The sequence below is a fragment of the Cupressus sempervirens genome, chromosome 4 (genome assembly GCF_028749045.1).
Source record: "Cupressus sempervirens isolate cs-2001-9-10 chromosome 4, ASM2874904v1, whole genome shotgun sequence".
In the NCBI taxonomy this organism is placed as follows: Eukaryota; Viridiplantae; Streptophyta; class Pinopsida; order Cupressales; family Cupressaceae; genus Cupressus; species Cupressus sempervirens.
Window position 1 is genome coordinate 506,129,150 of NC_143121.1, and position 144,179 is coordinate 506,273,328.

The window sequence follows — 144,179 nt, forward strand, 5'->3', positions numbered from 1 at the left end:
GATGATTGTGCATCCTCATCCACATGAGCAACCCTAGCTTGGCCCTCAGCTCTCCTATCTGTCCTTCCTTGTCGTTGAGGGCATTCAAAGGCACGATGACCTTCTTCACTGCAATGGAAACAGGTACCACGGAAGCCTCCTCTTCCTTGTCCACATCCTCTACCTCTTCCTCTTTGATTTCCAAAGTCTTGATCACGGGAGTGGTTGAAACCCTCATTCCTCTGGTTCCTGCTAGTACCCTCATCTTCATTTTTCTTTTGAGTTTCATTGCGGCCTCCAGTTGATCTACCGCTTCCCCTTCCTCCTTGACTGTGCCCTCTTTGTCTTCCCTCAAACCTTTTACTCAGCTTCTCTTCAACTCGTAGGGCAAACTGGTATGCTTCTTCAACGCTGGTCATTCTTACCAGACTTAGTTCCTCCTGGATGCTAGGTCGTAACCCACTGATATAACGAGCAACCTTCTCCTTATTTTCTTCTGCATGCCCCGCTCTAATCAGGAGTCAGTAAAACTCCTCTGTATATTCTTGGACTGATCTTCCTGCTTGCTTTAACCCATGCATCTTCTTAAACAGATCGAGCTCGTAGTCCACAGGAATGAACTGCTTCTTCAATTTGTCCACCATGCGATCCCATCTTGTGATCTTCTCCTTTCCTCTTCTAAGTCTTTCCAGTTGAACCTCTTGCCACCATATTTTGGCATGGCCTTTTAGTTTGGCCTTTGCAAACTTAACCCTATCTGGGTCCCTTATATCCTCATACTCAAAGTATTCGTCCAGTTCATTGATCCAATCGATCAACTCATCTGGTTTCAAATTTCCCAAAAATATACCCACTTCAATTGTAGGTCTTTTCCCGAACCTAGAAATGGCCCTAAAAAGCCTTTCCTCTACAGGATTCAGAACTTCCCCGTCAACTTCCATTACTTCCTCTTCATTGTCATCCTCACTATTGTCATCTGCGGCAATATTTGCTCCTCTACGAAGCTCCTCTTGCAATGCTTGTACCTGTCTCTGGAGGGCTCTAACCTCCTCAGGATCAGCAGCTCTGGCCCTTCCACCACGCTCTCTTCATGGAGGCATCTTCTAACTCGAACCCACAACCACACAGTCCTGGTGCAAACTGCCTCACAGTCGGCGCTCTATCTACACATTCAGGAAAACTAGGCTCTGATACCACTTGATGGAAACACAACCCAACAACCAGAATAGACACAATAGAAAGGGAAAATTATATTAACTAAGAAAACAAGCTGGTACAAATAGTGCAGAGAAAATAAACTCAAAACATGCCCTGCGGGCTTACAATAGCATAAATCTGGAGAATATTTCTCCTTTTAGCACCTCCTCTCAAGCTCCAATCCGAACTGCCTTTTACAATGCCAAAAATCTCCTTAAATAGACCCCGGAGGGTTAAGGACTAGGAGTACATTCTAGAAAGTGCTAGTAGGCATCCACCGACAAAATAGAAGGTTCCGGAAGCTGCGTTAGAAGTCGGTGCAATTCTAGAAGAATCCAGAAACGGTAGCCGAACTTCCGGGAGGCATAACTTTTGAACCGTAACTCCGATTGACGAACCGTTTACATTTTCGGATAGCTCTCGAAGCGCTCTATAGCCCTATGGACAAGCTTCGCTCGTCCCCCATTTTTAACCCTTTTTGAGGTCATTTAATTCCCCAAACCTGACTTTGAAGCATTCTTAGGGGGTCTCCAAAACCTGAAAAATTGCAATAACTTTCAAACCGTGGGGCCTTTTGACCTGATTCTTTTTCTGGAATGCTCTAAATCTCGATTACATTCATCTGGCCAAGTCACACCTTCTAAGTCACCAAAATGATGGTCAAATTGCATGCTCCTATTTTTTCGGGATTTTTAAATGCACTGATAGTTGAACTATGAGAGTTGGAACCTTTATTTGAGCCAAATGGGTATCCAAAAATGCAAAGACATAAAATAGAAACTAAGTTTAAGTACATTTTTTGGGTGACACAGGATTGCCCTTATACCTCTGGATGCTCCTGCATTAGTACCCATGTACAAATACAAAAGATGCAACCTCTGAAAATGGGGAAAGATAGAAAACCATGTGGGAAAAACTCTCCCCCAAAAAGAGGTAAGAACCTAGTGAAGAACTAAAAAAGCCTCCAACTAGGGAAATGTCCCCTAAAATAGGAATAAGGAGCGATCATGAAGAGCATCATTGAAGCATGAAGAAGATGCAAATCTACCATTAGAAAGAAAACTATTGATCTAAAGAACCTCCATGGAAAAAGAAGGCACAAATTGAGCATGTCTATATGGTAGATGATCCATCTCACCGAAATGCATAGGTAGCCAGCCACTGCAATCACCTTGTATATAGGGTCAACCACTGAATACATAGCTCACACTAATGAACCATCGAACCAAGGATGCATTAAAACAACAACATAACCCCCCCTTAATGCAGACGAGGTGAGATGATAGGCAATTGAGAAGGTGGGCCAAAGTCTCCTGTAGACGAACCAAGAACGATGAGAGAGGAAGAGGTACAAACACCTATAAAGACATGGTCACACTGACATTGCATGGGGCTAACATCATGGAAGGGACACTCACTTGACAAAGGGAGAAGGCCTAAAACAACAAACACCTATCCGCCATGGTGCTTTATAAAAATAGTGCATGTACAATTGACTCAAAAACAACGTTCATGACCCCCGAAATGCAAGAGTGGCACTTTATCTCAGTGCGTATACATAAAAGTGCTTACAAATGATAGCTACAATGATCAAAACCAAAAATAAGTTGCAACAAGACAAAGTACAGCCCATAACAAAGGAAACCATGTCAAGAAAATGATACTCGAACCTAAAACACCCAAGATATCCACCATGGAGCAAAAATGCCAAAATAATGATAGAAAGAGGATGGGGCAGAATCTGAAGGAAATGACAGCATTTCTAAAAAGGTGACAAAACCAACTTTCCAAAAATACAACATTTTCAAAAAACTGACATGAGAGACCACAAGGTATTGTAACACAAAGAACTAGAGGCATCCACCTGTTGGATCTCTGCCTATTCCCTAGTCAACCTATCACAAAATGTCTCAAATGTAGGCATCCTATGTTTGTCTCCAAGGGCATCCATGGTGGAGTAGAAAGTAAAAGAAAAAAATTGATTGCAAACAGCCTTTCGGATCTAATGGGAGCATCCATTTGACCCCAAAGTGCTCCGAAAAATAACTCTACCCCTTATTTGAAGAAAAATGCACAAATAAACTAGGGTTTGTGACGCCAAATTATGGCTTCAAAAATCCTTTGAACAAGAAGCAACAACAGGAAGGCTCTGATACCATGTTGGAGTTGATGAAATCCAACTTCGAAAATGCCCAAGATCACCTGCATGTAGAAACTTGTCAAAGGGAAGCTAAGGAAGGAAGAGCATGGAGCAAGGGAAAAACCCTTAAACATACATGAGAGAGAAAATATGCAAGCAAAGAAAATAGCTGTGATAACCAACAGAGTGGAGTATTGTGGGGGCACCCTCAAAGCAGAGGTCGGGCCAGGACTGGGCTAAGCTGCCGGTGTTGGAGAGTCGCGGGTGGAGTGTGGGCTACTGTTGGGCGGTGCTAAGGTGGTGCACTGGTGGCCACCCAGCGGTGCGTACAAAATTATTTATTTTAAAAAAAAATTTGCTCTAAAATTTTGTACAGTCCATACGACAACAACTAGGAGGCCAAAAAAAAATTTCCGAATGCCATGTCACCAAAAATAGTAAGTTTTATATGAATCCTAACTATAAACAACCTTTCGGATCTAATTGCAGTGTCTATTTAGGCCCAATGTGCTCCAAAAATTTGTTGTTCTCTGGATTTGAAGAAAAGTGCACAAACAAACTAGGGTTTGTTACTTCAAATCATGGCTTCAAAAATCCTTCAACCAAGCAGCAGCAGAAAGGCTCTGATACCATGTTGGAGTTGATGAAATCCAACTCCGAAGATGCCCAAGATCACCTTCATGTAGAAACCTGTCAAAGGGAAGCCAAGGAGAGAAGAGCGTGGAGCTAGGGAAAAACCCTAAACGAACATGAGAGACCACAAGATATTGCAACACAAGAAAATATTAATATAAAATATGCAAGAAGTGATATGTTGAAAATACAATGAGGGAGCTCGAATATAAAGAGCTCGAGGAATCTCCTAGAACAAACTAGAAGATGCTAAGAGATAAGTGTGACAACTAAGCATACATCCTCATGAGGTGGAAAGTCCTCGAACAAGGTGAGAGGATAAGTATGACTTAGGAGAGAACAAACTCCCGTATTGTCAACAACTTATAACAAACTCCTAGACTACAACTAATAAATAAATGCATTAACCTAAGTAAGCTTAAGTAAATAGAATAAATAATTAGTAAATTAATTATTTACTCTAACATTTATGATAATTATAATGGAAGGAATGATTTTGAGTCTCAGTAAAATGCATGGAAATTTTTATTTTTGAGTGATAGAAAACTAGGCTTGTAGCTAAATTGTGGTTCTTGAATTAGAGAAATCTAGCAATTCTTCCAATTTTGAGCCAAGCTTATCGTGGTGATAGATGCTTTGCCTCTATAGTAGATTGAAACTATAATTTTTGAATCTACTTGATAGATTTTATCAAATTAAAAATATTTCTTTCCTCATTTATATGTAGTTGTATGTCCCATGTACCCCACTCATTGAATATAGTAGTTTGTTGCCATGTTCTAGATTCCCATGCTATTGATAAGTATCAAATAGTATATATGGAGGTTAAAATTTGGAAAAATTTAGAAGTAATATTTTCAACAATTATACTAAGTCAATATGTAACTTAGTATGTTGTTGGGTACATATAGTAAAGATGTCTAGATTCTTTGCAATTTATATAATGTATTATGTTCGATTCAATAAATTACCAAGGTGCAATTGATAATCATTTTTTCCACTCATTTGGCTCTAGCTTGGTTTTCCCAAAAAAATAACTTATGTTCACTATTATTCGGATTATTATGAGCCAAAGGAGATCCTCAAAAATGCTAAAATTTTGAGGGAGATACTTTGTGGGGATCACATTAAGAACTCTCCTTATTTGGTGGGTATTATGTTTTACTGATTTTGAGACATAATCCATATAGTTTTCTTTTGGTTTCTCTTTTTGATGTTCCATACCCAAGCTTCTAATATAATAATAAAATATTATTTATTTTGGAATGAGAGCAAACAAGTTGCACATTTTTCCTACAAAATAAAGTTGGATTCATGTCTATAACAAAATTTAAGGAAAAAAATAAACGATGAGTATTGTGCTTAAATGCATATTGTGATGGTATGTGCAAGAAGAAGTTCAATGATATTATGAAGGATTTTCTATTGAAGGCTTGTGCTTACAATCTATTTAGTAGAAACTTTGTTTGGTGTTGGGTTAGATTTACTTCTAGAGAGGAAATGCTTGAGCAAGAAGTTACTGGAAATCTGCTACATAAATTTCAAAAATTTTGACTAGGCTTTGCAAAACTAATAAATAATCAACTCTTCATTGATAATCAAATCTCAAATGAAATAGTCCTTTAATATGTATTTGCGCACAAAGTGTCACAAAACAAGGTTTATCAAGAAGTACATCAAACTACAATAAGAGCAAAATCCAATGCATTCTCAAAAGAAAAATGTATGAATATGGTAAATCTATAATGTCCCTGATTTATAGTAGAATTTTCATTTGTAGATTTGATACTTTTTTTTTTTTGAATTTTTAAATGACTTTCTTGATAAATCTTTTGAATGTCCCTTCTCATTATAATTGTTCCTTTATATATTTTAGTGTGAGAAGGGATGTGTCCTTTCGTATTAAATTTATTATATTAATATAAGTATTATAATTATTATTTATTAATATTATTGTATATATAATAAAATATTTTATATATATAATAAAATTATATATATTGGTAAAAGGTAAATGTCCATATATTATTACTCATAATTCAAATATTTACAAAATGTTTGCCTCGTTCAACTACAAGCACTAGGAAAAAAAGAACGGGGCTAAGAAAACCCCCAGTATCCCTAGGACTGAAGTCTTGTTTACACATTACTATTGCCCTTATTGGGGACTTTAGAAGGACATTCCCTCCTTTACATGTAGTATTCAATACATCCCCTCTTTGTCATAATAATAACAAGTTCTATTATACAATGTTAAGATTCCCTTAGTGGGATTTTGAAATCTAAATTCCTCTTCCTTCTAGCTTCCCAAATGAATCGGGCTCTTAGCTCTTTAATAAGTTGTAAATCAGTCATTAAAACACATGATATATACCAATTTGTTAGCATTATAATAACCATCTCTTATACTTTTCTTTTCCTATGATATAATTTCTGATCCAGATATTACAAGTATTATTTCCATAAATCTTATTATAATTCTATCAAACTTTAGTTTTTTATTCTAGGTCTTAGCAAATATAGAGATGCCTATTTTCTAATTTAATTCATAACCGACTTCTACTTATTTTCCTTGTTCTTAAAACATTTAAATGTATTAAATTGACACATTTAGAGTTAGCTACTTGTGTATGCTTAAAATTATTAGAGAGAATGGAAGATTACTGGCAAATGAAAGGCATAAAAAGATAGCTTTGATGCTTCTCTAACACCAAAAGATCATACATTGATTACTCCTAGGTTGTTCGACCTAAAAAAGAAACTATCATTTTAAATGATTGGGAGTAGGATTTAATGATTTCCATGTTAAGTTTATTCAATGACGAGTTCTTCATTTTCATCTGCATTATAACTAGATAGGTCATTTCACACTCTAAATCCTGGTTGATCTCTGAACACTTTATGAATGTATGATTTTGAGGTCTAGGTATACTTTGCCTTGATGCTTAGTGATACATGGATTTCTACCCATAGTCTATTTTCCTTATTTAATTTAGTGTTTTTGTGGTGCATTTAATCCATTGTAGATTAATAATTCAGTATACTTTTTAGCTGAATGATGAGCTAGGTGTTACTCTACATTAGTCGTGTTAGTTGTCATGACCATGCTCTTTAATTTTTTAATTTAGGTTATTATGATTTAGATTAGAATTTTATAGGGCACCTTAGGTCTTGGCTTTATGCTAGTGGTTTGGATGATTTTTTTGAATTTAGTGACGATAGTATTAGGAAATTTCTCGCAATAGGGATCTAAAAAATAGAAATATGCTTTTAAATACATCTAGAGGTAAAATTTCATTGATGAGAGGCTAAGTATTCTTATTTTCTTGATATTCTTATTGTATCATTTTAATCTCTCTCTCTCTCTCTCTCTCTCTCTCTCTCTCTCTCTCTCTCTCTCTCTCTCTCTCTCTCTCTCTCTCTCTCTCTCTCTCTCTCTCTCTCTCTCTCTCTCTCTCTCTCTCTCTCTCTCTCTTTCTCTCTCTCTTCTCTTCAATATATAGCTTTTTCCATCAATATTTCTTCTTTGTCCACTCTTGAATTTACCAAAAGATCCACCTCTTTGAATTATAATTTCTTCAAATTTATCAATTAGTTTTAGTGTTTCTTCTAGTTTTGATTTTATCTTCTAGTTAGGGGTGTTTCACTTTCTAGTAACATCTGGAATAATTTGGGAATCCCCTACAACAACATTTTTTAAGTATCTAGAATAATTTGGGAATCCCCTTCTACAACAATATTTTTTAAGTATCTACAATAATTTGGGAATCCCCTTCTACAATAATCTTTTTTAAGCTTCGATGCAAGTAAGAGGTGTAAATCAAAAAAGATATATTTCTATCCCTTCCTAGGACCTACTCAAGATTAGGGTAGAGGGGATTGGTCTTCTCCGCACACCAACTTTACCCTCTCAATCCTTTCTCCATCTTCCAAGTAGCCTAAAGCCCTCAACAAGGCAAATAACTCCCACACACCTCACTCCCTTACACCCTCTAGGATCTCAAGCTTCCACACACCCCATTAAAACCTTCTCCATTATTACACCATGTCACATGACCATTTGATAGGTTTTGGGCTTCTTCCTAGGCCAAATCCATAAGTTACGCTAGGAGGCCTAATAGGGGCTCAATCCTAGTAGCCCTATTTCACCCAAAATAATACTAAACCTCACAAACTTACAAAAAATACCCCAAATAAAATGAATAATCCATTATGATATAAAAAACCATATCTAAATCCTCAAGATGGGTTCTAGGTCTCAACTTCTAACCCCTTAACCCTCGAGCCCTAGTTTTTAGGCTTTAAGGCTTAAAATCACAGTTTGAGCTTCTAGGCTCCCAATGCTAAAACCAACGTCAAGTTTTATTCTTCCAAATTCATTGAAAGTATTCCACCTTACTATCTATCAAAGCTTAACCCTGCATGGTTCATTTCTTGACCTCTGTAATAAGATATCAAAGTGTCAGCATGTTGAGCAATCAGTTTGTATATACCCAAATGCTGATATAAAACCACAATCAAGTGGAAATTGGAAAGTTTCAAGACATGAACACATTAAAAATAATAATACCTTCCTTCACACCCAATACTAATTATTTTCATTGTAGTAAATGGGAGAGATTCAATTATTTTGATCAAACCCTTATTACAGGCTAAGGTAAACAACAGGCCAACAAAAAATCCAAATCAAACAAATGCTTTCTCTTATTTGATAAAACCAATTACTTCCAACACCAATAAAAAAACACAACTTTCTAAAAATATAACCAATCACTTACTGTCACCTTGCGACAAAAATTATAAAGATGCTTGCTGACTATGTATAGTTTTTCCTCCAGAAAGATGTATATTTTTCATTCCAAAACTGTACCATGTCATTCCAACCCAAACTAGGTTGCAGCTAATCAATTTATAGGTCACCACCCTTGATCTTACAAATTTATCTACCCATGCTTGATCCAAACAAATTTTTGACTATTGGACTTCCATTGTGCAAGAAAAATTGCAAAAAAGTTGCATGACAACTTTTGTTGCACTTTTTGCAATTTTTACAACTTTTATTCAAACCTTACATTAAAGACTTCAAATGCCTATAAAATTATACCAAGACATGTAAAAACCTTATGAAACATGAAAATGAGGATTTTTGGTTAACTCTCATTGTTTGACCAATCATTAACCACCCTTTGACTTGCTTATAACCCTATTACAACATGAAGACAACTTGCCTAAATGTATGATAAGATTTGCCTAAACTATGATGAGATTTCCTAAACTATCTTGTGTCATATTGGACACTTATTGACCTCCTATACTCTCCTCCTTGGTGTTTGACCACCTTATTTAGGACCTAGGGCCCCTACACCATACTCCCCTAGTTTGAAAAACTCAAGTACCCTGAGTTGCTAAATGCTAAAGAGTAGTGCCATGCTTGATGATATCTTCCTCTATCATCCATATTTCCTCCACCTTAGGTAGGCCTTTCCATTTCACCAAATATTTCTTGTATGTCTTGTTCCTAGTCTTTTTTACTATCTTGGTATCCAATATACACTCTAGCTATAATGGTTGGTTGGGTGGGAGATCCTTCATCCATTCTACTTCAGCATTTGCCTTGCTACTACTACTAAAATCCATGTCTTCATTGTCCCCTTTGTATAATTTTAGGTCTGCAACATTGAAAATGGGTGATATGTCAATCCCTTGTGGTAGTTCCAATTCATAAGCATTGTTCCTATATTTATGTAAAAAAATTTAGGGACCTATATTTTTCATCTATAGTTTGTTGCCTAGTCCTTTAGGTAATCTATCATTGTTTAAGAAATCCATTACTAAATCACCAACCTTAAAATGGATCTCCTTCTTCTTTTGATCTGCCTTGTCCTTGTACTTAGTTACTAATTTCTCCAAATGATCGTTAACTTGATCATGCACTATCTTCATTAATTCAAAAAGTCTCCCTTGTGGTACTTCTAGACTTAATGTCTTGCAAATCCCTTAGTTTCATAGGCCCTCTTGGATGTAGTTTCATAGGCCCTCTTGGATGAAACCATATACTATTTTAAAAGGTGTTCTGCTAGTTGATCTATTAATCGAATCATTATATGCATATTCATCTTGACTGATTACCTAATCCCAAACCAGACTATGTTGTTTTGTGAGACACCTAAGTAGATTTCCCAAGAACCTATTCACTACCTCAGTTTGGCCATCAGTCTAAGGGTGATAAGCTGATGAATAAGCCAAATGTGTGCCAAGATTCTTCCACAAGGTTCTCCAAAAATGCCCAATGAATTTGGTGTCTCTATCAATCACTATTGTCATAGGAAGTCCATGAATTCTTACTACTTCTTTGAAGAAAAGGTTTCCAATCTTAGATGCATCATGGTTTCTTCTGCAAGGTATAAAATGAGCCATTTTTGTGAACCTATCAACTACTACAAAGACCATGTCTCCTCCTCTAGCAGTTTTAGGTAACCCAAGGACAAAGTCCATACTTATGCTATCCCAAGGTTTTGTAGGTATTTGCAAAGGCTGATATAAGCCTATATTAGATGATGTACCTTTAGCTCTTTGGAAAATTAGACAACTTTCCACGTAGCTCCTAACTTCATTCTACAATCTAGGCTAATAGTAGAACCTTGCAACTTGTTCTAGTGTCTTGTCTACTCCAAAATCTCCTCCAAGAGCCCCATTGTGTGTTTCCTTGATGATGTTTTCCCTCATTGATGAGTTAGGTGTACATAACCTATTGCCTTAAACAATAAATCATCCTGCAACACATAATCAAAAAATTCAACATGAAAAGTGTTAGCATACTCCAAACAAGTCTTATAGGCCTCTCTAAAATCATAATATTCTTTATATAGATCTTTGATCTACTCCAATCCCACACTTTATAGTTTGACTTCTTGGACTGCTAGTACCCTCCTACTCAAAACATCTGCCACCTTGTTGGTTGTTCCCTTTTTGTGTTTCATTGAAAAAGTAAATGCTTGATTTTTCTCCACCCACTTAACATGTCTATGGTTGAGTTTATCTTGCCTATTTGGGAAACTGAGGACATGATTATCAATATATACTATGAACTCCTTGGGCATGAGATAGTGTTTCCATTTCTTTAGTGTTTGACCCATGGAGTATAGTTCAAGGTCATAAGTATAATATTTTTTCTTTAATTCATTCAAATTTTCTATAAAAAATGCAATGGGATGAGTCTCTTGGCTAAGGACTACTCATATAGCATACTTGCTAGTATCACACTCCACAATAAAAACTTTGTCAAAACTAGGTAGCATTAAGGTAGGTAATTTTGCCACTTTCTTCTTCAAGAATTGAAAACTCCTCTCAGCTATTTTAGTCCACCTAAACATTTGATTCCTTGTTTTATGACATCAAGTATGGGAGCTACTATCCCATTAAAACCTCTAATTAATTTCCTATAGAAAGTAGTTAGGCCATGAAAGCTCCTAACATCCCCTACTGCCTTAGGACTTGGCCAATTCAGAATAGCTTCTACCTTGCTAGGATCCATTTTTAGGCATCCTTTGGAAATCACAAAACCAAGATAAACTAATTTAGACTTAAAGAACTCAGATTTTTCAAAATTGATGCATAGCTTCTCTTCATGAAATATTTTCATCACAATTTCAAGATGCTCCAAGTGCTCTTCTCTATTCTTGCTAAATATTAGAATATCATCTAAATATACTATTACAAATTTGTCAATGAATTATACCAAAACTTCATTCATTAATCTCATGAATGTGTTAGGTACATTGCTCAAGCTAAATGGCATCACTAGCCACTCATATAGTCCCGCATTAGTCTTAAAAGTTGTTTTCCAATCATCCCCTTGTTTGATTCTAATTTGGTAATATCCTAATTTCAAATCCAATTTAGAGTAAACACATGATTCTCCTAGATAATCCATTAGATTCTTAATTCTAGGCATGGAAAACCTATACCCAATTGTGATATTACTAATTGCCCTTGAATCAATGCAAAGCCTCCATTTTCCATCCTTCTTGTGTGCTAGAACTAATGGACATGCACATGGGCTCAAACTTTTTCTCACCAACCCTTTGTTCAATAAATCTACAACTTGTCTACTTACCTCTACATTTTGTTGTGGTGTGAGCTTGTAGGTAGGCTTGTTAGGAAAGATTGCACCAGGAACTAAGTCAATATGATGACTTATGCTTCTGACAAGTGGTAAAGATTCTGGTTTCTCCTCTACAACTATGGAAGGATATTGTTTTAGCAATTCTGCAACCTCTATAGGTATTGGTTCCTTACTTCTGACTTCCTCTTTTGGCTTGGAAATGAGAGCATACCCTTGAAAATCATCTTCTTTACTCATCTACAATAACTCCTTTCCCTTGATTAGTTTAACTACTCCATCATCTTGGTCCTTCAGCATATGATCAAGATTCATCTTGAAAATTCTATCATTCTTCTCTATCAAATAGGTATTATTTTCACCATTATGTTGAGCCTTTACATCAAACTGCCATGGTCTTCCTAGGATCAAATGGCAAGCATCCATAGGAATGATCTCACATAACACCTTATCCTTATACTCTCCAAGTTCAAATTCTATGCATGCTTGTTCTTCAACTATAAAACTGTGGTTCTTGTTTAACCATGAAATTTTATAGGGAGCTACATGAGGTAAGCTCTTTAGTTTACATTTCTCATCCATCTATGAAGATACAACATTCTCTGTTGATCCAAAGTCTCTAATAATTTTACACAATTTTCCATATGCCTTACCTTGAGTTTTGAACAAGGATTTTCTTTGTGGTGGCTCTGTCTTCAAAGGTACCTTCAACATAGTCCTCCTTAACATCATATTTTCCCCTTCAAACACTAGTGTTGCACTTCCAATTTGTATAGAATTACTATTGTAGCAAGGTTCATCAAACATAGCTAACTGATTCCTTCTATCTCTATTCTAGTTAGGAGGATTTGTATTCTTAAGTGGACATTGAGCCATTGCATGTCTTGGTTGCCCACATGAATAAAACTTAATGGTTCCATGTCCCCTACCTTATCCACCTTCATAACCTCTGCCTCTATTAAATGGCCTCCTTTTCCATCTGGATCCTTGGTTCCCTCTATGTGATCTCTCACCTCTATTACCACCTTCACCATTTTGCTAATTTTCTTTTGACTTTCTTGGTAAATTTCCTCTTCCCCTTTGTTTATTAGTCCTTCCTTCTCTGCCTTTGCTAGAATTTTCTTGTCTCCTCATTATCTTCTCTTCAATCTTTACTGCTAGTTGAAAACACTTTGCTATTGTGTTGGGGCATAGGATGCCAACTTCCTCTTGTGTGCTATATCTCAGACCAGTCAAATATCTAGCCACTTTTACACGATCTAGCTCTATCATCCTTGATCTAATGCAGATTCTATGAAACTCCTTAGTGTATGCACTCACCGTTAGCTCCTTTTGCCTTAAATTTTGCCTTCTCATATGTAATTGGACTTCATAGTCCTTTGGGATATAAGTATCTCTAATCATGTTAAACATTAACTTCCAATAAGTAATTATGTTCTTGCCTTCTTTGACTCTCTCCTCCTGAATAAGATTCCACCATGTGAGTGATGCCCCTTTCATCCTTGAATAAGATAGCCTCACCTTCTTCCCTTTTATTATTCAATGACATATAAAGTGGCTCTCAAGAGCCTCCATCCAATCCATAATAGCATCAAGGTCCATCTTCCCTCCAAAAATAGGAGTATCAATGGATTTACTTCCAAAGGTCTCTAGTGCCTTTATAATGTTACTTGGTCTATAGGCATGTTGTTATACTCATTATCATCATATTGTTCTTCCTCTTCATTTATTTCTTCTTCACCTCTATTGAGGTCTTCCTCAATCTTCATAGTAGCCCTCTCCACTACTACTATCTTTCTTTCCAACTATAATAACCTATCTTTCAAATTTTAGTTCTCATCTTTCTACTCTTGAAGTTCCTTAGCCAATTCCATAATTTTCACCATTTTGTCTATCCTTGATGTAGAACTCTGATCAGGTGAAACCATCTAAACTACAAGCTCCAAACTGAGCTCTGATACCACTTATGATGCAAGTAAGATGTGTAAATCACAAAGGATATCCTACTATCCCTTCCTAGTGCCTACTCAAGATTAGGGTAGAGGGGATTTGTCTTTCCACGCACCAACTTTACCCTCTCAATCCTTTCCCATTCTTTCAAGTAGCCTAAAGCCCTCAACAAGGCAAATAACTCCCACACACCTCACTCCCTTACACCCTCTAGGATCTCAAGCTTCCACACACCCCATTACACCCTTCTCCACTATTCCACCAAGACACATGACCATTTGATAGGTTTTGGGCTTCTTCCTAAGTCAAATTCACGAGTTACACTAGGAGGCCTAATAGGGGCTCAATTCTAGTAGCCCTATTTCACCCAAAATAACACTAAACTTCAAAAAAATTACAAACATTCCCCCAAATAAATTTCAAAATCCATTTTTAAATAAAAAATCATATCTAAATCCTCAAGATGGGTTATGGGTCTCAACTTCTAACCCCTTAACCCTCAAGCCCTAGTTTCTTAGGCTTTAAGGCTTAAAATCGCAGTTTGAGCTTCTGGGCTCCCAATCCTAAAACCAACCTCAAGTTTTCTTCTTCAAAATTCATTGAAACTATTCCACCTTACTATCTATCAGAGCTCAACCCTCCATGATTTTTTTCTTGACCTCAGTAATAAGATTTCAAAGTGTCAACAGGTTGAGCAGTCAGACTGTATATACCCAAATGTTGATATAAAACCACAATCAGGTGGAAATTGGAAAGGTTCAAGCCATGAAAATATTCCACATCATAATACCTTCCTTCACACCCAACACTAATTATTTTCACTATGGAGAAATGAAAGAGATTCAATTATTTTGTTCAAACCCTTATTGCAGGCTAGGGTAAACAACAGGCCAAAAAAAAATCCAAATCAAAAAAATGCTTTCTCTTATTCAATCAAAATAATTAATTCCCAAAAAAAAAAAAAAAAACACAACTCTCTAAAAATATAACCAATCACTTACTGTCACCCTGCAACAGAAATTTGAAAGATGCTCGCTGACTATTTATAGTTTTCCCTCCAAAAAGATGTATAATTTCATTCCAAATTCATACCATGGCATTCCAACCCAAACTAGGTTGTAGATAGTCAATTTATAGGTCACCACCCTTGACCTTAAAACTTCATCTACTCATGCTTGATCCAAACAAAGTTCTGACTATTGGACTTCTAGTTAGCAAGAAAAGTTGCAAAAAAGTTGCATGGCAACTTTTATTGCAATTTTTACAAATTTTATTCAAATCTTACATTAAAGACTTAAAATACCTATAAAATTATACCAAGACATGTAAAAATCTTATGAAACATGAAAATGAGGATTTTTGGTCAACTCTCAATGTTTGACCAATCATTGATCACCCTTTAACTTGCTTATAACCCTATTACAACATGAAGACAACTTGCCTAAATGCATGATAAGATTTGCCTAAACTATGATGAGATTGCCTAAACTATCTTGTGTCATCTTGGCCACTTATTGACCTCCTATACTCTCCTCCTTGGTAAATTGACCACCTAATTTTGGACCTAGGGCCCCTGCACCAAGTTCATTCCTAGACACAAGTGAAGTCATTCCTTTAATGCTTCTAATTCTACTATGTTGTTTGAAACTATTCCTAAGGGTTTGGATCTCTTTACTACCCATTACCCTTGATCTGAATGGATTATACAACCCAATCTTTCTTTTCCCAGATTGCCTCAAGATGCTCCAATAAAGTTTAGTTTGAACCATTAGTTTGGGGACGGTTGTCATTTACATTATTTTCTTGCTTTCTTATTTTTCTTGGGGTACAATAATGGTGGATTAATTAGGTTGGTCCCATTTTTTTCATAACTACATCCCAGTCATTGAATGAGCCTTCATCCTTGGTGGACTTTCTTATATATTGTTATTCATTACTTTGATGATACTTGCTTCTACTTTATTATAAAAGGATGGTAGGGGGGTTTCTAAATTTGTGAAGATTCTTCTATTTATCTCTTTCCATATCTCCCATAGTAGAACAGATTGTGAGATGTTCCAAAGCTTACTGTACACATTTTTCTTCCCTTGGTTTAGCCAACATCCAAAATGATTTCCTAGGTTTTTTGAAAGGGCTTGATTCCAATTTAGTTTTTGATATAGCCACTGCCAACTATTTTTTTTAATGGGACATTTGAAGAGTAAATGTTTGGTTATTTTTGAATCTTTTCTACATAGCAAACACCTTGATGGGCCCTTAAATCCTATTTTAGCGATTCTATCCATTGTTTAAAAAATTCCTTGTAGTGTTACCCATAGGAATATTCCTACTTTAGAAAGGTAGGCCTTATCCCAACATAGGTTCAAAGGTATGTTAGTCTTGTCCCATCTTTGAGAGTTTATTATTAATTCATATCCATTTGTGACACTTTACTGTCAATTCTTTGATTTGCCCCAAATTAGTCTTTCTTTTCCATCATTGAGGACTTTTTTTTTTGCATGTTAAGGTTTTTGTTATAAAAAAAATCTTGTGTTGATAAATTTAGGTTTTTAGTTGGTTTCCATCTCCAAGTTTCTTTTCCTCCTTCCCTTGTTGGTTCTATGTAGTTTATGATGTTTTTACCCCAGAGATTTACTAGCATGATTTTTAAATTACTGGGGAGATTCATCTTTTCCAGAGTTGGTAGCCCATCCCAAGAGTCTTCCTAGAATAAGGCATATGTTCCACCCCCTAAGTCCCAAGTGAGATTGTTTGTGATAATAGGGTGATATTGCATCAAAAAATTCCATGTGATGAATCCTTTAGGGGGTTTTTTTTAGTTTTGAATATAGAAAGAGAATTTGATTGATCTAAGTACTTACTATAAAGGATTTTAGCCTATTTCCTATCTTTTTTTGATACATTCTCTGTATTAATTTGGCTCCTAGAGTTTTATTTTTTTAGGTTTGGTTTTTTAATTCCTAATCCACCTAATTCTTTTGGTAGACATATTTTCTCTCATTTTATCATTGCTTGTTTTTTTTTTCTCTTCTAAACCTTTCCAAAAGAATGTTCTAATTTTGTTGTCTAGACTTCTCTTTATCCCTTTTGGTAGTGAGAGACATTATAGTTTAGAAGTTGGAATTTTTGTTAATACAACTTTGATATTTGTTGCCCTTCCTGCCTTAGTCAACCATCTCCCCTTCTAACTTTCTAGGTTCTTCTCTATCTTGTCTATCACTAGTTTCCATGTCTTCACTGCATTAACACCTTTTTCTAAATTGATTCCTAGATATTTGCAAGGAAAGTTTCCTTTTCTATAACCCATTAAGGTACATATATTTTTTTCCATCTCTAGTTGATTATTTAGAAAGAATAACTCTGATTTTTCTAAGATCACCTTTTGTCTTGATGCTTCCATATAAGTTTGAATAATATCTTTAAAGTTTTGGGCTTCTTCAATAGAACTTTCTCCTGGAAGAATCATATTGTCTACAAATTGTTGGTGTGACATTTTAGGGATATCTTCTCCTACTATGATTCCTTTTATTTTCCCCTCTTCTTGCACTTTTTAAATTGATCTTCTAGATGTCTTTGCTATAATAATGAAGAGGAATGGTGACATTGGATCCCCTTGTCTTGTTTCTCTAAAAATGTTGAAGAAACCTTCTAAGGACCCATTAATTAGGAGGGACATTTTTGGAGTTGAAATACATGTCAATATTAGATTGATCCATTATTTAGAAAATATGAATGCTTTTAGAGTTTTACAAAGGAATCTCCAGTCTACCTTTTCATATGCTTTCTAGATGTCTAGCTTCATAAACATACAAGGTTCCTTAGTTTTTTGGGTAGTATGGATTAATTCATGAATTGCAATTATCCCATCTAGGATTGATCTACTTGGCACAAAACCTATTTGTTCTTCTGAGATTAGTTTTGGTAAGAAGATTTTGAGTCTATTAGCTAGCACCTTGGATAAGACTTTGTAAATTGTGCTATAGAGTGCTATAGGCCAAAAGTCACCTAGTTCTTCATGATTCTCTTTTTTTGGTCATTAATAGTGATCCTGCATTTCTTGAAGCTTCTATTGCTTTCCATAGACCGATTCCTAGAATGTCCCAACATTTTTGGAAAAAAAGAAAGCTTGAAAGTCGTCTAGCCTAGGAGATTTATTTGAATTTAAGTAAAAAAGAGCTATTTTGATTTCCTCCATCATAAATGGTTTGTTTAGATGTTTATTGTCTTTTGGTGTTATTAGTTTGGGAATATTTACTTCCAGTAATTTTTGAGCCTTTAGGTTTGAGCTATCAAAGTTATTTAAGATATTCTTGTAAAAGTTCACAAAGGCTTCTAAAATTTTGTTAGGGTTTGCTTCCCATATTCCTTCACCATTTTTTAATCTTTTCTATTCTATTGAAATTCCTATTATTAATGGTTCTATTGTGAAAGAATTTTGTATTATGATCTCCATTTTCTATCCATTTGTCTCGTGATTTTTGGTGCCAAAAGGTTCCTTTTTTGCTAATATGATATGTTGTTTTGCTAATAATTCTTTTTCTTTGAGATAGCTTTCACTATCCACCACTTTCTTAATTAATTTTTCACTAAGCTATTTTAATTCTTCTTCATTTCTAATTTTTCTTTGAATATGTTTTTAAAATGTTCTCTATTCCATTTTAATATGTTCTCTTTGAGTAGTTCAAGCCTGGAAACAAAACTATACATCTTAGACCCTTCAAAACAACTTCCTTGTCACCATTGTTGAAATTACTCATAAACACTTAATCTAAAAACCATATTTTATCACATTTGAATGGGTTTATGGCTGGTTTTTTATCTTCTTTAAACTCAATTCTAACTAGAAAGTGCTTTGAGATGACATTTGGAAGAATTATGGTTTGGATGGCTGCATTAATTGTGTTGAGATCTCCTTCAAGAATAAATATATCTAACTTTTCTATTATTTGGTGAAAACCTTCACTTCTACTGTTCCATGTAAAGACCCCATTATTAGTTGGAACATCTGTAAAGCTATTTATGTCATACTAGTCTCTAAAATCCTTCTTTTCTTATGTAAGTTCTTGAATTCCTCCTTCTTTCTGTCAAGTCTAAGATTGTGTTAAAGTCTCCACCTATACACCAATTGGCTACCTGATATACATCCATGAAGGAACTGGTCTCGTCTCATACTTCTTTCTTATTTGTTGTCTGCATTAGCCCATTTACATTGATAATTGTTAATTCAATGTCACCCTTATAACTCTTAACTTTACCTGCCATCCAATTCTTCTTTGTAATTAATTGTTCATAGTTAATTCTTCTAGGGTTTCATGCAATTCCAATGTCTCTTGAGGCTCCATTTGATTCTACTAAATCTATTTTCCATATTTCTAGCTTCCTTTTAAGCTTTTCTCCCTCTTCTTTGTTAAGTTTAGTTTCTTGGATTAGGATAATTTATGATTCAAATAGTGCTATGTTCAGTATTAATAAGCACTTGTTGCTAGAGGCATTTAAGCCTCTAGCATCTGTGTTGTTATCCTCATTGATCTGTGGGAAGGAACTTCCCCTTCGCTACTTGTAAAATATCATTGATTTATTATTATTATCTACTTTCCCTACGACTTCTCTTGATTTGGCCAAAGACTTCCTCCCTTTCTTCTTTTTTATTTTCCCATGATTTAGAGTTTCTAATCCTTCCTGGTTAGGGGAGATACCTAACTTTTCTATAGATTTAGAAGCATTGCTAATACTATTTATTCTAATTATTTCTTCCACTACCTCTTCATCTTCTATTAGTTCCTCTATTATTTTCTCCCCAATGTCTTCCATCACTCTTTCATATCTATTTACTTCTTCATTTATAACTTCTTCCTTCCCATTTTTTGGATTTTCAATCATCTATTCTAATATTTCTAATAACCCACATTCTTCCCAATATTGATTGTCTTCTTCCTTTGTTTCTTTCATGAATTTTCTCTTGTTATTAGCAAATGATTTTCTTAAGTTTATATTACCCATTATAATTTCTATCTCCATTGATATTAGACATCCTTCTCTCTTCACCTTTTTACTGACTTCTTACCTTTTCCTAGCTCTGTCTGCTTACTCAAACGGGTCCTTTCCACTTAACGGTGTTTGCCAAAATATATGCTTGTTTTGGCTTTTCCCTTTATTCTTTTTCCTAATGGTTATATTGCTCCATTGCTCTGATGAAGTAGGGGGGGATTAGAAGCTCTTGAGATTTAGGAACTTCTATGATTCCCTGTTGTGACTCTACCTGTTCTTTCCCTTCCTTTCTTGGAGTTATGAAACTGCATGAATCTTCTTTTCAATGTATGCTCATCCCTTGTAAATTTGTTGCTTCATCTAGAAGTGTGCTAATTAGGTTATTCTTTGATGCAATTTTTTGATTGGTTCTCTATTTTTTCCTCTTTACCTTTTCCTGAGCCACCTATTTCATTTGCTTCTTGCCTAGACTTTTCTTTCTAAAGCTTTCCTTTTGAGACTTTTGTTGAGGGATCCATCTCTTTCCATGTTGGGAGGTGGACAGTTCCTAACTTTGTAGCTATGCCAAGCTCTCTTTTCCCATTCATAGAAATTAGTACTAGAGTTTATAAATCTAGTACAATTTTATCTCTCTCATTGCTTAATATATTGTTCTCCTTCTTCTCTCCCTCATCTTTTGATTTTGAAATGTTGACATGTACTTTATGTGTTGCCTCCCATAGTTCCAACAAGTCCTTTATATCTATTTATGTTAGTAGAAATTCATGGATTATCTTATTGTATACTTTCATACAAGATCCTTATACTTCTCCCACTTGAGTACTCTTTCCTTGACAATAATCATATTGTTGAAGGGTACTAATTTGTTTATGGAAAATTGAGTTGTTGTAGAATAACATACTTTCCAATTCTTTTCATTTTGAGCCTTTTTCCTCATTTACCATCTTCCCATCTTCTAATTCTATAATCTTTCCTTCTTCTTTGTCTCCCTTATTGGTTTCATATAATTTTTTTCTAAGTTAGGGTGAGTTTGTGGATTGGAAGAGAGTTCTAAGATCACTACTAACTTAACTCGAGGATTTTCTCTCTCCTAATTGACACCAAAGATTTCTTCAAGGTTTGAAGTTCTTTTAATGTATTTTTGAGATGTAGATGGTTCAAATTTTAGGATTTTCCTAATCTTTACTTCATACTTTTCAAAAGATAATTTATAAATAGACCTTTTTGTTATTATATTTTTATTGGTTTACAAGGCACCTATTTCCATATCTAGTAGAAATTTAACATCACTAGAGAGATTATCTCTACTTCAAGTCCTAAAAGGTTTCGTAGATCTCTGCATTTTTTATTTGTATTTGGCTTTGATTTAATTTTGGGTGCAAAGATTTGCACGTTCATCAAGTAGGTGCTTTAACTACTTTTACCCTATGTTCATTTAGATTAGGCTCCCATACACTAAATTTTAAAGAGTGCCCTTTAAAGAAACAATAAGAGACTGAAATGAATTGATTTCTCATAATATTGTTATCATAATGTAAATAGATTAATCTATTAGAGAGGATACAAATACTTACCTAATCTCTAAATGATTCTTGGAGCAGATTGGGTGTTTCTCCATCTAGGCCACTCTAGTATCCATAGATCCCAATCTTTTGGCATTCAAACCATCTAAGTTTACTGAATTCATTACTAATTATTTGAATTTATCGATTTCTTGGATCTTGAAAAGGGAATAATATCTTTTTAGTTTTTTTTTGTGTGCCTTCATTATTATTCAAGATCTCTTTGGATGGACTAGCTAGAGGTTTCTCTTTCTCTTGTTTTCCTGTCGAGAGAGTATCTATGCTTAAGTGGTTGAGTTTCCCCAAAGCTAATTTCCTATGCGATGGAATGTATAGGGAGGTTTTGAAATGGAGATCTTAGTTTGAGATAAAGATGGATGTACTGTAGGTTTTTTGGATCCAAGAGGAATGTTATTTTCTTCTAATATTATGATAGGTTAAAGAATTAGAGGGTTCTAATTAAGGTTTTTCTTATCTAGGGCATAGATTTTACTCTCTATTAGAGGCAATTTACATAGATCTAAGGGTATATTCATTACCTCCTTCGGTGGGATGGAAGCATATTTTGTTTTTGCATAAAATAGTTCTTGTTTTTCCATTACTTCCTTTCCCAACACCTCTTTGCTCCCTGCATTCATCTCCCCACCTTTTACCAGGGGTTTTGCTTTTTTCTTTTTGTGATTTTGAGCTAAGGGTTTGAGCATTCCTAACTTTTTGGATTTTCTCTAATTGTAAACCATTTTCCAACTGGACTCCAAAGTAGCATCATTTTTTTGAGATTCAGAAAATTTGATAATGCTTGGGACTAGGATGTTTTCCGTGAGTGATTGCAGAGAAATTTGGGTGAAGTGGGGAGGTTTCCCCTTAGAAAATCTTTGTTTTGTTATTCATGAAGCCATATAAGAGCTTCAAAACTATTCTTGCATATCAATGATTCCTCAAAGGGTGTTTTGTACATAGTTCGCCATGGAAACTCCTCCCTTTTGCCAGGGAAAGAATGCTATGTTTACCCTTTTTTGGGTTTGTATTATGCGATTCCACACTATTCACTTCATTTTTTCGCAATTCAATCTTCTATTCACCATTTTTAAATAAAATATTGTATATGATAATATTATTATTTAATTTATTTCCATACTTTCATATTACACATATAATTTCATATATATATTTATATTATTTATATTTAATATTATTATTATTTCAATAAACAATTAATATGTACATGTTTATGGTGCTATGATAATATTAATATTATTATAATATATAAAATGTATTTTTATTTTCATCTTCGTATTATTATATTATTTATTTCCATGAATATAATTTGTCTTTTTAATATTATAATCTTTATATATAATAGATATTTATTATTAAATTCTTATCTTAAGGTGAGGATAGCACACTCCTTCCCTCTCAAATGTGCTTTTCCTCAAGCAATGTCATTCATACACAACCTCTTTTATAGATACAAAACATATTTACATACAAAAGTTTTAAAAGATTTATGAGGTATACATCCTAATGAATGATTACGCAAAGTAGACACATGAATGCATGAAAACATGAAGCAAACACATGAAAACATGATGCAGACACACACATGCATAAAAATATGAAGCAAACACAATGTGGACACATAATATATATTATCTTGATTAATGCCTTACTAGAGTCAAGAAGATGATTTGTTTTTTGGATAGAACCCTGTAACCACAAGTTGTCATTATTACATACATGTATAAATAAGTTTCAAGAAAATGTGAATCATGATAAATTACTCTATGTCAACCTCAAAGATGGAAGGAGTTGATATTATCCAAGTTGCCTAGATGCAAAATGTGCAATGGATTCCCTCAAAGTTTACAAGTCCAAGTCCACATCACAAAAGATTACATATCGTTGACCCCTACCCTATCTTGGGACAAGGATCCAATTACTTGGACTTAAAAAAAGATCCTCCTTGGTAATATGATTTCCTTCTCTTACTGGCCATATAGGGTGTAACATTAATTCTTATATATGGTCATACAATTATTTCAAACTAGTAATGGATACAATGGATGTTATTATCTGAATTTAGGATCAGAAGGTATATATGTTATCCAAGTTGCCTAGATGCCAATTCTGCAATTGGATTTCCTCAAAGTTTACAGGTCCAAGCTCATGTCTTGAAGGATCATGGGTCGTTAATCCCTAGCCTATCTAGGGACAAAAGATACAATTGCTTGGACTTAGACAAGCCCCTCCTTGGTAACATCATACACTTTTACCAGAGACCAAATATTAGTAACATAACAAAATAATCATATTCAATATTAGAAAGCTAAGTCTATTCTTAATAATAATATAAGTGTTGATCCAATATCAAATAATAACATTGGAAATAATTATACTTAATATTTATACATGATAATAATATGAATATTAGTTCTAATCTCGTCATTAGGAATATCAAAATGCAATTCTATTCTTAGGAGATAAATATCATCAACTATGAATTATCATGTATAAGATTCTAACATATTTTACCTTTCTATTCTTTGGTCTCACCACATATATATATTTCATCTTTAAACAATAGTGGTGATATTGTTAGAAATATATCATTTAATATTAGAGGGGTTGGGAAGTATTGACTTGCACACCTTATGTAATGTCCCCGTTAATTATTTATAAAGTTATCAATTAAATAATATATTACAAGGTAACTTTATATTTAATTAATTTAATAAAGTGATATATTTTATAAAGTTATTAAATAAAATAATGTTCTAGAGGTTGTTGGAAGAAGCGGAGAAAAAATTAAAAAGGATGCCAACCTATCGAGGAAAGAATAAATAGGCATTGAGGGCTCATTGCCGATCATCAAGATTTATTATTGATATTTGTTGATGTGCATTGTGGAGCCTAGGGTTTCTGCAAGTAGTCACAATTGGCCATTGAGAACGAAAACTCTCAATTGGTACGCAATTTTGAGGGTGTGAAAGATCACCTGAATTATTGCAGCAGTGGGAAGGATATTTTAGTCTTTTCACTTGTGTGTAATTGCTGGTTTGGAGTTTCAATTGGAGTTGCACTTTCATCATATCATCTTCAACATTCAGTCTCCAACATTTTATCAATCCAAGTTCTTCATTTCAATTTGTAGTTGTAACAAGTTCTCAGTTGAATTTAGCCAGTTAGGGTTTGTTTGTAATGTACCATGTTGTAATGTTTCGGTGCTAAAAATTGCATATCATATGTAAAAACACTTGGTTATCATTGAATGAATACATTGGCACTATTTTACATCAGTTATTTAAGTAGAACAATTTCTTTTATTCAGCAGTGTATTAAATTTAGGTTTTGTTTAGTGGCCTGTTGGTAAAGGGTCATTACACCTTATTGATAATACTTAGGAAGTGATGGTTGCCTAAGTTGAAAATATATACGTAGGTTGTACCATTTATTTATTTCTTGCTTCCTTGACTTTTCCATAGCTATGATATGGATTTTGTATGTGTCATTTTTATTATATTGTTCATTTCCTTGTAATGTTTCCTTTCTAAGGTTAATAGTTGACGACAATCTTAGTTGAACTAAGGTATCATTACCTTGTACTAATCCTCAGGTCTTGAGTCCTATATGGAATTTATTATGCAGTATCCAATATGAAGCCCTTATTGTTATCACCAAATGTTGATCCTCATGTGTTGAAATATATTTCTTTCTTTAGTGGTATCTAGATTGGATAATTGTAATAGGCCAACCCCCTAGTTTTGGTTGCTTTTATATCAAAAACATAAAATAGGACTGTATCCTTTTTTTAATAATTTGTACTCAAATTATGTTTTATTCTAGGTGTTAAAGGGTTAGACCAATAAAGGGTTGTCTTATTTAGTTTGCTTTGTTAAGTTGATAGGTTTATATGTGGGAGCTTTGCTCATTGTCTTTTATTTATTTTAATTTTTTTACCGAAAAATTGAGAGTCCTTCTCCCATTTTTATTTTTTCTAATAGGAATTAGTTGTGCATATCTATTTTTTAATTTTAGAAACTATTTAAGTGAATTCTTGTTTGCTTTCATTATAGAAATAAATTATTTCATTAATTATGGAATTAATTCTAGAAACTATTAGAGTTTCTAATTTTGACTACTATCTTTTTAATTTAACTCTTAATCTTATGCATTTTTTTCACTTTATAGAAAACAATTATTTGGTTAAATCTAGAATGAAAATATCTTATTTAAAATTTCTCTTTAAATGATTTTACAAATAGAGGAAATTAGATATTATTGCACAGTTATTCTATTGAATGTGCTTTAATTTTTTTTAATAATCACTTGTAATTAGATTTTTATTTGTTATTAGTACTTGCCATGTAATGCTTGTAGTATAATAATTTTTTGATTTTGACCAATCATATCAATTTATTATTATTATTATCAAAACAAACATATTTCTTTTAAAGTTTAAATTTATAATTATTATTTTTTATATTTTAAAATTTTCATTTATCTCTTATAACATTGGTTCAAATGAATGTCAATAAAAAATTGAAACTTCCTAACAATAATTTTCTCAAGAGAAACTTTTGTTTTAGATAATTCTAAAACATGCATTTAGTATAAGTGGATGATATTTTAATCATCTCAAAATAGTCATGGGTATAATAGAAATTGTGGAAGGGCAAGCTAATCCATTTAAATATTGTAGGGTATGAAAATATAACTGTGATTAAGAGTCTCAGGTTGGTGGTTTATGGGCATTTTCCTTCCTTTGGTATATTTCTCATTGGCTTTTTCCATTCAATAATAACATGTTCAATTATTGATTTGATGGTGATGTGTTCCATAAGGTGGTGTTTTCCAATTGCACGATTATTTTCATTCTAATTTTCTCTAATTAACTATTCATTTCTCTCTCTAAATTAGCTTAGTTTGATGTCTCATAAGTTCCAAGTGGTGGGTTTCATTTGGAATGAGCTTGGTAATTCATTTATGTAAGCTTAGGAAATTTGTTTATATTATTGAGATGTTGATTTTTTCATTTGATTTTTACTTTTAACATTAGTTGTTTGTTTAATTTTATTTGATATTTATTTATTATTAAAATAATTGAGTGTTTAATTTTCATTACAAAAATTGGATAATGGTTGTACATTATTTTTTTAATAAAACTTATGTATGATTTTGCATATCAAATATAAAGAAAATGTATTCTCTTTTTGTTTTCCTTTAATATTTGTCTTTTAACAAAAATCATGTTTTTTTTTGTTTTTTTTTTAAACAAAAAAACTATATTTATTTTTATTGAATGTGAGTTTCCAAATAAAAAATTATTTTTATTAATACTATTGTATTCAGTTATCAATTTATTCTTATTTTTATCAAAATAAACATTTTAAATTTATAATTAATATTTTTTAAATAAAAAATCATTTATCTCTTGTGTCATTGATTCAAAAGAATGTTCCTAATAAGAATGCTTTTGACAGAATCATTCAATAAGAAATAGAAACTTCCTTTTTAAGCAATAATGTTTTGCAAAGAAACTTTAGTTTTAGATAGTTTTAAAAACATATTCATTTAGAATGTCTAGTAAATGATATTTTAATCATCTCAAAATATATGTTAGCAAATAAAATGTTTGATATTTTTGCAAGTAATCTTTTGTGATTGAGAGCCAAAGAGGCAAAGCAAAAAAAAAAAAATTGTCATTTCATTAAATAATTTGGCGAAAGACTTCCTATCTAGAAATTGGGCCATGGACACTGAGCAGGGATCAATACAATTATCAATGCAAAGTAGAGCCATGAAAAAGACATTTTCCAAATTTTCCATGTTATATGAGACTATGTTAGGAGACCTCCACTGAATTCTTGGTTTCCCACATATACATATATTCTAACAAGGATCATGTTGGAACACATGTAATGAGGGAAAAAGTAGAGGAAAGATTGTCAACTGTAAACTAAATGAGATTTCTTATGAACATTACTATACTTTATCTAGTTTCTAAATGTTTTTTCATATTTAATCAAACTTAAATTCATGATAGCAATAATATTCTCTCATTTAATAATTTTTTTAAATTTTCAATGTATTTTGTAATATATCTTTTATTTTTTAATAAATTAAAATCATTATCTGTATTTTGCTTCTTCATAGTTCCAAACATTTTTTCAAATATTTTTCTTTTCTTTTCAAGCATCAAACAAATAGAAGAAATAATGAGTTCGTTTTTCCTACAACCAAGATATGTTTTCTTCAATAACTTATCTAGATTAAAGAATAATTATGAATATATAATTAGACAATTAAAACATCCTTTTCCTAATATACTTAAGCTTTATTTTTAATGATAGTTGAGTAGAATAATTAAATCCTCATTTTTTAATTAAAAGAAATTAAAAAATAAGAATAATAACATTAATTAGAATATTTCACATATGTACAATAATTATTTTTCAAAACATTACACATTTTCTTTCTACTAAATAAATAAATTTTATCACTGATGAGGGCACAACCCAAGATAAAATGAACACAACAGGAAAATGAGAATCTTATTATCAGAAATGATATGCTATTACATTTAGTACAGAGAAAAATAGACTCAACTACATGCCCTATGGGCTTACAATGTTATCAGATTCTAGAGAAAAACATCTTCTTCAAAACCCCACAAAAGATTGCCTTTACAATGTAAGAAATGACCTTAAGTAACCTAAATTGGGTTTAGTGTTAGGAATACATTTTAGAATATGTCATTTGGCATCCACCGCCAAAGTAGAAGGTTCTAGAAGACACATCAGAAGTCAGTGTAAAATTAGAAGAATCCAAAAATGGTAGTCCAACTTCTGGAGACATAACTTTTGATTCGAGACTCCTATTGACTAACCATTTACATTTTTGAAAATCTCCCTAAGTGCTCTATAACACTATAGACTAGCTATGCTTGTCCTCTATTTTTTGGGCCCGTATGATGCCATTTAGTGCCTCAAATCTAACTTTGAATGGTTCTTAGGGGTCTCCAGGCAACTTAAAATTGCAATAACTTTCAAACCATAAAACCTTTTTTTCAAACCATAAAACCTTTTAACTTGATTCCTTTTCTGGAATACTTTTAAATTACAAATACAATCATTCCTCCAACTTAAACATTGCAACTCAACATAATTATGACTCAATTACAAAATAACTTATTTTTTGCATTGACACATCTTGAGGTGCTAAAAAACACTAACCTATAAAACCAATAGTAGAACTATGAGAGTTTTTTTTGTGTTTTTTGGCCGAAATGAGTATCCAGAAATACAAACACATTAAACAAAAACTAACACTAAACATATTTTTGGGTGATATAAGATTGCCCATACACCATTGGATGCTCTTGCATCAATCACAAAACTAAATATGATAAAAAATAGAATGTATAATCATTATTAAAATTTACTCATTTATGATATAGTATTATTAAGATAACATTTTATTGTAAAGATTATAATATTATAATTATAATTTTATTAAACTAATATCATTAATTTTATTCTAAAACTCTCCTTAAACTAAGGCAAGTACTCGCCACTACATGACACTTGTTAGCTCATGTCATAGGAAGTAAATTTACACAATCATTCACTTTAGTAAATAACAATTAAAACTTTAGTCAATAATATTTAGCATTTTAAAAAGTTTTTAATTCTTATAAAGTTAAAAAAAATTGAACATATTTATTAAAATGAATTTTTTTTTTTTTTTAAATAATCTTATTGGTTAAACTAAAAAAAAAACAAGAAGAAAAATATTTTTTTCAATTTAAAATTAAAAATAATTTAAAAGAAGAAAGTTTCTAAAATTTGTTGGTTACTTTTTTTTGGTCTTTTTGCTTATATTTTTTTATAGAATATTGTTTTTAGCATGTATAACTTCTTTCTCTATGAGAGGCTATGTATAACTTCTTTCTCTATGCGAGGCTATGTGTGTGGAGATTTTGTATTTTACATCATAGTTCTCCCACTATTGTTGCATAGCTTCTAATTTTATTTTTTCCAATTTAATTATTTTTTATTTAATTAGAAATATTTGATTTTCAGGCTTTTGTTTTCATTACATGCTTTTAGGAATCAAAGTTTAATTTTTAGAGATTTTTTATTTAGAGACTATTATTGAATAGGGATTCTGCTTTTGCTGACAACTCTTGAAGAGATTAATTTCTAGATAGGGTTTTATTTATACAATTTTTTAAATTTTAGAGATCCTTCTTTAATGGAGTAATGGAAGGGTCTTATGAATTAGTGTTTATGAAAATCAAAACTCCTATCATCTCCTTGTTGAGCGTACAAAAATGTGCAACTAGTGCTAGTTAAGTCAATGAACTTATTTGGGAGCTTTGCTCTCGGAAATGCATTTTTTTGTTGGAAAAGTTGTAAGACTTTTACTAATTATCTTTTTTGGTGAATATTAACTTTGGAAAAAAATAAATTTCTTGATTTTTTATTATCATAGCAAACAATGTTATTAGAAACTTCCCATTTTTCAAGTTTTCTTTTTATTAAGTTTCCAATTTTTTATAGTTATCTTTGTATTTCTAATTATGAATAATTACTATTTTATAGTTTTGAATTGTGTTTAATTTTTTTTTATGATTGTGTATATATTTAGAAAAGTCTTTAATTTCTATCTAAATTTTAGTTTTAAACTTTTTATAAAATTAATTGTTAAGTATAAATAATTTTAAATTCAGAATTCTTATAAAATCTTGGAAAAAATTAGAAATATTTTGTATAAATTTAGATCTAGATTTTATATTTATTCTAAAATTAAGTGATGATAAATTTTTAAAATTAGAAAAAAAAAATTATTATTTTTAAATAAAATAAAATAGAAAAAATAGAAAGGTTATATATATATATGTATATGATTGAAATTTTACTATGAAATTAAGCATTGATACATTTAAAATTATTAATATATATACAATTTAGTAAATTTTTTGAATTTAAACAATTTACATGTGAAAAGGAAAATATAGATTACAAGTGTTGTTTATTTATAGATTAATTTAATTTTTTTGTCCATTTTCTACTAATGTCTAAACAATATAAGTTTATATTTCAATATATATATATATATATATATGATTGAAATTTTATTATGAAATTAAGCATTGATACATTTAAAATTATTAATATATATACAATTTAGTCAAATTTTAGAATTTAAACAATTTACATGCAAAAAGGAAAATATAGATTACAAGTGTTGTTTATTTATAGATCAATTTAATTTTTTTGTCCATTTTCTACTAATGTCTAAACAATATAAGTTTATATTTCAATTAAAATATATATTAATTAATTATTTAATTTGTGTAAGTAAAATAAAAAATAGAAATGTCAAATCACTATGATTCTTATGCATAACATTTATCTAATTTATTTAATGTTAAATATAAAAGATATTTAAATTATTGTTTGATTAATTTTCACTAAATAAAGTGTACAAAAATATCTACTAGTCGATTGAAAATTTTGTAAATTAAATAACAAAGATCATAACCAATGTGTAATCTAAAGCCTACAAATATATTTTAATCATAAATAGTAATTCTAACCCTTATCTTACATAAAATAAAATAAAAAATTATAATTGCGATAATAATCCAAAATCCAACCCTAACTCTAATTCTATTTGAAATCCTATAACTTTTTATCTTATTTGTAAACAATAATTGAGCTTTTAGCACCTTTCAAAATCTACTCCCATCTTCAATGAAAAATTTGGATCACTTGATAAATATATCTTTAAACCTAACTATAAAATTTATACTAAAAAAAATTGAATCTTAATCTATATACAATCTAAAGAAATTAACTTAATCCTATATTATATTATTAATTTTAAGTATATATCATAATCCTAACCCTAATATAATCCAATTTGAAAGATAAACATAAATAAAACTAAACCTTAACTCAAAATCAAAACCTAAACTAAATATAATTAAAGCATGATCATATGTCAATCCTAGATAGAAATTTAACCCTAATGAAATACTAAATTTTTGATTAAATACCAAGCATCGTTTAATTAACCAATTCAACCCTAATTGAACTATAGTCATAACCTTATCTAGCTAAATGTAGTTGATCTATGTTGCATTCGTGTATAATACTCCACCTTTATCCCACATCAAACATATCACTCTTATCGTCTTATCATTACACACACAAAAATGTGCAACTGCTAGTTTCATTTCCTTTTCATTTAGTTATATGATTTCTTTTGTTCCTTATCTCTTTGTTTGCTAATAATGTGACATTGTTCGTTGCACCCTCTATATCTTTCTCCTCATGACGATACAAACTAGCCAATGAGGAGTCTTTTTTGTCCATTTTCTACTAATGTCTAAACAATATAAATTTATAGTTTAATTAATATATATATAAATCAATTATTTAATTTTCATAAGTAAAATAAAAAATAGAAATGCCAAATCACTATAGTTTTAATGCATTACATTTATCTAATATATTTACTGTTAAACATAATAGATATTTAAATTATTGTTTGATTAACTTTCACTAAATAAAGTGTACAAAAATATCAATTGGTAAATTGAAAATTTTGTAAATTAAATAACAAAGATCATAACCAATGTGTAATCTAAAGCCTATAAATATATTTTAATCATAAATAGTAATTCTAACCCCGATCTTACATAAAATGAAATAAAAAATTATAATTACAATTATAATCCAAAATCCAACCCTAACTCTAATTCTATTTGAAATCCTATATATTTTTATCTTGTTAGTAAACAATAATTAAGCTTTTAGCACCTTTCAAAATCTACTCCCATCTTCAATGAAAATTTTGGATCACTTGATAAATATATCTTTAAACCTAACTATAAAACTTATGCTTAAAAAAATTGAATCTTAATCTATATACAATCTAAACAAATTAACTTAATCCTATATTATATTATTAATTTTAAGTATATATCATGATCCTAACCCTAATCTAATCCAATTTGAAAGATAAACATAAATATAACTAAACCTTAACTCAAAATCAAAACCTAATCTAAACATAATTAAACCATGAACATATGTCAATCCTAGATAGAAATTTGACCCTGATGAAAGACTAATCTTGATTAAATACCAAGCATCATTTAATTAACTGATTAAACCCTAATTGAACTATAGTCATAACCTTATCTAACTAAACGTAGTTGATCTATGTTGCATTCATGTATAATACTCCACTTTTATCCCACATCAAACATATCACTCCTGTCAGCTTATCGTTGCATGCACAAAAATGTGCTACTGCTAGTTTTATTTCCTTTTCATTTAGTTATATGATTTATTTTGTTCCTTATCTCTTCATTTTCTAATAATGTGACATTGTTCATTACACCCTCTATATCTTTCTCCTCACGATGATACAAACTAGCCAATGAAGAGTCTTTTTTGAGACCTTGGTTATTCTTTCTTTCTTTTAATATATTTTACTCGACTTTCTTTTCTTGTCATTGTTTTATCATGCCATGTCATTCACTTACATCTTTCTCATTATTTGGTTCATTGTATATTTCATCCGTTCTCATTGATTTTTTCACATTTTCATGATCATTGTTTTTCTATTTTTTGCAGGATGATAGGAAAGAAGCTTTGATACCATTTGTAATGCTCTCGATTTATATTGGAAGTTTCATTTGTAGATTTCATTTTTTTTTTTTGAATTTTTAAATGATTTTATTGATAAATCTCAATGTCCCTTCTCACTATAATTAAATTCCTTTATATACTTTAGTGTGAGAAGGGATGTGTCCTTTCATATTAAATTTATTATATTAATATAATTATTATTTATTGATATTATATATATTATTGTGAATATAATAAAATATTAAATATTATTTTTTTAGATTAATGCAAAAATAGGTTTTGAGGGGACCGAAAACCCCTTACAAAAACAAAAGATAATTGAAAAGGATCACCAGGTTTTACAAGAACCTAAAATCTGAAGTTCACAACTAGACATCAAAAGCCAAGTTTTACAGGCACTTTATACTAGAAAAAGGATAAAACATAGTTCAAACCCAGGTTTTACAAGGACTTAGAACCTAGAGTTAATACAACAAAAAGTTGGAAACGACAAAAAAAATAGAAGACTAGAACCAGCAACCCGACTAGGGACCAGACACTTGCAAACTAGACTGACAACTAAATTAGCTCTTTAATAAGCTTAGCTAATTCCTTGCCAGCCTCCGTTGTACTCAAAAGGATGTCTTCTATAGCAAAACTAGTAGCCTCACTAGAAACTTTCTTCGTACTCTATCTCATTCTTTTGCTCAGACCACCTGGGATCTTAGCCACGACAACATCAGGTGACATGATATCCTCATTACTCTTTTTCCCTAAACTGACAATCATTACACATAAATTGAAGTCACCATCTCCATTTTTTGCCCACTATTTTTAACTTGTTGTTGAAGTTCCATTTCATACTTTTTTAATTTCTTAGGGATGTTCCCAACTTGATTTTCTAGTTGGGTTCTATTAATTTTTTCATGATCCAATTCTCTTTGGATTTCGCCCATTTTTTTCTTTAGAACAATTATTTTGTTATAGAGCCAAGAGTCTGTTAGAGTAATAAGATATTGCCTTCTTAATTAAATCATTTTGATTTAATTATTAAGTCACTTATTATCACTAGTTTACTTAAGCTAAACTTTAGGCATATAATAATTAATTATTTTATCAATTATTATCATGCAACCCATCTTTTACCCTGTTAGGGTTTTGATCTCCTTTATAAGGATGATCTGTATTTATAATTGATTAATTCACTTTTAACAATAGCAATTTCTCTTTTCTCTCATCAAGAATGTCTCATCTATGGATTTGGCAATTTCAACCTCTGTAGTTTTATGCTTCTCTCTTCTGTGATAGGTGTTTGTATGCAAGTGATTCTTGGGAGCTGTGGGGTTGATCTTTCATCCTCCAACATGGTATCAGAGCTCTAGATCTTCATGTCCCTTTATGAGAGGCCTAGCTTAACTTTTAGATTTTTATTTTTTCTTTTAGAGGGATTCATTTTTCAAAGTTTTTTAGTATTGAATATAGGGGGTCACCATTTTTTGATGCACTTTGAGCCCAAACAGACATTACCGTTGAGCTTAGAGCGCTCAAAAACTCTTACTTTCATATAAAATTTGTCGAATTTGGACACAATTAGAATCTGAGACAAAAAAACTTTACTCCCAGATTGGGCACATTTCCCAAGGTGACACTTTTCAAAATTTTAAGCACATTTCCTGAGGCATCGATTTTCAAATTTTAGCATGCAAATTGAGATTTTTGTTCATGCAAATCAAGATTATTGGGCACATAAATCGAGACATTTTTTTATATAGAATTGACATGATTCCTAAGACATTCTAGCATGGACCCTGAGGTGGTGATTTTAAAAAAAAAAATCAATACATTTTTTGGACCTACATGTGGTTTTTTGGCCATAACTTGCTCATCCAGACTCTGTTTTTTGATCCAAAAGAAGCATTGGAAAGTTGATTCCAACCCATCGTGATGGTGCAGTTTATTTGGAATTTTGATGTTGTTTGGTTGCCTTGTTATGTAGTCAAAGTAATAGGTTCTATTTTGCACTCTGGGAGAAATATCTGGAGACATTTTGTTTTCCAGATTCTACTCCAGGCACATCCCATTTGGGTTTTTTGCTTTTCTGTATTTTGATGGATATCTTCTTGTTTCAAGTTCGGGGATCAATTTTTTTTTCAAATGATTTTTCATGGGTTGTACTATCTATTGTATCAACCTTATGGCTCTTTTGATCTTTGTTGACATCCTTTTGTAGTATTTTTGCAAATGCATTGAGATAAAGTGCCACTCTATTGCATTTTGGGATCTTGGACATCTTTGTGTTTTGTTGTACTCGTACTACATTATAAAGTCCCTTGGGGGGTTTTATGTTGGCCATATTTGTCATCTTCCTTTATCAAGTGAGTGTTCCTTCCATGACATTAGCCTCATGATGTGTTGATGACATGTGCCAATATAGGTGTTTGTACTTCTTTTGCACTCTTGATGTTCCTAGTTCTTTTTGCATGAGATACTGCATTCAGTTTTAGTGTTCATGTCTTACCTTTAAGCATTAGAGGGGGGTTATGTTGGTTCTATTGCTTTCTTGGTTTGATAAAGTGAGATGTGTATTCAATATTTGATCCTATGTACAAGGCGATTGCAATAGTTTGATACCTATGCATTTCAGTGAGATGGATCATTTACCATATAGAAATTCTTTCATTCCTATTTTTGGAGGCCATGAAGATACCTTCCATCTTTGATTGATCAGTTCTTCAGACTAATCTTCTCTACCTAGTCATGTTCTATATAGTGGAGGTTCTTCAGATCAGTAGTTTGGCAGTGATTGTAGCTTCATGCTTCAGTGGTGTTCTTAATATCATCTTTTATTCCTATCTTTTGGAGCATTCTTTCCATCTCTTTTTGGAGTAGGGTTTTTCCCATGTGGTTTTCTCTATTTCTCCTCTTTTCAAAGATTTGGTTGTGCTTAGGTACCTCATCAGGCCTTGTTGTCAGGACCCAAATTTTCTTTCAATAGTAGTTTCTAGGTTTTTAGTTACTCTCTAAGTTTAAGGGGGGAGGGGTGTTAGAGTAATAAGATATTTCCTTATTAATTAAATCATTTTTATTTAATTATTAAGTCACTTATTATCTCTCTATTTTACTTAAGCTAAACTTTATGCATATAATAATTAATTATTTTATTAATGATTATCATGCGACCTAGGTTTTACCCTGTTAGGGTTTTGATCTCCTTCATAAGAATGATCTCTCTTTGTAATTTATTAATTCACTTTTGATAATAGAAATTTCTCTTTTTTCTCATCAAGAATGTCTCATCTATGGATCTGGTAATTTCAGCCTCCATAATTTTTTGCTTCTCTCTTCTATGACAGGTGTTTGCATGTAAGTGATTCTTGGGAACTATGGGGTTAATCTTTCATCAACTCCAACAAAGTCAACTTGGAGGGAAGAATCCACTTTTAGCTTAGCTTTGTGAAGGAAAGACAACTTCACCAAATTAGTTTCATCTCTAATCTCTTCACCAGAATTTTTCCTAGAGTCATTAGTGATTTCCTAGATTTCCTTGAGATGGAGTTGATTCTCAATATTTAAAGCCTTTTGTTCCATTATCTCCTTATGATTCTTCTTATTTGGGCACTAATATTTAATGATTAGGGATTTTACTTCATCATTCTTCTCTGTTTCAATGTCCATCACGATCATAATGTTATTAATATCCATTTTGGTAGGTGTAGGTTGTTCACTTTGGTTTCCTTAATTCTATCTCAAGGCTTCGGAAATAGTTTTTGACTCCAAGTTTCTTTCTTTGTTACTTCCCTCTCATTCTTAATCGCAGAAATACCCCTGCTTCCAGAGTACCCATCCAGGTTAGAGCTAAAATCCCCCGTTTTTGTATTATCCTCATCCTCTACACTTTTCTCAAATTCCATAGCTTCCTCATTAGTTTTCTTCTTTTTTCCCCTCTTAATCTCCTTCTTTGGCCCCTTTTTATCACTAAAACCCTCCTCAATTTTAACCTTAATATTTTTTATTTTCTTAGCACTTATCTTTTGATGAGGCTCACTACCAACCTATTTTCTCTCCTTCTCCACTATAGGAGAAGATTTTACTGCATTATTTCTATAGTAGTTTTCAATTAATAAAATAAGACCCTCATGGAGCACAAGTCTAGATTCCTGCTTCCTATGGGCCTGAAGACTATGAAGTAGAGAGAACTTCAAATAAAAAGGGAAAGACAACCTATCTTAATACCAGAAATAGTTTAAAACATAGTGAAATTTATGCACCCTTTTAGATCTTCCATCCAGAATGAAGTATTCACGAATGCAAGATAAGACATCTTGCCAAATTACCTTGATTTGGTCTAGGTCATAGAAGTCCCCATTCTTCACAAGCCTTTTCTCCTCGTCATCATTTTTCAAAAATTTCTTGAATGCTTCATTTGATATGTTTGTTTCCTTTTTAAATTTTAGCCCCCCCAATGGAAGACTAATTATCTCAGCAATAAATTCCTTAGCCAAATTCAATATTAACCCATGAAGAGTAACCCTTTCCTCACTCAAATTCTTGAAGAAATAATTAGTGATATGGCGCTTGTAGCCATGTAACTTCTCATGTACGACATCACTTTGCCCTTCTGGAGTATCTCCCACACCACAACCTTTGCCTTCCATTCCTTGCAGGTCATCAGCTCTTGTTTCCTTGGCTCCCCACCCATCACGTCACCTGCTTTGCAACTTTTCTGAAAAATGGTAACTTCAACTAAGAACAAGGTATGTTTAATCTCAAGAAAAAATTTCACCCTTAAAACATGCCAAGTACTTTTGATGATGACACAATGGTACCTCCTAGAGATACGCAAACAATCTGCAATATTATATTATATATTATTATTATATATGATAATATTATTATTTAATTTATTTCCATACTTTCATATTACAAGTATAATTTGATATATATTTCTATTATTTATATTTAATAGTATTATTATTTCAATAATAATTAATATGTATATGTTTATGGTGATATGATAATATTTATATTATTATAATATATAAAATATATTTTTATTTTTATCTTAACATTATTATATTATTTATTTTCATAAATATTATTTTTCTTTTAATATCATAATCTTTATATATAATAGATATTTATTATTAAATTCTTATCTTAAGGTGGTGATATCACAAAATCCTAGTATTTAAGACTTGTCTTATATCTTTTTTAGTAAAAGAAATTAATTTCACAAAAGTAAATAATAAAATCACGCATTAATACAATTATGCATAGGAAAAGAATAACTCACTAACATCAATACAATGCTTAGAGTGTGGTTTTTCTGTAAACTCAATAGCTTGAACAAATTGTGAAATGCAGATGTTACCTTGGCTACTATTCACATGGAAAAGACTTCAAATCTATTGCTATAATTTTCCAAAATATCCAATATTTAAATCCACAAATTTTTAATTCTTTGAAAATTCCAATTTTCTGTTTGGTTCCTAGATTTGACCAAGAATTAGCATTTGTAATTCTTAAAAAATTATAATCTGTTGTTTGGGTGTGCAAAAGTGGAATTGGAATTGGAAATTTTTTGAATCCCGTATCCCCATTTACCCTAAAATCTAGGATTTGGTATTCCATCTAAATAGGTGGAATTACTCCAATTCCCATTTTAATTTCAATTTGTCAAAAACTTGGATTACATGTGAATTGAAATTAAATTTTTTTTGAGATCTATGTTGTCTTCAATTTAAATATTTATGGTGATCTACTTGATGACTATAATCAATGCAAATTGATAGTGAATGCTAGAACGACCTCATTGGTTTTGATGTCAATGAGACCACAGAGGGTCTCTATGCATGTCGGATCAAACTACTAAGATCGCCAACTCTGCTTTAGAAAAATGGAAAACCACTCCCTTTTGTGAATACCCAAGCTCCTTCACTTCAGATGTTCTATTTAGTACATAATCTTACAGATTGTGTTATTTGAAGCACAACGTGGTACTTTATAAGATGGAAGCCTTATAAAAATGGTGTGTTACCAAGCTTTGTTGAATTTTTAAATTAGTAGAGAAAAAAGAAAATGCAAAGAACTTACAAGGAGAAGTGGACTTTAGAAACACATTTGTTTTGGAATGTTACATAAACAAGTATGACATGCCTCCAAATGTTCATTTATTTGACATGAAAAATAAACCATTTTAGTTTAATCATATTTTTTTATACATGTCATCTACATGCAGGTAGACAACATACACATATGCCAATGACTACTCACAATATATTTCACTTTCTTTTAGTTGAACAATTTTTGAAACTCTATAGAATATGTCAACTTTATACATGTATGTCAATATCCCTTAGTACAATGTTACAATTGGTTTTCAGTTGCTTAAAAACTACTACCATTAATGGTGACTATTGGAAGCTTCAATTTTGAAAGAGAAGGCCAAGTCTGAGACAAGATTTCTTGAATGCTATATTCTATTTATAATTTGAGTGCATGAAATATCAGATGTACCTATGAGCACGGGAGGAAAAAGCTCCCCTAAAAATATTGAATTGGTTTTGTAGTGAATTATTCCTGTGAGTATGTTGTTTTTCTTCAAATATCAAACAATGGCCTCAATTTTCGTTCATACTTTCTTCAATAGAAGACATTAGATATCTCAGTTTTAAATGTCAAACTTGGGGTCTTTAAAAATTTAAAATGTGCTTATTTTAGTGATATTTCAATTCTAGAAATGTGCAACCAAATGGAGGAAATGTCTTTTGGCATTATGAATTCTTGATGAACTAAATGGTCCCAAATCAAATTACCAAACTGTAATATGGATTTCAAGTTCCATAATCCCAAATCAAGGATTTTGAATGTGAATTCTCAAATTATATTCTAGCAAGAGCCCTAAGGAATGAATGCAATCAATCCCACAAGATGTTAAGATTTACATTTAATAAGGATAAGATATGTCAAACTATGTATTCAATATTCATACAATTGACAATTAGATTATATTTTAAACTGTGCTTAACTTCTTAGAGGCATGATTCACTATCCATGCATTTCTTAGATTTTATAAGATTCGATGTCAATTTTACTTTACCCTTTCTTAAAACACAATGACATGTAAATGAGCTTAAGAATAAAATTATTAATAGTTGTGAAACAAAAAAAAGGCAAACATGTACTCATTATTACTTGTGGAGAGATCAAAAGATACTTTCTCCCCCAATACTTCATTTTTTATTTGAAATAAAGAATAAAGACTATTGGTAAATAAAGCCAATGAAAAATGAATAAATACTTTTAAAAGAAAAATGATAAATATTACAAGATTACTTAACAATAAAACATAATTCACCCTTGTCCTATGGAGATGGCCTAATAGTTTTTTTATTTTGGTTTTTTATTCATTTGCATGTAAGTTAGATATAAAGCCCAACTCATTAACCCTAGAATCACATATATCATCATTGAGGCTTAGTGTGACAAGTAGACCATAACAAATGAGATCAAATCATTATTCATCAAAATTTATTTCATATGATTTTTATTATAAAACTCTAATTACAAACTAGAATCATATATATCATGATTGAGACTTAGTTTGACAAAGGGACCATGACAAATTAGATCAAATCATTATTCATTAAAAGTTAGTTCATATGATTTACTCCAATTACATACAATCCAGATATCTAATTCTCTATATATTCTATAACCCAAACACTATTGCACCTTTTTTTAATAAAAGAGCTAATTTTTTAAAGCCAATAGACTTTTTATTATGGGCATCGTCCATTGATAGAAAATTGTCGTGCAACCAGAATGTTGTCTTATACTAAAAATACGACTGTCAAAAATAGTTTTCTATGAGCATGTTTTTGTTGAACACAGAGTAGCCTGTGGAAACATGGAGTTGTCTGCCATTATATAGTCTTGACACATGAGAGTTAGTTAGGGTTTCTCTCATTAGATCGGATCATTTGAAAAACATGCCACATAGTAGTTTGGTAGACACCATGTTTGAGACACATAGGTGCTTAGTGGTGACTCTCATCGCTTCTAGAACTGTTGCTGTCATTTTAGGGTGAAATTATCACCATTAAAAAGAGGGACACAATATTGTTTTGTGACTACACAAGGATGGAGCCTAATCAAAGAACCTCTATTCATAGAGATAATTAAAGGCTTCAAGTAGTGGCTAGTTGTTCTTATTGTGAATTTATTCATGACAGCACTTACAATTTTGTTTCTCATTTTATTATTTGTGATTTGTTCTGCTTTCTCTCTTATTTAAACCCATCTAAGTCTTTCCTGATTTGGTTCTATAAATTTTCTTCTATGTAGTAATTGATCCATATACCTAGAAAAGAGGGCTAAATTATACTACACTAGAGATCCAAATAAAGAGGGCTAAACTAGTTTGATTCAAATACCCACAACAACGAGCTAGAGAGAGGGACAAGATTTGGATAGATTTTCCTTCATATTCTATTGGGTTCTTTTTGTTTTCATTTTATTTGTTCGACACATCTACAGTAGGCAACAAGCAAGAACACATATATTCTTACTCAAATATTTTGAATATATCTTTTTATAAGAATAAGATCTCAAGTTTGTAAAATTTTGCTAATATTTTCACTTATTTAAATATAATAATTGAAATATAATTGAAATGTAAAATTTATAATTTAGTTCATGATTACAACCATTAAAGAACAAAAATTGTTAATTAATCTTTTACTATATTAATTAATAAATTTAGTAAAATAACTAAAATTTATTATTAGAAGAACTTAGAAAATTAGAAATGAGAAGAAATATTATAATTCATGGTTTTTCCTATTAAATATAAGATGATAAAAAAAATAGAACCAGAGAGTTTACAGAGTATCAACAAGGAGGCCTAGCCTCCATCCAAAAATAGAGTAACAAATGTACAATAACATCAAAACATGAGGAACAAGCAAATAATGTAAAACATCAAAATGAACATCCATCTAGGTAGTCCAGCCGAGTAGACACTCCATCCAAACAATGTTTTTGTGCTCTTGAATTTGAGTTAACATGAACAACTCTTCTTTTCTAGCATTAACATTCTTCCTGATCTCCCTATTCAGTCTTTTACACACCTAATCAAAAGCATGCAGATCATCCAATGTTCTTCTCCATTGATATCCATGTTTCAGCTCATTGTAGAAGAAGGTAACATGATTGTCTTCTAGGAATCTCTTCAACTTGTCTTTCTCAATCAACATAGTGGCCTGAACCTACAAGAAAAATTTAAAATGTGTGAGTTTCCGAAAAAAATTAGTAAGAACCCTTGGCTTACCTTGGTACCTCTCCTCGTTCCTACATTTCTAGATCTGCCAGAGGATGTTAGAGGACAACATATTCCAAAAAAGATTTGAATCCTTATGAAGACAAGAGATATGACCAGTAACAATGTCAATAATAGTAATATTAATAGGATAAATAATACCAAACATTTTCCAAATCTCTTTAGCAAAAATATAGTCAAATAAAATGTGTCTACTAGTATCAAGAAGCCTGCATAGGCTACATATATTAGAATCAACACGAACTCTTTTAACAGGAAGCCTATCCAACATAACAAGCCATTTAAAACATTTAATTTTTGGTTCAATAGGAGATTTCCATATGTAATCAAAATATTTTTTCCAAACATTAGCTTCAAAAGAAGAGTACCAAACATAATTAACATGCACAATGTTATCTTTATTCTGATCAATAATTCTGTAAATATTCCTTAGCTTTAAGGTTAGCCATGACAACTCCATCTGGCCATTTACATTTAAGATGCCTATGTGAATCAACAAAAAAAACATTGGGCAGACCCTTACAGGCTTGAATAATCATATTGTAAGTCTTCTTTTGCGAATTAGGGATGTCATACTTCCTTTTGAGCGAGACAATCTTGCTCAAAGAGATCAACAAATTGATTTAAATCTTTCTTGGCCCAAGACCTGGCAGAGCATCCTTGGGATAGGGCTAGGTGTTTGCTATTAAGGTGGAGATTCCACCAAATGGATCTTTCACCATCTAGCAAATTTTTACTGTAACAGTCCTTGTTGGTGATAAATTCCCTAACATGGTCCCAGGCCTTCCAAATAGATTTGAACACCACAGAGCTTTGGACGATGACAAGGAAGCATCCAACAAGGAGATCACAAAAAGGGAGGCTCTTCTAAGATCTAGCTTTCTTAGGACAACCTCTTTCAATGTTATGTCTAATAAGCACCTTCCAAGGACTATTACCCTCCAAGGAGTGAAAGATCCATTTAGCAGAAAGGGCAATGCCTTGGAGTTTGAGGTCCTTAAGCCCCAACCCCCTAAGGATTTTGTCAGTATGGCACCATTCCCATTTAACAACATGCAACTTTTTGTTACCTTTACCATCAGACCAAAGAAATTGTCTAATAGCCTTTTGGATTTCCAAAATCTGATAGTCATTGAATAACCAAGCAAAAGAGTAATATTTACTGTATGAAGACATAATCTTTTGACAAACCTAAATTCTACCAGCCAGAGAGAGGGCTCTATTATGCCATTTATTAAGCTTCTTGTGTATTTTATCCTTAATCTAGGACCACATGTCCTTGAGAGTAGGTTCAACAGAAAAAGGGATGCCCAGGTACTTAACAATCTTATTGGGACCACCCCATTGGAAACTATAGTGGGAAAACTAGTTAGGAGATTGGTCATGCCAGCCTAGAAAGATGGATTTAGATTGGGAGATGTGAGCACCAGAAATAGAACAAAATAATTCAAGCTTTCCTTGAAGGATCTTAAAATTTCTTTCAGAAAGTTTTAAAAATAGGGCAGTGTCATCAACAAACTAATAGTTAATAAGCTCATCATCATTAGGAAGATACAGACCTCTGACCTTAGGGGATAGAGAGTTATCCCTGAGAATATAGAAAAGAGCTTCTGAGGCAATGACAAAGAGGGTAGGGGCTAATGGGCAACCCTGCCTAATGGAGTGATCAAGATGGAAGGGGGTCAACAGGGAACTGTTAACCTCAACCTAAGCAGAGGCATCTTTAAGAAGAGCCTGGACAACATTACAAAAATATGGGGGGAATCCAAAGGCTTCTAGCATCATAATAATTAACTTCCATTCAATCCTATCGTACGCTTTTTCAAAATCAAGAAGAAGCATGACATAATCCTTGTGCGAACATTTAGCCCATTCCATGGCTTCCAAACTAGTAATAAGGTTCTCAAGGATGTACCTACCCTTGATGAAGCCTGTTTGGGTGTCACAAACAAATTTAGGGAGAATATCAACTAACCTGAGAGCCAAGACTTTGGCAAGAATCTTATAAGAGACGTTGAGAAGAGTAATAGGCCTCCAATTTTTGATGAGAGCCTTATCACCATCCTTAGGGAGGAGTTTAATAATGCCTCTATTAATTTTAGGACCCAAAGTACCATTGGAGATAGCTTCAACATAAATATCATGAAGATCTTTACTTATCCAACTTATGTTGGCTTTATAAAACTCAATAGGAAACCCATCTAGGGCAGGGGCCTTGTCATTATTGAGAGCCTTAACAACTATCTCAATCTTCTAAAGAGAGATAGATTTAGATAAACATGAAACATCATTAACATCCAACTTTATATGAATCAATGATTTGCACTTGTTCCTATTATCTTCAGCTTCCTTGGAACCCTCAGAGGTGAAAAGGGTCTTATAGTAATCAACCAAAGCTTGAGTGATAACCTCAGGATCAGAAATATCTTGATTATCAACAGAGAGCTTATCAATGGATTCTTTGTAGTGCTTATGTTTAAGGAGATTGAAAAAAAAATAGAACCCCGATCTCCAAATTGGAGCCAATAGGCTCTAGATTTAATTTTAGCTCCCCAAATTTTAACCTGTTGATGTTTCCTAAGAGCATCCTTAGTTGCCATGACTTGAGACAAGAGATTAAACTTTGAGGAGTTCTTTTGGATACTGCTCTTAGCCCTTTGAAGCTTAGTGCTCAGCTGCTTCTCAACGAATCTATAGTCTTTTGCCCTCTTCTGGCCAATAGTCTGAAGGAAGCACTTCCAAGCAGGGAGGTTGAGGTTCCATCTATCCAGATTAGATAAATGATGAAGATTAACTTTATTGATGCCTCTAATGATCTGGATGGCCGCAAGGACATCCTCATCCTTAAGAAGGCTGGAATTCAATATAAACTTATGAGAAGAGACCTTATTATGCAAGGGGGCCTTGATAAAATTAACCTTGGTGAAAATACAGTGGTGGTTAGAAAGAGTAGTGGCAGTGACCTGAACAATATTATCAAACCGATCAAGGGGGAAGGAGAAAGAGTGCTTATTAGCATAAAAATGGTCAAGCCTAGAGTAAATCCTTGCCTAGCCTTGCTGAAAATTGCACCAAGTATGCCAAATACTAGAGTTAAGATTCCTATTACCCGCAATAGGATCAAATAAATTTTTAGAGTTTAAGAATCTGTTCCAATGGAATTTCTCATTGTCTTTCCAGTGAAAGGGGTTGCCCCTAGCCTTATCATCTTGAGATTCAATCATGTTAAAATCACCTCTGAATAGCCACAGGATATCAGGAAGAGAGATCAACCAATCCCACAAATCACTTCTTTCTTTAGGGTCATTTAGAGCATATATAGAGCAAATGCCAAAAACGTTATCATCCTATTGGGAAGTACAATAAACAACTCTCTGACAAGGAGAACAACCATTCTCAGAGATGTATTTTTCCCATTTAGGGTTAATGAGAAGGGCAATGCCACCTCTTCCCCTATCATGCTTAGTAAACAATTTAATGGTGTCTTTCCAAATGAAATTGATATTAGATTCAAGCATGAATCCAATAGCTTTAACTTCTTGCATTATAAAAAAGTCTATAGATTGAAACAAATTAATCAAACATTTAATAACAAATTTTCTATCAGGAGACTCAAGCCCTCTAACGTTCCAGTATAAGTAGTTCATTTTGAAACAATGTTAAGGGTGGAACACACAACAACATCAATTGAGGGTGAGGCTAAATCCGAAACCTTTCTTGGTTCCTACCTAGAAGCTTTGTTTTTAGAACTAGGAGGCCTACCTCTTTGCTTAGCCATTAGGGCATCAACTCTAGATTCATCAATGAGTTCAATCTGGGAATCAATTTCCATGGATGGCATACCAGAGGAACCATCAGGAATTGGTATGGTTGAAATAATTTCGATGGCATAGTCATCCTCGATTTCTTTGAAAATCTTCTGCAGTAAATTCTGAGCAGAAGCTTTGGAAAGGGATTGACCTTCAACGACCTCATTTTGTGGGATAATAATTATATTAGAGTTAATCTAAATATATTTTTTAAATTATATTAGAGCTATAGATAATCTATAAGATTTAAATGAGGACTTGTCTAATAGTTAAAATGATTTATGTTATTACAATCAATTTTTTAATTTTAATTTGAAAAAAGAATAGACATAAAACCATTAATGTACAATAGTAATAATAATTTATGTGATTATTACAGTCAATTTTTAAGTTTTATTTTAAAAGAAGAATGGATATAAACCATTGATGTACAATAGTAATTAATTAATGAATGTCAAAACATTCTCACAAAATTTAAAATTTACTAGCATAGTATCTTCTCCATATTTTTATAAAATCTTATAAATAAATTTATTTAAATTTACTAGCATAGCATCTTCTCCATGTCATTATAATTACTTATAAATATTTTTTTATCATTTAATAATATAGAGAAAGAAAATATAATATAATTAAGCTGAAATGACATTTATTGCTGGAAAAGTTGTAAGACTCTTCTGAGAAATTATCATTTTATGTGATTTTCTAACATAGAAAGTGGTCATCATTTCTAAAATAATCCATAATTATGTCACGATTTTCTAACATTATAACCGATCATCATTTCTAATATTATAGGAGTAAATCTTGCAAAAAAGTGATATGATGATATCTATCCAAATCCAAATCCTAAACTTGAGTAGACTAAATTAATTTTTATTCCAGTTGAATTAAATGAGAAAATCTATATAAACTCAATACAATCCTATTAAGTTCACATATTTTCATTTATTTTTGTATTAAGCTTCTCAACTATTAATTACTCTTGCATTTAAATTGTTTTTTTTTTTTTGGCACAATTTTTTTTTTCTATTAGATATAAGAGTTTCAGAACAAAAAGAGCAACCAAAGTACCACCACAAAAATCAACAAGGAGGCCAAGCCTCACTAAGGAAAAACAGATTCAGCTGTACAACATAACAAAAAGAGGAGAAAGAGAAAGTGCATGCTTGTATTTTGCAATAGGACAGATCTACTGATATAAATTGTAACAATGTAAAACATATTCCTTAATTTTGCAAAGTTAATCTTTCCATTCTTGTTTCCCCTAACATAGATTTCTCACAATGATTTCAAATTATTTTTAATGTTTTAATTCCAATTTTAAAAATTTTATTAGTTAACATTTTTCATTGTTGGTGATAAATTTAGAATTTTTTCTATTTCTTTTTTTAAAAAAAATTATCATTATTTTTTTCTATTTGTGTCAATTTTGTAGCATTTCTTAAAGATTTCAAGATTAAAAAAAATCCAACAATAAAGGTCTCTACATAAGGATTGTTTAATAGATGTTTTTTTTTGACAAGGAGAAAAGGGAAATTCAAGAATAAAGTTGTAAAAATTGCTTCGATTAATATAAAATATTGTAAAAGCCTATAGTTATATTTTATATCTTGTATTTTTTTATTCTTACATTATAATTTTGTTCCTTTTCTAAATATGAATATTTCACTAAATTGATATAAATGACATACTGAATTATTTTACTATATGAAATATCAAAATTACGATTTTAATTTTTTTACACATACAATTGATTCATATTATTCTTTAACCTAATTTGATGTAAATGACATGAATTAACTTATCTCAAAATGCAAAGTGTAATAATGATATTATAATTTGATTTATTAAAAGTGTTGAATAATATTTAAATAAGAATGATATACATATAGTAATAGACAAGTGTAAGCTAGCTCAAATTGCACATAATTTTTTATAGAAAGAAATATTTTTCGAATGAAATTATTAAATCGATAGGCTTATTGTGGGAGCTCTTTGAAAATTTAACATTTTGATAGAAAAGTTGTAAGACCTTATCAATTTTATAATTTTCCAATGATGAATTCTTGAAATTTAACTTTCCCTTTTCCTTTTTCTAATGTACAAAAGTCAATGAATCCTAGAAAACCAATTCTTAAAATTTAACTTTCCTTTTTCAATGATGTACAAAAATCAATTAATTAAATTTAACTTTATTTTTTCAACATATAAAAAAATCTAATAATTGGAATGTTCCCAATTTTTTCTTTCTTTTTAAGTTTCTAATTTTCCTAGTGTTTCTAGAAAATAAGCGATGTTATCAAAAGATACAAATTGGATTTTGCTCAAAAAGATTAATGCAACTTGGGGATGTTTGTTGCATGTATTGTTTCTTACCACCTATATTTGTATTTGACTATATTTGTATTTGCTCATAAGGCTAAATTTTTGTCACTTTGTTACAAACTGGTGTAGGTTGGACAATCTGTTACAATTACTAATGTAAACACATCACAAAAACATTAAAAATTACAATCTATAAATTTTTAGTTGATTTTTTGTTTTTCTATTATTTGTGATTTGTTTTCAATAATGATTTCACATGCAAGTTAAGTGGTGAGCCAACGTTGCACATAATATGCACTTTATTTAGATTGTCCTAACAATTTTATTTATTTATTTTTTGATCAATACGAGGCCAAAGCCAAGGTTAATAATTATTATTTATTGTGATTTGAACCCAAAACCTCCCAATTAAGAGGCTCACAATTTACCATTGTGTTGTAGGCTCTTGCCTAGATTGTCCTAACAATTTAAGCACAATGTTGAAAATTTTTTACCCTCAAAATTTAGCTGTTAAATTTAATTTATTTTTATATAAATATATTCATAAAAATTATTTTAGTTTTTGTTTAAACTATCATTTTATATTTTTATATTTTCTTTTATACAGTTTTTATAGTATGCAAACTATTTTACTATTTGAAAAAACAAACCTATCCACTTATCGTTGCAAGCACAAAAGCTTGTAGTTTTAAAAATGAAAGTAACTATTCTAATGTAAAATATTCAATTTCAAAATAGAAAGCTAAAATTTTAATTAACATATTAAAAGTTACAAGTAAAATGAAAACTATTAAAATGTAAAAGGTTAAATTTGTAATTCATTACATATTCAATTTTCTATATATATATAATTAAAAGATAAAGTGAATGTATGAAAAGATAAAATTATTCTTTTTGGAAATGAAAATGAATTAATGAACCTTTTATTAAAGAGAAAAAATAAGGAAGAAGAAGAAGAAGAAGAAGAGGAGAAAGAATGGGAAGATGAAGAAGGAGAGAGAGGAGGATCAAGGAGACAATTTTTTTTTTTGATGGAGGGTTCAGATCTACGAGGCAACCCAGTGAGGCACGGAACCTACAAGCTACCAACCACCAAAGGCCACCACATAGACTTTTTAGGAACCCGATATGGGCCCACTCGTGCTTGAAACCTCTTTGGCTTAGAGCTAAGGACTGAGGGGCATCCATGCCGTCAAAATCACCCACGACACGATCTCGACCTCATCCCTTATGATGTCGGAGCCTTGCACTCAGCAAGACTTGATCCTTGGTAGGCTCTTTGTGAGCCATTCAACTTCACCAGTAGACCAAGAATTTAAATAAGTAAAACTAAAAATAAATAAAGAGTATTAAAATGCAAAAATTTAAATTTGCAATTCATGACTTATTCAATTCTTCACTCTCTATGTATATAATTATTAATTAAAAAATAAATTGAATGTATAAAAAGATATAATTATTGTGTTTGGGAATGAATATAAATTAACAAAACTTTCATTAAGGGTTTGTTTGGTTAGCGGAACATAACGTGAATTGACTTTTCCATAATCCCAATTTGAATTTGTTTGTGTTTGTTTCAAAAATTGGCAAAATGGAATTAGAATACCAGACTTCTAATTTTGTCTCAAAACTAGGTTATCAAACTTCCCACTAGCAACTAGGAATTGAAAATCAAACCCTGATTATGCTTTTTGAGGAGTGCAAAAAAATTAGATTGGACATTTCTTTTGATTCTGCCTTTATCTACAAGCTTATGCATGAAAATGTATCTTTCCACTCATCTTTTGAGTGAAACAAATGATACATGTAAAATCCCAAAATTAGGAATGACGATTTACAAGAAAACTCGATTTCTACAATTCCATGAACCAAATGGACCCTAAGAGAAGAGGAGAAGGAAGATGAAGAAGAAGGAGAAGATGAGAGGGAGAGGGGAAGGGGGAGGAAGTTGAAGACAAAGAAGAAGACAGAGATGAAGAAGAGGAGGAGGAAGAAGACAAAGATGAAGAAGAGGAGGAAGACGAAATTGAGGAGGAGGAGGAAGACGAGGAAGAAGAAGATTAAGAAGAAGAAGATGAAGAAAATGAGGTGTAGAGGAAGAATAAGAAGAGTATGAGGAGGAGAGGAAGAAGAAGAAGAAGTATGAGGAGGAGATGAAGAATAAGAGAAAGAAGATGAAGAAGAAGAGGGTGAAGAGGAAGATGCAAAGGAAGAGTAAGAAGATGTAGAAGAGGAAGATAAGTAGGAGGAATACTAAGATGGAGGAGGAGTGAAAGAATGAGGAAAATAAGAAGATGGAGGAGGGAGGAAGATAAGGATGAGAAGAAGGAGGGGGAGGAGGAGAAGAAGAGAGAGAAGCAAAAGGAGAAGATGAAGTATGAGGATAAGAGGAAGAAGAAGAAGAAGAAGAAGAAGAAGAAGTATGAGGAGGTAAAGAAGAATAATAGAAAGAAGATGACGAAGAAGAAGAGGGTGAAGAGGACGATGCAAAGGAAGACTAAGAGGATGCAGAAGAGGAAGATAAGCATGAGGAATATTAAGATGGAGGAGGAGTGAAAGAATGAGGAAAATAAAAAGATGAAGGATGATGCAGGAGCATCCTGGGTTTCTTTGTAATCCTGTACATTAGTTCATTCTGCCTAGTTCCAATTGGGCCGACTTTGCTCACATTTAATTTTGGTATAGTTAATTATATTTGATGAGGGTTGACTTGTGGTTTCTCTATGTTCTAGAATTATTTGTAAGCCATTTTGGCAAGTATAAGTAGGGTGTCTAGGTTTAGGGTTAGGGCAAATTTTTGGGGAGAGTTCAAAAGAAAAGAGATATGTGGATTTAAAAAGCTGATTTGGAGATCTGGAAGTTGTACATTTGTAATTGGTTGTAACCTAGAAGGCCTTACAGCTGGGCGTGTATACTGAATATTTGATGAATCAATAAATATATCCTTGTTCTCTCTTTCCTTGGCGTTGTTCCTCGGGTTTGCTTCCGTTGTGTTAACTCTTGCAGGGTGGTTTGGGTAGTTGGGTGTGCCTTTGGCCCTAGTTATTCATCCCTTGCCTACATTAGTTGGTATCAGAGCCCGAAGTTAATCCTTATGGAGATTGGATCATGTAGAACCCTAATTTGGATCTGGTTGTAGGGTGGCAGATCTGTGGATTTGACCTATAATTGCAGAGGGTTATGATCTTGCAAGACCTTGATTTGTAAAGATGGTTCGTGGTAGAGGAAATAACGTTGATAATGCTATATTGGATCAGTTAAGACAAATTGCAGTCAGATTAGATGCTGTGGAGACAGCCCAGAGGAGAGGAGCGCATCTTGAAGATGTAAGTGATGATGAAGCAGCATCACCAAACCATAATCCAAAACTTGAAGAAGATCGAGATGAGGAAAGATTGTTGCGATTATTGTCTAGGGCAAATTCAAAGCCTGCTGTAGAAGTTGTCCCTTATGATGGGAAATTGGATACGAATACTATGTTGGATTGGATCTCTGATATGGAGAAGTTCTTTGAGTATGAAAACACTCTTGATAACAGAAAGGTGAAGATTGCAGTCACTAGGCTGAAAGGTCATGCATCATTATGGTGGGAGCACTTACAAACTGATAGACAAAGGAGAGGAAAGGAGAAGATAAGAACTTGGCCAAAGATGGTGAACAAGGTAAAGAACAAATTCCTTCCTACTAATTACCAAGTTAGCTTATTGAGAAAGATGCAAAATTTGAAACAAAGGGACATGACTGTGAAAGAATATACCGAAGAATTCTATAGATTGGACATCAGATCTAGACATGTGGATGATGATGTTGAGAAAATTGCAAGGTATATTAATGGATTGAGATCTGGAATTCAAGATGAGATAAGTTTTGTGAAGTTGGAAAGTGTGGAAGAAGCATACCAGTATGCCTTGAAGGCTGAGGAGATCTTGATAAAGAAGCATGAACAAAGACAAAGAGGTAGAGGTGGTAGATTCCAAAGAGGTAGAGGTAGATCTTATGGAGAAAGTAGTAGATCTGACAATTCTATGCAAGATAAAGGAAAATCTGAATGGAAGAGTGATGATAAAGGCAAGACCGAATGGAAAGGTGGTAATTCTTACCAAGGAGGCACTAATTCTTACTGGGGAAGAGGTAATTCCTATTCTAGAAGTGGATTTCATGGTAATTGTTTTAGATGTGGCAAATAAGTGCATAGATCTTTTGAATGTAGATCCTCTGAAAGTGGACAGAATAATAGAAATGTTGTGATTCAAGAAGACATTGAAAGTTCACCAAGTGGACCTGAGGTTTGAGAAAATCTGATGGTGAGAAGAACCTTATGTAATAAAAGAAGTGATGAGGAACTTGTTTTAAGGAGAAGTATTTTCAAGACAAGATGTAAGATGGCTGGAAAATGCTGCAAAGTGATCATTGAGAGTGGGAATTCTACAAATCTGGCATTAGAAGAGTTGGTTACCAAGTTGCAGTTAGAGAGGCTGAAACATCCCAAACCTTATCATGTTTCATGGATCAAAGATGAGCATAAGATATTGGTAAGTGAGCAATACCTTGTGAAATTTAAAATTGGACATTATGTTGATGAAGTTTTGTGTGATATTATGCCCATGGATTGTTGTCATATTTTGTTGTGTAGACCTTGGCAATATGATAGACATGCTGTACATGATGGAAGATTGAATCAATATACTCTTTGGGTGAATGGGAAGAAACAAACATTGTTGCCTTTGATTGAAGTTCCAGATGAAGTTCATTGTACTATTGTAAATATTTGTATGGTTAATGGGAAACAATTTGAAAAAGAAGTGAAGAAGAATTAGGTTTGTTTTGCCATAATTTCAAGAAAACCAAGTTTTGTCAATGAAGGCCAAGTGCAAGAGAATAATGCTAACCGAGTGCTAGATAGTGGTGACCGAGTGACAGATGGTAGTATTGACCAAGTGCCAGAAGAAATTGTAGAATTGCTCAATGAATATAAAGACATTATTGCTGATGATCTTCCTGATGGATTACCTCTAGTAAGAAGTATAAGTCATTGTATGGATTTGATTCTTGGAGCAAGTTTGCCAAACAAAGCACCATATAGATTGACACCTACAGAGAATGAAGAACTTAACAGACAAGTGCATGAGTTGTTGCAGAAAGGTTTGATTAGAGAAAGATTGAGTCCATGTGCTGTACCTGCTACATTAGCACCTAAAAAGAATGGAGAATGGAGAATGTGTACTGATTCTAGAGCCATTAACAAGATAATAGTGAAATATAGGTTTCCTATGCCAAGGATGGATGACATAATGGATTGTTTAAGTGGAGCAAAGTATTTTACCAAGATTGATTTGAAGAGTGGCTATCATTAGATCATAATCAGAGAAGGTGATGAATGGAAGACTGCTTTCAAGACAAAAGATGGTTTGTATGAATGGTTGGTTATGCCTTTTGGTTTGACTAATGCACCTAGTACTTTCATGAGGTTAATGAATGAAGTTCTGAAAAGATTTTTGAGTAAGTTTGTGATTGTTTATTTGGATGATATTCTGATATTTAGTAAGACTAAGGAAGAACATCTTGAGCATATTAGACAAGTATTGCAAAGGTTGAAAGAGGAAAAGTTGCTGATTAATCTGAAAAAGTGTTCTTTTATGTAAGAGGAGATTGTGTATCTGTGATTTGTTGGTTATGCCTTTTGGTTTGACTAATGCACCTAGTACTTTCATGAGGTTAATGAATGAAGTTCTGAAAAGATTTTTGAGTAAGTTTGTGATTTTTTATTTGGATGATATTCTGATATTTAGTAAGACTAAGGAAAAACATCTTGAGCATATTAGACAAGTATTGCAGAGGTTGAAAGAGGAAAAGTTGCTGATTAATCTGAAAAAGTGTTCTTTTATGTAAGAGGAGATTGTGTATCTGTGATTTGTGATTTCAGCTAATGGTTTGAAGATGAATCCTGAGAAAGTTAAAGCAATTTTGGAATGGCCTACACCTGAGAATGTGAGTGAGGTAAGATCATTTCATGGTTTAGCTAGTATTTATAGAAAGTTTATAAAGAATTTCAGTGTTGTTTGTAATGCTACGACTGAGGCAATGAGGGGAGATAAAAGGAATTCAAGTGGACACATGGAGCTGATAAGAGTTTTGAGACTGTGAAACAAAAGGTTGCAGAATTACTGGTATTGGCTTTGCCTGATTTCAACAAAGTATTTCAAGTTGAATGTGATGCAAGTGGTAATGCAATAGGAGCTGTATTAAGTCAAGAAGGTAAGCCTGTTGCTTTCTTTAGTGAAAAGTTGAATGATGTTAGAAAGAAATATTCTATGTATGATCAAGAGTTTTATGCTATTGTTCAAGCATTGAAGAAGTGGAGACATTATTTGATGCCTAAGGAGTTTGTGTTGTAGACTGATCATAAAGCTTTACAATACTTGGGAAGTCAACATAAATTGAATCAAAGACATATGAAGTGGGTTGAATATTTGCAAAGTTTTACATTTGTGATTAAGCATAAGAGTGGAGTTACTAACAAAGTTGCTAATGCATTGAGTAGAAGACGTTCTTTGTTGACTGAAATGAAGGTTGAAGTTCTTGATTTTGATGAGATGAAAGAGTTATACGATGCTGATCCTGTTTTTTCCGAGGCATGGAGAGAGTGCAGAGCACCAAATCTAATAGATCACATAAGTAAGTATGATGAGTATTTCATTCAAGAAGGTATGTTGTTCATAGGCATTCAGTTGTGTATTCTTAGAAGTTCTATGAGGTTGAATCTAATTAAGGAAAAACATAGTGGTGGATTAGCTAGACATTTTGAAATTGATAAGACATTGGGTTTGCTGAAAGAAAAATATTATTGTCCACAAATGTATAAGGACGTTCAAAAATTTGTAAAGAGTTGTGGAGTTTGTCAAGTTGCAAAAGGAGTGAGTCAAAATACTAGTTTGTATACACCTATTACTGTTCCTTAGAAACTGTGGACTGACATTAGTATGGATTTTGTTCTTGGATTGCCTAAGACAATGAAAAGGTATGATTCCATATTTGTGGTAGTGGACAAATTTTCTAAGATGGCTCATTTTATACCATGTAAGAAGACATCAGATGCTGAGCATGTTGCTGAACTTTTTTTTAAAGAGATTGTGAGATTGCATGGATTACCAAGAAGTATTATTTTTTACAGAGACAGTAAGTTTGTTGGATATTTTTGGAAGACTTTGTGGAAGAAGATGAGTACTAAGTTGAAGTTTAGTTCTACATTCCATCCACAAACGGATGGACAGACAGAGGTTGTGAATAGAAGCTTGGGTAATTTGCTAAGATGTTTGGTTGGGAATAAGCCAAGTAATTGGGAGATGGTATTGGCACAAGCTGATTTTGCATATAACAATTCTGTGAATAGGAGTACATGGAAGACACCTGTTGAGATTGTTACTGGAATGCATCCTAGAGGCATATCAGATTTGAGAGATGTTGTTGGTGAAGAAAAGAGAAGCGCTGCAGGAGAAGAATTTGCTGATTTTATGGAGTCTTTGCATAAGGAAGTGAAGTCGAGATTGGAACAAAGTAATTAGAAGTATAAAGAGAATGCTGATCAGTCTAGAAGACACCATGATTTTCAGGTTGGTGATGAAGTGATGGTTCATCTAAAGAAAGGAAGATTCCCAGCTAGAACATATTGTAAGCTGAAGATGAAGAAATTTGGACCTTGTAAGATCTTGAAGAAGTTTGATAGTGGTAATGCTTATGAAGTTGAGTTACCTGATGACATGGATATATCTCCTATATTCAATATTGCTGATTTGTATAAGTATCATGAGTCAAAGGATGAAATTCCTGTACCTGATGATTATCCTAAGAAGAAAATCAAAGAGGTTGAACATATATTGGATCAAAGAGTTGGTAAGAGCACAGGAGGAAACGATTACTATGAATATTTGGTGAAGTGGAAGAATAGACCAGTTGAAGATGCTACATGGATTTCTCAACTTGAGTTGGATTCAGCTCAGGGTGTGACACTTGCATGATTCAAGAGAATCATTTTTGTTTTTCCCAACCCTGGTTGTCTGATGCAGGAGTATCCTGGGTTTCTTTATAATCATGCACATTAGTTCATTTTGCCTATTTCCAATTGGGCCAACTTTGCTCACATTTAATTTGGGTATAGTTAATTATATTTGATGAGGGCTGACTTGTGGTTTCTCTATGTTCTAGAATTATTCGTAAGCCATTTTGGCAAGTATAAGTAGGGTGTTTAGGTTTAGGGTTAGGACAGATTTTTGGGGAGAGTTCAAAAGAAAAGAGATATGTGGATTTAAAAAGTTGATTTTGAGATCTAGAAGTTGTACATTTGTAATTGGCCGTAACCCAAAAGGCCTTACAACTGGGCATGTATGCTGAATATTTGATGAATCAATAAATATATCCTTGTTCTCTCTTTCCTTGGGTTTGCTTCCGTTGTGTTAACTCTTGCAGGGTGGTTTGGATAGCTGGGTGTGCCTTTGGCCCTAGTTATTCATCCCTTGCCTGCATCAAAGGAGAAGGAGGAAGAGGAGGATGACAAGGAGGAGGAGGACGACGAGAAGAGAGAGAAGAAGAAGGAGAAGGATAAGGAGAAGGGGAAGGAGATGCATATGAGGAGGAGGAGAAGAAGGAAGATGAAGATGAAGAAAATAATAAGTTAGATAAGATGACTCCATTTGATTTCCCACCTTCCCTCTTAAGCTCTTGCATTAAGATGTGACCATGCATTTTTTTATTATGAAGAGGAGGAAGAAAATGAACACAAGAAGGAGGAGGAAGGAAGCAAAAGAAGCAAAAGGGGAAGAAGAAGAAGAAGAAGAAGTGGGAGAGGGGGAGGGGGAGAAGCATGAGAGGAGGAGGAGGAGGAAAATGTGATGATGGAGGAGGATGAGGAGGAGGAAATAGAGAAGAAGGAAGATGAGAAGGAGAAGAAGAGCAATAAGGAGTAGACGAACAAGGATAAGAAAGAGGAGTGAGAGGAGAAATAGCTAAAGGAGGAAGTAGAGTAGGAAACAAATGACTCATCAATTTACACGAGTTAAGTCCAATAAGGAGAACTATTGTTTATTTTACATGCAATGTACTTTGGTGACAGCTGAATCTCTTCACCGTAATTTGATTTTATTAAAGGAGGTTTCAATTTGTATAAATCATGCATAATGTAATCATTATCAATCATTTAGAAAGAGCACAATGTAATCAATAGAATTTTGTTTCAACGCTTTGTATTTTCTCCTATTTATGTCTTTATATATTTTGCTTATCTCTTTCAGTTAGACCTATTTGTGATGTATCTTAGAGCTGTAGAATTTTTTAGACCTATTTGTGATGTATCTTAAAGCTGTAGAATTTTTTACAAGATTCACATAATCGATAAGATGATGAAAAAGAATTCTTCTAGAACAAATTTGTAGGTCTTTAAGATTGAACATAATTGTTTTGATTTGACAATCAACTTTATCCTTGCACCTTTGTGGGTACAAGTGCTAGTTTATTTTTTACTTCATTTACATATAGATATCAACCCCAGCTCATTTGAGGCGAGAATTATATATCATCATCCAGGCTTAGTCGGGCAGGGGACCGTGACACTATAAGACAATCCTCGGTAGTCCTGCAAGTGACTAGAGCAAAATGTCTGTTTGAGCAAACGGCTGTTAGGGGTAAAATTGAAATCGATATCTGCCTTATCCATAAAATTGAAAACCGAAGCCATGGCCGCTACCTTGACAAAGTTTAGTTTTAGTCTCCACTCCCCTGCAACACCCACGCAGTGTCTTCCCCTCCCGTCTAACCCCTGTCCTCTTATTCACCTGCGCAACAAAAGAAGAACATCTGTTTGGCGGAGTGGGCGTTCGCGTCCCTTGCATGTCACTCATGCGGTTAAGCTTGTTGACAGCTATGATGGATCCTTTAAACTGGAGCCACAAGTGCAAACTATATCTCTTTCTCCGTCTCTATATAATACCTCACCTGTCAACCACTTGACTTTGTGCTTATTCTCATGTGCAGTCTGAGGAGGCATTGCGAGTTCTGCTGTCATCTGAGCTCTTCTGCAATCAAGTACGTGAATTACTTCTGCTTCTGGTTGTGGCTGAGCATTCTTTTTTGATCAAGTGCGGTTGGATTGACAGGTAGCCCAACAATCGGGATTCGAGGGTTCGTCTTTTGAGTTCACCGGTGAGCTTTTTAAACCAGTGCCATGGAGTGCCACCACAAAGCATGGCATGCCTCAGGTTACAAATTTACTTATCCCATATTTCCAAATATTCTGTTGCTCCTCAGTTCAATACAAATTTTCTTGCATTTTTCCTAGAGTCAGAGGATCAAAAAGAAAGTACGGCGAAAGCTTGTTAAAGCTCAAAGAGCCGACATTTTGTTTGCTATTTGGGCATCAAAGCCTCAAATATCAACAAATCTGTTGGCTATTTACTTTTGTGTGGATCACTTGACAGATTTAAATGCAGGACCGTTGGGATATTCTTGTAAACAGTATCACAAGTTTCAGACAGTCTTTGACACGATAATGGAAATTTGAGAGATAATCTTTAAAGCTTAGTAAATTTCTGAAATATTCTGAAAAGCTGAGTGTCAATGTAGGAAACTGCTAGAATATTCTGAAAAGCTGAGGTCCAATGTAGGAAACTGCACAAAACTGAAACATGTAACCAAACTTTAAATAATCTTTATCAACTTTAACGAAACTGAAACATGTAACCAAAAGATATAACAACCAGAAGAGTGACACAAGATATCTAAACTAGGGAAACCCTTGATCAGAGGGAAAACCCCGGTGTGAATGATGCCAACGAGATGATGTACTAGTATAAAAGTTCCTTGTGCAAGGATGTGACCTTGTTAGGAGTCAAATAAATACAATCAGTACACATGAGTCTTTGGTAGGAGACTTTGAATCTCTGTTAGAAGATTTCAACCCTGTTAGGAGCTGTTCTAATCCTGTTAGGAGCTAATAAGAAATCAATTGAACCCACTGTCCAAATTGCTTTAGAACTGTTATTACTAAACAATTCAAGATAACATATCTGAGAAAATGAACTGACTAGAACTGTTATTACTAAACAATTCAAGATAACATATCCGAGAAAATGAACTGACTAAAACAACAACTTATCTTGCCAATATAGTTCCTTTGAAGTTCCACAACATCCTTAGCATTAATTTTTGCTATGACCTTAGTGAAATTCACATCCTACTTCACATAACATCACATTATATTACATATGACCGCACATGATACTCTTTATAACCAAGGAAACATCTTCCCTTTATACCAAGTCCTAATAACTAATTGAGGTGGCCTTAAGGCTTCCTCAATGTATAATGAATAATATAGGACCATTATAAGATATTACAATTGAGTTTCACATTCTAAAATACAAGCTACATCAATAATATAATTCAGTCAGCCTCCAAGGAATAACTAACACGTTATCCTTCACAAGTTTTCACCAATTGAAAACCAAATTCCATCATCTCGAACATAGCATCTCGAACATGTCTCTAACCAAAATCCAGGGCCGCTAAACAAACTTTAACTCCATAAAAAAGATACAACACGAACAACAACATATAGTTTTATGTACATGGTTTGTAACTAGTCCTCTGCAAAACTTTTGTTACTCATGTAAAACTCCATAACTTTTTTTGTGAACATAGACATAACATCTATAAACATCCAAGAACATACTTCTAACCCTGTTGAATGTAACTCTGTAACCATGTACCGCATTTAACAAAATTGTCTTTGCAACTTTGCCTGAACTATCCAGAAAGATGATATGTTGAGATCAGTGACAATTCAAGTCATGAATGCGAACACATAAACACTCAATCATCTCCCAAAGCATACTAGTAATCTCCATAAGGCATTCATGTAAACAATCTCCCCCTTTGGCATTGATGAAAAAACATCACAAGTACCAAAAATACCAAAATATGTTTCTTCCTCATCTGCTTAACCAACAAAATACAATACATCAAAAAATACTCTCCCCCATTCATGCTACTCCCCAATGAATGTATATCTCTCCCATATTTTAACAATTGAATACAAACGGTGTTTTTCATATATTACTCTCCCTCATTGACATCAATGACAAAGGTGTCATTATGCCAATTCTTGAAGTTCAATCATCTCCACTGCAATCTAAAAAAGTTCACCAAGTGTCAAAAGACACTATTCAGCAATGTTCAAGAGTTCTCAATAACTCTGTCTAAAAGTGACTACTCTCTCAAGGAAGCATCACCAAGACACAGTCCAGATGTAAGAATAAGCTTTGAATACACTAGACATATGCAATCTTGCATTAACTACTTTGAAGAAGGTTGGGTCATAACCCCAAACATGCCTCTCAAGTAATCATAGGTGTCCTTAGCCAAAGGTGTTGTGGAAATGTCTGCTATTTGCTCCTTTGTGCTAACATACTCCAATCTGATTTCTTTCTCTGCTACCTTCTCTCTTGAGAAATGATACTTTATTGCAACATGCTTTGTTTTCAAATGTAACATTGGATTCTTTGACATATTAATTGTGCTTGTGTTATCACAGTCAATGATGATAGGTTATGAAAATTCAATACCCATGTCTTGTAACATTTACTTCATCCAAATAATCTGATTACAATTGTTTACACATAATTTTGCTTCCAAATGTAGATTGTGATATGCAATTTTGTTTCTTACTTAGTCGTGAAACCAATCTTCCTTCCAAAAAGGATGCTCCACCACTTGTACTTTTCTTGTCATCAACATTTTCTGCCTAATCTGCATTTGTATATGCACATAAGGTAAAGTCATGTGCTCTGTCATACCATAAGCCATAATTTGGTGTACCCTTCAAATATTTGAATATGCTCTTTATTGCTACCAAATGCATCTCTTTAGGTTTTGCTTGGAACCTTGCCACAATTTCAACTGCATTAGCTATATGTGGTCTTGTATGATTCAAATATTGCAATCCTCGTATCATAGCTCTATATCTTATTTTTTTTGCACTAGGAGATTCATCCTTGATAATTTGCTTTCTATAACCATAGGTGTTCCAATTGGTTCACAATTCTCTAAATCAAACTTTGTCAATAAGTCTTTAAGATATTTTGTCTGTGATATGAAAATGTCATCCTCATTCTGAGTTATTTGCAATCCCAAGAAGTATTTCATCTCACAAATTATACTCATCTCAAATTCATTTTTCATTTCTTCTTAAAATTTCTTGCTAGCTTTATCATTTCCTTGAAAAATAATGTCATCAACAAATACAACAATAATCAGTAAACCATCTTCATTCTTTCTCAAGTACATGTTACAGTCCGCATTACCTTTCATAAATCCCAAATTCGGTAAATGCTTATTTAATCTTGCATACCAAGCTTTAGGTGCTTGCTTCAATCCATACAATGCTTTTTTCAATCTGCAAACCATGTCTTTGTCTTCTGTGAGGGGAAATCCTTCAGGTTGTTCAATGTAAATTTCATCCTCATGCTCACCATTAAGAAAAGTTGATTTTAACATCCATTTGATAAACCTTAAAATTCTTGTTAGTTGCATATGTCAAAAACATTCTTATTGCTTCAAGTCCAGTAACAAAGGCAAAAGTTTCTTCAAAATCAATTCTTTCTTGTTGTGAATAACCTTTGCATACTAACCTCAATTTGTTTCTTACCACTTCTCCTTGCTCATTCACCTTGTTTCTGAATACCCACTTAGTTCCAATAACATTCTTATCTTTAGGTCTAGGGACCAATTCCCATGTCTTTTTCTTTTCAATCTGCACAAGTTCCTCTTTCATAGCCTTTCTCCAAGATTCATCTTTACAAGCTTCATCTGCAATCTAAAGGTTCAACTTGGGATATCAAACATAATTCTTCCCTCACCTTGTTTCTTGTCATCACTCCTTTGTTTGCACTTCCAATTATTTGATTCACAGGGTGGTTCTTTGCAATATATCTCTTAGGTGTTCCCTGTTCTATTATGATTTCTTCTTTAGGTTCTTCACTTCATTTTTCAGTTTGCAAATCAGTGTCAGTCTCATAAAATAATTCCTGCTCAACATTTTGATTGTTAGTCCTCTAATTAGTATTTTCATTAGAATCATAATCAAGTATTCTTTCTTAAATTCTGAATTTTTCATCAACTTTCCCATTAATGCTTTCAACAATAGTTTTCATTATCTGATTAAAACATAGATGTACCTTATTGTTCAATGAATATCCAAGGAACACTCCATCACTTCTAGAGTCAAATTTGTCAATATTATCATCTCTTTTGATATAACACTTACTTCCAAAGATTCTAGAGTATTTAATAGTAATTGTATGTCCAAACCATAATTCAGAGGGTGTCTTATTAGTACCTTGCCTTATCTACACTCTATTTATTGTGTATATTGTGGTGTTCACTTCTTCCCAAAGGTATGTGAAACATTATTCTCAAATAACATTGCTCTAGCTGCCTTTCCAATTGATCTATTCCTCCTTTCTGCTATTCCATTCTATTGTGGTGTCTTAGGGGCTGAAAGTTGTCTCTTGATTTCATTATCCTCACAAAAGATTTTAAACTCATTTGAAATGAATTCTCCTCTATCTGATCTCAAACACTTAATCTTGAATCCAAATTCATTCTCTACATTATTCTTAAACAACTTGAACTTTTTAAAAGCTTTAGACTTTTCTCTAAGAAATGATGCCCACATCGTCCTTGTAAAATATCAATAAAAGTATAAAGTACCTTTCACCATAAAATGCTCTTGTTCTTGTAGGACCACTCAAATTTGTTTGCACAAACTCCAACTTCATTGTTGTAGTAAACATCTTGCTTGGAAATGAACTCTTCTTCTTCTTTGCCATCACACATTCCTTACAAACTATGTTAGAAGGTTTCACAATCTTAGGAAAACCTCTAACTGCATGTGTGTAGTGATCTTTGCTGGATTGGATCAGAAATAATGGACTTGGACTAACAAGAATTTCGTCAAACAGTTGCTATGTTAACAAGTCCTTATTGCAAAATTATGACTGCATCACCACTTTACTATTTCATCGAAACTAATGCTATGAAAGAATATGCTAACCAAAGATACCAGAACTTCAAGTAGATCACGATTAGAAACTAAACTCAGAACTTAGTGGTATTGCCTTATATTCACAACAGTGAATCAATGACCTTTAAGCTATATGCTGAAGATAAGTTTACAGCCTTTACAAAATTCACAAATATATAATACAAATAATGTAGAATGGGTATATGATGGACAGACCCGTATCACTGGTGAAAGTTGTTTTGAATATGCAGAAGAACTCAGTACATCACCGTTCCCAAGTGCTTAACCAGTCTGCTATCTACCACTATGGACCTGCTCTACCAATCCGTGCTGCTATCTACCACTATGGACCGATGCTGTAGGAAAAGACACTCTCAATGCGGTTACCAAATGCAGAGCTGTGAAATACCTAGCTCCCGTGGTCACCTCCAATCAATATGCTGTGTCCTCATAGTTGCCAACTGTTAATATGTAAACTGTTCTGTAGTTACCACTAGTGTTGTTGCTGTTCCCAATGCTACACCTCTCAACTCGACCTGGAATGATAGTGTTCCTATGCAAATTGTCCGTGTGGGAAGAACCTCATGTCGGCTTCTACATGTCAACTATCCCGTGGTCTCCACTGTATAAAAAGTACGCTGCCAATGTATAAATCTGAGAAGCTAAGTATTACACTTACACAGATTTCCACCAAAGTATTTGGTCTTGGAATGTCTACTTCTGAAAGTGCTAGCACCATACACCAACCAACTTCTCTGCTTGTTGTTTCAGAAATTCCAAACTCTTGCCTAATCTCCAAGTACCAAATCAAACTCAAAATCTGATAGTGCAATGTGAGAAACTAGGGTTGCGTCTAGTCTCACTCTTTTCCTCAGGGGTTTCGTCCTTAGGAAAAAATTCAGTCACATTTAAGCAACTCTTAGGATTTCAATGAATAACATATATTCATAGTGATAACCCCAATGCAAAGGCTTTCTTTTATAACCTCGAAGTGAGGAGAGGTACAAACAACTTAGCAATGTGGGATAAAAGGCTATTTCGTCTTTTAGTCACTTAAGTCATTTTGTCCTAAAGTGACTTTAAACAATAAAGTACTTTATATTCCAACTCAATAAAATAAAGTGACTTTAACCTTAGAATATCCCATTAAAATCTCCTCAACTAAAACCAAAACTCCTGTGATTGGCTGACAGCCTGAACCAAATGCTATTAGCCTATCCAAATGGAAAGATAGACCAACTAGGCGCCAATATAGCTAGCGCGGAGAAGGGGACATTACAATGTGTAGTACTTATCTTCACAATGTTATCAAAGCTAATGTGACAAAATCTATCATGCCATTAACAATTGTCATCAACTTTAGCAACAAAACATGTCATCTTAGTAGGATTCAATTGAAAACGGTACCTCTTGTCCTTGTACTTGTACCAATCAACTTACCATCTTTATCCTTGATTATACAAGTCTTCTTTGTGAATTGCAACAATTTTCCTTTATCCACAAGCTTTCCAACACTCAAAAGATTATGTTTTAAACCATCAACAAAATATACATCCTCAGTGTTAGTTTTCCCATCAAGTGTAATAGATCCTTTTCCTTTAATCTAACAAGGTGCATTATTTCCAACTCTACCTACTCCACCATCATAAGTGTTAAACTCAACAAACTTATTCATATCTCCTATTATATGATGAGATCAACCACTATCTAGGATCCAATCAGGCTTTTTGTTTTCAACATGTAATACTACGACTTTCTCTTCTATTACCTCTTCTTTCTCAAGACTTTCTTCTTTAATAGGAACAAATCCAAGTTCATCATCCTCATCATCACTCTCTAAGAAATTTATCACCTTAAAATTGAATTCATCATCCTCATCAACATAGAGGCAATCTTATGTAAACTTTGACTTATAAGGCTTCCTAGGTTTTGTCTTCTTTTCTCTTTTAGGACAGTTAGATTTAAAATGACCAAGTTCTTTGCAAGTCCAAGAAGCAAATTTTTTCTTACCTTTAGGTTCCTTTTCATAAGCAATGCAAGTCCTTCATCAATCTTCTTATCTTCTTCTTGCTTGATTGTCCATTCTCTACATAATCTCCATTTGTGCTTGCACTCCATGTAAGTTTAGCTTTCTCTTTCTATACACTAAAAGTTGTATTTGTCCTGTCCTCCTTGATTCTGCTTCAACTTCTGTTCAAATGCTCACAGGTTCCCAAGTAATGTTTCTCTTGTAAAATTTGGTGTCACAAATAATTTCTTCAATGATCTCAACTTTGTGTGCATACTCAGGAGTCAAAGATTTCAATATCTTCCATATCACTTCATTTTCTGTCATAGTTCCTTCACAACTCTTGATTCCTGCAACAATCTCAAATATTCTACCAAAATATGCTCTAATAGATTCATCTTCCATCCTCTTAGCATTATCTGACATATTCTTCCAATTTTGTAGTTTAGATTTCTATGCAAACTTATCACCTTCAAAAAAAATTGTAACTTAATCCAAATTTCATTTGCAAAATTTAAACCTTTTACCTCAACATACTCTAGTTTCAAAAGAGTTGACAGCAATGCTTCTCTAGCATACAATATTGTACATGAATAGATCTTTGTCCTCTAGTGAACATGATTCCAAATCCTTTTCTTCTATCACTACCTTGCTTTCCCCTATAACCAACCAGTAATATACTCCCATGCATAACAAGTGAGTCTTCATCCTATCCTTCCAGTTGTCATAGTTCACTCCATCAAATTTCAGGCTTTCCTTCCTGAATGTAGCCATGGATCTCCTTAAGCTGTTAAACTTTCTCTTCAAGGACCTAAGGCTCTGATACCAATTGTTAGGAAGTCTACCAATATAACTGAGACTGGGGGGGCATGAATCAGTTATGCACTTTCAATAATCTTGATCAACTTTAACAAAAGTAAAACATGTAACCAAAAGATATAACAATCACCAGATGATAACCATGCAAAGTGACACAAGATATGTTACAAAGGGAAAACCCTTGACCAAAGGGAAAACCTTGGCGTGAATGATGCCCATAAGATGATGTACTAATACAAGATGATGTACGAATATAACAGTTCCTTGTGAAAGGATGCAACCTCGTTACGAGTCAAATAAATACAATCAATAGATATGAGTCCTTGAGTCCTTGTTAGGAGACTTTGAATCTCTGTCAGAAGATTCCAACCCTGTTAGGAGTTGTTCCGACCTTGTTAGGAGCTAATAAGAAGTCAATTGAATCCACTATCCAAATTGCTTCAGAAGTATTCTCACTAAACAATTAAGGATAACAGACTAAAACAACAATTTATCTTCCTAGTACAACTCCTTTGAAGTTCCACAACATTACCAACATCAATCTCTGCTCTAACCTTAGCAAAATTCGCATCCATCTGTGCATAACATCACATCACATTACATATGACTGCATATGATACTCTTTACAACCAATGAAACATCTTTCCTTTATACCAAGTCCTAACAACTAATTGAGTCGGCCTTGAGGCTTCCCCAATGTACAATGAATAATATAGGACCATCATAAGAGATTACAATTAAGTTCCACATGCTACAATACAAGTTACATCAATATTATAACTTAGTCGGCCTCCAAGGAATGACCTGCATGTTATCCTTCACAAGTTTTTACAAACCGAAAACCAAATTCTTCCATCTCAAACAAAGCATCTCAAACATGTCTCTGACCAAAATCCAATCCAGTTGAACTAGCTTTAATTCCATCAAAAATATACAACACGAACAACAACATACAGTTTCTTGTACACTGGCCTGCAACCAGTCCTCTGGAAAACTTCTATAACTCACACAAAACTTCATAACTCTTTCCACGAATATAAATATAGCATCCATAAACATTGAAGAACATATTGCTAACCTCGTTGAATGTAACTCTGCAACCACAAACCACGCCAAACAAAACTGTCTCTGCAACTTTACCTAAACTATCCAGAAAGCTGACATGTTGACATCAATGACAAACCAAGTCATGAATGCAACACATAAGCACTCAATCATCTCCCAAAGCATTTTAGCAATCTCCATAAGGCATTCATGCGAACACACACTTCAATATCCAAATAGGGAAAGTGTAAATCTTATGTAAAAGTTCCACTCACTATTGTTAACTAGGTCTAGGGAAATAGTAAATACTTAGTAAACTAACAAAAAATGAATGAAAGGTTGTAAACTAACAAAAAGTGAATGAAAGGTTAAAAGCCTACATCAATTTCTTTGGCATGTGAGAATGAATGACTTTCCCCCGCTTTACAGTATATGTCAAGTTGATTTTATTGAGGTCTAAGGGAAATAGTCTGATCTTGATCACTTCATTTTAATAATTAAGAAGGGAAAAAATCAGCTTAAGTTATTTGTGTAAGAAATGTATCAAGCTGGTCTCTCGTACAGTAGCATAGGGTGGTTATGAAGAATACAATATGGACTTGTGTTCATCCTAGCAGTTCTGAAGCCTCAATCATAATATATCTTACAATCCTTGCTTCCTGGATCAGTAATTTCCTGATTGTGACAGTGATCTTAATGGGCTATGCACATGAATCCAGACTGAAATTGCTATTACGACAATAGCGCAAGAGCCGCACGTATCATATGGATCCACCATCTATCTGAGTTATACCTCAACTACAGTGCTACTGTGGAGATCAGAAACTCTTCAGTGGTTTGCAATTTTGAGGTTGTGAAAAACCAACCGAAGTATTGCCAAGTTTGTGGGCTTCATCTAGGAGTCCAATTTGTGCTAATAGGTGGAAGATTTCATCTAGGGTTTGAGGGATTGGAAGTTATATCTATAGCAGACATGGAGATTCATATTGAGTAGCATTATTCATCAGAAAATCAAACATTTAATTGACAGATTATATACAGCTACATTAGGACGTCTTAAATTGGCAGATTATATACATTGTAGAGTGGAGACCATCATTTGCAGCAGACATTTACCATACCAAGCTCTCATTTTTTCTGTCATAAGTTCTGCAAATTACATGCCATATGTTTGTAACTATTTGGTGGTAGAAGTATCAATAAATTCTTCATTATGCCACTGCCATATAATTTATAGTTTGCCTGCTAAGTATTTGTTAAAATGCTAATTGTGATAAAGATGCATATTCATCCTCAATTCATCGAAATTCCAAGGAGTTTGAAAGTCAAGAGTTGTCCCTCTCAAATTTAGTTTGCATGCCAACTGTTTTTATTTATGTTTGGCTGTTGCAAGTGCATATTTACATTGTGTGGGTTTTCTGTATGCATTCAAAAGATAAAAAAGAATTGCATTTGGATTATGGTTCTTTGCCTAGACATCTTTGTAACCATTTGGAAGCATTTTAAATTACATTTGATATCTTTTCAAGCAATCATGATCAGACTGAAACATTGAAACAGCTAATAAAGAGGTTACATGCTAAGTGTTCAATGGCATTTGTTGAGCCTCTAATTAGTATTTTGAGGTCTGAATTGGCAGGGGATATCCTGCATGCAAAGTGTTTGATTAAATGTCAAACATCCAAAGTTGAAAAAAACTAATGAGATTGGCAAGGGTTTCTTACATAGAACTATCACATTTCAAGACAATATATCATTTGCATACCAAATCAATGGTTTGCTGCAGTTAGAACCAGAAAGCATTCTTACATTTTGTTGGCGGGATAGATGGGAAGTCTATAAGGGGGCATCTTGCAAATCCTTGGATTCTCAAGTATGCGAACCCAGGGAATTGGATATTACCAAAACCCAAACTTGCTTATCAAATCCTTGGCTTCCTTTGTCAATTTCTGATGAGTGCCTCCTTGCAATTTCTCGGTCATTTGCATTAAGAATGCATCATTGACTCATTTGAAATGAGACTTCTCCTCTAAATTCTGTTGTGGGTACAAATCATGTACTTTTATTGGACCTTTCTTTTTTCTCACTTTGCCTAGATGCAATTTGACCTGAATACATGTTTCCTGCAAGCATGTAGATAAGGTAGGAACTCATACTGAAAGCTTTTGTGTCCTCCAACCCTCTTAGTTGGTCATCTAAATTTTAATTGATAATTCTAGCTCAGTTGATCATCTTGACTCCAGTAGTGATTTTCTCAACAAAATAAAACCTCCATGGCTCAAATGGAGAAGCCCGAGGGCTTCACATGACTCTGTTGAGAAAGAAAACAAGGTCTCCATATGCGTTGAAACCTGTTCGAAAAAGCTTCTTGGACATTTTTCTGTGCTGAGCTCCTTCTTTTTCCAACCACTGTTTCTCAATGATTCTTGAAAAAAGATCGTATTGTGATTGAAAGAGTTTCTTGGTCTCCTCTTTGGACTTGTATACTTCGGAATTCTACTCTGGAATACCAAATGCCTCCTTGATTGCCACTTCTCCGAGATAGGCCAATAATTTTCTGTTAGGTGCTATGATTTGCCTTTCTAGGACATTGTGTGTGGCACATTCACAACCAATTCATGGCATTTTACTGCTGGTAGAAATCCAGCTTCTTGGACAAGTGTGCTTCTCATCATTCTTTTGGCTATAGATGAAGGAAGACGTCCATCAAGACCAAAAATTATGTTCTTGAAATCTATGGGGTTCTCATGGCTAAGGTTGATGTCTCCAACCTTTTTCCATTTTGATGATATTTTGGATTCAAACTATGCTCCCTTGATTTGAAATTTTTTCACTTTCCTTGAAATTCTCCCTTGAGTGGTCATCTAACTCCTGTAAAATGAATCTAAGTCAGGAAAGAGGTATGCTGTTGAGAATGCAAAGTATGAAATTTCATGCCAAGTCTAAATCAATTCTGATTTCACTTTGCATTCTATGTCTTTTTCCAATTTCAAATTTCAAATATTAATAAAAATTTAGGACTATGCTCTTGAAAAAGCAAGCATGTACTAGCTTGAAACTTGTCAAAAATCTGTGCTTATTTTATAAATTTCGCACCAGCTGCAAAATTTTGCAGATTGAAATCATGAATTTGGAATGAATACTCCTTGAAATCTGCAAGAAATTGTCTCGAAAAACAATTTAGATTATAGAACTCCTTCGAAAACCTTCAAAGAAATAGGAAATTCATTTGAAGATCACCTTCAAACTTGAGAGAATATAGAATTTCAAATGAAAATCTATTGAAATCCTTGATCTATGCCAAGAATTGATGAAACTGAGCCTGGAAATTGTTCAAAGTATTCACTTTACTTCTGAGATCAGAGAAATAATACTAATTCTAGAGCTGCGTTTTCTTGTTTTTGAAGAAGGAAATGGCAAGCTTATGTATTTATAAGAATTGTGAATAATAGCCAAGAAGAGACTCAACCTTTTTTGCTTTGTTGGCTTTGTGTTTTCTTCTCTGATTTTTCAATTTCTCTAGCTCTCTTCTGAATTTTGCTTTGATTTTCTTCTTAAATTGTGTTTTTTTAGTAAGCTGGTTTTTATTCCTTCGTTTTGCTTTAATGGACTTGGTTGACTTACTTGGATATAAGTTGCATTCTTTCCAAATTTAGCATTCTCTTTGCTTTCCTCTAGAATTTCTTCTTGGTCAACTTCTTGGATTTTAAAATATATTTATGTCCTCCTTGGTCAACTTTATGCTTTCTTGGCAATATTTTGTTTTCTTTCTAGAACTTGGTTGACCTCCTTCATGTTTGCTTTCTTGTACAATCTTCCTTCCAATCAATCTCCTTGCTTTCTTTACTTTATTTGTTCAAGTTCATCTTGCTTTCTCTTGGGTGGATGTCACATAGGATTGTGAATATTCACACTTAGCAAGTCTCTTTAAAATCCCTCGCCTTGGGTGGGCTTGGCATGCTCTTGATGATTTTCCAAATCTTTTCGAAAAAAATTGTTGCCTTGGACAGTTTTTATCAGCCTTCCTTAAGGAAAGACTTTGGTTGTGTTTGTGGATTTTTCACATGCCTCAGACCAATTTCTCCTTCTTTAGCTCTCTTTGCCAAGGGAGACTCCATTATGTATCAAGGAATTTCCTTGACACTTAGCAATTTTTCTTAACTCCCAATTTGAGTTAACTTTACCTCTACTCAAGGATTTTCATGACCCTCAATGGATTTTGAGCAAACTTCCAAACTATCACTAGCTAGGTGGAGTTTGTTGGTTATCAAAATCGTTGGTTAGAAACCTACAAGCCTTGCCTGCTCGATGCTGGGTATCTAACTGATTTTGGCCAACTTGACAGGGTTGAATCAAATCCTTTGCGCTTTTGGTTCCGCTGGACTAAGGCCTGTTTACCCAAATCCAAAACTCGGATGCAAGATGTCTTATAGTGGATTATAACACAAAAACAAATTCCTCAACTGGCAAGTGTCAAGGAAATTATCTGGATTGTGATTAATAAATATTTATCTTCAAACTTTGATTATTTTTATTAGATTTGTGCGTTGCTGAAAGAGAAAAGTGAAAAATGAATTATTAAAATTGATAAGATCAAACTCTTAAAGGAGAGAATGTAAAGTATTGCCAGCTAATGAATTGAAAATTATGAGAAAACGAATGATCAGTGCCAAATTTTAATTGGGTAATAGAGTCAAAAATATGTATCACATACAACTTTATGATACTGGTCGCATTATACTTGCAAATGTTTCAGTTATTACAATGCTTCAAATTGCTCTACCTATCTGCTTATTCAAATCAGTCTATAATGTTTTAGCCATTTAATGGACAAAATGGATACAAGTAAAGAAGACAATAATGTTTGCAATATTTGTATTTATCGAACTTGAATAGGGGTAAACAACTTGATCTACTTATTGTAATAATGAACTATCAGCAAATAAATAATATGATGATCATAAAGGACAGATTGCATAAATTATAACTCTAGAACAAATAAAAGACTTACTGATTTTATTGTCAAGATAAAATTGTATTGATGACACTCACAGACTGATGCTCTAATCAACACAATCTATTCTCACACAATGTTTAAAAGGTATGCCCAACAAATTTGAAATCCACCGGCTTTGTTCAAACTTTCATCTCAGCCTTTGAAGAAATTTTAAATGTATGCTTGAATACAGAGAAATCTTGTCTACTAAAAAATATCAATGATGATGTCTCTAATGGGCTTTGCTTTACACATTTATAAACATTCAAAAGGTGTTAGTTTGTTTTCTCAAACAACGCACCCTTTCACAAAACTAATCGGCTTGTTTTTATTCGCTGCTAAATAGTAACCGATAGTTGATAAACTAAAGATTAGTAAAGCCCAAACAAATTGCCTTCATACTTCCGTTAGCGCAGACTTCTCCTTTTTTATTTTCTTTGAATTCAAACAGCATCAAAATGCAGGTGCTTAACATCGTGGAAGACACCAAGTCTCGATAATGGAAACCTTCTTCACGTAGGTCCATCACGAATCATCTGGGTAACCTCTGACGCACATATAATACTTCCTGCCGACAATGGAACTTGTGCAAATGTATTCAGACTACAGGTGAATCCTCCTCATATCTTTGATTCGAAAACCTCTTTTTCGCTAGCATAAACTCTCCAGACCTGCGAAAAAGCACAATATTAATATAAGTTAAATAATAATCGGCACTATTTGACACAAAAATTTATGATATAGCAGCCATCCACTATTTCCAAACATCGCAACTGCAACTCTTCATTGCGATGATGATTTGCGTGTGCGTCTTTTCTTCAAATCTGTAGGTTTGATTAGGAACTCCAACTGTTGAAAAAGCTCCGTAATCAGAAACATATAACTAAGCACCTCCCTTGTCTTCATAATATGCATTATCGCAGCATCAATCTGATACTGGCAATCTTGGAACACTCGCTTTGTGGTACTTGCATTCTCAATATCTTGAAGGCTTAGCTTTCATGCATCATTAAAGAGCATCAATACAACAGTCTGAAAAAGAGACATGGCCAGTTCCTTTATGCCTCTATTATTCCCTTTTCAGTGGATTAATGAGTATTAATGTGTTGTATTTGATTATTGTACCATCATCCTAGCCTCCATGTTTTGCTGACAAATTAAAGTTCCAGACATTTCACCTGGATAGTTTCCCCTTGGCAACAAATGACCAGTTCTCATTCCAGACAATAGAAGTCCATCCATATTCAAGTTCTTCACGTAACCGAATTCAGATTCATCATCATCATTGTCTATCGTTTCCAATCCTGTCCTTGCTTACCATCATTTGATCACCTTCTGGATTTGAAACCTTTGTGCCTAACCATCTAGATGCATCCAGGTTCAAGTCTAATTCAATAGAAATACTATTCCCACTTTCAGCAAATTTCTTTTCGTCATTCCATGGAAGAACAAATGCTTGGTTGTTTGGACTGATAGCAATCCTTCTTCTTGATATATGCTCCAAATGAAGTAAACTGGAAACGGCTATGCTATTACCAACACTAAAGGAGGGCCTTGGAAAATATTGTATAGATTGAGAATCCACGCTAGTTGAAGCAGAAGAAAGATATAGTGCCAAACGCCTATCAGTTGCCGTTAATCTGTCTAGAGGTTGATGATTGGCTGTATGTAGCTCTTCATAAAGTGATGGATGAACCTTATGTTTCTTCTGGTCATATAGCATTTCCCCAGAAAGATGATTCTCATCTTGAAGGCATAGAACTGCACAAGCCCTAATTGCTTGAATCTAGCAATCTTGAACCCACTTCTCACTGTGGCTAAAGAAATTCTGACCTTCCCCTATAATGGAACCATAGGGATTTCTCGCAATCCTCTTAATCCATTTCAAAAGGCCTACAAATGAATCATACTTTCTCTTACCATTATATGTCCCTTGCAAGTCATCGCTGATTTCACTACTGTCTAATATGATGATAGGAGACTCTAAAAGTCCAGTGCCATAAACAGAATCAGCATGTAGAGTTTCAGCACTTTGTACTGGATCTGACAACAAATAGTTATGACCATTCCTCTTTTGTTGGAAGCTCGAACTTGGTCCATTTAATGTTGAATTACTTAGTCTTTGTCTTTGCAGCCAAATGTCTATTTGCTTCAAGTATTTTACATAAACTAACTTTAGAGTTGTCCCGCATTTTGGACCAAATCCTAAATCCCCTGCCACTAATACCCATAATGTCTGGTATTCAAATTTTTTAAAATTATTTAACCTCATCAATGTTAATAGGCACATTTGGAACCTTCGCACTTATTGCTAGAGAAATTGGGCTTCAGTAGTGTTCCTTTTATTTATTGTGCCATTTTATCAATAGTCTCTCACATTACTTCACAAATGGAGATCCAAAATTTTGCAAATTTTTTTAGAGTTCCATCTGTGGCTCTTTCTGGGGATGTATGCTCCTTGGTGAGCATAGCGAGATCTCAGTTATCTCTGGAGGAGCAAACCTGCCAAAAGATTAGGAGTAATCAGCTCATGGAATAATACAATACAGACATAACAAAATTAAATAAAAATACAAAGAAAAAGAAAAGGAAATAGTACTCCCCTGTCCATGCTTATTGTAAGAATGGCTTGAGGTACTGCCCATGGACTGGAAAATCCTGCATGCAACCATCTGTATCCTGCAAAAAATAAGATTGTTCTCCAACCTTATCAAAAACTATGAATGGTCCGAGCCATAAGGCCTCGAACTTACCATGCTTTCCTTTGTCCTGGTCCTTAGCATTCCATTTCAAGACTCGGTCACCTGCCTTAAAAGATCGTTTGGAAGACTTTTTGTCATGAAGGAACTTAACCTATTGCTGCTTATTTATATTTTGCTCCTGTGCTAACCTTCTTACCTCATCTAGCTCGATTAACACATTTAACCTATTTTCCATAAAATTGATATTTTCTAATTGCTCCTTAGTAACAAATTTGTAAACAGGCAATAAATTATTTAAGGGAAGCTTTGCTTCTTTCCCATAGACTAAGTTGAAAGGAGAGAAACTTGTTGACTTCTTTACCGCAATTCTATTCACCCACAATGCTAGATTCAGCTTCGAATCCCAAGCGCGCTTGTTGTTATCCAACATTCTTATGATAATCTTCAAAATATTTTTGTTGCTAGATTTTGCCTGTCCATTGCCTTGGGGATGATAAGGGGACGAATATGAAACTGCAATGCCATATTTCTTGCAAAACTCAGTAAATTCATTAGATCTAAAACACATACCGTTGTCTGCTATGAATCTAGTCAAGATATTTTTAGTAAGAAACTTGATAACCACTTTACTTGTTGATTGCCGAGTGGGTATAGCCTCCACCCATTTGGTAAAGTAATCGGTGACCACTAAAATCCAACTATGTCCACCACTTGACTTATCACTAATCTCTCCTATAAAATCAATTCCCCACATTTGGAAAGGTTCCTCTACTTGTAATGTTCTTAAGGGGAGTGCACCATCATACTTCAACTTACCGGAGAATTTCTGACAAGCCATGGCAATCTTTCGAACATAGGCATGGCAATCTTTAAAAAGTTGGGCCAGTAGTAACTTGCTCGTAGTATCTTATGTGCTATAGTCCTGGCTGAGAAATGACCACCACAAACCCCTTCATGCATCTCTTTGAGAATAATTGCTGACTGGGCAACATCTAAACAAAATAATAAAATTCCATCCTGATTTTTCCAATATAAATCTCCCTGAATTAAAACATATTTTGCACCTGCAACTTAATAGTTCTTTTCTGATTTTCATTCAAATCATCTTTACATTTAGTATGCTGTAAATAATACACTATATTTGTGTACCAAGGGCATCTCCCAATGCTAACTTTAGTATGTTTATCATCAATTTGGTTGACTTGCACGACCTCCAAATTTGACTTTGCCATAAGTTTTAGCTAATCCTTGCCCTCTAATCAATTTCGTGAGTTGAATATCTATATTGAACTCTTGGATTTGATTAATCCAACGACATCGTCTCCTAGTAGTTTTAGATTGTCTAAATATGTCTTTAATGGCAGCATTTTGACACATAAGCTATAACCTCAGCTCCGACTAAATAAGGATGAAAGGATTTAACTGCCTTAACAAGAGCATAAGCCTGTTTTTCATTTATGTCATAATTTAGTTCAGCCACTTGTAAACTCTTGCTAAAGAATGCAATTGGTTGTTCGTGCCCCTCATTGTTCTTTTGTAACATAATTGCGGCTATGGTATGGTAAGAAGCAAATGAAAATAATTGGAACGACTTTTTAAAATTAGGAGATTTTAGAACCGGGGCTTCTTTTATAGCTTGCTTTATCTTAGGGAATGTTCTTACAGCCTCATTATCCCAAGCAATCTTTGCTCCCTTCTTAAGCATCTTGGCAATAGGTTTAACGATTTCAGCAAAATTAGAAACAAATCTTCTCACGAAGTTGATTTGCCCAAAGAAAGACTGGATTCCCTTAGTTGTTTTAGGTATCTGAATATTGTCGATGGCTGCTATCCTTTCAGGATCAATTCTTACCCCTTCCTTAGAGACGATATGGCCTAGTAATTTTCCTTTAGTTACCTCAAATTGACATTTTTAAGGATTCAAAGAGATTTTAAATTCAAGGGCTCTTATGAAAGTATTCTCTAAATGCTTACAATGGTCTGCTACTTTCTTTGAATAAGCGGTAAGGTCATCTTGGTAAACAACCATGATTAAGTCAAATAATCCATCGAAAGCAACATCCATTGCCCTTTGAAACGTAGCTCCTGCATTCGTTAGCCCAAAAGGCATCCTAGCATAGACGTAAGTACCCCAAGGTGTCGTGAAAGCAATCTTATACTGTTCGGACTCTAACTTTTTCTTGATTATAACTTGAGAATCCGTCCATCATAGATAATAATTCATTACCAGTTACCTTTTGCAGTAATATTTCCATATTAGGTAATGCATAATTATCTTTAAGAGAAGATATATTCAAATTTCTGAAATCTATACATAATCATATGTCACCATTCTTCTTTCTTACTGGGACTAAATTCGAAACCCATGTAGAATGCCTAATAGGTTTAATAATTCTGGCATCTCTTAACTTAATGAGTTCATCTTTCATTTTTGGAGCTAGGGTTGGATTTATTGGACGTTGTCCTTGTCTAAATGGCTTCACATCAGGTTTTAGAGGTATTTCGTGTTGAAACAAGTCTTCCTTATATGCTTTAATCTCATCATAACTCCATGCAAATACATGTCTATATTTTCTTAATAGAGCAATCAAGTCAGCCCTTATTTTGGATGATAATTTCTTTCCTATATAAACCTTCTTAGGAGAACTTTCACTTCCTAAATTTATTTCTTCGATATCATTTTGGATCTTAGTGGATTTGCTGTTTTTTGCACTTTCCCTTTCATCAAAGATTTGCTCTAAAACTACTAAACCTTTGGATATTTTATTTGTTTTCAGTTGTACTATTTCCTTTCCAAATAATGTTTTCTTACCATCCTTTTCTTCCACGCACCCATTCCAATCTATGAACTAGTTCTCATAATCCTCCTGGCAAGTTAGGAATCTAATAATATCTTTATCATCTTCAAAAATTTGCCAGTTTTGCACATTGTCTGGTATTGAAGGTCTGCTTTTCATTTCAACCTGAATAACCTCCTCAAATGGGATCTTTGTTTTCCTAACAGCAAGGTTAGCCATCATATCAGCTAGGTAATTAATTGATCTATCAACCCATTTAATTGAAAAGACATCAAAGAGTTCTAGCAAATCCCACACATAATTTCAATATTGTTTTAACCTTGGGTTCCTAGTTGAAAATTTATGCCTAATTTGTGAAACAATTAGATCTGAATCCCCTAAGACAGCGAGCATTTTAATCCCATATGCCTTTGTGATATCAAGACCAATAATTAACACCTCATATTCAACAATGTTATTAGTACATTCAAAATTTAATAAGAAAGAAAATTTAAAAGTTTTACCTGACGGCAAAATAAATATAACGCCGGTCCCATTTCCTTCCTTACTACAAGCATCATCAAAAAACATTTGCCAAACATCATTATAATCTTCTTTTACGTAAATTGAAATTGGATTAACAATATTAAAGGTAGGTTTAGTTATGCTTACATGGAAGTTATCTATGTCAAAATGGCAAAAATTGACTTTAGGGTCTGGAATATAATCCTCAACCAAATAGTATGATTGAGGTTCTCTTTCAATCCTGATTTCCTTCCCCCCTACAGGTATGGTAGCATAAGACAAATCCAATTGCACATGACCACCAACCAAATTCGACCATTGTCTAGATAGCAACATGCCATAACTCGCTGATATCTCAACTACTGTAATGTCAGTTCTATATGATATATGTGGAAATGATGGAAAACGAAAATCAACATTTTTAATGATTCCAACTACAAGTACAGATCTATTATCCATGGCATAGCATTTACCAAAAGGAGTATCAACTTAAAGACCGATTTCTTTCATTACATCAGCAGACATGATATTGACTGTTGCACCAGAATCAATCATACAATTCTTTACCAAATTTATTATTTATCAACAGTGTTAAATAAAACAGGTCTACTTGATTTGACTTTTTATTCAATGTTGTTCCTAAATATACAATAGGTGACTCTTTGCTATTTTTAACATTATCCTTATTATTAATATCTTGCACACTAGATGATATCTTCAAAGTCTCATCCTTGTAATTAGAAAATTTCATCATTTCCATTAGAGGCACAACGATTTTTAACTAAGATAAAGCATGACTCATAAAACTATGACAATCAGATATTTGCTTACCATTAGTTTGCATGACTGGTTGCTTGGTCATCCTATAAGATTGATTACCTTCTTTTTGCTTGGCTTGAGCTTGATTACCAGACTTTTTTGATGCTTCTGTCTACTGCTGATTTCTTGCAAATATACTAGCAGGACTTCCTTGATCAACATTATTGTCTTTGTTCCTTCTTTGGTAAGTGTGTTTAGCATGCTCAACTGCTGTAATAGTATAAGCTCTTCTTTCTTTTGCCGTTAGTTTGCGAAAAATAGGTGTATCCTCCTTATCTGAAAACACCTGTTGAGCACACCACTATTGATTAAAGCCCTTGTAATAACAATCAGCATTTTGGTCTTCATCTGTAGAGTTATCTTCATCTCTTCCCCACAATGGTTCGGATGATATAGTGTTGACTATAGGTTTCTCTTCTTTTTCATGATTTTCTTCCTCAAAAACAGCTTGTGCAACAATACAATGTTTAGGATCATGGGGTAACCTGCAAGCATCACACCATGGGCCATCATCAATGATGTTGACTTTCTTTAAAGGGTTGGGGGTGTCCTTAGCATAACTTGGTCTTTCAGGTTTCTCGTATTTCCAATTTGTGTTGTAGGGCATGTTCTGGAGTCTTACCCTGCCATTTCTGTGGAAGGGTGGTCTCTAATTTCTATTTGATTTGACTTTTATTTCCTTTAACATATCCATTATTTCTTTTAGTTTATCCTTCTTAGGGTTTTTAGGATTGTATAATTTTGGGTCATCCCTCTTGTTGATCCTTTTGGCTGCTTTTCTTTCATTTTCTATTGTCATGGCAATTTTGAAAGCTTGGGGCAGCGAAGAAGGTTTTTTGAGATCTTATTTCATAGTGAGTTTTACTATCAAAAGCACTTAAGTAAAAATCAATAAAAAATGAATCCACCGGCCTAGTTTCCCTCGGAATTCTGTTGAGAACTTTGTGAAACCTTTTGTTGAATTCTGACACTGATTCATTTGAGTTCTTTTTAATGCTTGTTAATTCATGTGATGCAAAGGATGTATCATTGTGGTCACCAAACTGCTCAATAAACTGACTAGGGAAATCACACCATCTGGAAATGGATCTATCTGGCAAACTTTTATACCATTCTGCGGCATCCTCGGTTAATGATTGAACGAACAGTTTCATGAATACATCTTCATGATCTTTCTCAAAATCTTCATCAAAATCTTCAATCACATTCTTTAGATTAATCACATGTCTTTCAGCTGATTCTGTTCCACTTCTTGAAAATTTAGGAATAGCATTCCTTAAGTCATTTGATATAGGATTCAGATATCCCCTAATCTCGCTGAAATCAAGTTGTCTGTATCTTTCAATTGCCATAGGTTACCTTATCACTTGATTCCTATTACCCTGATTTTGCATCATATGTCCTTGGATGTTTTGATTGTTATTGTTCTGATTCAGCCCACAAGGTTGTCTAATGTTTCCACCATTTTGCTGAATTTCTCTATTATGTTGCCCATTATTCCATGCCCATTGATTGTTATGTCTATTAAGATTATAATTTTGATTTCTATCTCTTCTGTTCTCATATAGTGGATTGTCATGACTAATGGCGAATTGTGCTTTCAAATTCTTTTTGTGAGGCGAGTTGTACTTTGGCGGTGTATTTTGATCTGACTTCTCTTCCCTCCATCTATCAAATCTTTGTTCATTGCAAGCTTTAGGTGGGGAAGTGATAAGATCTTTTGATATTCCTATTTTTGCAAGGATATCATCTGGCTGCATTTTTAATGTTTTTGCCAATATTGCACTATTACCGTTTGTAGTTTCAACCATCTTCTTTATTATCATGTCCCATTGCATTATTTGTTCCTGTTTGTTATCATCCTCAATACGAGTTATCTCGCATTTAGGCTCTTCATCAACCCTAGGAATGTGAAAGAATGGGTTACAATTTTCCTCATCTTTTTCAGGACTATTATGACTTGATTCACCTATTTCGGGTTGTTTGTTGGTCCTTTCTTGGAAGTTTCTATGTCCAGTGTAAAACATTTTTGCCTTTTGATTTTTACCTGTCTTATTTCTTGACTTTTTCTCAAAAGTTAGTTGTGCAAGTCTTTTAGGTTGAGGATTTACTGATCTTCTACCCCACATACACTTCAAAAGCAAACAATCGATGCTCAGAATATAATATCCAAACAAGATAGAGTCGCCACTTTCTCTTAAATAGAAAGAAATAAAGATCTAGGTTCTTTATCCAGCAAAGTCAATGCCTAATAACTTGAGAACAAATAACTGAAAATAAGAAAAGAACTTTTGTTTTAGTTGCTTTTAAGTATATACGTGAAATGTAGACAACTTAGATTAAGCTAAAACTTAAGACTTTTGAACACAACTAGAACTCTCAAGAAAGACTTGTAAATTTTACCCAAATGCTGATAAGAAACTTGAATATCAGAATCTGAAAATTATAAATAGCAAATAGAAATATTAAAAGAAAGCTTACTAATATATTTACGCTTGTAGTGAAAGAAACAAAATCAGAGAACTCACCACAAGGCTTGTGCTTAAATGAAACTCTAAACTGGTCTTTGGAGTAAGTAAACCTTACTTGTGACTTCCCTAGTAAAGTCGCCAATCTGTTGGTTATCAAAATCGCTGGTTAGAAACTTACGAGCCTTGCCTACTTGACAGGATTGAATGAAATCCTCTGTGCTTTTGGTTCCGCTGGACCAAGGCCTATTTACCCAAATCCAAAACTCGGATGCAAGATGTATTATAGCGGATTATAACACAAAAACAAATTCCTCAACTGGCAAGTGTCAAGGAAATTATCTGGATTGTGATTAATAAATATTTATCTTCAAACTTTGATTATTTTTATTAGATTTGTGCGTTGCTAAAAGAGAAAAGTGAAAAATGAATTACTAAAATTGATAAGATCAAACTCTTAAAGGAGAGAATGTAAAGTATTGCCAGCTTATGAATTGAAAATTATGAGCAAACGAATGATTAGTGCCAAGTTTTAATTGGGTAATAGAGTCAAAAATATGTATCACATACAACTTTATGATATTGGTCGCATTATACTTGCAAATGTTTCAGTTATTACAATGCCTCAAATTGTTATACCTATTTGCTTATTCAAATCAGTCTATAATGTTTTAGCCATTTAATGGACAAAATAGATACAAATAAAGAAGATAATAATGTTTGCAATATTTGTATTTATCAAACTTGAATAGGGGTAAACAACTTGATCTACTTATCGTAATAATGAACTATGAGCAAATAAATAATATGATGATCATAAAGGACAGATTGCATAAATTATAACTCTAGAACAAATAAAAGACTTACTGATTTTATTGTCAAGATAAAATTGTATTGATGACACTCACAAACTGATGCTCCAATCAACACAATCTATTCTCACACAATGTTTAAAAGGTATGCCCAACAAATTTGAAATCCACCGGCTTTGTTCAAACTTTCATCTCAGCCTTTGAAGAAATTTTAAATGTATGCTTGAATACAGAGAAATCTTGTCTACTAAAAAATATCAATGATGATGTCTCTAATGGGCTTTGCTTTACACATATTTATAAACATTCAAAAGGTGTCAGTTTGTTTTCTCAAACAACGCACCCTTTCACAAAACTAATCGGTTTGTTTTTATTCGCTGCTAAACAGTAATTGATAGTTGATGAACTAAAGATTAGTAAAGCCCAAACAAATTGCCTTCATACTTCCGTTAGCATAGACTTCTTTGTTATTTGCTTTGAATTCGAACAACATCAAAATGCAGGTGCTTAACATCATGGAAGACACCAAGTCGCGATAATGGAAACCTTCTTCACGTAGGTCAATCATGAATCATCCGGGTAACCTCTGACACACATAATACTTCCCGCTGATAATGGAACTTGCGCAAATGTATTCAGACTGCAGGTGAATCCTCCTCATAACTTTGATTTAAAAACCTCTTTTTCGCCATCATAAACTCTCCAAACCTACGAAAAAGCACAATATTAATATAAGTTTAATAATAATCGGCACTATTTAACACAAAAATCTATGATTTAGCAGCCATCCACTATTTCCAAACATCGCAACTGCAACTCTTCATTGCGATGATGATTTGCGTGTGCGTCTTTTCTTCAAATTTGTAGGTTTGATTGAGAACTCCAATTGTTGAAAAAGCTTCGTAATCAGAAACATATAACTAAGCACCTCCCTCGTCTTCATAATATGCATTATTGCAGCATCAATCTGATACTGGCGATCCTGGAACACTCACTTTGTGGTACTTGCATTCTCAATATCCTGAAGGCTTAGCTTTCCTGCATCATTAAAGAGCATCAATACAACAGTCTGAAAAAGAGACACAGCTAGTTCCTTTATGCCTCTATTATTTCCTTTTCAGTGGATTAACGAGCATTAATGTGTTGTATTTGATTATTGTACCATCATCCTAGCCTCCATGTTTTGCTGACAAATTAAAGTTCCAGACATTTCACTTGGATAGTTTCCCCTTGGCAACAAATGGCCAGTTCTCATTCCAGACAATACAAGTCCATCCATATTCAAGTTCTCCACGTAACCAAATTTAGATTCATCATCATCACTCTCTATTGTTCCCAATCTTGCCCTTACTTACCATCATTTGACCACCTTCTGGAGGCAAAACCTTTGTGCCGAACCATCTAGATGCATCCAAGTTCAAGTCTACTTCAACAGAAATACTATCCCCACTTTCAGCAAATTTCTTTCCATCATTCCATGGAAGAACAAACGCCTGGTTGTTTGGATTGATAGGAATCCTTCTTCTTGATATACGCTCGAAATGAAGTAAACTGGAAATGGCTGTGCTATTACCAACATTGAAGGAGGGCCTTGGAAAATACTGTATAGATTGAGAATCCACGCTAGTTGAAGCAGAAGAAAGATATAGTGCCAAATGCCTATCAGTTGCCCTTAATCTGTCTAGAGGTTGATGATTGGTTGTATGCAACTCTTCATAAAGTGATGGATGAACCTTATGTTTCTTCTGGTCATATAGCATTTCCCCAGAAAGATGATCCTCATCTTGAAGGCATAGAACTGCACGAGCCTCGATTGCTTGAATCCAACATTCTTGAACCCACTCCTCACTATGGCTAAAGAAATTCTGACCTTCCCCTATAATGGAACCACAGGGATTTCTTGCAATCCTCTTAATCCATTTCAAAAAGGCTACAAATGAATCATACTTTCTCTTACCATTATATGTCCCTTGCAAGTCATCGCTGATTTCACTACTGTCTAATATGATGATAGGAGACTCTAAAAGTCCAGTGCCATAAATAGAATCAACATGTAGAGTTTCAGCACTTTGTATTGGATCTGACAACAAATAGTTATGACCATTCCTCTTTTGTTGGAAGCTCGGACTTGGTCCATTGAATGTTGAATTACTTAGTCTCTGTCTCTACAGCCAAATGTCTATTTGCTTCAAGTATTTTACATAAACTAACTTTAGAGTTGGCCCGCATTCTGGACCAAATCCTAAATCCCCTGCCACTAATACCCACAATGTCTGGCATACAAATTTTTATTATTATTTAACCTCATCAATGCTAACAGGCACATTTGGATCCTTCGCACTTATTGCTAGAGAAATTGGGCTTCATGAGTGTTCCTTTTATTTATTGTGCCATTTTATCAATAGTCTCTCACATTACTTCACAAATGGAGATCCAAAATTTTGCAAAAAATTTTAGAGTTCCATTAGAGTTCACATGGGTTATAGATTTTTTCATCCCTTCAGAACCATTTTCATCTTTCTTGCTAGGGAGGACTTTGTGTAAGATCTTGGAATTTCTTGAAGTATGATCAAATTTCACCAGGCTTTCCTCTTTCTTTCTATTTTATCTTGTTTCCTTAAATGCTAGCAATTTTGTATCAAACCCTAATAATTTTCTTCAAACCCTAGCAATTTCCATCATGATTGGGTGAACTTGCTATCTTTTCAAAGAATTTGTTTCTCATTTCTCAGGTGGACTCCATTGTGCTTTGAGGATTTTCTTTCACCTTAGACAAATTTCTTATCATAACTTTCAGAGTGGCCAAAGTTCAGGTTTGATTGTGGATTTTCCAAACACTCGACCAAAATTTGCAAATAACTTCTTGGTCGGATTTCAGAAAGAATTGTGGATTTCCTTACTTTCTTGCCATCTTTGATTGGACTTTATGTTATATCATGGATTTTCTTTGAACGCTTAGCAGATTTTCACCCCTCCCCTTGGCGAGCTTCACATAAATTTGTGGATTTTCTCAAACTTTTAGTCAAATTTCTTATCATCTCAAACCTAGGTAGAATTCATGTTGTCTCATGGAAGTTTCTGTTAAAACATTGTAGCTTCGGTCAGATATTCAGGTGATGAATTGATGACTATAATTCTATCACCTCATATCAGAATCGAAACTCTGTCTACACTTATAGAATCTAAGTATACCTATCCTCTCTTAAACATGATCCTATGAGCCGATCAAATCATGATCGAACATGCCATTGGTAAGACTCTTTGTGATCGGGCAAATGATCTTTAAGGCTATGGCAGATCTGTTATTTGCCTAGAGCTATATTAGACAATGTATTAACTAAACAAACTAAAGATTACATTAACTAAGTTGTTAAATATAATGTCATGAGCAAACATGAGACATGACCACTCATGATATGCCTTCTTGTCATCATGCCTCCTTTAGGTAATATTAATTTCAAATTGATCAGAACAAGAGAGAATATTGAAATCAATAAATATTTCTCATTTGGAGTTCGACACTTGGAGATTTGAAGATAACTTACATTCACATGGTATTAGAGCCACACGATCTTAGGGATCTCTAAAGGATTGAAATTGAATGAGAAATGATGTTACTCAGTGATTGGGACTCTTTGCAATAGGAACGTTGATTTGAGCCACTTAGGCTCTATGCGTTGATCAAATCAATGTTTGTGCGGGCTTCAAGCAATGCCACAAATTGGAGATTTGGCGATTTGAGTTTGCTACGTCTCGAGCCCAAATCACATTGTTTGTATTACAAGTTTGAGGTGAGTGAATGGGAGAAATTAAGGTTCTGGCACGTGGCTTTTGGCCAAGAGAGGAATATGGTTTTAGCCGGCCCTTGATTTAATCCATTTCACTTTTCTTCTTCCAAGAGACCGAAATTTGTTTGAAATCTGCCTTGCAAAGCTATAGTGAAGCTTGGAAGCATTGTATTCTTCAAATTTAAGGGTTGACTAACAACTTTGATAGTTGCTAAGATTGGTGGGGTGAGAGAAGGATGAACTCGTGACCTTAAGTTTACTCAAACAAGAGTCATCTTCAAAATGAGCAGTCCATTCCTCTAACTCATTTTTATTTTTGGGGAGGATGACAATGTAAATATCTACAGAAGCTCTAGTGCCTCGAATTTACTACCTATGGTGAAAATTGTGGCTAGAAATGTCACTCCTTGTCAGATTCCATTAGTATTAAGATTGGAGGGAAAGCCAAAGATTGTGGTGACCCGATGCTTCTGCTGGAGTGCGATGAAGAAAAGATTCTTCTAATTACTACTGGGCCGAATTTTGGAGCATTGACCAATTCAACTCAAAATGATTCTAGTCCTCAAACTTGAGTAAAGTTATGCATAAGAAATCTAGTAATCTTGTGAGGAAGTGTTCAATGTCTTGAATAATTGGTCAACATGTTGATCTATGTGGTGGAGTTTTTCATCGGAAATAAAACATTAAATCCGAGTATCTACAGATACGCACACGATCATTTTGCTTTGGCATTGATAATGTTTGTGGGTGTATAACTTTTGTTGTATTCAGCCTATTGGATGCAGTTAGTTATCAAGAGTTCCATATTGAATTTCTGGAAACTATAACAATTGTAAGACATGATCATTCAAGGAAATAATACCACCAGTGTAATGGATCATTGTTGACAGTAAATAATGATTGATTATAATTTGATTTTTGGCATTACAAATGGGAATTCACAAGTTCATTACATTAAACCAACAACGGTTGAAAATAAAAATACTTTGTGCCTCCTCAACGTCACATGATTGCAGAGTTACACGGAGTTTTGGACCAAACTCATGCATTGATGTAGTCATTGTATGTTCTTTCCATATGAAGTTGGAATCTTTGTGAGAAGCATTTGTTTGGACGTGCACACTACATTAAAGGAAACTAGAGTTATTTTGAAAGCCTTTGAATGATGAAAAGGAAGAGGGTCATGTCCTTGGGATGAGAATATTCGTGGTTTATTTCACAGAGTTTGTTGTTTGTAAGACAAATTGTAATACCAAGTTTGCTCTAAACTTACGTAGAGTGAATTGATTATGGATGTTGCATTGGAAATGAGGCGATAAAGAGTCAATAATATTTCTACAAAAGTAGTCAAAGATTAGAAGGTAGGAAGTTGTCAATGTTATGAAGCTCCATGTTTCATGACTTTCTATATTACAAAATTATTGACACCTTCTAATATGTTTTATCTGTCTGGAAGGTACCAAGAGGATTTTTCCTGACCGCAGAACATACAAAACACTTTGAGCCAAAGCGTTGGGTTGAAAACACTTGAATTAAACCATAACGTGTTTAGGACAGTCGGTGGGGCTGCTCTCAACAATGTCAAACCTAGACATCTAGGTCTTAGAGAAGTTTTCCTTGACATAATGTATCTCGAGGATGAAGGGGCCATTAACATTGCCAACAGCCTCAGGGATGCAACTCATCAAGACCCATGACACTAAAAGAGGCACCATGAGAGTCAACAACCTACCCTGACTCGATGAAGCTACCTTGGATTGCTCATCCACACTTTGATTGATTTCTGTGAACACAATTTGGGTTGAACCTTGTCATGAGTTGTGTGTCGTCAAGTTGGTTATCTCACTCTAAGATACAACATAATTGGTGGATTGTGAGTGAGAAAGGTGTGGGTACATTGCTCTTGGTAACCAATGCAATTGTCTTCTGGTGAGGTTTGGAGAACCCTATGATTTTAGAAGTAAATACCAAACTGGTTGGTTCTATTCCTTCATTTTTTGGGTTTCTTAGGAAGCTTGCAGATCCTTAGTTTACACCATAATTCATTAAAGGGGTCTATACCAAGTAGACTCAATAGTAGCAGCTTGCATGTTTTGATTGCCAACGGTAAGTAGGGGTCACAACTAGGGTACCTTGGATGTTCTTGGAAGTATCATTAGTTTGACTAAGTTATGGCTATCAACTTTTCAGGAGAAATTCCTGAATTTTGTTTTTCTAGTTAAAAAGCTAGTGGCCTGAGTAAACTTTTTGTGTAGTAATAACTAGCTCATTGATATAGTGCCGTAGTCTCTAGCTTCATTGTAGAGTCTAGCTAATTTTAATTGAAGGGAATGCTAAGATTAATATAGCTGCTCCTAGCTATTCTCTTGGCATTAATGGCAGTAATAATAGTTCTGGTTCTCCTGGATCTAGAGTAGCTCCAAATGAAGAGTCTTCTGGAAGGAAGAAGTCAAACTCTGATGTCATTATTTTGCTTGTTGTTGGTTGTATCGTATTTCTTGTATTGGAAGACTAACTCATAAAGAGCCTATGTGAAAAGATTTCAGCATGACACCAAGGTTAAAGTACGAGATGTGTCTGAGATTCCTTCTACCAAGGAAAAATTTCTTTTCACAAGAGAATGCTTTGGGAAGATGAGAGATCATTTAGATTGCTTTCGTTGGTACATTTTGTTGTATCTCCCATCCTCTATGGGCAATATTAGAAGACACCATTATGAGGGAGTCTGGAGCATTCGTCAAAGGTAAGCTTGGAAGTCAAGAGGTTGATGCATGTACTTGGAGCTTCAGAAGGAAGCTACATTAGCATGATTGCCTGGTGTAGCTGTTGGATCCCAATTTTTGACCCAATTTAAAATGTTCATATAGCCGTTGAGGTTTCACATGAAGTCAGTTGACAGTTAAAATTTGTTATAATTATGTGAAATGGTAAGATGGTTAATTGTTATAATTTCATATGAAGATGACATGCTAGTTAACCGTTATGATGATATTTTAAGGCTATTTTGGAAAGTTGGTATTCATCATGAATTCATATAGGAATTGAATAGGCGGCTAGCCGTTATGATTGTTTATGACTAATAACTTGTTATGGTAATATGATTTAATTGTGAAGAATGTCCTTGTAGGGAGCATGTCAAAGGGGTGGAAGCATTGTCAAAAAATAATTGGGCATAGGGGCATCACAATCACCGGGAAAATAGGTATGAATCTTGAATCACCATGGTTAAGGGTAAATGACTAGGCACACAAGAGTGTACGTTGGACAATACCATGAGCTACTTGGACAACATTTAAAACATTTAAATATATTAACATAATCAAATTTGTACCTTTAAATGATTTATGTTGGTATATATATATATATATATATATATATGCACATAAGTATAAAAGTATGGTGCCACCATGGTATTAAATTATTCAAGCTCATCTCTATTAATATACGTATACACACACACACACACACACACACACACACACACATTGAGAGGATATGAAGATAAAATATTCTCCCATCTATGCACGTATATAGATATGCGTATCCAAATAGGTATAACTTGGGACACAATAATAACATGATGACACCATTCAAAATTTTTATATATATATATATATATATATATATATATATATATATATATATATATATATATATATATATATATATATATATATATATATATATATATATATAACTTTTCATTAGGAGTCCTTCGAATTCTTTTTCTTATAATTATAAGTCTCTATAAGAGACAAGTACGCTTGGCTTTTTTCTTCTTTTGAATTGGTGAACCAAGAAGTTGATAATCTTCTTATAACTGCTATCGAGAGCCGCAGCTTCTATTCAAGCCTTCCATATTGTTGTCATTATATATAAGCTCGAGAGTATGTTTGGTGGAGATTATCGATACTATTGTTCTTTTCCATTCCTTCTCTTTTTCTTTTCCTTACTCTTACGACTGATATTGGAGTGAAACCGAGCTACTATTCATGTTATTAAATGGTCTCCACAATCTGAAATTGGCATTGGCAAATCAGACTTTCAAGAGCCGGAGAGTAGACCATGACAAGATGGTTTCCCTAAACTTCCAATTGAAGTACCTCATCACTGTAGAATAGACAACCAACATTCTCGCCAAGTCTCATGCTAGATAGAAGTTAACAAGCTTGATACATTGGAGAATGAAGCCTTAGTTGAAAAGGAACTTCAACATCAATGATCTTTGATATGGTTCATGGTGGATGTCATGTGTATGACGCCATGACAACACCACGTGAGAGAATCCATGATGAATATTTTGTTGTCATATGTATGATTATGGTTTTATGGGACCCTTGTGTACATTATTGAAAGGTGATGATCATTCTGATAATATACACTTGTATTCAACAATGTAAGGCAACAACTTTACAATGTTCAATATCATGACGAATATCATGCTGACTTGATATTCATGGAAATGTCTTGATAGGTAATATCTCTTGGACTTATTGATATCAATGTTGACTTGATATCGATTGTGCATCGATATGCTCTTAATGAGGTAATCATGGTGGATACTGTGTGACGTAATATCCATAGACATGCCATGATGTTTTATGGTAGACATCATGTGATATGATGTTAGTGCACATACTATAACTAGGATATAAGAATGTCATGCGACTTGATGTTCTCTATATTCCTTGATATCACTAGTTAGGTGATATCCAAATTGATTTATGCTTAGTTATCTTCCCTAGCTAAGGGGGAGTGTTAATACATTGTAGCTTCGGCCAGATATTTAGGTGATGAATTGTACAACTATAATTCTATCACCTCATATAAGAATCAAACTCTATCTACACTCACAGATTCTAAGTATATCTATCCTCTCTTAAACATTATCCTCCGAGTAGATCAAATCATGATAGAACATGCCATTGGTAAGCCTCTTTGTGATTGGGCAAATGATCTTTAAAGCTATAGCAGAGTGTTGATTTTCCTAGAGCTATATTAGGCAATGTATTAACTAAACAAACTAAAGATTACATTAACTACAAGTTGTTAATTATAATGTCATGAGTGGACATGAGACATGTCCACTCATGACATGCCTTCTTGTAATCATGCCTCTTTGAGGTAATATTAATTTCAAATCGATCAAACCAAGAGAGAATCTTGAAATCAATAAATATTTCTCATTTGGAGTTTGACACTTGCAGACTTGAAGATAACTTACATTCACATTTTTTATGCTTTAGACAATTTTTTCATACTCCAGACATTGGAGAACTTCCTTATACATAGTATTTTTTTGGAACCCTAGGCAGTCTTGATCTTGCCAAGGATTTTTCACAAATTTCCATGAATTTTCAGATTGAAATCAGAATTTTTAACAACTTCTATGCTTTTCTTCACTTGAAAACCACAAATTTCAGCCTCTTCCAAAATAGAAATTTTGAAAAAACAAAAAATTCACAAAAAATCCATCCCTTTTTGATAAAATGTCCTAAAGAAATCATTAAAAAGCATAAAATGTCCTGAAAAACTCGGTAAAAAACATAAAATGTCCTAAAAAAAATCAATACAAATCATAAAGAGTCTTAATACATTAGTACAAATAAATAAAAAATATTAAAAAACCCTAATTTCACTCTCATTGGATCTCTTATTCTCTCTCTAATTTTCTCGATTCTAAGAATCTTAAGAATCCACCCAATGACAAAGGTCCCTTCCCTCACTATTTTCCATACGCAAGGCCTCACAAAGCATCAACACAAAACATCTTACTAACACTTTTAGGTTCTATTGCAACTTGCCTCACATTTTGTGATCGATTTACAAACTCAAGAACCTCTTCTAAACAAATCCTCAAGTGGATCCTCTTGCAGGTTGCACATACATATGCTGCAAACTTGCACACAATCCATCCCCAAGTCCTAGTTAAACTCCAAACACTTCACATTCGGCACTCTGTCTACACATTCATGAACTTTAGCTCTTCTCTTGCAAGTTGCACAGACATATGCAACAAACTGACACACACACCACCCTCAGGTTCTGGTACAAAGTACCTTGTGTTCGACGCTCTGCCTGTGCAGTTTAACTTCTGCTTGGATACCCTTGATGCAAATAAAAGTGACCTCTCACAATACCAAATTGATATGAATCAGCAAACACACTTGGACATACAATGCAATTCAGGAATACTCCAATCAACATCAAAACTCTACAAAGACTAATGGAATTTTCTCACACCAAACGATTTGAGATACTATGACATCAAGCATTGCTGCAATTACATTGAAATGACAGCCATAGGATCCGTTGAAAATAATTACAAATCTGATGTAAAACTGATCCGCTACAACCACCTTACTAAAGTTCAAATATGAATGCAAATGATGAGATTGCTTGCAACTTTACACTTATTGGCTTGACTAAAACACTTCCAATTCCAAATACAACAACAAAACCACCTGCAAGAGGAAGTTGCAACAGCAAAAACACATTTATATTTGGGTTTCCAACTTCTTTGCTTCCTTCCACACCTTCAAATGTAAAAATGTCTAGTCAAGAAATGCTTTCTAGGATCAGCATATAAATGCAACTCCACACATTTCATTTAGCTAAAATTTGCATCCCAAAAATGCCATCTCAACTTGTTTTCCCTTTATTTCCTTGTTTGAATTAGCACTAAACATTTCTAGTTAACGCTTTTGCAACTCCTGTATAAGTATTGCATTGGTTGGATCTCTTTCCAATTTAAAACAACAATTCTGAAAGGATAAATATTACTGGTTCCAATAAATATTTAACTCTTGTGCACATTTGCAAATCAGACATAAGTAAGTAAATAGTTTATTAAGGGTTAGGCTTAACTATGATGTCCTTTTCATCTTTTAACTCTGAGGCTAAGATTTACGAGCCTCTTATATCCTTTTGTAAAGAATAAGAAATGCAGAATGTTGCATGACCTAGTAGTAATGTCTCACCCTTGAAATCCCAGATCTGTCCCTAGGCAATTGTTGTTAGATGTGAAAACAGGGTTGTAATGTAGAGCAGAGAAATATATTGTACAACCTCCATTATGACTCACAACACTTCTGGGCTTGCAATCACCAGTAAGAATGCTTGATGCGATATGACAAGGTATTGCAAAGGAATTTCACAGTATTATGTGAAATGTGCTCACATCAATAATGCAAGGTTTTGGAATAGATAACCAAGACAATGGAGTTGCAAAAGTATACGATTGTGAAGTATTATTAAAATAAAAGGCAGGCAATAAGCGACTATGAATAATATGCAACTGTGATATCTCTTATATGGTGTTGCAAATGAATTCTTCAAGAACTATTTCACAAGTAACATCTTTTCTCTCTCTCATTGCATGCTTGGTTATGACCAAGAAAATAAAAGGTAGCAAAAAAAGATTTAAACCAAGAGCCATCTGTAATATATGTGGTAATATTATAAAATTAAAATGGCCACCAAAACGTTATAAGGGCTTGATGAAGAAAATATAAGGATATGGCTACTCATGTAATAATATTAAACCATTGCCAAGGCTGGAAAAAAATAATAATAACTTCATCCTTCTAATGTTTTAATATAAGGACATCATTGGACCAACCTATACTCATATGCATGTACACATACACATATACATGTGTAAATCCTAAACATACGTAACTTGTGTATACTTCAATTTTAAAGTAGGTGTATGTGTTCTTGTATATCTTAATTGACTTACTTATATATACATATGTATCATGGTATCGTTATACTAAGACATGCCTGACACAACAGAAAGCTCCAAGAATTTCCCAACTTATAAAGGTACCAATTTTGTGCTTAGTTTAAATAATGCTTAGTGTTTTACTTTTATTATTTAATGATATATACATACTGACCTGGTTAGGTCATGGTCATCCATAGTATACTCTTGCAGCCTTGCTTGCCTAGTCGTTTACCCTTAGACATGGTGATTAGAACTCATACCTGTTGGTTCATTGGTGGATTGGTGCCCTTTACCTAGTTCCCTCTCTGGGAATGCTTCCCCACTTTGTTGTGCTCCTACAAAAAGAGAACTACCACGATAATAACATATTCCTCATTATAATATCAAAGTTACTATAAGAAGTAATCATTTTTATAAAACATCATAATGATTAACCATCCTTCCACTTTCCATGAAATTATAACGAATAACCAACTTTTCCATTTCACATGAAATTTTAATGTTTAACTAATTTTCCAGTCAACCGACTTCACATGAAATCTCAACAGCTATAAGAACATTTTTAAATTAAGCAAATTTGGGATGTAACATCTATTGTCAAAGTTAACACTAGGTGTCACATTCTTATTTGCATTGGGTGATTGCAAACTCTAAACTGCTCCCACCTCAAAGTCGTATTCTTGTGTAGTATTGGCACTTGTCATGGTATCACACAGTTGTGTAACACAAAAGATAGAGTGTTGTTAGAACTATGAAGTTGTGTGATGGGGCCATGTATCTCTTTGTTAGAAGAGGGTCCCAATATTCTTTCATTCTTTTGCCAAAAGTGGTCTCATTTGTCTACATGGTAACTTGTTGCATGAGTGCATACTGTAGAGATTGAAACCTTGTCAAAGCAATGGAGCTGCTTCATGGTCATGCCATCTATCCACTTGTTAGATTGGGTCCAAGTCTCATTAGATCCAAGAAAGAACATCCCTTTTATCTCAGCTCCATATCTTGCTCTTGATTGGTTTCACAAGGCTGCAAAGGTACAAAAGTCTGAACTTGCCAGGACAGTGATGGTGCAAGATGTTGCCACGTCTTGCCACCATTGTGCTCAAAGTTGCTTGACAAAGACTTCCCTAGTGTTCCCCTAATGTGTGAAGAGTTGAGAGGCCCAATTTAAACCACAATGAAGTGATAGATTGACATGTGTCCATCTCAGTTCTACATGGACATATGTGTCCATCCAGCTCAGTATAGGAAGTTGACTGCAGTGTGGGCCCAACTAGGGAGTTGTAAAGACCGACTTTTTGTGGTAGTTCTTGACTGGCCAATGATTGTTGACGTATTATGTCCTCCAGGTCATAATATTCAAATTAGGTCAATGCTTGGATTAATGTTGATCCTGTTTTTTAAACTCATCATCAATGGTTAATTTTTAAACATTTCAATGGTTTGATGGGGTTCTATAATTCATTCTTAGATAAGGCCAACCTAGAGGGCTTTTTAAATTATCTCTTGGCCGACTTTTTGCATGTTCTTGAAATGAATTTAATCAATTTGAGGTCAACTTCTCTATGGAATAAAGACATGGGGACACAGACATATAAATAGAATGGATAAATTTCTTGGATAGTTGTGAGATAATTATCAGAGAGTAATCTGTATTGTGCTAAATGTTCCATAATTTTTAGGAGAGCAGATGTATTGCACATAATGTTTGAATTGGAGCATTTCAAAACCAAGAGAAGAGTAGTGATAATTAGGATTGAAGCAGTGTTATTTTGTTCATCCTCTGTTGATACAACATATTGAATGTGAATCTTTGATTAACAGAGGTTGGTGCCTCTTATCAAAAGAGATTGGTGTCTCTGGATGAGATGCGACTCAATTGTTGAGATTGGTGCCTGCAAATTTATAATTAGAGATTGTTGTCGCCAATGGTTGCAAAGTTTGCAAGACTCTTTCTTAAGTTTTGTGGGCCTGGATTTGACCAGTAGATCCAAGTAGTCCTTCACTGCTGTTTTTCCCAAAAGGGTTTCCATGTGAATCTGGTGTTCTCTCTTGCTTGGATGTTGTGTATTTGTTGTTTTTTTGTTGCTGATATTGATGATCTTATGGTTGTTACTAGTGTGAAGGTATGAAAATGTGAATTTAATTAAGATTGGAACAGTGCAATGCAAGGTCCAAAACTCACATTCACACTGACTTAATAAAACCTAAGGTATATGCATATAATCAAATAATAAGCTAATTCCATAGCAAAGACCTTATATTGCTCCTTTGTTACCTGATTAAGTACTTGAATATCCTTTGTTACCTGATTAAGTACTTGAATACTTGATGTAGATTTACTCTCAGATTTTGTAGCATATAACTATGATATCATCATGATAGTATGAAGGCTTGATGCTTGTTTGATGTTTGACAGTTGATGGTGATAATGCTCAAAATAGTAGTAGTGCTCTTGATCTCATGAAGCAACATGGATTTTGATCATAAAAGTCCTAGCTAGGGTAGATTGATCATGATATGCTCTAAGGAGCTTTGATAATGAAAGTGCTAGCTAGGGAAAATCAATGGGTGAAAGCTTTATCTATATGCCTCACATAACATTTGATGATGGTGGAGATTAATTAGAACTATCAATGGATGAGAAAATTTAAGAGATGGTAGGATTCTAATAAGCGCATGGATTAATGAGGTGGAAAGATGAAGACAGTGTAAATGCATAGGAAAAATAAATAAAACATCCTTTATTTATTTTAGGTGGGAAATGGAATACAATTTTTGAAAGTAATTTAGTTTCAAGAAAAAGTGTTATCTATTTAAATAAATTTTGAAAATTGTTTAATTATAATGGACCAAAAGATGAATTAATTAAATAATGAAATTATTTAATCAAATGGTGGAGGGAAATGACGAATTGATTGAATAGTTGAATATTATCTAACCAATAACATAAGGAAAAGGGTAATGAATTAATTAAATAATTGAGAAGTGTTCTATTAACAAGGGAAATATTAACTTAATTAAATAACTAAAGAACATTTAGTTAATAATAAATATGGATAAAAGAATTAATGGAAGGTTATGAGATGCATTAGTCATTTTTAGATGTCTACAACCAGTCAAGACTCAATACCCATTTATAGGTGTATTTGTACAAGAAGATAAGTACTTGTTTCTACCAAGGACAAAAACAATATCTTCTTTCGACAAGAAAGATACAATTTCTAGCTTCTAGCTGATTTTTCAATTCTGTCATTGTTCTGTAGTGTCACCCTGTCTGCTCAGGGACGAATTTGATAGTGTTTGAGATTTTCAGGAGTACTATATTGTGCAACTTGCAGACGTGATAAATTTTGCATATGAACTTGAAATGAGGTTATTTTTTTACATTGCATAACTTTTTAAGAGAGTCCAAATATGTATAAATATCACCCTTAATGTAACTCCCAAATACTCTATCTCATTAAATGTTTGAAAAATTTCAAATCATCTGCATACTTTGATACCTCCACAGTTGTGTTATCTATTTAAATAAATTTTGAAAATTGTTTAATTATAATGGACCAAAAGATGAATTAATTAAATAATGAAATTATTTAATCAAATGGTGGAGGGAAATGACGAATTGATTGAATAGTTGAATATTATCTAACCAGTAACATAAGGAAAAGGGTAATGAATTAATTAAATAATTGAGAAGTGTTCTATTAACAAGGGAAATATTAACTTAATTAAATAACTAAAGAACATTTAGTTAATAATAAATATGGATAAAAGAATTAATGGAAGGTTATGAGATGCATTAGTCATTTTTAGATGTCTACAACCAGTCAAGACTCAATACCCATTTATAGGTGTATTTGTACAAGAAGATAAGTACTTGTTTCTACCAAGGACAAAAACAATATCTTCTTTCGACAAGAAAGATACAATTTCTAGCTTCTAGCTGATTTTTCAATTCTGTCATTGTTCTGTAGTGTCACCCTGTCTGCTCAGGGACGAATTTGATAGTGTTTGAGATTTTCAGGAGTACTATATTGTGCAACTTGCAGACGTGATAAATTTTGCATATGAACTTGAAATGAGGTTATTTTTTTACATTGCATAACTTTTTAAGAGAGTCCAAATATGTATAAATATCACCCTTAATGTAACTCCCAAATACTCTATCTCATTAAATGTTTGAAAAATTTCAAATCATCTGCATACTTTGATACCTCCACAGTTGTATATATAAGTTGTTTTGAATACAATAAAATCTTTGTTACCTTATGTTTTATGTTTCCATGACATTTTTAGCATGTAAGTTTTCAATAATTTTTTTGTTATTTAGTACTTTGACTTTAAATAATTTCTCTCTCCTTTTCACATTCTCATTCTCTTCTGTTAAAACTTTATTGTTAGATTATGAAGCTTAAATGAAACGTTAATTTTATGAAGAGAAATGTACAAGGAATTATTTTAAGTGAAAAGGTATCCCCTATAATTTTGTTTAACGATATATTTTTTGAATAACAAATCAAAAAGCCTGTTTTTTTTTTTGAGTTTGCTAATACTCAGAGGACCACTGTACATTGCAAAAAATAATTTATAAATCTGGTATGCTTCACATGCTTTTGTTTTTTTCATTTCAGGAATTTGAGAAATATTTGGATCGTGATAAATATGCAATTATAAATGTGCCCCCAAATTTCATGTTTAAAGCCAAGGTATGCACATTATTTGTATACTAAGCATGATAATATCAGTTATTAGTTGATGGTTTATCCAACAACTTAGTGTGTAGACTGACGTCTAGCATGTAGTTATTTGTACATAATTACCTAACTTCACTAAGATTTTTGTCTATAAACTCCTGGATTACCCAGGAAACTAATTATCTACATTTGTCATTATAATTTATGAATAATGTTATATGGATGTCATCTATAATTATACCTGTAGTGTGTATAATGCACTTGTTATTTCATTTGTCAATTCCAATGGTCCATTATGCACTGCAAGAGAACATCAATATTAGCCACAATATTTTTATTGTATAAGTAAGCATTGTACCAACTGCCAGGCATTTTTGAATTTTGCAGAAGATCTATGATTTTTCATCGGATATTCACAATTGTTTTGAAGCATTTGCAAATAGAAACTGCATTGGACGGTAGAATATTGGATGGTACTTGTGATCGATTCACTTCAAACCTAAATTGACCAATAATCAGAATTTTTGAATTGAATTGTTAGCTAATATTATACTTCGTATTTCAAGTGTGATATATTGTTGTCTCATGCAGTTTCTTTGTGGTCACTTGGTGAACATAATATTTACTTCTTGCAATTGATCGTAACCTCAGTAGTTTGAGATCCCAGTGGAATATGTTCTTGGCATGCACTTGATTAGAGTATCTGAGTACCGAAGAAAACACACCCACTTACATTGAGGGGGAGGGTGAAATAGTATAAGAACAATCTTGTTAATTTATTATTTTAGTCATAATCAAAGTATCTACACGTTTAGAATCTAAAAAAGAGAATACAATATTCACACAATTTTACATGGAAACCCTCCTCGAAAAACCATTGAAAAATATTGCTTTTATATTGAAGTTACAACTTTGTAGGCACCAACTCACAAGCGACACCAATCTCCTCCACTAATGCCAACTTGGCTGCTGTGTGTAAACCTGGTATCTTTTGTGTTACTGGTACATGTTTGATGATCCACTATATTGTGGAGATTTTAGAGCAGTTATTTGTTATGCAAAATCTTGAGGAAGCTTCCCTTGTAAAGTGAGCATTATGCAGGATTGCAATATTCAGCTGAAAGGATGATCTTTCTTAAGACAAGATGCAAATATATTGGGGGAGAGTCATGAGCCCTACATTGCACTTTGTAATTAAACATGTTATATTGTATATAGTACCATTGTATTATATAATTTCTAAGTGGTCAATTAGTTAACATACAATTTAATATGTGTACTTGGAGGGATTATAATACATTACTATATAGACCTTAGTTTGCAAACTTGGACCTCGTAAAAATTTGGTATGTTGATTTTCCGAGATTGTTGCAAATGTAATAGCATTGCCATGTTTTTGGTATGTGTTTTCCAAATGACAGCGATCTCTTATATATATTGTGGATGAGATATGGATAGACATGTCCCTTCATGGACATGTCTATTCATTAATATTTAATTAATATAATAATTTATTATTTAACTACACACACATATATCTATTGTACATATATATCACATATATAATATATATAACTTCAACTTAGTCTCATGAGTTTATCTAGCTGAAGCTGCCAAACATTAACGCTCCCTCTTAGCTAGGGAGGATAAACACAAGACATATATTACACCATTGGTAATATTAGGAATGACAAATTTTGAGGATATTTTTGATAAGAAGATATCCACCATTTTGATATCACGAGTATTAGTCTGCTAGAATATCAACACATAATATTCACCTAGTACTCAAATAAGGTTTGATATCACATCTGATATCACGAGTATTGATCTTCTAGAATATAAACACATGATATTCACCAAGTACTCAAATAATGTATGATATCACATCTGATATCGTGAGTATTGATCTTCCAGAATATAAACACATGATATTCACCAAATACTCTGAGTAATGGCCTTCCAAAATGTTGAGATGCAAGATATTCACCAAGTACTGTGAGCAATGGCCTTTGAACATCAAGTTGCATGATATTCACCAAGTGCTCCGTGTAATACCCTCCTGAATATCAATTTGCATTACATTCACCATGTACTCAAAATGTTTATAAGGTATGTGCACATGTATTCTCATAATGCGTACCATATAAACATCCACCATGCAAAGTATAATCTATCATGATCTGAATAGACATCGTAAGATATCCATCATAATAGAATCATTATGGTATTGTAAGATTATCACCTTTCAATAACTTCTTCCAATACAGGTGATAATCATTTAGAAGTCGTCACTTCCTCATGATGTGCACAAAAAAATGGCCCATTAAATTATGCAGTCACACACATGATAGCAAAAGTTTACATGAAGTCAAAACTCCCTCTGACTCTGATATAAATTATAATCAAGATCTTCGAGGATAAACTGAAACATATCCTCTATCCACTCCTTCCAATGGATGTGTCAAACTCCCTCTAAATCTCAATCTTCTGAGCTCCTTTATTTTTGAAGAAGTGTCACACTCCTAAATCTGATATCAATCCTCTTTTTCTTGCAGTGACATTCTTGGAGGAAGAGATCAAGGCAAATAGCTCTTGTAGTACATATTGTGAATAAATAAGAGAGATACTAATATAGCTCTCAAAAAAATATAAATATAAATACTTTGAACATATATGCATATATTCAATCTTCTATATAAATACTTTAATCTATATTTTCAACATATTATTTGCTTATCTAGCCATTCACATAGGAACAACCTTTCACTCTACATTGGCACGTAGCCATTCATATACGAGTGAGCGTAGTTCTTACACTAGCACTATAGATATTTTAATTAATAAATCTCGTCTATAGAACTATATTTCTATCTTACTAGGCATCCATTTTCCTTTTAATAATATCAGATGATCAAATCTAATCATATATATCAAATCTCATTATATATGTTTTCATATTTATTTACATACCATTTATCTATAAACATATCAATGATATAAGAAACGTAAATAATATAATCCACAATAATATGAAGAGAAAAATTAAATCACATATGCTTACCTTTAAGGGATCGGTACCTAAGGTCCTTCTCAATCCCGTGACATGTCTTTAACGTCAAGAATGTCTACCCTTAGTGTTCGATCCTTTTCATCACACATCACCCAAGGTTTTCACCAAGTCAACCAATCTATTACCTTATTGTCTACTGTTATTTGCATTCCCTATTATGCAGAATCCTTGCTTTAAATCCGTTGTGTCCAATCTTCAGTGACCGGTTTCTTTTTTCCACCATCTATTATATCCAATATGATTTCTTTGATATGAACATGAGAGACTTGTATCTCAAGGCTTTCACACTTAGCCATGTCCAACAACACGTTCAGGATGCCCACTTATCTTGACTTGTATTGCGAAAGAAAAGTCCTAAATGCCTTAAGGATGGACATGGAACGCCATGCTCACTATCTGCCTATGCCAACAAGAATGCATTGCCTTGTTGTGCTTTACTTCCACCATCACGAGAGGCGTGGGGGTAAGTCTTATGTGGTGACCAACTCTCTTGACTCCCTACAGTCCCTGTAATCGGGCACTTCGAGATATAGCCTTGCCAAGAGAAATGTGTGGATCAACTTTTCGTGAAGCATTAACATCTTTTAAAGGACAAGCTATGAATTCCAAGCTCTACTACTATTGATGGTCGAGATTTCAGCATCACCATTGGTGACACCCAATTGGCCATTTGTCGATCTCAATAGTATGATAGGCATTGCCAAGATTATCTTTGTCAACACCTTCAACACACATCGTCATTTCCAAGTTCCATTCTCACCAACACAAATTTCAGCTTTCTATTGGGTGTTGCATGACAATGTATAGAAACAGGTTCTAGTATTTCACCCAATGCATGCCTCATTGCAAATATTACCATGTTGTTAACAAGCTCTGATAAATTATCTACATTTCCGATCTCAGGGTTAATCCCACCTTCAAACTTGTTAGAGCTTAGATCGATAACTTTCACATGAGGCAAATCCCAAATATCATTAGATTCCTTGTCATTGAGATTAGTGTTACTAGTTGTGAAGCATATAAATTTTTTATGGTCCTTGTTGTAGGACCCCTCGCCGAATTCCTCAACAAGAAGTTACCAAAGGACACTTGCAATCTTCATTGCTCCTTGTCCACGTTTAGCTGGTGACGTGGCATAGCATTCAGTGCTTTACATTTTGTACTTTCTACTATTTAATATTGGCAAAAGATTGTAAAAGCCCTCTCCTATGAGCATGTATTGGTAAATAGATCATATTGAAAAGGTATAATGATTCATCATTTGTCCAAGCACAGGAGCAAGACATTAATATAAACCCTGTGATTCCTTTTAATCTTTTCAAAGCTTTAATATTAAAGCAAATTAATGTGCACAATACTAGATTATTTTATCCTTATAAATAAAGATAAGATAGAAGCTATAATTAGTACACTGTACATGAGCCACGATAATCTACGTTGTAATTGTCTTCTCTGGTTGTATCTCTGAATATATGGCTTCCGTTATGTTAACATTTTAGGGCCTAATGCATCTCCTACCTTCACAGTCTAGTTACTTTTGTGTACACCAACTCGGTCACCATCTTCTATGGATCTTTGAGGTTGGCAATTTTAATGAGTCCCGACTTTTGATGTTCTCTTATGTCTTTATTTCATCACATATGTAGCCAGTGCTGATACCATGTTGATTTTCCAAGATCACTGCAAATGTAATAGCACTGCCATGTTTTTGGTATGCGTTTTCCAAGTGACAACGATCTCTTATTTATATTGTGGATGAGATATGGATGGACATGTCTATTAATTAATATTTAACTAATATAATAGTTTATTATTTAACTACAGACACATATAACTTCAATTTAGTCTCACGAGTTTATCCAACTGAAGCTATTAAAGATTAACATGGTAGACCGAAATTTGACATGAACTCAACAGCTTAGCAAAAACTTGGCAAAAGTCGACATCTTATAAAAATACTTGAATTCCTTAAAAAACCATATGAATAGTTCCCAATTGCTCATATGCGTGAAAAAAGCTTCACTTAGTACATAGAAACCTAACCTAGGTGTTGGAACATAGATGAAAATTGCAACATATTACATTAAAAGATGTCATGGAAAGATAAAAAAGCAAGGAAAACCTAGGGACATGTAATTATTTGATTATCTTTTCCTTTTAGTATTTTTTTTTCATTAGAGGAAGACATTCTTCCTTCATATATGTGGGTGGTGTCCCCTTGCCAAGGGACACCACTATTCTAATAATTATATGATCAATAATTAATATAATATAATATAATAATAAATATAAATTCAAATTTAATATAACATATATAATATAATTATTGTCAATAGAATAATCATATGATTAATTTCATTATCACAACCGTTATATTATCTATGTCGGCTTCAAGGAGACCGACTACAGCTACAATAACAATAACACTCCCTCTTAGCAAGGGATAAATCCTTCTTGATAACTTCTAGTTCATTTTTCATTTTGATCCATTTATGAGAGACATATATGCACGAGTCATATTGAACAATTGATTTAAATTAATCAATTAATGTCTCAGATAATACTTTGTATTACTTGAGACATTATTGTGAATCATATATGTAAGCCTCCTAAAGATAACTTCAACACTTCCTCTTTAGCTAGGGAGGCTTTTATATTAGGTGGAGACATGTTATTAGATATCAACTTATGTGGTGTCCACTATAGCGGATTTAAAAATTATCTTTATGGCATGTCATTGGATATTACCATATGTACCATCCACCATAAAGGATTTAAAATACCTACCATTATGGCATGTCGTTGGGTACCACCATATGTGTTAGAACCATAATGTATTTAGGGTTTCTACCTTTATGGCATGTCATTGGGTACCACCACAACTATTCCACCATAATGGGTTTAGAGAATTACCTTTGTGGCAAGATACCTCCACATGTGTTATCTACCATAAAGGATTTTAAGTTACCCTACCATTCTGACATGTCATTGAGTCCCACCACATGCATTACCCACCATAATGGATTTATGATATCTACCATTATGGCATGTTGTCAAGTATCACCACATGTGCTACCCACCATACTGGGTTTAGAGAATTATCTTTATGGCATGTTGTCGAATATCACATGCGTTATCCACTATAAAGGATTTAAGATACTTACCATTATGGCATGTCATCCGCTCCCACTATATGCATTGCCTACCATAATGGATTTATGATATCTACCATTATGTTATGCAGTTAGATATTACCGCATATTACCCACCATAATGGGTTTATGATTCTACATTTATGGCACGTCGTTAGGTATCACAATGTGTTACCCACCATAAAGGATTTAAAGACTTTAACCATCATGCGTGAAATCTGCACCTCACAATGAAGGCAATAGTGTACAAGTGCCTTATCATTGAGAGATCGTCACCTCACAAGGATATCCATAACACAAGTACAAAGAAAGTCACATAGTGTTATCATGGTGTCACACACATGGCATCCACCATGAACCATATCAACGGGTGGAATATAGGGGTTACACCTTGAGTTTATCTTTAAAAATAAAAATGCATTAACAAGGGATTGCACCTCAAACTTCTCTCTTACAGAGAAGAACTCGTCAAGTAGATATTAACCTTTTGACCTTCCCATCAAGGGTTTGCTTTTGATGAACAGTACGAACTTTCGAACCAGTTACGACAACAATCTTACTTACTAATCTTATTATCAATCCCTTAACTAGTAAGATAAAACCATACAAGATCACATAAAAAGGCATACATCAATGACAAGTATTTATACGTGGAAATCCTCGATATGAGGATGAAAACCATAGTGAGAGTAATATACCCACTAGCCTTTCCTTGCAAGTAAAAGGGTGCCTTATTAAAGGCTATGATTGTTCCTTCTGAGAACTCATCCTATTAGAAATGCATATAATCTGTTAGGAGTACAAAAGCCCGTTAGGGCTACCTTGTGAGAGGGTTTAAGATCCCTCCTAAGAGATACCTTGTTAGAGGATGTTAAAAACTTGCATACAAGTCTGCCTTGTTAAAGGCTTACAATATTTGCAATGATAAAATAACAAACTAAGGATTTTGATCTAAGAATATGGCACACTTTTCCTTATAGATCCTTTGTGATTACCTATGAAGATTCCTTGATCTTCTCCTTCTATTCTGACTTGCTTCTGAGAACAATCCTTGTTCACCTCTTCCTTTTACATTCTTTTGCACTGGTCAGTTGTGCTACTCTTTGGTTTATCTTTCTAAACTATATTTCTCTCTGCAGATCTTCTCTGAGCAACAACCTTAACAACAACTTCAATAATGAAGTTCAAGTGTCTATATACACTCATTCCATTTGGGTGGCGAAACCCTAAAATTATCTCGCTCAAAACTTGTCTTCAAATTTTGAAATTCATAAGTGAGCCTGTCACAGAATACTCATGACTACCTATACATAGGTGCTATTCACGTAGGTTTGTTTGTTCTCTTGTGAGTCTACATCTAGACTTGTCTCCTTGTGTTCTTCAACCACTTCTTGTTGTGTGCATGTCACATCATTATTAGACCATCCTCTAGTCCCTTAACAACCTTGGTGACTCATCTAATATGATCCGTGATCAACTAAGCTCTATGCCTATCTGTCGATCATAGCCGTGACTGCACCATTCTCTTAGTCTTAGCTGGTATGCTAGTCTATCAGTGGTTGCACTGCCCTGCAACACTTCATCCTTCATTAATTGGTTGCCAATCAATGACAACACTTGAAGTCTTTGTGATGCTATATCTTAGTCATCATTGTTTGCCGGTCCAATATGCCATTGTGACTCCTTAAGTCCAACATGAACTATCAAACTCCTTCTGAGTCTGATATCAATCTTCTGACCTCCTCTTCCAAGGTTGCTTCTGATGAGAAGTCAGACTCCCTCTGGATCTAATATCAACCTTTTGACCTCTTCGTCTAAGGTTGCCTCTAATGGATTATTAGGTTCCCTTTGAATGTTAATTCTTCCTCTTCAAAGAAACTGGTCTAGATATGTGCCACCAACTCAACCTCATCGCAGCAAGTTGTTTCTTTATTCTTCCATAGTAAAAGTTATATCATGACTAAATATAAAAAGGTCACGTGCATTAATCAATCATGGAATACTTAATTTTAATTTCATACAACTCACAGACTATCCATACATAAGTAAGAGGTCCACAAAATGTTTAGGTTACATGGCACAATCCATAATAAACACCATGGCAAAGACATGCATCAGGATAGGTTTTGACCTTTCATCTCAACCTAATAGTGGGATTATCCTGATATGAGTACTCAAGCTCAATGAGCCTCACACAATGATATTCCTTTGCACAGCTGCCAAGAGCTCAGCACTATTGACCAATGTTCAATTCTACTAGATTCGTAAGATTAGACATTTCTTTGAAAATTTTCACCTTGCTATTTGGTAGAGACACCTTGCTACGTCTAGAAATTCCATGTCCATCTTAGACATGGATTTCACAAACAACCTGATTACGTGTAGACCCTAATCAATGTATAAGGAAGATAAATTGTAGACATATTGTTTGATCCTTTTGTTTGTTGCAGATATAATTGACCCAATACGTTTATAAAAGATTTTGATCATAGCATATGCTTCGTCCTTAAATCCTTTTAGGACTTTATGAATCTCTCAAAATGTAAATGACTATATGGGATGCATCAAACAAAATGGTTGGTTATTGGGAGTGTTCCCTATCCCTAACACTTTGATGGATGCTTGCAAGATTTTCTAAAGCTCCCATTCTCTTTCATATCCACCCTTTGCATGCACATATTCGTCCATAGAATCGTAAGTTACAAAAGGTTTCATCCCCTTCAATCATTCAATGGTATTGCTCACATATCAATAACATTCTCACACCTGATACCAAGATTTTTCAACTTCAAGCAAGGCATGATGGTGTGGACTGCATGATACACCGGCAAAGAATATTTCAGTTTGGACTCTTTAGCTAATCATTTGATTTCTATTGGAAACCACATCCAACTCTCTATCTCTTAACCCCTGCGTATATCTCGTCAAATATTATTGAACAACACATTGGCACATAAGGACGTACACTCAATCAGCACTAAATAAATATAGCTCCAGCTTACATGGCATGATTGGTGATGGATGGCATGATGTTGCTAGATAGGACACTTACAGTGTGGCTAGCTAGAGTGCCAGTAGTCCACTTGTGGTTCAATGAAACAATTGATTATGTTAACTATTTCTATGAAGAGCGATATGATGAATTTTGTTGAGTTTCCATGTATGGTTGCACCACATTGATGTAGTATGACTATTGACTATTTGTCTATGTTGAACAAATGCTATAAAATTAAAATGTTAGCCATTTTGATTGTTCATTAAAATTTTGCATTGAAGAATCAATTATCAGTTATGTTGTGTGGTTAATTTTGTTTATGCCAAGCAAGTTATGACTATTTTTGTATATTTTTAAAATTTCTATATTTTTTGTATGGTCTACTGAATCCTGACCAAACCTGGTTAATAAACTAAATTGTTGAACTACCGTACTGGAACTTAAGCCTGTGCTGGCAACTTCACATATTTTTTAGTTCAGATTGAGCAATGCACAAGATTCCAAATTTAATTGAACCATAAAAGTCCTTGCAAGTTTAGTACTATGCAGTCAAATCCAAAGCTGCATCTGTATGATCGAGTCACTTTGTTTTAGTGGTCTAGTCAAATCAAATATTTTTCCAACATGCACGAGAAACATTAAAAATGGTCTAATTATAGACTGGGGTTGTTCTTGCACTTGATAGTTGTGGACTGCAGCCCAGGACTCCAACCCCTTACTAATGACTGGCTTGAAGGACTTGGACAATTTGAAAATCTATCTGATTCAGTTTTGAGCCTAGAAGAAAACCCTAGCTATATCTAAATCTAAGGATTGGAGAAAGAAAATTTAAGACGATCAATCCATACCAATCCAGACATATCATCAAATAAAAAAACAAAGTCTTTACATTGCAACAGATTATGTTGGTGAATACTGATCTTGATTATAAAATCTCCCGTAGGTTTAGAATGCTTGCTTGGTGAATACTTGCAACGTAAAATGTACTCTAATATATATACACATAATCATCAGCACAGCGTGCAGTTTCACACTACCTCATTTTAGCACATTCTCTATTATCTTATGGCAAGTAAGATGATCAGGATTACATTTTCATTCATACAGGCACGCTAAATTTGAAACCTTTAGATTTATTGCATTTGTTATTCTTATGATCTATGTAATGGTACTTTTGTTTAGCCAATACCTTTTCTACTCAGTATTGTCTCAAGAAAGTCTTATATTTTTGCTTAAAGGTTTTTGTCAACTTAAATCCGTATGATATATTTTTACTGTGCAGATCTTTTCACCTTCCAGATTATGTGCAGTATTTAGAAGAGTTGTAAATTCATCTATCAGTGAGTCCTAATCAATCTTTCCAGGGAGATGACTTTGGTGATGTAAAATCTTTTGGCAACTGCTTTTGGCGACTACTTGATTTGAATGATTTCTAGAAAACAAGCACTTAATGGCAATGGAAAAATCATCATATCTTCGCAGCAATTTTTATGACAAAAGGAAAATCCTCCCACCGTAAAAGGTAAAACAGGTTGCTGGCATTTATAAGTAAGAGAATTCAGAATTTAATGGGTGACTAGATTTCTTCACATAATCTAATAGAATGTCTTTGCATTCATATGAATCAACAACTGAAAAATAGTCTGTGAGAGTCCAATACTGCTCTAAGTAAAATATGTATTCAAAACAATGGAAGCTTGTAAGTGCAGCAATAATTTCTATCAGTAGATCATGATAAGTGGAAAATGCAGTCAGGTAATTATTTGAAGAAATTGCAATTCATTGTTCTCTTTGCCAGGAAGCATTATTTTGGAAATTACAGACAGAGGAATATAGCATCATAACAGAGAAATTTATAGCATCTTCAATCCAATATTAAATTCAGGCACGCATGCTACACACGTGCAGGAATATGTACATGTATCTGTATCCGTATGTGTGCGAGGTATATCATATATTTGTTAAAATGCTAATTTACTGGACAGTAGACATTACATTCTGGGTTTTGATGTTGTTTCCAGATAAGTGACGAACTGAGATGATATTTTTGTTAAGTCTTTTCAGTTATCCTCATTACTACATAACACTGTTTATAATTGCAATCAATTTATCTAATTTGTATGACCTTTGGAGAACACCCAGGTTAGGTCACAGTTTCCTGGAAAAATTAATGTAAAATGAAATCCAGTATACATAAAATGTATGTAGTCTCAAGCTCTCAACAAATTTGGTTGTAATTAGCAAGGATAATTGAAAAGAATTGAATAGAAAATATCTCAGCTTTTCAATTTCCTGAAAAACTAATGCAACTTCAGACACGGAATCTGATGTCTACAGCAATTTAATACCTATTTCATTCCTACTCCATCATCCTAAACACTTCTTCCATTCTCCCAGCTCCACGTCCCTGCATGATGGGTTATTTCAGCTGTGTGTTTGGTAGATCATCGCATATTCATACCCTTGCTGCTATACAAGCACCTCCCTCTGCTAGCATCGGATCACCTATACCTGCTACCTTTGTACAACCATAACACATCTGGGTTGTAGCTTCCTTTACATCGAATCCTTTTAGCCATTAACAACTGACATAGTATGGTCAAACCACCCTTTAATTAGACGACACTCGAAAGGTGTTCACACTATGTAGTCAAAATAACAATTTCATTGAAGATAGGAGATTTCCACAATCCATGAAATCTGCAGTGGTGCTTCTGGGGTTAGATTGTGTGTAATTTTTTTTACCATCGATTAGATCCTTACTTGTACACTGCTTGTTCTGTATGTTGGCTACGTCCTACTGTTGTGCTCTGATTAGTATCTATCTTGCATGATGAATTGCCTTCCAACATATCATTAAGTCAGATCTCATCTTTCAAGGAAGAAATTTATGCTAAAAAATAATGGTTTGTATGCCCTTGTTTGTTGAGATAATTTAATTATCTTTTTGTGGTAGAATTTGTTTTGAGGGCCAATCTCACAAATAAAATATTCAGCTGGATACACATCCCCTTTTCCAGAGTTTTGGGCAAACTTTAAAAGATAGTAGGGTTAATGTAGGAACTCAAAATCGTCCCTTCACACCTATATTAATTATTAATTAAATACATTCATTTTCCCAAGGTATTAAAATTTAATTTAATGCATGTTTCTTCACAAATCACTTTCAAATAAATCTTATTTATTTATTCCCCGATCTTAACTTCTACTAGACCTGATTAAGTTAAATTCTATTTAATTTGATCATAATCTAGGCCCAGACCTGACATTACACTCATCACTTTCTAGCTAACAGACCTATCTATTAATCAACTAAGGTTAGTTAAGCTAATTTCTTACTTCATACAACTATTAGTCCTAATTATTTGCTCACATGTGTTAGCAAAATTTTAAAAATCTTTTAAAATTACTAACCTTATTTCTTCCAAAATGAGGAACTCTTTACACCTCTTTTGACATCTCTTACACTGGAGTAGTTAAGTGCACTCAGGCTGGAGTAGTATTGGGATGGGTGACCTCCTGGGAAGTCCTAATGCTTCACCCTTGTGAGCATCACCTAGATCCAATGAGTGCTAAGTGTTCCATTTATTCTCATGAGAGATGGATTCATGTTGAATCACTACTCATGAAACATGGATCAATGAGTTTGACTCAAAAATTACATAGTTAAATCTTGATAGCAATATCACAATCTCTTACACTTTCAAAAAATGTTTGTTTGACCTTTTTTAATACATTTATAACACATAATTGTACTTGGAGTACTCATTGACCATTGCATCCCAAGTCGCTAACATGTGCGAGCAAATTTGGACTTTGCATGGCTTATTTGTCTTTCATGTGACACCTATGTGGATGTCACATAGATGACATCTCTTCAAGATTTAAAAAATCTATTAACAAAGCCCTCATCTCAAGCAAATCATATCCCCTTATTGCATTAGAGTTATGATATTATTTTGTGAGTTTATTTTTGGAGCATTTAGAGATTCTAAATATATAGATGGATGCATTCATTCCTTAGTTTACTACTTCACCTAGTTTGGTAGATTTATTTACTTTTAGTTGCATTTACTTCTTGCATTAGATTCTAGTTTCATCTACTTCATTGTCGATAGTTGTGTCATAACTACCTTTTGAACCACTGAGCCATCATCTTAGGATCTTGTATTTAGTATTGCATCTTGCATTTATTGGATTGTGAAATTTCAAATATTTATGTTGGAAGAGCACATCTACAATCCTCATCATGAGCAAACTAACAAGTTTTGGGTGCACTTGTTGAGCTTTGAGGTTGTGAGGAAGTCTTTTGTTGTAGATTAAGTTTAATTTGCAATGCTTTTTTTTTTTGAATGCTTTGCATATGAATATCTACTTTTCTCATTACTTTGCATTTTTTGAGCTTGATCTCAACGGGTTGGATTTTCTCAAATGCATTTTGACACTCTGGTGGGACCCACATCCTGTCCTAAATCTTAGTTTCTAAAAATAATGTAACTTGCGGGTCCAAAACACTCTAAGTCATTCATGTTATATCCAGTGTTGTCTACATTGCCAAGTTCGTCGTTTGCGAGTTTTGGTGTTTCCGCAATTTGTTGTCTCCGAACATAGACTATCGTATGTGTTTGGTTTAACCAACTTCAATTCCACAATTTTTTGTCTCTGAACACATAATGTCATCTGTGTTTGGTTTAACTAACTTTAATTCTTTCTAACTCTAAACATGTTTTCTGCTACTTGTCTTTTGATTCTTGGGTTTTTGACAAAGTGGAGATTTTACAATGAGAAACTTTGGCAAAATTTATAATTTTGTATCTAATTGTAATTTTGTTGTTTGTGTTGTTTTCCTTTAAAATTTAGATTTATTTATAGAATGTTCAAATCTCAGCGTCGATTATCTTTTTTTTTTGTTGGTAATATTCCATTTTTTGGCTAAGATCTAACCAAGTAGGTCATCTTTTTGAAGACCTAACTCCTAGATGGCTAACTAGTACTTTTATAGGACAACATATATCAAAGGATTATATATGCAGATTACTAAAGAAAATAATTTTGCAATTTTCCTTAGACTTTTTCAACAAACATTAAAATGAACATGTGTTTGTTTTAATCTTTTCTAGGCACTTAGCTAATTCGAAGTTATTTGCAAATATTTTATCAAACATTAGGAGAGTATGCTCTTTCTTTTTTAAGAAATAAAAAACCTAGACATGTGAGACACGTTCCTTGCAAAATATTTAATGAGGATTTAATCAATTGTCTTGTGTATTTGGGAAAAAACAACCTAGGTAGGAGTGTCATTTTTTCCTCTTATCGGGGATTTAGAAATCTATACCTCAAATGTTGTCAATCATTAGGGGAGTATGATCTTCCTCTTTTGAGAAGTCAGAAACCTAGACGCGTGAGACATGTTTTTTGCAAAAATAAATAAATGAGGAATTAACCAATTGTTTGTGTGTTTTGGAAAGAACAACTTTAGTAGGAGAGTGTTTTTTCCCTCTTATGGGAGAATTAGAAATCTAGACCTTTAATGTTTTGAATCCATGCTTTTATTTTAATCATTTAGAGAGCTTGCCAATTTAGGTAAAAATCTCTTGGGAACAACTCAAGTGGGAACAAGCAGACACCAACTCTTCCAACCCACTATAAGATTAAAGTGTTGAAGGACATAATACTATTGCTATCTTAGATATACTTTTAATATTTGAAAAGGTGAGCATCTCATGTACTGCTTGTGGGAGCAAGTTATCCTAAGTACTCGTAGTGTTGAGAGACCTTAATCTGATGTCTACAGCAATTTAATACCTATTTCATTCCTACTCCATAATCCTAAACACTTCTGAAGGTTACTTGGTTCACCTCCTAAAGTAGACATAATCTTTGTGCCAAGAGGGGGAAGAATCTCTCCTAAAGAAAACACTCTACCATAAATATCCTCTCGAGCATTTGGAGGTGGCCAATCTGACATTGGAGCTCATTGTGTAGTCTCCTTTGTATCATATTCCATTGTGCTCTCAAAAAGGGTGAAGATATGGGTGCCCTCTAGAGGGTGACATGAGCGTGTGAGATGACTTATATCAAGCTATAGACAAAGATTCTGAATATTCGTCCACTTTTCTTTTTAGGGGTAAAGTATGTTTTTTATTATTACAATATTGTACACCTTCACACTTGACTTTGACAAGGTTTCTTTGTCGCTTGCAGGATTGTTTTCGACAACTTGTTTACATTATGGTCGAGATAAACCTAGCAGAGTCATTGTTGTGAATATTTGAATCAGTTCTTGCCATTGAATAAAATTCTTTCAATCAAACAAACATAAATTTTTCCTGAGATTAGTCCAAAACAACATACTTCATACTCGATTGTCTCTACCTAGTTGTGTTATCTGTTTTGTCATTTGCGTTTGAGGATTATTGTCTCCACCTTAGTTCAGTGAGCTTAATATTTTGAGATAATGTTGCAAATCTACTTTCCTAATGGATCCTAAAATCTTTAGTCTTTAACACTTCATTGGGTTTGTCAAAGAAGAATCCTCTAGAATATGTTTGAAGCTGGGAAACATAAGAAAGTGAAGGCACACCTACCTTTAACCTATAAAGAGAAGGAAGTTTTGAGCCATAATAAGAAGCAATACAAACATGCTTTGAAATCCATCAGAGAGGAAATTACATTCCAAGAAAAGCTTGACATAATTTTGTATAATGCTCAACTCATGTATTGGATCCATAGACCCGGGGTAAGTAGAAATGTAGTTCAATTTGAGTAATTGAGCTTTCATCCTTCATCATACATCTTCCAACCAACCTTCAAATTTTCCATCATTCAAACATCATTTTTCCAAAAGAGCATTATCATTGGACTTTAAGAAAACATCTTTTATCTTGATAGACCCATATCCAATTTGAATCAAGACTTAATATGCATTAGCAATCCTTCTTCCTGCACTAAGATTTCACCTAATCTTTAAGTAGACTTATTTATCTAAGTGTGGCATTAGACCCTCAGCCATAGAAGGCATTTTCTTCAATTCTTGGTCACCTTGTATTATCTCTACTTGATCCGGTAAAACTACAATAGTTAACATGATGTATCCTAATTCAAACAAGAGTATCGAGAATCCTTTTCCAACATAGAACTAACAAACAATAACACTTCAAATCAAGGCATGGTTTACCATGAAGATGATCCAAATCCTTTTTCAATTGTCACACCACAAATCAAACAATTTTTGTGAGACCCTTACAATGTGGACATAATGGAAAAGTTTATTAGAGACAATTGATCAAATATTTTCTTAAATTGCATTAGTGATGGTTTCACTATTCCTCAAGAGTTTAATGAGACATTTTTTTACAATACCATCACAAAAGAAGGATCTCCTATCCCAAAAGCTCTTGTTGAACCAACTATATCATAAGGAAGAAAGACACATGTAAACAAATCTTCCACACCTTTGTCAACTTTACAATTGTAGACCTTTCATTTGATTACATAAAACATACACTAAATCATTAGTGCCTTATCCAATATGACATCGTGTAACGACAATCTACCTATTGCATTGATTCACATTGGTGTACATTGGGCACACACCTCTTCCCCCACCAATTGTTTCACAACAAAGTCCAAAATAAACCCCCTTATTTTTTCAAATTCCATCCATTGTGTTGAAGATTTTTGTTCCACCTACAAAAATATCACATCAATACATACCTCCTCCTCCTCTTCCTATTACTTTATCATCAGTTATCAATGAAGTCCACTTTGGAGGACACAATCAAATTCCCTTGGCTCATCAAAATGCTCCTAGTCTGCCACAACAATTCAACAAACTTAGAAGCTTTGTTTAAGGGATGACACACAAGGGTAATGAGTTCTCTTTTGAAGATATATGTCTCTTTCCCTTTGACAAATCTATTAGTATCTTTCCTTTTCCTGCTACCTTTGAGATACCCAAGTTTGGCAAATACTTGGGAGATAAATGTCCAATTACACATCTCAAAGAATTCTACATGACATGTCAAGAAGTCGCATACAATAAGAGCTACTTGAGGCAACTCTTTACTAGGAGCCTTGAAGGCCCCACCCTTGAGTGGTTGATGACAAAATGACTTCTTACAAAGGTAGAGACACCTGTCAAACTAAATACCTTTGGAAGATAGAAGACACATACCTCAACGACATCTTCACTGAAAATATGATACCAAAAATATCCTTTCAAATGAAGATGGCATCTCTTGAAGATTTTGAAACCTTGGATAAGAAAGATAAGAACATGGGAGATGGATTGTACAAAAGGTTTCCATTAAACATTACAATGCGTCAATATTAGAAAGTAATAATAAAAATAAAAATGAGAAGCCTACATTCTAGTCCAAGAAAAAGGTGTTACAAATGACAGTGTCTCGGATGTCAAACATATCCAAACAATCCAAAGTTGAAGCAACAACCAAGGTGATCACAATTAGAATAACAACCAAAATTGCAATCAAAATAACAACTAGAATCATAACCAAAACAACAACAATTAGAACATAACTGTAAACAACAATTAACAATATAATGAAGGTTTAATTTTACTTATAGAGAAATTCTGTAAAAGTAAGTTCATTAAACACTCTCCAATTTTGGAGAAGAAGTAGAAAGTGTTTGGCAATGATCCTCATTCTAAGAGAATTAAGGTTAAAATTGAGGAGGGCACTAGTGATAGAAAGAAAAAGGGTTTCAAATGGGAGAGTAATACGAAAAATGTAGAGGAAATCATAGAGTTTGAGAATTCTAACAATGATGACAAAACATAAATGGAGGACCTTAGTTCCAACTTGGATGGATATTCAAGGAGCAAAGGGGTGTTGACTGGTAAAGATAACGTGGAGGGTAGCAAGGATAGAGTTACTAATTCTAATGCTGGGTCGAAAGCCTTGGTGGAGGATGAAGAGAAACATAGTGTTCACCTTTCCCATTCAAAGAGGAATGACAACGAGGAGAAAAGGGAGGACACTGGTAAGGAAAATGATGGTAAAGACCTTGCTGCTAAGGACAACAAGCTGAGTAAAGGGGAAAAAGAGGAGAGGACGAAGAAGCAGGATATCAACACTGATATCCAGATCAATACAATTGCCACTACTATTGATTATGAGATTAGGGTTGATGATGAAGGAAAGGAAGAGTCTCATGAAGCGAAATTATCCTTCCTTAATACTGCTAAGCTTAAAGCAGAGGCTTCCCTTCAAGGCGATTCTTGGCTTTACAATGAGATCATGGTTCTCAAGAAAAAAGTGAGGATTATGCAAAAAGAGCTAGACTATGAACGTACCATGAGGGCTCAGTTGGAAATACAAATTGGAAATATCCCTAAAAGCTCAAGGAATATGAGAATGAGCTCTGTTAATAAAGGAAAGTGGGCAAAGAATGGAACAGGTTACATCCAGTTTATGTACAGTAGCGGCCAGTCTGGGCAAGAAGAGCAATGTGGAGATAATGTCTCTAGATAATGCTGGGATGGGGAGTCCAGGAGGACCTAGTAAGAGAACTAGGCAGAGCATGAGGAAAAAGGTCACTGAGGCTCTTGAGGCTCCTGCTCTAGCTTCAGCTGAAATTATCCAAAGTATGGCAAAAGTAGGTAAAGAGGTGGCAAATATCATCAAAGAGTTGTTGTAGTTGTTGGTTGTGGGTGTTGGTCTGCTGGTTACTGGTCAGTGTGGTTTTTCTTTTTGTTTTCCAGCTTGTTTAAAACTCTAGGTTCTAGGTCCTTGTAAAACCTGGTTGCTTTTATTTGGTTTAAACTTGTGGTTTCAGGTCCCTATAAAACCTGGTTTTTTGTTTTTTTTTTGTCTTTTCTTCAAGTTCTAGGTCCTTGTAAAACTTGGTGGTGCTTAATGTTTATCTCTAGTTTCTTGTGAAGGGTTTCAGGTCCCTTCAAAACTTTTTTTTTATCGTAATCTAAAACAAACATATAATTAGTCCTACCTTTTTTAGTACAACAATGATGACGACAAAAATAACAATAACAATAATAATAACTACAATTGTAACAATGATTGTAGACATCAATTTATTAGACTTCAAGAACCTTTGGACATCATTTTCAAAAGACTTGTAGACCAAAATAAATACAAGACCCTTTATTGAGAATAAACCAAAGCCACATTAGTATGAAGAAAACAAATATATATTTATCATCACATCCAAGGGCATGATACTAGAAAACACATGAAACTTAAACACTTCATCCATGACCTTCTTGATGATGAGGAGATTGAAGTTGGAGGCCCATCATTTACAAATGCAAAGTTGAAGATCTATAACAAACCTTTTCTTGATCACAAAAAAAGTAACATAAATAGAGCTTCAACATCTAATGCAACACAATATGAATACTACACTGAGCACATTTCAGGCTTTGATGCATTGTGTGGAAAAATAGATACTATTGATGTTTGTGATTTTGATTCACTCTATCACTGCATTAAAATAGTTAATACTCACATTAACATGATTCGGCTCAAGGTTGTTGATTGCAGTGCTATCACCCATAAGGGAATAGTCACCATACAAGCTTACATTTCCACAACTCCACCAGCTTAAAATGCCCTAGTTGTGTCATCTACTTCAACGTGTCTTGTATCCCGCTATGACGCCCTTTCACAACTAGGAAAAACTCATGCAGAAATATCCATTCTCAAGCTTCTGACCACCTGACCTATACATACTAAAATCCTTGAGACTTCTCCTTTAGATTCTCATGTTCTTGAAAATATCAATGCTTCACAATCCACTACTATGATCATAAATATTGTAGCCCAACAATACCTTGTCTTCATACAAATATTTTTGAGCTCTAAGCACCCATCATAACATGTCACTCCACATTGAAGTCCTAATCTAGTGACACAAAATAGAGTCGTTATAGATAATGGATCTTGTTTGAATCTTTGTACATTGAAAATAACCTGTTTCTTAGGACTCCTCTAGGATCTCCTAGATATTTTGAAAATAATCGCAATAAAAGCCTATGATGAACAAGTAAGAGAATCATAGGTGTTTTGTCTACTTATCATTAGTGCTTTAAATTCCCTCATCACTGAAGAGAAGTCACAATTCCAGCAGATACCATACATTTTTTATATTGTAAAAGATTGGAAGGTGCTCAAACATATTTTTGTTCTACGAGTGAATTTGCAAAGATCATTCCAAGAACTTCCACAACCGAATCAAAGAAATATTCTACAAGTGACCACCTAAGATTGATGCAGAACCAAACAAAGGGAAATAGAAGGTTGAAGAAGGAAAGACTCCTAACACATAGAAGAATGTTGGATTCACTGATATTGGCATAGGGGTGTATAAGTTTGAAAGTGACTTGTGCATTGGACAATTTCCACTTTCACCTTGATCTTATGGTAAACCCTCACAACTCTTTCCCAAGAAATACAAGGATACTATGTATTGTAAGAACATAACCTTTGAACATTGGGGTTCTCTTGGAGATGAAGACATGCAGTCCAACATCCTTGATTGACTCTACAAAGATGGTAAATATTATCTTGTGGGCATCCCTTAAGGTAAATAAATCAAATCTTCTCACATTATTGAAAATATGGGATATCAAGGTAGTGGCCTTGGTGAAAGAATGGAATAAGGAACCCTTTTGAAGTGATAAGCTATCACCAAGGAAAGGCATTGGGATCTTTATAATCCAAGGAAACCTTTGTTGATAACTACTATGTGGTGGAAATTGAGTCCAATAATGACAAGAAGGAATTATTTGAAATGTTTTTCTAATATGTAGAAGATGACCTTGACAACTATGTCCAAACCATAACCATCATTGAACTTGCCTCCATAGACCTTCCCATCGTGAACCTTGACATGATATATCAGGACCTACAAGACTCACCACTTACTCTAGATATTTATAAAATAGACAAGGCAGTGTTGGAACTCTTTGGCCTACAAGATCTCTAGGGTCACGAGAATAGGTTAAAATACAATGACAAAGCCTACTTTGGTAGCCAAGATAACACTCTCAATCACAAATTTAAAAAAGAATAAAATTATAAAATATCCTTTAGGGCGCCTTTGGATGAAGAAAAAGAAAAAATAAAGGACATATCTTATGGTTAAAACCTCTTCGAGGTGCAACCAGAAGAGGGAGAAGTTGACTTTCCCTTGATGACATTACCACTTGAAAAGTCCCTTTTTTTAGAGAGGAGACTAGCGAAGTAAATATGGGTACAACTAAAAATCCAAAGATCACAAACATTGCAACTTACTTTGAATGACCAAAAATGCAAAGATATGATTGAGTTCCTTCACAAAGGAAAAATTAATTTTGCATGGACTTGTAAAGACATCCTTAGACTAGACATAGACGTTGTTGTACATTAGCTTGGAGTTGATCCTAAAGTTGAAGTTACAAAAATGCATACTTGGTGAAAGCAGATTTACAAAAGATGTTAGATGCTAAGTTCATATGTCTAATTAAGTGTCCTAAATGGGTTTCAAATATTGTACCAAAAAGGTAAAGCTACTAGGGGCATCCACATATGTTCATATTTATGAGACCTTAATCTCGTATGTCCCAAGGATGATTTTCCACTCCCAAATATAGACATCGTAGTGGATTTGATGATTGAGCATGAAATGTTATCTCATGGATGATTTTTTGGGATACAATTGAATCATCTTTCTAGTAGAAGACCAACATAAAATGAAATTTACTACCCCTTGGAGAATATTTTATTACCAATTCATTCTTTTTGGCCTTAAGAATGTCAGCACAACATATCAACATGCAATGCAAATTTCACTAGCTTATGCATGTAGCATGGAAGACTATGTAGATGAAATCCTAGGAAAATCCAAGATACAAGACTCGCATATTGTTATCCTTACCATAATTTTTGAAAGGTTGGAGAACAAAGTACGATTGAATCTTAAGAAATGTGTCTTTGGTGTACAATTAGGGAAATCTCTTAGTTGCATCTTTGGTAATCCCCCTTAGGATCGACCAAATCGAAAAGCCATCAATCCAATCTGCAATCGTGTCGTTGTTGATTGTTAATTTCAAATATGTGAAAAACTCAACCCTTAGCTATCTTGAAATTAACACTTTCAGACTAATATGCATCTTGGAAAAAAAGGAATTTTGAACGTTTAGCAAGTCTTTGCTCTGAATTTTATTTTCTTTTTGGTAACTCTAAGACATTATGCAATTAAATCTTACAATGGAAAATGTTCTAAGAATTAGTGGTGACATAAAAGTTAATAGTTGAGAACAATGATAGCCATTAAGATAATTATTAATTGTTTATGAGATTAACGTTTAGTTGGTTCTCAACTATGCTTTTTATAATCATTTTGTTGTCAATTTTAGGTCTAATAAGGGGTTGACCATTATTTTTCATTATATTAAGATAATCTTTCATTGGTAAACCAATAAGGTTAACAAAAATCATAAGCACTAAGGTTATCATTTCTTTTTATTATATTATCATTTGGTTGTAAACTGTACCTTTTACTCAACAATATAGTGGATGAAAGAAAATTGTTCCTCCCATGTTCACAATTTTTCCCCCTCTTCTTCCTCTTCCCACTATTTTTCTTTTAACCTCTCATTCTCCAATTCATTATTTAATTTATTGTTTGCCAATATTTCAGTCTCCATATATTTGAAAATACTTAGTGACAAGCTTTTCATCCTCAATATTTTGATTGGCTTCTGTTAAAAGTTTCTTCATATTTTTAGTTCTATCTTCCATAATTTTATTCTATGCAATTAATTCTTGAGAGAAAGATTTTTTAATCTATTTCTCTAATTTTTGCACTTGTTATCTTGGTTTTCTCTTTTCTCTTTTCATTTTCTAGGTCTACCTATAACCTTTTAATTACCCCCCTTCTCTCTCTCTCTCTCTCTCACACACACACACACACACACACACACACACACACAATGAACTATAGACCACATTGTTGGTCCTTTTTTACACACTATATTTGTCCATATTTTTTTATTTTGTAAAAATCCATTTTCAGGGTGCTAGCATGAAATTTTTATCAATCTATTTGAATCTTGGTGGATTATCTCTAGGTGGGTGTACAACAACCATGACCTCCATAATTTCTTTATTTTGGTCATTAGTGGGAAATTTCCTTCTTGATGAAGGTTATGCATCATGAGCTACAACAATTGTATCTACCATCCATCTTTAATGGCTTTTTATTTTTTCTAATTTTTTAAAAGTTAGTTACAAAATCATTGTAACAAAAACCTAGGTTTGTCAACAGAATTGAATGTTTGAAAGGAGAAATAAAACTTGCAATGATGTACTTGCCTCTTCCTATTTCCATGGTTCTAATAATTGCATTATGAGGATTAGAAACAACCTAACTCATTCTTAATCTCATCCTAGTGTCACTAGAAACTAGGGTTTTAAGAATTTTCTGAGGGTTTTATCCTAAATAAATCATAGTAGTGGCAATTTTAGTTCTCACCATTGGATTATTATTGATAATTTTTGCACTCACTATTGGATATGTAGTGGGAATTATGGAACTCACCATTTGCAATATTTTCATAACCTTTTTCTTCTTTATAATACCTTGATCACTAAGTGTTGTGGGGGTAAAATCTACAAGACTCAAATAAATGAATTGTTGACATTAAGGTCAATTTGTCTATTAGTGACTCAACACATAGTCAATTGGTTATATTTCTACCAAGATCTATAGTTTCTACTAAGCTTATCATTCACTCAGTAGTGTTAACCAAATGTTTTAGTTGCTCCTGAGCTATGTAGTAAGAATGCAGTTCATGCCGAGCTTCATAGTGTCTACCAAGCACTTGAGACCATTTACAGTGTTTTCCAAGTTTCATAATGTTTACTAAGATTCAGAAGCAATTCACAATGTAAAATGAGCATACCAGTGGTTACCGAGCTATCCAATAGAAGTGACAAAGACTCCAATGTTAACTGAGCTCTGTAGTGTTAACCAAGTTCTATAGTGTCTACTGAGCTCACAATTTTAATGATGTGAATCAAGTGTTGACCGAGTCATGCAATGTCAATCAAGAGATTCAATTGCTACCAAGTTTCTTAGTGTTCACCAAGTCACACAGTGCTGATCAAGTTTGAGCTACTTGAAGTGATTAGTATGGACCGAGTCTCAATGTCAATTGAGTGCTAGAGTTTGTTGAGAGTTGACAGTGGTTGCCAAGTGTCAGAACATCACCAAGTTTGTCTTTAGAACTCAAGTTACAATAGTTGGGATGACTTTGTGAATTATGATTAATTTGGTATTGTAGCCAACTCTAGTAATGAGTTCATTGGATATATATATATATATATATATATATATATATATATGTTTGTATGTTTGTATGTATGTATGTATGTATGTATTGTATAACATCCAAAAGAAGAAAATGACAAGTGATAAGAAGTGTATGAGTGTGAATTGAAGGCTACAAGTAGTATATGGTACATGAAAGATTTATCTATCACAACAAGGTGATCATTGAAATTAAATGAATCTCCACCAACAAATCAAAGTTATAGATCAGAGATCAACCACTAATTCATCCTAACAAGTGCATCATTCAAATCATTTAATATAGTAGACTTAACAATATTTTGCTAAATCTCTTAACTGAGTGCATACTTCATTATATGTTTGTAAATCCTTTAACAAGGTGGACCTCATAGTACTTATTTCTCCAAATAGGGAAGATCACTAGAAGTGGTCAATTGTAAGCCTTAATAGGTTAACTTTACTATAGTACTAAAGCTTGTAGGTATCATCCCCACCCCATTTTTACTTTCTAATTGGAAGGTTTCTAGGTTACCATATCTTGTGTCACAATGTTATGAATGTTTTATTTCTTTCATTCTTTCATGCATGCAATTAGATAAGAATATTATATGAAGGATTAATTGGTGAAGTAAGATAAAATTTTATTGGTTCTTGATTCAACCTTCCCTCTCAGTAACCTAACCTACCTTATATTTCCAACAATTACTGTAAGAGCTACTGGTTCTCATAGAAGAAGTTGAACAGCTTGAGATAAGATCAGAGGCAATGGAGGTATACAAGCTAGATAAGGCTATTGAGAATGAAAATTTGGATCTGGAATTGGCCATTAGACAACTAAAGAAAGCAAAGGATTGAATCTCTCAATCTTTGAAAAGAAGGAATGATCTTGCAGTACAAATGGATGATAATATCTATATTGAAAATACAATTAAAGACTTATGTCTAGAAAGAAATTTAGATGAAGATGATGTAACAATCAAAGACCTATTGGAGAAAACTTCCAATCTTCAAGAAGAAGTTAGAAAGCTAATAAGAGAGAAAGAAATCCAATAAGTTAGATTATGTGAAGTTGTGGAAGAAAAAGAAAAAGACAAAGAAGTCATAGAAGAGAAGGATAATGAAATTCAACAACTATCCCTTCAACAACTGGACTTCATTGATCAACTCAATGATGCAAATCAAGATCTTATCAATCTAAGGATGAAGAATGAAAGAATGCAGAATGATCTCAGTATTGAAAAGAAAACCAATGAAAGAATGATGAAATCTCAGGAAAGCATGAATCAATTAAATGAGAAAAGTTAGTATAGACATAAGGGAAAAGGTGATGATGTTGAGGATGAAGAAGATGAAGAAGAGGAAGTAGAAGAAGAAGAAGAAAATCCTCCAAAGAAGAAGGGGAAGGTTATTATAACCACACCTACAAAAGCTTCCACTATTGTGTTTACTAGAAGGTTAGCCAAGACCAAGAAGAAATTGAAGTTGGGAGAAGAAGAAGAAGATGATCAAATTATCTCTTAGAAGACCACCCCCACCCTTCAAGACAAACTGAAAAGATTGGAAGAAGGATCTAGTATGAAGAGTTTTAAGTCACTAAAAATGAGACTAGGAATCCTAAGGAGAAAAAGTAGATTGAAGAAATTCTCCTATCAAAGTTGGGTAGGTAGAAGTACTCACCTGATGATCTTACATAGCTAATGCTCTTTTGGATGCAATAAAACCTAAGTGGGATGGAGCAATGAAAAATGCAAAAGAAATCAGTGAATAGACTTTGAGATAGCTTATGTCAAGTCTCAATGAGAAAGAGGTGAAAGAATCATTGAAAAAGAATGAGAAGAAACTTACACCCAAGTTTAATACTTGTATGATATGATGAAAGACATTGAATCTATGGTGAAGTTAGCAACTGCCACGTGGAAAAACATATTTCAGCTACATGAGCCTAGTGACTTTTTCGTACAAGTCAAAGACAAAGATGATGATGAAGAAGAGGTAGAAATGAAGGATGATGAGATAGATGATGTCAATATTGATGATGAAGAGGAAGAATAGGAAGCCACTGGAGGAAGCCTTCCATAAATATAGAGTATTGAAGAAATAGATGCAAAGAAATTGTAGCAAAAGATATGATTTCAATTCTCACTCTCTAAGAAAAGCGTTAGTGCAACTAGGCTTAGAAAGGGCTTCTACTAAGTTCATTGTGGTCACCATTGAATCACCAAGCACCCAACCAATCTTTGGATCCATACGATCGAGTGTTTCATTGACTGAAGTGTCAAACACTTCATCTGTCGAGCAGTTAGTTCTTCCAACATCAGGCTCGATATAGCAACAACAAGGTATTTGTGTTGTTAGTACTATTTTTGCTATTTGTACATTTAATTTTGTTCCTATCTTCTCCACTATTGTCTCCACCATGGCCAATACAATGACAATTGCAACTCTATCTCAACTGAGTGCTAAAGTTCTAAATAAGAAAAATAAAATGTTTCATCAATTATTTCATTAGAAAAGGGTAAAGAGGAAGAAATTGATCTAGATGAGGATATTATTATTCCAAATTGGGATATCTCTAACCTCACTCTTGATCAAATGGACACCTTGGGTGTACTTCTAAAGAAAAGGCTAAGCAACATAAGCTTAGAGAAGAGATGAAAAAGAAAAATCAAGTCCTTCAAGACATAAATAACATATTTGTTGATGCTCTAAGTATTGGGGTTGATAGAAAACAACCTATTCTAGATCAATTACCTGAAATTGTCCACAAGTACAATGATGAATCGAATGGACAAGAGAAATTGTTGTTAAAAGATGAAAGAAAGTTTGAAAACAAAGTGTTGTAGCAAGTTGCACTGAAGATTGCAATAGACCAAGTAGAATTGTCTAACATTCTTGCTACACTGGAAACATCTGCCAGTGATGTTGTTTCATTGTTTGTCAAACTTAGTGACACATCTATCTTCACAAAAGAAACCAAGGATAAATTTTCCAAGATAGATGAGCATATGAAGGCAAGTGCACACCAGCTATCACTTTATCCAAGTTATAGCTCTACACATTTCACAAAGATCAGATATCTGACAAATCTATAGGTAGAATTATTGAGGAAGAAGCTAGAATCAAGGCCACACTTGTAAAAATTTAGGGCATGATTATTCCAAACATGGATGCACTACAGAAACACATTGCACATGTAAAGACTCTCATCCATGATAATAAATTTTCCATAGTTGACCACATGATGGAACTGTCAGCAAAAGTTGAGATAGCCTTACATGCAAGTAAGGTATTGCAAGAGAATTGGAACAAGACAATGGCACTAATTTTGAAGTACATTCTAATTTCTTGTCATATTTTGGTATTAATTTGTAGATATTATACACGTTTGACATTTATGTCAAAAAAGGGGAGAAGTAATATGCAAAGGGAGAGAAGTAAATATGATAAGATTATCTGTATAGAATGCTATTGATAAGGGGGATAAGATCACTATACTCCAGATGTATGTATATAGGAGAGATATATGTATGGGGGAGAAGTATATTAATATGTGGAAACATGTAAAGATAAACAGAAAACATATTTACAAAAGAAAATTTGAAAAATAAGAAAAATAATGTATTTTACCAATCTACAACACCAGGAATTCAAAACTGAGTTAAAGACATAGAATGATGATAAAGGAAGTTTTTGACTAATAAATTTGAGCATTCAAATTTTTTTCTATGACAAGTGTTTTTGTCACTAATTCAAAAGGGAGAGATTGTTGACATTAAGGTCAATTTGTCTATCGGTGACTCAACACTTAGTCAATTGGTTACATTGCTACTGAGCTCTACAATTGTTACCAAGCTTATCATTCACTCAGTAGTGTTAACCAAGTGTTTTAGTTTCTTCTAAGCTATGTAGCCAGAATGCAATTCATGTTGAGCTTCACAGTGTCTATTAAGCACCTGAGATAGTTTATAGTGTTTGCCAAGTTCCATAGTGTTTACCAAGCTTCAAAGGAAATGGACAATGTAAACTGAGCATAGCAGTGGATATAGAGCTATCCAATAGAAGTGATGAAGACTCTAGTGTTAACTGAGCTCTTTAGTGTTAACCAAGTTCTATAATGTCTATCGAGCTTAAAATGTTAACAATGTGAATCTAGTGTTGACTAAGGTAGGCAGTGTCAACCAAGTGATTTAGTTGCTATTGAGTTTCTTAGTGTTCACCAAGTCATGCAGAATGACCAAGTTTGAGCTACTTGAAGTGATTAGTATGGACTAAGTCTCAACATCAACCAATTGCCAGAGTTTCCCAAGTGTTGACAGTGGTTTCTAAGTGTCAAAACATCACAAAGTTTGTCTTCAGAACCCAAGTTATAGCAATTGGACCGACTTTGTGAATTATGATTAATTTGATATTGTATTCGACTCCAGTAATGAGTTAATTAGATTGATATATACATATACATATATATACATACATATATACATACATACATATACATACATACATATACATACATATATATACATACACACACACACACATATATATATATATATACATATATACATACATACATATATATACATATATATATATATATATATATATATATATATATATATATATATATACATACATATATATATATATACATACATATATATATATACATATATATACATACACATATATATACATATATATACATACATACATATATATATATATATATACATATACATATACATACACACACACACACACACACACACACACACACACACACACACACACACACACACACAGATATATATATATTGTATCAGTACATCCAAAATAAGAAGATGAGAAATAAAAATAAGTGTATGAGTGTGAATTGAAGGCTACAAGTAGTATATGGTACATCAAATATTTATCTATCACATCAAGGTGATCATTGAATTCAAGGAATATCAACCAACAAATCAAAGTTGTAGATTAGAGATCAACCACTGATTCATTGTAATAGGTGCTTCAGTCAAATCTTTTAATAGGGTAAACTTAACTATCTTTTGCCAAATCTCTTAACCAAGTGCATACTTCATTGTATGTTTGTAAATCCTTTAACAGGGTGGACCTCATAGTCCTTATTACTCCTAATAGGGTAGATCACTAGAAGTGGTCAATTGTAAGCCTTAACAAGTTAACGTTATACTGCAGTACTAAAGCTAGTGGATATCATCCCCACCCTAGTTTTACTTTCTAATTGGAAAGTTTCTACATTACCATATCTTGTGTCAAAGTGTTATGAATATTTTATTTCTTTTATTCTTTCATGCATGCAATTAGATCAGAATATTATATGGAGTAATTAGTGAAGTAAGATAAATTTTTATTGGTTCCTAATTCACCCCTCCCCTCTTAGTAACCTAGCCTACCTTATAATTCTAACACTAATTAGTACCATTGATTTATCAAAATTATAAACTAAATAATCCACTTAACCATATAAACAATAGAAATGAAAGCATAATCCATCATATATCAACAAAGAACTAAACATGCAAACTATGAGATTGCTTCAAGCTTGCCTTGGCCTTGGCTCTCTTTGTTTATACGAGATATTGCAGTCAAGTGTGAATTGGGCAACACCTTAACTCTAAGATCTAAGAAATTCGATAAAATATATGATGAGAAATGATATAAATTTGAGAAAAGGTTTGAGGCGAGAATAAGTGATGAAAATGTAAGATAAGAGGGTTGTTTATATAGATTTTTAGGGAATCCACAAACATCTAAGATCAAATATGAGCAAATTGTGATTAACTGATGATGATGAAAGAGACTAAAGAAATGATTGGTAAGTTTCCAATTTTAACTAGAGGAAAAAATCTGAGGATATTTTCAATTTTTGGAGAAATAAAGTTTCCAAAAATTGAAAATAGAAAGTTTGAGATATTTTCTAATTTTGGATATTTAGAAAAATCAATTATTTAGTTTGTGAAGGTTTTCTAATTTTTTAGAATTCATAGTTCCTCAAAAATTTGATATTTTAGTATTTTAGAATATTTATATGAGTTAAAAAATTTAATTAAATTAGGAACATGGAATTAGTTGAAATTAAATGAAAATTAATTGGAAGAAATTAAGATAAAATAATTAAAAATTAAATGGAACTTGGAACTTAATTTAAAGAAGATGAATAAATTAGCTAACTTAATCAAACTATTAGAAGTTATAAATTGAATTTAATTAACTAATAATGATCAATTCATTAAAGGTTGACTAACTAAATAAAATGAATCATTTAATAAATATTAGAGAATGATTAAATGGTGCAAAGATTGATTATTTAGAGAAAACTAGATGATTAATTAATGATTAAAGAACCATTAGTTTATTATAGAGTAATGTATTCTCTAGTATGTCTATTTTTGGGTATCTATCCTCTTTATATAATACAATTATGAGTGTTGTATTGAAGAATTTCATATTAGGTCCTACCCCATCTTACCTCGGTGATAGCATGTGGACAATATACCACCTTGAGAGATTGTTTGTGCAAGAAAGGTTTGAATGACCTCTCAATTGAAGATTAAAAAAAGTTGAAATGATGAAAGAGGATCATAGTTAGTAAGAAGTGAAGACTCAATAGATGATGATCACTATTTGATTGATAGATATTGTTGACAAGAATCTTGTCTTGATATAGGAAGGACTCATCCTATATAAGACTAGCAATAGTGTTTAGTATCAAAGAAGATATACCCCATATAAGATAATTGATAACATCTAGTTTCAAGAAAGATGCATCCTATTTATGACATATGATCATTGATTGATAACAAGATTTGATTTATTTTTGTTGACAAATTGATTGATCGCTTGATTTCATTAATATAATAAATATTCATGAGAAGAATGTATTAGCTAGAAGAATGAATTAGGAGATAGTGACTGAGAAGGATCAAATTTATGCTATCAACTTGGATGATGCATTGAGTCATTGCCAAATATTTTTCATATAGTTTTTATCATTGTGCTTTATTAAAAAAAAAGATACAAGTGCACCTACATATTGACCACCTAGATACCATTACTATCTCTAACTAACAATAAAAAAAAAATAGGGAAGATCATGGGTGTGTGTGTCTTCCAAATGTGTGATAATGTCAAAAATGTTTAGAATAACTGAGAGGGCGGGGGGTGTTGAATCAATTACTCAAACATTTCTAACAATTCATATCAGAGCACTAGTGCTTATAGAGAGAAGTTTAAAGGTACTTGAAGCTAAAGATCATGACCCACAAAAGAGAGGTACCAAAGATGAACAAGGAGAACTTCCCTACATGGAAAACCTTGATGAGGTTGCATGTATCTACTATTGGTGATGATGTTATAAACTTTGTGGAAAATGAGTATGTGAAGATAACTACTACTCTTGTGACAACTTTACAACAAAAACAAGAACAAGAACACATTCAAGTTATGTTGTAGATTGCCTTAGCCCTAATTATTTTGAGTTTGATGATATAAAAGAATCTGACAATGCAAAGAAGATGTGGGACAAACTGAAGACCATATATGGAGGTGATGACAATGTCTTGAGAGCCAAATAAAAAATTCTAAGAGGAAAATTTGATGACATGAGAATGATGGAAAGTGAGAACATAGTACAATATTGCACAAGAGTCAAAGAAGTTGTCAATGCTATTCATGGTACAAATGGAGAAATCAAAGATGAAATAGTGATAATAAAGGTATTGAGGACTATATTCCCTATATATAGCATTAGAGTTTCTAAAATTCAAGAAATGAGATGTACTCTAGGTAACAATTTGACCTTGGAAGGTGTAATTGGTAGACTTACTTATTATGAGATGTCTAACTTTGATAACTACACACCTTCTACTATTGAATATGTTTTTAAGTCATAATTGGTTCTTAGCAAAAAGAAAGGAAAACATATGAAGAGTGGCAATGATAATTCTAATGATGAGCTTCATGAACTTAAAGCCATTATTGAAAAAATATTTGGAAGAGGCAAAGGTAAATACAATGGTAAACTACCTACTTTTTTTTTTTTTTTTCATACAATGAGGTTGGTCATATTGCTGCTAGGTGTTTTCATAAAGAAGACAAGGATGAGAGAAAGGAAAGAAAGTATAAAGGAAGAATGGCCAAGACTATTTAAAAAAAAGGATGAAAAAGGTAAGAAGTATTGTTATATTGCTGAAGAAGAAACTGATACTGAATCATAAAATTATGATGACAAAGTTGTCTATGTTGCTATGAAAGAAGATTATGATGAAGATGAGAAAGCTATATTCATCTCATATGTGAACACGAGTGACAAATTGATAATTGATAGTGGATTCTCCAATCATATGACTGGTGATAGAGATCTAATTTTGTGGATATTGGTCCATACAAAGGTGAATGTGTTAAATTTGGTAATGATATTCCATGCATTGTAAAAGGTAAAGGTACAATTTAGTTGACTAACAAGATCAATTGTGATAATATATACTGGGTTGAAGGACCTAACTATAATCTTTTGAGCATTTTATAGATGATCAATTCAGGTTAGAGAGTTGAATTCCATCACATGAAGGCCAAGATATATGATGTTGATGGTAAACTAATTGGAAGTGGTGGTTAGACAAGACATAACTTGTTCTACCTAGATTTATATAATGAGACATGTTTATTTGCACAACAAGAAGATGTTTGGTTATGGCACAATAGGTTATGTCATGTGAATTTTGACAATTTGATAAACATTAGTAAAATGAAGAAAGTAAGAGGATTTCCAAAACTAAAGAAACCTGATAATGCTATGTGCAAAAAATGCCAATTGGGAAAAATGACCAAGTCTAGTTTCAAGAGCAAACATACAATTATAGTGATATTTTGGAATTGGTTCATACTGACCTACATGGACCTATTGATGTTCAAAGCTATTGTAGAGATACGTATTTCATTCTATTTGTTGATAACTATTCTAGGATGATGACTTTGATGTTCCTTAAAGATAAATCTGATGCTTTTTCAGTTATTTAAGTGGCATTTAGCTAGAGTTGAAAAAGAAATAGGGAAGAGTCTTAAGTGTTTTAGATTTGATAGAGGTGGTGAATTCATCTCTAATGAGGTCAATATATTCTATAATGATAGAGGAATCATAAGATAGATGTCAACACCAAGGACCCCTCCTTAGAATGGGATAAATGAAAGAAGAAACAAATCAATAATGGATTGTGCAAGAATGTTGATGATGGAGAAGAACATTTCAAAGAAGTATTGGAGAGAAGCTATTAGAACTACTATCTATACCCTAAATAGAGTAAAAGTCAATAAAGGTACAAATGTTACACCTTTTGAACTATGGTATAGATATGCTCCTAATGTGAGATATTTCAAAATATTTGGAAGTAAATTCTATATATTCAAAGATGATAGGAATGGAAAACTTGATGCAAATAATGGTGAAGGTATATTCCTAGGGTATTCCACCAATAGTAAAGCTTACTAGTGTTTAAATTCTAATAATAATAAATTTGTGGAAAGTGCAAATGTGAAAGTTGACAAGTTTATAGGAAGAAGTGATCTTACATGCAATGAAGAACCTAAAGATTTTAGTACATTCATCTATGTTGAAGATGGTGCCTCCAACACTCCAAATGAACAGGAAAACCAAGATGTAGTTTCTTAGTAGACAAGAAATGATGAAGTGCAACAATATGTTGCCAAGTTATGAGTAGTGGGTGTCAAGCAATAGACTGAGGTTACTGAGTCATAGATAAGAAATGTTGACCATGAAAGAGATAATGTCGAACATATTGAACTTGGACCATAACTTGAACAAGTAAGAATTAATAAGCCTAAGATTATTTTTCAAGATGAACCTATTGAAGAATAGAGAAGGAAACCACCTATGCTAGTCAAGTTTGTAAGAAGACATCATAAACTTGAATAAATAATTGGGGATACTAAATCAAGTGTTATGACAAGAAAAGGAATCAAAGATGATATATGCTTACTTTGTGAATTTGAAAGTAAATAAATAAAGGATACTCTAGACAATAAAGATTGGATTCAGGCAAAGAAATTGAACAGATTAAGGAGAACAATACTTGGACCTTAGTACCAAGACCTAGAAACAAAAATATTATTGGAACAAAATGGGTCTTTTTAGAAAAAAAATCAATAAAAATGGTGAAGTTACAAGGAACAAAGATAGACTAGTATGCAAAGGATATGCTCAAGAAGGAGTTGACTATAGAGAAATGTTTTCTCTTGTGGCAAGTCTTGAAGGAGTCATAACCCTGCTTGCATATTCTGCCTCCAAGAATTTCAAGGTATATTAGATGTATGTCAAATCTATATTTTTGAATGGTATACTTGAGGAAGAAGTGTACATTGAACAACCTGAAGGATTTGTGGATCCCAAAAAGAAGAATATGGTATCAAAATTGAATGAAGATCTTTATGGATTGAAACAAGCTCCAAGAGCATGGTATGAAAGATTGTATAATTATTTGGTGAAGATTAGTTTTGAAAGGATAGATGACAATAATAACCTATATTTGAAGACTCGTAAGAAAAATGAAGTACTTCTATTTGAAATAGTTATTGAAGACATTATATTTGGAGGAAAAGAAGCACTTTTCAAATCATTTGTTGATGAAATGAGGAAGAAATTTGAGATTTCTATGTTTGGTGAAATCAAATTCTTTGTTGGATTGCAAGTATAGAAAATGAAGTTTGGTATTTTCATTACTCAGTCCAAATATATCAAGGAGACACTAATACATTTGGCATCGATTTGCAATGGCTATGTGTCACAATTACGACAACAGTGTGTCGCTGCTGCGATAGTAATAGACGTCGTTGTTTTTTAGTGACAAATTACGACGTCTATCCTTTACCATCGCAATTACGATGCCCAACCATCGCAATTACGATGCCCATCCATCGCTATGCAACCACTTTATTATGACATCAACCCCGTCACAATTCTTGTGGCTAACGTTGCAATTGCGACGGACACCTTGGAAATTATGATGGCAGTTGGCGTCACTGCCACAAAAACCCCGTCGCAATGCTTGTGGCTTACATTGCAATTGCGATGGACACCCCGATAATTGCGACGATAGTTGGCGTCGCTACCACAGAAGCCCTGTCATAATGCTTGTGGATGACATTGCAATTGTGATGGACACCTTGGAAATTGTGACAGCAATTGGCATCACCGCTACAGCAGCCTCATTGCAATGCTTGTGGCTAACGTCGCAATTGCGACGGATGCAAAGTAAAACAAAAATAATAATTTGATGGCTTCCAGCTACGTGAAACCAAATCAAACCTCCTAAACCCTACATAACTTCATTTGGTCACATCTTATATTTGAGCAAGATGGTGTCTTATTAGTGCTCCTTCCATTATTTCATGATATATTATTATCAAGCCATCCAATCGGCTATAGGACAAAAGTGATTCCTGAACAATCAAATTAGCAATACGATCAATTTGCATTGTATTTGGACACTTGGTTTGAGGTTCATCTCATCGATTCCCATTCATCATAGGATCTTTATCTGATTAGACCTCGATAGAAAACATTGAGATTTCTCGAGCCCCAAGCCCAAATTGTGCAGGCTTCAATCTTCACATATCATAAAGCCTGTATATAGAGTTGGGCATCTCGTAGCTGGAAGCTTCACCTGCATCAGCTCTTGGATGGTTTAAGAATGCTCAACTCTATATATAGGCTTTATAATATGTGGAGACTGAAGCTTGCATGATTTGGGCTTGGGGCTCAAGAAATCTCAATGTTTTCTGTCGAGGTCTAATAAGATAAAGATCTTGTGATGAATGGGAATTGATGAGATGAACCTCAAACCAAGTGTCCAAATGCAATGTAGATCGACCGTATTGCTAATTCAATTTTTCAAGAATCATCTTTGTCCTATAGCTGATTGGATGGCATGATAATAATATATCATGAAATAATGGAAGGAGCACCAATATGACACCATCCTGCTCAAATATAAGATGTGACCAAATGAAGTTACGTAGGGTTTAAGAGTCTTGATTTGGTTTGATGTTGGAGGTAGTTGAGAATGACGTAGTTGGAAGCTTCACCTCCCTTGTCTCCTCCCTTTGCCTCACTCCTTCTTAGGCCTTAATATGTCATACTTATGTTGCTTAAATCATTGAGTACTGACAATTTTGCTAAAATTGATTCCTTACATTTCTCTTTTTAGAAGCTCTCTTATAAAGATAAACTATGATAGAAACAATCTCTTGAACATGCACACACTTTTCTGGCTATGGTCGACTAGGAATGTGCAATATATATTTTGTGCTCTACAATATCATGTAGTGAAACCGATTATACAAATATAGAAGTAGTGAAACCATGGAAGCAAAAGCCAGTAAAATTGGGAAGGTTCAATGAAAACAAATATTATGAAGAAAGGTTGCAATGATGTGGCATTAGATTGAATACATCGATATATGTAATTGGATCAAAAATATCTCTACATATTAATGCCAGTAAAATATCTCTGGATCAACACCATATATATATATATATATATATGGTGAGAGGAGCAACATCAATGATTTTGATTTTAAGAAGATACAAAGTTGTCAGACTTGGTAGTAGTGGTATAGTGCCTTATTCCTTGGAATGTATGCCCTATTTATGGTAGTATAGAAAATCATCTTGCCATTCACCTTTATAAATAGAAGAAGTTCAACACTATGCAATATGGCATGAATATCTATGGTTGCATGGCTATTTATGGCTGCATGTAATTTTGATATACTAGAACATACAACATCATATTTTATCCGAATTTCATTTCAATAATAAGCTCTAGTAGTTTGGCATTTCAGTAATAAAATATAGTAGTTTGACATGAAATAATTGTAGTGTGATATCAATTTCTAGATTACATTTTAGCACCCCATGTAATGAATAGACAGACATCTATTAAATTTATCCGAGGGCACAAATAAGACCAAAAAATAAATAAAAATGAATTATATTTAAGACTATTTTAATGATAAAACACTCTAGTATACGTCTAGTCTGAAATTTGTTGACTATAGTGGTAAGTTGTGAACGTCTTACCTGAAAATTTTTAGGTTATAATCTAAAACTTAAGTAGTTTAATAATTAAGAAATTATTATTATCATCACTTCTCAAAACACTTAAATTAGAATCCCAAGCATCTACAATATTTTTCCCAACTCCATATGATAGAATCTTGAGTTATATATTGATATGTCACATAGCAATCTTCAGAGATGTTTGTGAAAGAATTGTAAGAAATTAACAGAGACAAGGTAATGTATTCTATTTCTTAATAATCAAAAGGGATAAAAATGTTATATTTCAAGCAAGTGTATGGGCCACTTTAGCAACTTGATCATATTATAAAAACCTAAGTTGCCATGCCTTCTTTTGGTAAAACAAAGTCCACTAATCTTCTACCAATTTAAAGTATCTAAAGTTCCTTTTCCATTATTATTTTTTGTTATATTGTATATCTTTTTCATTGGGAGAATCTAGTTTAGTAACTAGTTTGAGGCTACAATTCCATAGCAGAATTTAGTATATTATTGAAATAGTATAAAGCTTCCTGCTTATTCATTAAAGCCTAAATTTCATTAGAGTGGTTGAAAACTGACTCAGAGTCCTCTTCTACATGATAATCCATTTCATCTCATACAGCCACCCAAATTGTATTGTAAATGCAGTTATATTATCTTATGCTTAAGTGTGAAGGATAAGGTTAATTTTAATAGAAAGATAAAGGCATGTGAATAATAGACAGTTATAGATTAACTATTTTTATCCAGTTCTCATTTATAAAGATTAATATACAAATAATAAAAACCAAATGCCTATCATTAAAATATATATGAGATGGCTGTGCTATTAATTTAGGTAAACAGGTGGATCTAATCCAAAATCCAAAAGGGTAAGTACACAACCCTTAACCCATAAAAACAACAAATGATCAAAATATAAACAATTGGAAACAATGCATCTAAACCAATTTAAAGAGCAAGGACAAAGATTGAGAACATATTAGATATTTCTAATCAATGCACTATTATAGATGAGAAATTGAAATTTTCTACAATCAAGATTCTATTGCATTCAAAAACACCCAATTCGGAAAGATCAATTTGTACTATTGATACCACATTTGGGGGTGAACAGCTAATCCAATATAGAAGGAAGAGTACCAAAGACCAGTTTTTGTAAAAGGAAAAGCTGTTCATATAGAGTAGCACAATAATACTCCATACCTTGTCTCTGCCATCATTGAAGCTACTTCCAATAACAAACTAGATTCATGCTCTAGCACAAGCAACATTCTCTAGCACATCTTCTCCATTGAGCCCAAATCTATAAGAGTTTCAAATGTGCATTAGAACTTAGAAGCTAGAATTTTACAAAGAAAAGTGTACAAGTGAAACCAAAATATATTCAACCTTTCTGCAATTTGTAGAAGCCTCTGTGCTCTAAAGGTTCCTTTAACATCAATATAAAGTGCTTGGCCTTCGCCGCTTCCTTTATCTAAAGGAAACTATACAAAGACCACCCTTAGTGTTTGACTGAATCAATTTCAGAACATGAAAGATTCAAAAAGTATTCCAAGTCATAATCCCTAACATTGAAGTTAATCAACAATCCTTCCATACACCACAATTTGTAACCCTTTTTCCAAGAAGCGGGTAGAAACATAATTGACAGATAACTAATTTGTAACAAACCATCTTATTCTATCGAAATTGTACATCAAATGCCCTACCAAAAACCATGAAGGGTTTTGGGTTAAGAGGCCAACATTGAGTGACTGACATCATGAATGATCCAAACACATCCAAAAGAGCAAGTATTATACAGATTGGATTTATAATCAAATGAAGAAAATCTGAGAGACACAAAATGAGTAAAAAGCATAGTATGACTTAAAACCCAAAAGAAGGTTACTTGAAAAGTAATGCAAAGAGTGTGGCACAACTAAGACAATAGTTAAAAACCTAGAAAGTGCATCCAATAGGTTGGTGTTGTGCAATAGCTCCATAGAATATGGATCCCCATATCGCGTGCTCAAGAAAGACTGAGGGAGCTATAAAGGCCAGTGTAGAGCTAGCTCAAAAACACGGGAATGCACAAGTCACACCACTTCACCTAGCCCTTGCTCTGATGGAGGATGATTTCGGGCTACTGAAACAGAGCATTTTGTCTTCTGTGTCCTTATTTGCCTCTTGTGGAGATGAATCACTGGAATCTATTAGGAGAGTCCTGCGCCAGGACTTGGAAAGATTGCCAACCCAGGGCTTTGCTCTTGATGGTATTTTTCATAGGAATGCTCTCAAAAATTGCATCAGATGTAGTGAAGAAGCAGCGAAGGAGAAAGAAGGTAGTATTATGGTGGTGGAGCATCTAATGGCTGACATACATTCAATGCAGACCATTTTTTTTTGAAAACTACATTAAATGCTTAACACTGGTCATGCTCAACATAGCAAATATGGGTTTTTAGTATAGATCAATAGGTCTTGTTTGACTATCTTATTGACAATATTAATACCTATCTTTGTGCAAGCATTGTGCTATACGTTTGCACAATACAATTCAATAGAAAAAATTTATTGTTTGATCAGTTAAAAGTTAAAAAAAAATTGAACACTGACTATTCACTGTCCGTACAAACATTTGCGTAATGAAACTTTACACTTGAATAGGAATATGTAATAATTCTAACATTTTATTGGTTGAAAAAGATTCAGAATAAGCATGCACTGGATGCTATAGTATCCTACCTACGGCAAGAACTAAAAATAGGTGTGCAGTAACATTATAATGTTCTCCATGAACCTAGCTGGAGTTTACAATGTTTCAACTTAGCAAAGATTATGGGAAAGAGTTCCATATTGCAATATCTTGGACTCTCTTGGCACAAGTAGCAGCTATGCTTAGTGAACTGACAGAGGGCCCATTCGATATAAAATTCAGAGAATATGGGTAGGAAGATTTGGAACTTGGAGGTAAGCTTTGTATCTGACCATGAACTCATGGATACAATTGATTTGAAGCCCAAGAGTTAGATATATTTGTTAGGAAAGCTATCTAATATGATCAAATCCTAATTCCCTTTGCTTAAAATAACCTCTTCCAAGCAGTGGCGTATTCAGATAACATAGTCCCAAGACAATGCTGATCAAGGGTTTCTCTAGTTAATTATGATAATCATATCATTGGTGATAACACAGTCCCAAGACAGTGCTGAGATCTAAGGATGCAATAAAAAAGCTACAAGTTTAGAACTTCATGACAGTTCAAAGCATGAAGCGTTAGATGCATAGGACAATAGTCTAAACATAGGACAAAATAGAGAAATATTTAGTATCTAATTGAGCTTCACTTTTTTTCGAGAATAATTTAATATTCTCTACTAAACAGGGCCAACCACATGAAGGTGGAAGCTCATTTGGCCCCACCCCCCTCCCCCTAACATCACTCTACATTCCTCGTTAACATCTAACATTCATTCATTCTTTCAACCATTAATAAAATGTAACATTCAATCAATATCACATGATAACATTCAATCAATATCACATGATAACATTCATTAACACATTAGATTCCTTAACATGCAAAATTCATCAATATTCTACATTAACACATAATTCATGAACATTCATTAGAACATAATTAAATTCATTGAGACATAAAATTCAATCATTATCAATTAAGGTATGTAGATGAAAATCATTTCTTTTTTTTCTTTCTATTTCTTTTTTCTATGTAAGCTCTAAGAGGAGCATCAGTGTCATCATCAATTCCCCCTTCATCAGTTGTTTTGTTCTCTGTTCTTGATGATCTCACATTTCTATGATGTTGCAAAGGGGGGTCCTCTGCAATAACAAATAAAAGAGTTAAATTAAAAATAATTTATTATAATTGTTACAAGTATTTAATTATTTTAAATAACATAACTGTGACACTCTTTACCTGATCTAACCACATCATTTTGTCTAGACTCAACGTCAACATGCTCATCAACATCAACCCCTCTATCCTCTACAACTACTATAATGTTACATCAATCCAAACACCAATTGCAATTACATATAATTTTTTTAATAGCAAATCTATACCTCCACCACTGGGATGCACATCATGTGAACCTTCAGCATCCACAGATTGTGTAGAAGGATTGTCAGGCTGCATTCCAACATCCTACGCATTGTTATCATTGCTTGCTTAAAATAGATATACTCACTTTATATTGGAACTTAACATCAAATAGACTAATTGGTAAAGTATTCAATTTGAAATAAATTTCATTTAGCTTATTTACCTGTGGCTTAGATGCATCATTATTAGAACCTTCCACACTGATTTCAGCTCATAGCCATTTAGCCATGGCTCTATAGCCTTGTTGGAAGCCAATTCTCTTATCCTCTTCTGTGAGGCATATCTTGAACTCCGAGCCCTGCATTTTTGCATGGTATGGTGAATTTTACTTGCATTGTTTCATCAACCAATGGAGGGTAGTTAAAATATCAAAAGGAAATCGTAAATAGTTAGCAGGGTTTTCAACCCTTGTTACACCTTATTTTGGTCATGTTGGAGTTGTTCTAAATTGTCTTTGGTGTTTGGGAGTCCTAGAGGATCCAATTGTACTCTTGGTTGGGTGTGTAGAATAAAGGTCAAGTGCTGCAATCTGCCCTATGACTGGTAACAACAAGTTTTCCTTAGACCTGATTTGTTTTGGGTTGTGTTGATGTTTGTTTTGGTTTCCATTTATGTTAGAGGGTTGGAGTTGTCCAAAACACTTGGTGTCAAGGTTGGGTGTATGAGGCCTTGAATGGTACAAGGGAGAAGTAACTAGTATGCAACCTTATGTGATGAGTTGGGTCCATGAATTAAAGGAGCAGTTGTAACAGCATATTAGTTCCTTGTTTGAAGGTGAATCAAGCCTTGAATGTTCTTGTGGAGAATAGAGGATTGGGGTGATAACTTGAATTTCTTAGTTGTTCCAAGGTGTTAGGAGTTTGTTGGTGCTTCAAAGCATGTTACTCTGCATCATATATTGGTGTGGAGGAACACTGAGATCCAAGTTGAGGATCAGGAGCATAGACAAGCTAGTCTATCCTAGCATTTCCCATCACAATATATAAAAAAATTGATACAATTTTTCATTTACTAATACTTACAACTCGTGCTTGAAGTTTCCAAAAACCACCAAAGCCGAGCTTGTGTGTCCTGTGCTTTTCTAGTCTTGCCTTTGTTGCCTTTGATGTGTCAGGCAATCTATGAAAAGTTTAAAATATGTTAGATAGTATAAATATACAGGTTAATTAGTACATAATTACATTCTCAACAGTATCACATACCTTGCTGTACTCTCTACTAGTGTAATATTATTTTTCTTGTTAGCTTTATACTTTCCATCCAAAATTAGAGCCTGCTACTCAGCCTCAGGAACATAGGGTGGACGCTTGTACTTGGGGTTATCCTGTAAATTTTTTCTGTACTGGTCCCTAATATACTTCAAACATGAACTGGCTTTTTCAAGGAGCTTGTTTCTCTCAAATGCACGAGCTCCAAAGAGTTGGGTCATTCTCTCTATAAGATCTTCCTTCAACTTTTTGTCTTGGATATTCCACCTTTTAAGTAAAAAAAAACATGTTAGATTCATAAATGAAGTGAAGCTACCTTTAATATAGTTCAAGAAATGGATGAAAAGGAAAACTATTCTAGCAATGATATGAAATCAAAATAGTGGTTTGGGGTTTTAGTTAGGATATGATGTTCCACCAAGTACGTAGGATGGGCCCAAATATTCACAAACACTCATCAAGTTTTTTCCAAAAAACATCATTCCCTAAAAAACAATCATGGGATCATTAGTCGATGAAGAGTGATCAAAAACTAAATTACTATTATATCACTATAGAATAATAATAACTTTAAAGTACTTGGAACTTTGGCTACTTTTAATGGAATGCCTTCATCATCACTGATGATCAATATGACATCCTTCATCATTCCCATACTAGGAACATAGGAACATCCAAAAAATGATGTTGCAACTCCTATTGCAAAAAGTTTCATAAGTTTCATAAGTCTTTGTCACGAAGTATAAAAGAACAAATGATAATTGATGCTAAAAAGTTGTAAAAAAAAACTATTTGTTGCTATCATAAGAGAGAAAAAGAGGGATTTGTGTACTAGTAGATGGTGCAACAGTCGATGCCTGTAAGCTGCATGTTGTTGACTCAGCAGTCAGAAAGAGATTTGTGCTTGTCCTGGCTAGAGGCGGCGTCATCATAGGATACAATTGATTTGAATCTGAAGAATAAAATTGTTAGAGCATGCATAAATATAGAATGCGTGGAATAGCATGGACAAGATTGTTAGAGCATTGAAAAAAAGGATTGTTTGAGCATGTATTGTCAATGATTATGATCATTCCTATATATATTCAGTGGAAAACACAAGTGGGGAATGGAACATCCGATCTACCTGAACCACCTGCAACACCCTCATCATGGGAATGGGGCTCGAAATCATGCAAAAAAATTTGTAAAGACAACGCATCCATATTTTAATTAATGCCATAAAAGAGCATAACATAAAAACCATTATTGAACTCTTGTTATAATTAAAAATTTCATTAATACTTACTTTTAAGGTTTCGGAGGTGTGCAACAATTCAGATCCCCTATCTTTTATTTGCTGAGTAGTAGGCTTTATGGTTGCCAAACGTATAATTTCTCTGCTAATTTTCTTTAGCACCTTTTTAATCGAACCGATCAAGTCATCGGTCTCTGCTAAATCAATATAGAAAGGGTCCTCCTCAGGAGGGGGCTGCTGAGGGACTGCAGGTTCCTTTCCCTCCCTCCAACCACTGGCCCTCTGTGACAACAATAGTATTATTATTATCAAAATTACTCCAAAAAAATGAAGAAAACAACATTAAAAAAATAACATTTTGCTTCTATCTAGTTTGCACAATTACAATGAGTTTTACCTACTTATTTGTAGATGAGCTGGGAACATCACCAGCATCCCCTCGAGGCAGTTGCTCCATATTGTGCCCCTATATCAAAGATCAAGTATAAAAATGTTAACCAAAAATTTATTGACTAAATGGTATGTTGGAGTCATTGATTATAAGTTGGTTTAATAGTATGTACCACCCCCCATGATAGTAGCCTCATTTGTATCTATGTGGTTCAAATTGTAATCAATAAGAAGCTCTTCCCCTGTACGTATTGATTTTATCACACAGATGAATACACGATTTCCCTCGCGCGCCTCAAATATGCAATTGGGTTGCTTTATAGTTGACCCAGGTCGTGTACCATTTATAAAACCCACAATATTCCCTGTTGCTTTTGGCCTTCCATCAATGTATATAGCCACACTTTTACTTTGATTATTGTCTTGCTGTTGTATATAATTTGTTGAGAGGGCATACCTACGCATACTTTTTTTATATTGAACAATATGCATCCAACTTTTGTAATCATAACATGGTCCAACATACTCCATCAATTTAGAAAATTTGTTGTAAGACACCTTTATGTTGTCCATAGAAAATAGGCCCAAACCATGTAATGATGATGGTGCTATGTGATATATCCTCTTGTTAACACAAAAATCAATGTTTATT

The 144,179-nt window shown here is 33.5% G+C and overlaps 1 protein-coding gene and 1 pseudogene across 1 annotated transcript; one reads left to right on the plus strand and one right to left on the minus strand.

Annotated features, from left to right (window-relative positions):
• Nucleotides 1-58,330: 58,330 nt before the first annotated feature.
• LOC149562154 (uncharacterized) lies at nt 58,331-110,158 on the plus strand. The gene is made up of 5 exons (XM_089825696.1): nt 58,331-58,634; nt 58,717-58,767; nt 58,839-58,940; nt 98,882-98,956; nt 109,447-110,158. Exons 1-5 carry the CDS (start codon nt 58,419-58,421, stop codon nt 109,513-109,515), a joined length of 513 nt encoding a protein of 170 aa, XP_089681822.1. The 5' UTR covers nt 58,331-58,418; the 3' UTR covers nt 109,516-110,158.
• On the minus strand, nt 83,863-87,582 carry LOC149562155 (AT-rich interactive domain-containing protein 2-like; annotated as a pseudogene).
• Nucleotides 110,159-144,179: the final 34,021 nt, after the last annotated feature.

What these genes read in the sequence shown, in the direction of transcription:
- LOC149562154 (XM_089825696.1), top strand. Translation starts at nt 58,419, where the DNA reads ATGGCCGCTACCTTGACAAAGTTTAGTTTTAGTCTCCACTCCCCTGCA. An exon ending in CAAAGCATGGCATGCCTCAG is followed by an intron (nt 58,941 to 98,881) that starts GTTACAAATTTA and finishes TTTTCATTTCAG; the next exon opens with GAATTTGAGAAATATTTGGA. An exon ending in ATTTCATGTTTAAAGCCAAG is followed by an intron (nt 98,957 to 109,446) that starts GTATGCACATTA and finishes TTTACTGTGCAG; the next exon opens with ATCTTTTCACCTTCCAGATT.